The sequence below is a fragment of the Oncorhynchus clarkii genome, chromosome 33 (genome assembly GCF_045791955.1).
Source record: "Oncorhynchus clarkii lewisi isolate Uvic-CL-2024 chromosome 33, UVic_Ocla_1.0, whole genome shotgun sequence".
Taxonomy (NCBI): Eukaryota; Metazoa; Chordata; class Actinopteri; order Salmoniformes; family Salmonidae; genus Oncorhynchus; species Oncorhynchus clarkii.
In genome coordinates, this window is record NC_092179.1 from 12438742 (window position 1) to 12569471 (window position 130730).

At 44.1% G+C, this 130730-nt stretch overlaps 1 protein-coding gene across 1 annotated transcript; it reads right to left on the minus strand.

Annotated features, from left to right (window-relative positions):
- Positions 1-27803: 27803 nt before the first annotated feature.
- On the minus strand, positions 27804-111383 carry LOC139392916 (cGMP-inhibited 3',5'-cyclic phosphodiesterase 3A-like). The gene is made up of 15 exons (XM_071141241.1): positions 110469-111383; positions 52115-52372; positions 48199-48356; positions 46892-47019; positions 46364-46598; positions 39192-39265; positions 38872-39056; positions 38489-38629; positions 36608-36719; positions 36218-36325; positions 35148-35368; positions 34707-34910; positions 34260-34421; positions 28884-29160; positions 27804-28339 (listed from the first exon to the last, which is right to left on the minus strand). Exons 1-15 carry the CDS (start codon positions 111381-111383, stop codon positions 28020-28022), a joined length of 3498 nt encoding a protein of 1165 aa, XP_070997342.1. The 3' UTR covers positions 27804-28019.
- Between the last annotated feature and the right edge of the window lie 19347 nt (positions 111384-130730).

The window sequence follows — 130730 nt, forward strand, 5'->3', positions numbered from 1 at the left end:
GCCATGGTATATCAGTCCTTATACCACAGGTATTTTTACTACTCTAATTATGTAGGTAACCAATTTGTAATAACAATAAGGCACTCAGAGGTTTGTAGTATTTGGCCAATATACCACGGCTAAGGGCTGTATCCAGGCACTCCGCTTTGCGTCGTGTATAAATATCTGCCCTTAGCTGTGGTATATTAGCCATATACCACACCCCCTCTGGCCTTATTGCTTAAATATAACACTTCCACTAATCACACACACAGGCACACACACACACACACACACACAGAGAGTTGGGTAGGTTACTTTGTAAATGTAATTCGTTACAATTACTAGTTTCCTGTCCAAAATTGTCATTGATTTGCATTGGACTTGTGCCACAAATACTAACAAGTTAGCGTTTGAAAAAAAGTGGCCATACAAAACCGAAGCATGGGTTGCTGTCATACCTTGTCCATAGACTGCTTACAGGTTAAGGAAACCAATATGTAATTTTATAATTTGGGTGAACAATCCCTTTAAAATTGAGATTTCTTAAAAAAGGGGGATTTCTTAAAAAAGGGGGATTTCTTAAAAAAGGGGGATTTCTTAAAAAAGAAACATCACTTAATAGCAGGAACAGCACCAATCTGAGATGGTGGATTTCATGGCTTGCTGAAATGACATGGAACGACCCAGTAGCTTACAGGCAGCTCAGTGGCAAGTATAATTCTGTATTTAATATTACCATACACCTACTGTACTGTGATATAAATACAGTATCAAAACAAGTACTGTGTAATGACACAGTAAAATAGACTGTATTATACTGCAAAAAAAATTAAAAAGTAGATGCACCCATAATTTGAATTAATTAATGGACATTTATTGAGGGGAGGGGTTTATTTTTTTACAGTATTTTACTGTAATTACAAGGTATTGGTGTAAGCAGGTTGGCTGCTAGGTAAAGTGTTTACACATTACAGTATATTAACATATTTTGTGTTTTATATCACTTGCACTTCTCGAGGTAATAATAAAGGCTACCGAACTGGTAGTTACACAGGGCAAAACCAGACCAAAAGGACATGGCAAAATACTCATCCATTAAAGAATGAACACTTGCTGCCACTCCAATCTGTCCACTATACACATTCAGGGGGCACTATTATCACATCACATAGGAGTTAAATTGTTACAGCATTCTCACTCGTGTGTGCAACAAATATAGTGTATGTAGCCTCTTACAAGGCACTCCACTATGTTAATGAGCCAGAAACAACAATACCATGCACCTAGCGGCCAAAAGGTTTTTGGGGCTCCAAAGATACGGTACGGTACTGTATTCTGTGGGGTGGTATTACAGTAGCATTCCAAATACAGCAATTCTTTCCCCTCCCACAACCTTTTCCTCCAACGCACCATAATTGACAGAATGCTGCAGTAAAACGTTTCAGAGTGTTTTACTGTTGATAATACCCCAAATTACCATATAATTACAGTTATCCGTTACAGTGACTGTAACTGATTCAATTTTTTGTAATCAGATTCCATGTAATCTGTTACTCCCCAACCCTGGACACACACAACTCTTTGTTTTACTATCCTTGTGGGGACCAAAACATTTATTCCCATTAAAATCTTATTTTCCCTAACCCACCCTAATTGTAACCCTTTCCCTAAACCTAACCCCTAACATGCTGACTAAACTGCCCGCCTTTGTGCATGAGCGTTGCAAAATAAATGTATACATACATGTTATTCAATAATTTCATCCAAATTGCTTGCGCGCGTCAACGGCATCTGTGTAGCGAGGTGTTAAGATCGAACGTGGTTCTATTTTAGACTCTTGACAGGCTGCAAATCCCACCTCTCCTATCGACTCATTGGTTTTTATCAGCCTACTAACCCATGTGGGTGATTGAAAGATGAACAAGATCCACACTCCAGTCCAGTTGGTGGCGGTAATGCAACTAAAGTTGGTTTCCAACCGTCATATATAATCCACAGAAGGAGAAGCAAGATGGAGAGATTAATCAAAGAAAACTAATTTAAAACTAACTAGGTTTCCCCTTTTATGTGTCTTAATTGTCGGAGTAGAGAACACACGATTTTGGATGACTCAAAATGGTTAAAAATTCTACAAAGATCCAGCATAAAAAGGACCATATGCATTTCATGTACAATAACAACCCAATGTTATCTACCAGGACAAATTATCTTTAAAAAACTATAGGTGGTATTCTGCCTTCTCCCTACAGTTTTCAGCAGTTAGCTTCGCCCACGGCTGCCTCATGTGAACTGCAATCCCGACTCTGTGTTTTAACATTTAGAAATGTCAAAAACCATTGCTTGCAATACGGCTTTCTAAACATAAATGGATTGCCCTTATCTGTCTGTTTTCCGTAAACAAGCGCTGTAACATGGAGATATGGCCGTGTGGGAACACTAATCCTTTAAAGGTGTGAATCAATTTAACCTTTTGTTTTTAGACAATTATTTCTTGCTGATATGAAAGATAACATCCAACAGGTCCCAGACCTGCTCAATGGGATTGAGATCCGGGCTCTTCACTGGTCATGGCAGGACACTGACATTCCTGTCTTGCAGGAAATCACGCACAGAACGAGCATTGTCATGCTGGAGGGTCATGTCAGGATGAGCCTGCAGGAAGGGTACCACATGAGGGAGGAGGATGTCTTCCCTGTAATGCACAGTGTTGAGATTGCCTGCAATGACAACAAGCTCAGTTCGATGATGACCATGAAGGATCCTCCAAATCCAAACCGATCCCGCTCCAGAGTACAGGCCTTGGTGTAACGCTCATTCCTTCGGCGATAAACGCAAATCCGACCATCACCCCCAGTGAGACAAAACCGTGACTCGTCGGAGAAGAGCTCTTTTTGCCAGTCCTGTCTGATCCAGAGGCGGTGGGTTTGTGCCCATAGGCGACATTGTTGCCGGTGATGTCTGGTGAGGACCTGCCTTACAACAGGCCTACAAGCCCGCAGTCCAGCCTCTCTCAGCCTATTGCGGACAGTCTGAGCACTGATGGAGGGATTGTGTGTTCCTGAAGTAACTTGGGCAGTTGTTGTTGCCATCCTGTACCTGTCCCGCAGGTGTGATGTTCAGATGTACCGATCCTGTGCAGGTGTTCTTACACGTGGTCTGCCACGGCGAGGACGCTCAGCTGTCCGTCCTGTCTCCCTGTAGCGCTGTCTTAGGCGTCTCGCAGTACGGACATTGCAATTTATTGCCCTGGCCACATCTGCAGTCCTCATGCCTCCTTGCCTAAGGCATGTTCACGTAGATGAGCAGGGACCCTGGGCATCTTTCTTTTGGTGTTTTTCAGAGTCCGTAGAAAGGCCTCTTTAGTGTCCTAAGTATTCATAACTGTGACCTTAATTGCCTATCGTCTGTAAGCTGTTAGTGTCGTAACGACCGTTCCACAGGTGCATGTTCACTAATTGTTCATGGTTCTTTGAACAAGCTTGGGAAACCGTGTTTAAACCCTTTACAATGAAGATCTGTGAAGATCTTTTTGTATTTTTACGCATTATCTTTGAAAGACAGGGTCCTGATAAAGGGACATTTCTTTGTTTGGTGAGTTTATATGTGCATATATAGACTATGATTGCATAAATTGCTTCTAATCTAAAGTATCATACACACTAATAACAAATGGTTCTATATAGTGCAAAATAGAGTTCTTCCTTTAGCGGATCTTTTCATGTTGCTATAAAGAACCCTTTCCAAAGTTTCTTTAAAGAACCATTAAAAATAGGTTAGCGCATCAAACAGGGTTCTGCTATCGCTGCAACCTTTTTTGGTGCCACAGAGAACCCTTTTTAATTCATCTTTATAGATCCTTAATGGAGAATGGTTCTATTAAGAACCTTTCTCAACATAAAAGGTTCTTCAAATAACCGTTTGACGAACCGTACAGGGGCTCTTATTCTGGTTCGCCAGTAAAAACAGTAAAAAACATAAGTTACTGGCAGCCCTTTATAAAAAAAAAAGTACAGTATGTTTCGATACATTTCAAAGAAACTTTGGTTTAACAGTAGATTACTGTAAAGAAGTGCTGTCTCCCCGGAACAATTGTTTATTTATTTTTTAAATGTCCGAGAGAATCCGACATCCTCCCCAGACCTAGTGCTGTTGCTCTAGGTCTGGGATTTCCGAGACTACTAACTATCACTAGCTAACAGGGAAGAAGTACAACCTACAACACATAAATGTCTCCTAGCCTCCCATGCATAGGCTACTTTCACTGTGCCCCTACACTGTAGAATGTACAATAACTTACTGGTAGCAATTAGCCAGTAAATAACAGTAATGTATTTTACAGTACAGCTACTGTAATCCATTTTTTGGTTATCCATTTTATTGCACACATATTTTTACTGTAATCAAATGTACGGTATATTATTGGAATTACTGAATGTAGCGACATATTACCCAGTGTTCTTTGCTAGTTTTCATTTTTGGTCATTAAGTGAGCACTCTTGTCCTTAGCAATTTAAAGGCAGGGCGTTCAACCAAGGTTGATTCAAGAATATATCCCAGTCATAGCAAGAAAAATATTTCTGTAACTGTTGTTGTAGTTAAGGATACATTGGTCAACAAAATAATTGTATTTACAACAAGATATCTTATTATATATATCTTAATATCTCTGGATAGTGCCAATACAATCAAACAAAGTTTTTTTTTTAAATCGACGCCTTTCGGCTGCATGGCCTTCATCAGGGAGTACAACCCTGACGAAGGCCATGCAGCAGAAAGACGTTGGTTTGTAAAAAACGTTGTTTCTATTGAACATGCCATACTAATAAAGGCATTGTAATTAATTATATGAAGAGTGCCTTGGTCCTCCTTTCTTTTTGATGACCAATTTACCCATTTTACCAAAGAGCACCTTCTATCTACCAAAATGTACTATTGTGTATCTTAGTAGCACTTCCCTTCCTCCTCTTTCTACTAGTGCCAATACAATACAGAGATATTCATGGTATCTTGATACACAGTACAATACAGTAAAAGTGTAAAAATATATATATACAGGATTTTACTGCAATTACAAGTGATTAAAACAAACAGGTTGGCATTTGCATTTTACAACATATTAATAATTACTAGGTGTATTATATCACTTGCACTTCTAGAGGCCTAAACAAAGGCTTCCAAACTGGCCATGATTACAGGGCAAAACATATTGAATGGATATGGGTAAATATCCAACCATTAAAAGGTGTAAGACCCTCTACCAATCTGATCTGTGCCCTATATATACACTGTACTGAACAAAAATATAAACACAACATCTAAAGTGCTGGTCCCATGTTTCATGAGCTGAAATAAAAGATCGCAGAAATGTTCCATATGCACAAAAAGGTTATTTTTCTCGATTTATGTGCAGAATTTTCTTTACATCCCTGTTAGTGCGCATTTCTCCTTTGCCAAGATAATTCATCAACCTGACAGGTGTGGCATATCAAGAAGCTTATTAAACAGCATGATCATTACACAGGTTCACCTGGAGACAATAAAAAGGCACTCTAAAATGTGCAGATTTATCACACAACAAAATGGCACAGATGTCTCAAGTTTTGAAGGAGTGTGCAATTGGCATGCTGACTGCAGGAATATTGCCAATACAATACTGTCCAACAGAGCTGTTGCCAGGGAATTTAATGTTTCTGCCTACCATATGCCGCCTCCAACTTCATTTTAGAGAATTTGGTAGTACGTCCAACCGGCCTCACAACTGCAGACCACGTGTAACCATGCCATTCCGGGACCTCTACACCCAGTTTCTTCACCTGAGGGATAGTCTGAGGAAGGGGGGTGTTCTGAGTAGTATTTATATATGTAATAAGCCATTTTGTGGGGAGAAACTCATTCTGATTGGCTGGACCTGGCTCTCCAGTTAGTGGGCCACTGCCCACCCATGGCTGAATCCCTGCCCAGTCATGTGAAATCCATAGATTAGGGCCTACTGAATTTATTTAAATTCACGAATTTCCTTCAATGAACTGTAACTCAGTAAAGATTTAGAATTTGTTGCATATATAGTTTTTGTTCAGTATACACTTAATTGTTAGGGAACTACTAACACATCAATTAAATTGGTACAGGACTCTCACTAACGGGGGAAACAAATATAGCCACTTACAAGGAACGCCTTAAAATATGTTAATGAGTCAGTGATTCGTTCTCCTCCCACAATGTACCATAATTTACAGTATGCTGAAGTAAATATATAGCAAAACAACTATACAGTGCTTTATTGTTGAATTTTATTCTAAATCAAATCTGCAATTGCTAATAATGAATATTTAACTGTATATGACTTGCCTTAACAAATGCTTCTAAACTGACAGTGACTACAGAAAACAGGTTTGAGACTTGCTGCCTCTCCGATCTGTCTTCTACATAAATGTAATTGCTAGGGAACCACTACCACATATCACTTTAATTGGTACAGCACTGACGTGTACAACAAATATAGCCTCTTACAAGACATGTCTCAAAATATGTTAATGAGTAAGAAACAACAATACCATGCACCCACTACTTTTCAAAAGGCACACAAAAAAATGCAGTACGGTACTGTATTCTTAATTACTGTAAATTACTGGCAGCAATTTGCTGTAGAGTTACAGGACAAGATTTGTAGATTTCCTAAAACACAGTATATTACCGTATTCTGTGGGGGTACATCATTCTCACTCACGGGTGCAACAAATATAGCCTCTTGTCACGAACCGGCTCAAAGCCCGTAACAAAAAGGGAGACAACGTGGAGATAAGGAATAACAAACAAAAAATATATTAACTGAGGTAACCTATATACAAATAAACAAGGGTGTGTGTAATCAGTAGTGTAAGTGAGTGGTTGCATGTAGAGATGTGAGTGTTGAAAGATGCCAAAGCAAACAAACAAACAAACCGTCCACAAAAAATGCTACATCCAAAATCAAACAATGTGTCTGCATGGAGAGAGTCTCAATGAATGGGGAAAAGGTATATTTATCCCGGGACACACCCGGGCCCAGGAGTGTCCCATTTTGCTGACAACTCTCCCAGCTCCGTCCACCGACATCCTAATAAGGAAAACAACAGCAAAGAGAAAGAATTTGTCAGACAGAGTGTGAGGGTCGTCACACTCTTACAAGGCACATCTTAAAATATTTGAATGAGTACTGTTTACAGTATTTTACTGTGCATTCTACAGTGTTTTACTGTTAAAATGACAGAAAGGTCTTACAGTGTGTTGTAAAATATATGGTATTTTACTTTGCATTCTACGGTAATATACTGTATTCAGTTTTAACAGTATCAACGGCTAACAGAGTAACATTAAAACTGAAACTAAATAATACAAAAACAAAATAGGAATGGTTTTAATCAAAAACTAAAACTGAATAAAAAAATAGTAAATCAAGTCGGAAAACGAACTGAAACTAAAATGAAATTCAATAAAATAAAAAAATAAAAAAACTTGATATAAAATAACAACTATAATAATCTTGGATAATTGTACTTTAATATTCAAAATATTGGATAAGGAAATTACCATTATACAAGGGACTTTATTCAATATGTATCGCTGAAGCTGTGAAGGAACACAGCCTTTAAATTCCAATCACGCTGTAATGCTGACCTTCTGCGATATGTTTTGAATAGAGTCCGCACCCTTTTTTCTGAGAGTGTATGTTGTTATGTGTCTTATATGTACCAAACAGTCACCACATATGAACTTAGCTCTTAGGAAATAAAAGTTATTTATTTTGAATCACATAGTGCTCACCACCTCCTAATAATTTATCAGCATATGACTACTTATTGAGATTCATTTCACCATAGGAGTTTAACCATAGGAGTTGGTAAGACAGCACAAACAGATCTGGGACCACTAGCCCATGCTACAGTAGGCAGGCCTATAGGCATTACACTCAAATAGCTGTTTACAGAACTCTCAAGGATCACATAGATGCGGTAAAGAGGTCAATGGAACTCGACCCAAACAATGGAAAGGACCATGGAAACTCGTGGGGGAAAGATGCCATGGAGGAAAGATCCCGAATATCCTCATTATCCCCCAGCAAAACTAGACTACATTTAGGCTATTGTTTATTTGTGTATTTCATACTATGTTGAGGTAAAAAAATAGGATCAACTGCATTACAGTTAAAAATGACTTTGACTAACACCACCGATTTCTCTAAGCTAGCTAAGCTACGTATTTAATCGAATGGGAGTTAGCATTTAGGCGTCACTTCTAAACATGAAAAGGGACTATGTCTAAATGTAATGCAAATATATATCCAAATGGGACTGTAGTAACCACATTGGGCCTGTTACAATACATCAATCATGACAGATTTGACAAATATTCTTTGTTAGATCAGATTTGTTGAATGTGCGCCAACCCAGCATCCTTCTGTCCCCTACGGTCTGTGGGGTTGGAATTCGGTCCTGTGTTTCTCTGTTGCCATGGCGACCATATGTATCTGTCGTAAGTAATGAGTGAGAATTTGGTGGGTTGGAATAAGTGGGTCAGTCTGATTCCATAGGATGTTTCTGCCCAGCCGTGGTCATCACCCTTAAAGTATTCCCTGACTCTTCTACATGTTGGCCTATCTTTACGATGCCAGATTCAGAGGGGTAAAGCATGATATGCAGAACAGTATTCGTGGCTTGCACTGGTGTGGTTATCAAAGTGCCCTGCTGTGCTTTAAGTAGGGATCCCTAGAGAGGGATTTGAGCAGAGATTAAACCAGCCAGGCCTCCTTCTTCTACAATACACTGGAGGAATGACTTTCTCTCAAGAAAGCTAATTCCCCACCCTCCTCTGCTCCTTTCTGTGCTTTCACTCAACCTCGAGTCATTGTCTCCTACTGACAACACTAGTATTTGTGAGGTATTTACTGTAACTGATTGCTGAAATCCAACAGGGATTTTTTATTTATTCTGTAGTGTAATTTGTCTCCCAGAGATATAGCTTATTCTTCATACCTTGCAGACAAAACCAAAATATTAGACAGGTACAGGTTTCAGCACATACTGACTGAATACAAACTCTATGTTATGTGAACCACCCCGATCAAGCTGTGCATTGTCATTTTGTGGCCAAATTACTCTCCATTCACCAGACTTGGGTCCAATAGATAAATCAAGTGCACCTCAAGTATTTGAAATTAATTGTATTTGACCATGTTCTATTTTTCATATACAAGACCCACTGGTTAATGCTTATTCATAAAACACTCTTAGGCCTCACTCCTCCCTATCTCCTGCAGCCTTTAATCCTCCACATACAACACCCCGTTCCTACAATCACATTTTGTTAAAGGTCCCCAAAGCATACACATCCCTGGGTTGCTCGTCTTTTCAGTTTGCAGCCGCTAGCGACTGGAACGAGCTGCAACACACACTCAAACTGGACAGTTTTATCTCAATCTCTTCATTCAAAGACCCAATCAAATCAAATGCTATTTGTCACATGCACCGAATACCACAGGTGTAGTAGACCTTACAGTGAAATGATTACTTACAAGCCCTTAACCAACAATGCAGTTTAATAAAATACCAACAAAAAAAGTAAGAGATAAGAAAAATAAATGATTAAAGAGCAGCAGTAAATAACAATAGCGGGGCTGTATACAGGGGGTACCGGTACAGAGTCAGTGTGCGGGGGCACCTGTGTCGAGGTAGTTGAGGTAATTATATACATGCAGGTAGGGTTATTAAAGTGGCTATGCATCGACGATAACAGGAAGTAGCAGCAGCGTGTGGGGGGGGGGGGGGGGGGGGGTGCAACTAGTCTTAGTAGCCATTTGATTAGCTGTTCAGGAGTCTTATGGCTTGGGGGTAGAAGCTGTTTAGAAGCCTCTTGGACCTAGACTTGGTGCTCCGGTACCGCTTGCCGTGCGGTAGCAGAGAGAACGGTCTATGACTAGGGTGGCTGGAGTCTTTACAGAGGTCCTGGATGGCAGGAAGCTTGCTCCGGTTATGTACTTGGCCGTATGCACTACCCTCTGTGGTGCCTTGCGGTCGGAGGACGAGCAGTTGCCATACCAGGCAGTGATGCAACCCGTCAGGATGCTCTTGATGGTGCAGCTGTAGAACTTTTTGAGGATCTGAGGACCCATGCCAAATCATTTCAGTCTCCTGAGGGGGAATAGGTTTTGTCGTGCCCTCTTCACGACTGTCTTGGTGTGCTTGGACCATGTTAGTTTGTTGGTGATGTGGATGCCAAGTAGCTTAAATGCTCCACTACAGCCATGTTGATGAGAATGGGTGCACGGTGCTCCTTTTCCTGTAGTCCACAATCATCTCCTTTGTCTTGATCAGAATGAGGGAGAGGTTGTTGTCCTTGCGCCACACGGTCAGGTCTCTGACCTCCTCCCTATAGGCTGTCTCATCATTGTCGGAGTTGGGCCTGGCCATGCAGTCATGAGTGAACAGGAAGGGACTGAACACGCACCCCTGAGGATGTGTTGAGGATCAGCATAGCGTATGTGTTGTTACCTACCCTTACCACCTGGGGGCGGCCCGTCAGGAAGTTTAGGATCCAGTTGCAGGAAGTGTTTAGTCCCAGTGTCCTTATCTTAGTTTTGAGCTTTGAGGGCACTATGGTGTTGAATGCTGAGCTGTTGTCTATGAACAGCATTCACACATAGGTGTTCCTTTTGTCCAGTTGGGAAAGGGCAGTGTGGAGTGCAATAGAGATTGCATCATCTGCGGATCTATTGGTGCGGTATGCAAATTGGAGTGGGTCTAGGGTTTCTGGGATGATGGTGATGATGTGAGCCATGACCAGCATTTCAAAGCATTTCATGGCTACAGACGTGAGTGCTACAGGTCTGTAGTAATTTAGGCAGGTTACCTTAGTGTTCTTGGGCACAGGTACTAAGGTGGTCTGCTTGAAACATGTTGGTATTACAGACTCAGACAGGGAGAGGTTGAAAATGTCAGTGAAGACACTTGCCAGTTGGTCTGTGCATGCTCGCAGTACACGTCCTGATAATCCGTCTGGCCCAGCGGCCTTATGAATGTTGACCAGTTTAAAGGTCTTACTCACATCGGCTGCGGAGAGTGTGATCACACAGTCATCCGGAACAGCTGATGCTCTCATGCATGTTTCAGTGTTGCGTGCCTCGAAGCGAGCATAGAAGTTATTTAGCTCGTCTGGTAGGCTCGTGTCACTGGGCAGCTCTCGGCTGTGCTTCTCTTTGACGACCATCAGAGCTGGTGTAGTACGATTTGATCTTAGTCCTATATTGAGGCTTTGCCTGTTTGATGGTTCATCGGTGGGCATAGCAGGATTTCTTGTAAGCTTCCGGGTTAGAGTCCCGCTCCTTGATAGCGGCAGCTCTACCCTTTAGCTCAGTGCAAATGTTGCCTGTAATCCATGGCTTTTGGTTGGTGTATGAACGTACAATCACTGTGAGGACGATGTCCTTGATGCTCTTATTTATAAACCCAGTGACTGATGTGGTGTACTCCTCAATTCCATCCGAAGAATCCTGGAACATATTCCAGTCTGTGCTAGCAAACAGTCCTGTAGTTTAGCATCTGCTTCATCTGACCACTTTTTTTATAGACCGAGTCACTGGTGCTACCTGCTTTAATGTTTGCTTGTAAGAACAAATCAGGAGGATATAGTTATGGTCAGATTTGCCGAATGGAGGGCGAGGGAGAGCTTTGTATGCGTCTCTGTGTGTGGAGTAAAGGTGGTCTAGAATTTTTTTCCCTCCCGGTTGCGCATTTAACATGCTGATAGAAATTCGGTATAACTGATTTAAGTTTGCCTGCATTAATGTCACCGGCCACTAGGAGTGCCACCTTTTGGATGAGCGTTTTTCTGTTTGCTTATGGCGGAATACAGCTCATTGAGTGCGATTTTAGTGCCAACCTCACTCTGCGGGGGTATGCATACAGCTACAAAAAATACAGATAAAAACTCTCTAGGTACTGTAGATAGTGTGGTCTACAGCTTATCATGAGATACTCTACCTCAGGCGAGCAAAACTTTGAGACTTCCTTAGATTTCGTGCACCAGCTGTTGTTTACATAAATGCATAGGCCCCCGCCCCGTGTCTTACCAGAGGCTTCTGTTCTGTCTTGCCGATAGTGTATAACCCGCTGTATGTTCTTAATGTCGTCGTTCAGCCACGACTCAGTGAACCCGTTGGTAGGATATACTTGCTTTCAGTTCACCCATTTATTTTCCAGCGATTAAACATTAGTTGTATTGTTGTCTCTACCTTCTTGCCTTTTGTTCTGTTGTCTGTGCCCAATAATGTTGGTGCCATGTTTTGTGCTGCTACCATGTTGTGCTGCTGCCATTTTGTGTTGCTACCATGTTGTTGTCATGTGTTGCTGCCTTGCTATGTTATTGTCTTAGGTCTCTCTTTACGTAGTGTTGTGTTGTATCTCTTGTCGTGAGGTGTGTTTGTCCTACATTATTTTTTAAAGATTTTAACCGAATACCTATTTGACCCAGGTCTGCTCTGTATCTGGGTAAGCCAACACTTACAGTACAGTAGTCAGTCAAATTAGGATTACAGCTTCTGAGTGATGTCATAGATAACAGAATGACCAAATAACAGGTCAGTGATGCCCGTCCTATCACATGTAGTGTGTCACCATGACCACTGGCTCTGTATGTTCTGTATGTTTGAAAGGATGACACTAATATTGACATAAACATAAGTTGACATAAACATATGGTTAGAATACAGTGTAGAGAATACTCTTACCCCTGTCTTCAAACAGCCATATTTTTATCCTCTTGTAGTTGGAGATTTGTTGGGGGTGAAGGGGAGGAGTGGCAAAGAGGGGAGTCTATTTATATGTTTAATGCTGTTTTTATGTGAGAGCTCTGGTGAGTCATTTTTACATTTTATTAAACTGCATTGTTAGTTAAGAGCTTGTAAGTAAGCATAAACTCAGCAAAAAAAGAAACGTCTCTTTTTCAGGACACTGTCTTTCATAGATAATTCGTAAAAACCCAAATAACTTCACAGATCTTCACTGTAAAGGGTTTAAACGCTGTTTCCCATGCTTGTTCAATGAACCATAAACAGTTAATGAGCATGCACCTGTGGAACGGTCGTTAAGACACTAACAGCTTACAGACGGTAGGCAATTAAGGTCACAGTTATGAATACTTAGAACATTAAAGAGGCCTTTCTATGGACTCTGAAAACACCAAAAGAAAGATGCCCAGGGTCCCTGCTCATCTGTGTGAATCTACCTTAGGCATGCTGCAAGGAGGCATGAGGACTGCAGATGTGGCCAGGGCAATAACTTGCAATGTCTGTACTGTGAGACACCTAAGACAGCGCTACAGGGAGACAGGACGGAGAGCTGATCGTCCTGGCAGTGGCAGACCACGTGTAACAACACCTGCACATGATCGGTACATTTGAACATCACACCTGCGGGACACCTGAGAACATCTGGGACCTGTTGGATCGGAAGGTGAGGGCAAGGGCCATTCCCCCTAGAAATGTCAGGGAACTTGCAGGTGCCTTGGTGGAAGAGTGGGGTAACATCTCACAGCAAGAACGGACAAATCTGGTGCATGAGGAGGAGATGCACTGCAGTACTTAATGCCGCTGGCAACAACAACTGCCCGAGTTACACCAGGAACGCACAATCCCTCCATCAGTGCTCAGACTGTCCGCAATAGGCTGAGAGAGGCTGGACTGAGGGCTTGTAGGCCTGTTGTAAGGAAGGTCCTCACCAGACATCACCGGCAACAACGTCGCCTATGGGCACAAACCCACCGTCTCTGGATCAGACAGGACTGGCAAAAAGTGGTCTTTACTGACGAGTCGCGGTTTTGTCTCACCAGGAGTGATGGTCGGATTTGCGTTTATCGTCGAAGGAATAAGCGTTACACCAAGGCCTGTACTCTGGAGCGGGATCGATTTGGGGGTGGAGGGGCCATCATGGTCTGGGGCGGTGTGTCACAGCATCATCGGACTGAGCTTGTTGTCATTGTAGGCAATCTCAACGCTGTGCGTTACAGGGAAGATATCCTCCTCCCTCATGTGGTACCCTTCCTGCAGACTCATCATGACAATGCCACCAGCTATACTGCTCATTCTGTGCATGATCTCCTGCAAGACAGGAATGTCAGTGTTTCCAAGGAAGGGCCTGAATCCCAATCCCATTGAGCACATCTGGCACCTGTTGGATCGGAGGGTGAGGGCTAGGGCCATTCCCCCTAGAAATGTCTGGGAACTTGCACGTGCCTTGGTGGAAGAGTGTGGTAACATCTCACAGCAAGAACTGGCAAATCTGGTGCAGTCCATGAGGAGGAGATGCACTGCAGTACTTAATGCAGCTGGTGGCCACACCAAATACTGACTGTTACTTTAGATTTTCTACTTTGTTCAGGGACACATTATTCCATTTCTGTTAGTCACATGTCTGTGGAACTTGTTCAGTTTATGTCTCAGTTGTTGAATCTTATGTTCATACAAATATTTACATGTTAAGTTTTCTGAAAATGAACGCAGTTGACAGTACGTTTACTTTTTTACTTTTTTATTATTTAACTAGGCAAGTCAGTTAAGAACAAATTCTTATTTCAATGACGGCCTACCCCAGCCAAACCCGAACAACGCTGGGATGATTGTGCACCACCCTATGGGACTCCCAATCCCCGCCTGATGTGATGCTGGATTTGAACCAGGTACTGCAGTGACACTTCTTGCACTGAAATGCAGTGTCTTAGACCACTGCACCACTCGGGAGACCAAATTATGAGAATGATGAGCAGGAGCAGTGAGTTTCATGGATTACAGGAGTGGAGTAATTGGTTAAATGGTTTAAGGTTGGTATGTTTGTGCGTGCGTGTTTGTGCTTGCATGCTCAGGGATATCGTTCAAGATTGACGTCGAAATTGGACGGCTATCCATGTCCTGGATAGCCTTCAAAACCACCCAACTAGGAGCAACAGTGAGTGCTATTACCGGCAAGTAGGTTTGGCTTTGCTTGGGCACTGTGGACAGGCATGGTTGATGGGCATAATCTCATAAATCTTAATCAAAAGATTGTGTGTTTGATCCCAGTTGAGGACACTGGATTTTTATTTTAACCTTAGCCTTAACCATTTGGAATGAGTTCCTAGAAATTAGTGCCTAAAAATGAGATGTTTGGAGAAATGGAACAGGACAGAGCAGCAGGAGGAACAAAACACGTAGAAATGTGATGTTAGGAGCAACTTAGAATTTTACAGTTGGAGAACCTGGATGAACATCTAATTCTGCAGCGAAACAGAATGTTGTCATACATGCACATCTGTGGGTGTGCATTGTGCTTTCCTCCGTACATGAGTCTGTGTGTACGGTGCGTTCGGAAAGTATTCAGACAACTTGACATTTTCCACATTTTGTTAAGTTACAGCCTCATTCTTTAATTGATTAACAAAACAAATGTCCTCAATCTACACACAATACTCCATAATGACAAATTAAAAACAGGTTTTTGTACACTGTTGCAAATTTTTTACAAATAAAAAACGGAAATATCACATTTACGTAAGTATTTAGCCCCTTTAATCAGTACTTTGTTGAAGCTCCTTTGGCAGCAATTACAGCACCGAGTCTTCTTGGGTATGACGCTACAAGCTTGGCACACCTGTATTTGGGGAGTTTCTCCTATTCTTCTCTGCAGATCCTCTCAAGCTCTGTCCAGTTGGATGGGGAGCGTTGCTGCACAGCTATTTTCAGATCTCTGGCAAATTACTGGCACCCCTGACTGGCAATGCACAAACATTACTTAAGAAAATAGAAACAATATAATTATAGAGAGAATACCAACATGTGAGAAATACTGTACTTTATTAATGTTTCAATGGAACCCACCAAAATCATACAATTATTTAATACAAAATACATTTCACCAAAATCAAGTATTCATAATTATTGGCACTCCTCATTTAGTACTTAGTGCAATGACCTCTGGCAAGAATAACAGCATGGAGTCTTTTCCTGTCATGTTTGACAAAGTTAAGGAACACATTTGGAGGGATTTTGGATCATTCCTCTATGCAGATCCTTTCAAGATTCTTCACATTCTTGAGTTTTCGCTTATCAACTGGCCTCTTTAACTCAGCCGACAGGTTTTCCATTGGATTGAGGTCCGGCGACTGAGATGGCCATGGCAGAACACTGCTTTTGTCACAGAACCATTTCTGTGTGGATCTTGAGGTATGTTTTGGGTCATTGTCTTGTTGGAAAATCCACCTACGGCCCAGTCCCAGCCTTCTGGCAGAGGCAACCAAATTGTCAGCCAAAATTGCCTGATGCTTGGTGGAATTCATTATCCCTTCAATCTTAACCAGTTCCCCTGGACCTCTGCCCCTGCCTCTCCTTATATGCATCGCTGTTTCGACGCAAAACATGTTGATGCTGTACCTGACCAGCACGTTCCATTTTGGTCTCTGCTGACCAGAGCACTTTCTTCCAGTCATAATTTAAATTATGTTCGGGAAACTCCAAGCGCTTGCGTCTGTGTCTTAGGGTCAGAAATGGCTTTCTTCTGGCAACCCTTCCAAAGAGCCTGTGGTTGTGGAGGTGGCGTCTGATGGTTATTTTTGAAACCTGGTGACCCCAAGACGCCACCAAGGCCTGCAATTCTTTCACAGTGATTCTTGGGGATTTTGTTGCTTCTCTCACCATCCTCCTCCCTATCCTGGAGGAGGATGCGTCCTCTACCCGTGAAGTTTTCATCTGTTCCATATCATTTTTTTATTTTTATAATTGCCCTGACAGTGCTCAGTCGTTCAATCGTTTGTGGATCTTCTTGTACCCATTACCAGATTTATGAAAGTCTACAACCATCTGTCTCTCTTGAACTGCCAGTTATTTTGTTTTCTTCATGGTGTTGGATGACAAAGGGATATTGCATGCGTGTTACCTCACTTCTAGTGAAACAGGAAGTGATGTAATGGCTCAATATATTTCCTTAGATAAACCTAAATAAGTAGAATTTAATTCCTAGTTTAATGTTGGTAGATGTTATTTACAATAATCTTTAAGGGCGCCATTAATTGTGAAACCTTGATTTGGAGGCCATTGATTTTTAATCAAAAATTATTTTGGTAGGTTCCACTGAAACATTAATAAAGTACAGTAAGTCGGTATTTTGAGTTTATCTCTATAATTATTTTGTTAATCTTCTAATTTTTTTAATAAAAAAAAAATGTGTACCCCTTTTTCTCCCCGATTTCGTGGTATCCAATTGTTAGTAGCTCCTAGATTGTCTTATCGCTACAACTCCCGTACGGGCTCGGGAGAGACGAAAGTCATGCGTCCTCCAATACACAACCCAACCAAGCCGCACTGCTTCTTAACACAGCGCGCATCCAACCAGGAAGCCAGACGCACCAATGTGTCGGAGGAAACACCGTGCGCCTGGCAACCTTGGTTAGCGTGCACTGCCGCCGGCCGGCCACAGGAGTCGCTGGTGCGACATGAGACAAGGATATCCCTACCGGTCAAACCCTCCCTAACCCGGACGATGCTAGGCCAATTGTGCATCGCCATTACGACAGAGCCTGGGCGCACAGCTGGCGCCAGCTGGGCGCACAGCTGGCGCTGCAGTACAGCGCCCTTAACCACTGCGCCACACGCCCCTGTTAATCTTTTTTTAAGTATTGTTTGTGCATTGCCAGTCAGGGGTGGCAGTAATTTTGGAGCCCACTGTATGTGATCTTGTGACTGATGCTCCCCTCTCTCGGTCTCTCTACATCTATCGTCGTCTCCAGGCCCATTCCCATGGTCATTAACAGTATTTTTGTTTGATCTCAAGAGGGGAACAGATTAGAGCAGAGGATGAAGGGAGGAACACAAGTTATCTGAGAGCTTGTGAGAGTGGGGGAAGAGATAAGGGAACGAGAGCAGAGGGCTTGAGAGTGAGAGGGAAAGGGGGGAGGGAGGGTGAGAAAGAGAAAGACAGAGAGAATACGAGAGGGCAGGGAGAGTAGACCAGAGAGAGAGAGAGAAGAGAGGTAGAGCGAGAGTGGTAGACAGAGAGTCATATGATGTCTCACTGCAGACTAAATTTGATTGTCAGACACAGCTTTCATTATTCCTCGTTCTTCAAGGATAATTAAATTATAATTAAAGAAGCTAATCTTAGGTCAGTTTTGCTCCCCGCCTAATGGTTAGGGATAGGATTTGGGGATTGTAAACAGATCCTAGATCTGTGCCAGCTGCCAAAGGGCTTTAACTATCCCCAGGGAAGTCCTCCAGTGGGTGTCAGGAAGAGCAGCACAGCCAGTAACATGTCTAGGTAATTACCTTTTAGTTACCAAAGTAATTACAGAGCAATTACAGTACAGGTCAAAAGTTTGGACACACCAACTCATTCCAGGGTTTTTCTTTATTTTGACTATTTTCTACATTGTCGAATAATAGTGAAGACATCAAACTATGAAATAACACATATGGAATCATGTAGTAACCAAAAAAGTGTTAAACAAATTAAAATATAGAAGTAGCCACCCTTTGTCTTGAGCTTTGCACACTCTTGGCATTCTCTAAACCAGCTTCATGAGGTAGTCACCTGGAATGCATTTCAATTAACAGGTTTGCCTTGTTAAAAGTAAATTTGTGGAATTCCTTTCCTTCTGAATGCTTTTGAGCCAATCAGTTGTCTTGTGACAAGGTAGGGGTGGTATACAGAAGATATCCCTATTTGGTAAAAGACCAAGTCCATATTATGGCAAGGATAGTTCAAAAAAGCAAAGAGAAATGACAATCCATCATTACTTTAAGACATGAAGGTCAGTCAATCTGGAAAATTTCAAGAACTTTAAAAGTTTCTTCAAGTGCAGTCGCAAAAATCATCAAGCGCTATGATGAAACTGGCTCTCATGAGGACCGCCACAGGAAAGGAAGACCCAGAGTTACCTCTGTTGCAGAGGATAAGTTCATTAGAGTTAGCAGCCTCAGAAATTGCAGCCCAAATAAATGCTTTACAGAGTTCAAGTAACAGACACATCTCAACATCAGCTGTTTAGAGGAGACTGCGTGAATCAGGCCTTCATGGTCGAATTGCTGCAAAGAAAACCACTGCTAAAGGACAAATAAATGAAGAAGTCTTGCTTGGGCCAAGAAACACTAGCAATGGACATTAGACTGGTGGAAATCTGTCCTTTGGTCTGATGCGTCCAAATTTGAGATTTTTGGTACCAACAGTCGTGTGTTTGTGAGACGCAGAGTAGGTGAACGGATGATCTCCGCATGTGTGGTTCCCACCGTTAAGCATGGAAGAGGAGGTTCTGCATTCTGCAGTGATACACCATCCCATCTGGTTTGCGCTTAGTGGGACTATCATTTGTTTTTCAACAAGACAATGACCCAACACATCTCCAGGCTGTGTAAGGGCTATTTGACCAAGCAGGAGAGTGATGGAGTGCTGCATCAGATGATCTGGCCCCCACAATCACCCGACCTCAACCCAATTGAGATGGTTTGGGATGAGTTTGACCGCAGAGTGAAGTAAAAGCTGCTAACAAGTGCTCAACATATGTGGGAACTCCTTCAAGACTCCTTCAAGACACAAAGAAAAGCATTCCAGGTGAAGCTGGTTGAGAGAATGCCAAGAGTGTACAAAGCTGTCATCAAGGCAAAGTGTGGCTACTTTGAATCATCTCAAATATATTTTGATTTGTTTAACACTTTTTTGGTTACTACATGATTCCGTATGTGCTATGTCATAGTTTTGATGTCTTCACTATTATTCTACAATAGTAAAAATAAAGAAAAACCCTGGAATGAGTATGTCCAAACTTTTGACTGGTACTGTACATATGAGGGTAACTTGGTGTTAAGTGCTGCCTCAATCCCTTTGTCTTTGAATCGAAACAACACAACAGCCTTAAGAACTGCCAGATCACCATTATTTTAGATTAGTGAATGAGGAAGTGAAGGGGTTACAGGTCAGGGTTCAACCCATGGCTGGCTGATCTCTATGGTGGAAGTGAGACTTGTAGATGTTAATTACCTGCACCTCCACATAGCTCAGGTCTCAGGACCAAAAGACAGAGACCAGTGTGTTCGGCAGACCTGGGTTCAAATCTGTTCTCTTTCAAATACATTAGCTGAGTTTGATTGAGCTTGCGTGACGCAATGGAGCCAATGAAATAGTCTCAAAAGTGCAAACCCACCCACGTGGCATCTCGCACTCCAGGCACACTCAATCTAACGCTCAAAAACAGTACTTGACAGAAAACCAATACTGTTGGAACCCAGGTAGGTCTGGTGGATGGTGGCTAATCTGGTATAGAAACAGTGTTAAACCCCGGCTGTCAGAGTATAAAGCTATGCTTTAAGACAAATCCTCAACTAATGAGTTATAATCTCGTAACATAGCCATATTTTTTCTCTCTTTTAATCCCCCCATACTGACACGTCACTACTGTTAACATCTCAGTAACATCCGGGTTGGAAAAGAGGGGGATCTTTCTAGTATGCTATGATGTTACCTAGTCAACTATGACTGTTGGCTTATCGGGGAGGCATAAATCGAATCAAATATTGAACGTATCAGTAACCTTGAGGACGTACCTGAGAAGTTGAAATGCATTTACATACTTCATGTTGACGTAGTTATATGAAATTGAAAATGAGGATGAGGAAAATAAATGCAAGTCGAGGCAAAGAGAACAAACATACGATTACCACAGCATTTAACTCATGTTATTCAGTATTCACATTACAACATCCACATTGTTCAGCTAGTGACAATTTTCTAACAATCTCAATATACTGTATATTTACTTTGTAATACATTATACCAAGAGGCACTTTCAGTAATTCTGGCCAAAAAGGAGCTACAGTATAGTGTCTAAATTACAAAAACAGTCAAAAATAAATAAAGTTTATCTAAAAGACTTTTGTTGTCGTTTTAATTTGTTATATCTGTACAGCATATATTTTGTACAAAGTGGAACAATAAACCAGTAATAAAATGAAATACTTCAAATACTGGTGAATCACACGTCTGTTTTCCCCATCCTATAGGTATTGCTACATGTGTTAAGTGCAAGATACAAGAGAGAAGAAACAGTAATAATTATTCCGTTTGTGAAGTGCCGGCTATAGATAAATACATAAAACAAGTCTCATATGTCTCGTTTAAGAACGTGTAAAGCTTGTTTGGTTCTCGTTGTGGCTAACGTGATCAAACATATGCCCACAAACAGAGAGACATATTGTTCGTTCCCAATGGCACCCAATTCGCTATACTGTATAGTGCACTACTTTTGACCAGAGCCATTTGGGACCTGGTCAATAGGGAGTCATTTAGGACGCAAACAGAATGAATGGCACAGAACTGGCAATAGCCTAAAAAAACATCACACAGGACAGAGTTAAAACATGAAGCAAAGTCTGAGGAAGGATGTTGGGCTTCAAACTGTGCCTGTTGTTGTTTAAACCACGGGAGCGCAATGCTTTCAATGCCCTGTTGTCCATGTTTGGTTCCTATTGTAGAGTTGCTGCTGCCCACTGATTGGGTGGAATTATGGCAATAGTAGTACTCTGAAAGAAATGTGTCAACAAGAGCATGTGACCACTATCACGTCCTTGTCAAATACTAAATGCCAAGATGTTATTCTTAATCTAAGGTTCTGTTCTGAATAGGATGTATTATGACACACTTTGGAATTGCGTGCAAGTGAGCTCCCCTAGACAATTGCACATGACTTTGTAATTGCACAAGGCAGTCTACAGTTGATGTGTGTGTATGTGTGTGTGCGCGTGTGAGCTTCCCCCAGCTCAGGCAGATGGAATAGGAGCAAACAGAGCTAACCTCTCATCTGATTGGTAGTCACATGAATAACTGTGTTCTCACACGCATATAGCCGCGACACATACTGTATAATCTCCCTCACATACCAGTTACGTAGCTGACCTTTGCATGTTATGAATAAGCACAGCCTTTCGATTATACCACAAAACAAAAATCCCCACATAACTAACCTATACGGAAATGTGAAATGTGATCAAAACAACTGTATGGAAACATACGTTTAAAATATAAATCCTGGGTGTGTTTTAAACAAGATGCATGTAGAAATGGAGGGATGAAAAAAAGAGAGATGAAGAAGGGAGAGATGTTCTGGAGGACAAACATTTGAAGGGTTTTTCTCTTTAGGCGCTCAGAGGACTGTCAGACCACGCACGCACACACACACACGCACACACACACACACACACACACACACACACACACACACACACACACACACACACACACACACACACACACACACACACACACACACACACACAGGGTGCCATTTGAGACACAGCGAGTGTCACTTAAAGACAAACCAATTATCCGGTATGACACACAACATCCCTCTCTCATCCTTCTTTCTTCTGCTGCTGTCCCTCCCTCCCCTCTCCCGCTGCCTCCCTACACTGTATCCATGTGTCAGGGACGCACAGTGCTGTTGCCACGGGTCATATTAATCCTGTGTTTACCGATACAGAGAGAAGCTAGCATTGGAACACCTATGTGAGAATGCTATTCATTGACTACAGCTCAGCGTTCAACACCATAGTGCCCTCAAAGCTCATCACTAAGCTAAGGACCCAGGGACTAAACACCTCCCTCTGCAACTAGATTATGGACTTCCTGATGGGCCGCCCCCCAGGTGGTAGGGGTAGGTAACAACACATCCGCCACGCTGATCCTCAACACAGGGGCCCCTCAGGGGTGTGTGCTCAGTCCCCTCCTGTACTCCCTGTTCACTCATGACTGCACGGCCAGGCAAGACTCCAACACCATCATTAAGTTTGCTGACGATACAACAGTGGTAGACCTGATCACCGACAATAATGAGACAGCCTATAGGGAGGAGGAGGTCAGAGACCTGACCGTGTGGTGCAAGGACAACAACCTCTCCCTTAACCTGATCAAGACAAAGGAGATAATTGTGGACTACAGGAAAAGGAGGGTCGAGCACGCCCCCATTCTCATCGACAGGGCTGTAGTGGAGCAGGTTGAGAGCTTCAAGTTACTTGGCATCCACATTACCAACAAACTAACATGGTCCAAGCACACCAAGACTGTTGTGAAGAGGGCACTACAAAACCTATTTGCCCTCAGGAGACTGAAAAGATTTGGCATGGTCCTCAGATCCTTAAAAGGTTTTACAGCTGCACCATTTAGAGCATCCAGACGGGTTGCATCATTGCCTGGTATGGCAACTGCTCGGCCTCCAACAGCAAGGCACTACAGAGGGTATTACGTACGGCCCAGTACATCACCGGGGCCAAGCTTCCTGCCATCCAGGACCTCTAAACCAGTATGTGTCAGAGAAAGGCCCTAAAAATTGTCAAAGACTCCAGCCACCCTAGATCTCTCTGCTACCACACGGCAAGCGGTACCGGAGCGCCAAGTCTAGGTTCAAGAGGCTTCTAAACAGCTTCTACCCCCAAGCCATAAGACTCCTGAAAAACGAATCAAATGGCTACCCAGACTATTTGCATTGCCCCCCCCCCCACACACACTTCTACGCTGCTGCTACTCTCTATCTATGCATAGCCACTTTAATAACTCAACTTACATGTACCTCAATTACCTCGACACTGGTGCCCCCGCACATTGACTCTGTACCGGTACCCCCTGTATATAGCCCCGCTGTTATTTACTGAGGCTCTTTAATTATTTGTTTTGGTTATCTCTTACTTTTTCTTTTAGGTATTTTCTTAAACTACATTGTTGGTGAAGGGCTTGTAAGTAAGTATTTCTCTGTATTCGGCGCATGTGACAAATACAATATGATTTGCAACAGTAGACGAGAAGGAGGGAGGTAGAGGACAAAGTGTAAAGAATGAATCATTGTTCCAAGACCCAGCATCTGAAAGGCCCCCACCCTATTTCCCATCATGTGCACTCCTTTTGTCCACACAATTAAGGTATAGCTACAATTCCGGATTCTTGTCTCTCTCCATCTCCCATCCACCTCCATCTGTGGTAGTCAGCATGGACACCAAGCAGTGGAGAAACGGATGTTTCTAGAAATCCACGTTGAAATATACCACCCCAAAAGCTATCTGAAATCCCTGTAGGTGACGTAACTCATTGGTTAGGTGTTGTCACACTTGAACAGATACAGTGGAAAGTGTGGTCACATCGAGGAATTAGAGATGGACTACTCAATACATATTAGGAAAAGCAATAGAGTGCTGTCCTACCATAGTAGCTTATTAATGTTGGCCACCAAATCACATTCACAATACCCCTTGAACAAATGCTACCGCAGAACACATACGCAACCACGCATGCACACAGGTCATCATAGGCTGTGAATATTGCTTTTGCATTCACTCCATTGGGTCTGTTACTGTTCAGTTCCCCCTAGGCCACACTGAAATTGTGAAAGGCCTTATTCAGATGAGGCAGTGACTCAGCAGATGTATAGGTCAGGGGTTGACTAGCAATGTCTGATTCCTCTCCTCTGTATCGTTTAATATGGGCCAATAACTATTATAACGATTCACGCAACCACCTGGCCCCTAGCCCATCACAAGATGTTATGTCAGCTACAACACTAAATGCCACTGTTAGATAATGACCCATAACAGATCACACAACGAGAGAGAGAGAGAGGGGCAGGTAAGGGAGTGTAGGGGAGTGAAAGAGGGTCAGTTAGTGCAGATAGAGAGAGAGGCACATGATTTGGATAAAATTCAAGAATTTGGTACATAAACTCCCTTGACGTTGCAGGTCACGAAGTGCAACTCAAACGCTCCAGATACAGAATAAGTGTCAGTATTGCTTTAAACATTGTCATCCTACAAATACATTTTCCTGATAATGTTAACGTTTCACAACAAGCTGTCAAGGGTAAAATCTTCAAGGAGAACCGGACAGGCAGATGGACGGACAGACAGACATTTTAATTGGCTCCTCATTCAAAGTGACGTTTTCACAGAGACCATCAGTGAACAAAAAAGAGACTGACCAACCTCAGAAAACCCCCAAACACTTCTCTTCCTCCCTTCTCTTCCATCTCCCTTCCTCTCTCATCCCATTCCTTCTCCTATACCATTCTCTCTGATCCACTTCTATCTCTCATCCTCTTCCCTCTCTCCTCTCCCGTTTCCCTCTCATCCTTCTGTCACCACCAATTGGTCTCTCTCTCTGGACATCAAATGGACCTACGGAGCTATGGACAGCCACGGGGAGCCCAGCACTGGTCCATGTGTTGACTGCAGCATGCTGCCTGGCTCAGGCTGGCTGGCTAGTCCACCTGGGCTGTGTCCCAAATAGCACCCTTTTCCCCCCGCACTACTTTTGACCAGGGTCCATAGGGCTATGATCAAAAGCAGTGCACTATGTAGGGAATAGGGTGCCATTTGGGACGTACACATGCTTAGGCCTGATCTGCCTGGTCATGTCATGGGAGCTGCCCTGGGCTAGGAGCTGGATGGATAGGGAGAGATGGGATAGCTGCAGGTACTGTAGATGTATCATGTGATAGCTACAATGGGGTAGCTACAGTTCAACGAGTTGGACCTATGGCTGAAATGTTGAAACTATCAGGAAGTTAATAAATACATCACTTCTTTGAGGGAGTCAGCAAACACACACTAAGAAGACATACAGTGCCTTGCGAAAGTATTCGGTCCCCTTGAACTTTGCGACCTTTTGCCACATTTCAGGCTTCAAACATAAATATATAAAACTGTATTTTTTTGTGAAGAATCAACAACAAGTGGGACACAATCATGAAGTGGAACGACATTTATTGGATATTTCAAACTTTTTTAACAAATCAAAAACTGAAAAATTGGGCGTTTTATATCTTTATGTTTGAAGCCTGAAATGTGGCAAAAGGTCGCAAAGTTCAAGGGGGCCGAATACTTTCGCAAGGCACTGTATGTCTTTCTTGGCATGGATATTTTTTACTGCATCATCTTTCTTCGTACTTTTGTTTGCATTCAGCCCCATTGCGTGATTCACCATGTTCTATAGAGCAGCACAGTCTGAGTGTATGTGGAGTATAACTGTAACCTTGTTCTCTTGGTTGAACCTCTGGGCTCCTCCACATCTCCTTCAAGGCTTTCCAAGGCTCACTCTGCAACTTTATTTGATCACTTGACTCGCTGAAAGCTATTGGAGCCCAAGGTCTGTTATCTGTTATCATTTCAGCCTATTGGAGAAATAGATGATTTCCCAGAGTTAAATAGAAAATGCCTGGTTACGACTGTAACTTTGGTTCTCTGAGGGAACTGAGTGCGGCACTATGGGGAATAATGGGGAATAATGCTCGCTCAAGAGACTGAAAGAGAATCTATGTACTTTTGACATTGGCTCTCTTGGCTGAACTTCCTGTCAGGGTATTGGGTGGTAGATCTCACTGTGAGAGAGGACTGAAACACAGGCTAGAGGTCAGTGTACCGTCAAAAGTGTTCTACGAGAGAGTTCCACAAAAGAGTTTATCAATGAAAATGGCTGTAGAGAATCTTTCAAAAAGGTGAATCGCTTTTTCAGTGTCATGGTCAGATTGACATCCACAGATGAATCCTAATGTGAATGCTTCTTCTCTACCGAGGTGGTACATGTATACATCTACTGGGTCAAAAGATACGAAGAGAGAAATTCTGCACTTATAAAAAAGCATCTTACATTGGAATAGTTAACTAGGCGTCTGAATAAAAGGAAGCTCTAACTCTATAAGAAACCGTGCGATTCAGATTCAAAGTGATTCCCTTTGTAGTGTGCAGATCATCAGGAGACAGGGTACGTAAAATAAGAAAAGCCCACACCATATTTACCAAACACAAACGCCACAGAGAGAAAATCTTACAGCTGATGTTGGAAAAAAAATAAGAAAGTATAACCACAAACCAATAACACAAAGGAACGAACAATCACTTGTGTTGGTTGACATAACAATGACAAAGGGTACAAGGTTGAGGGGTCTGTGTTGTGTCCCATTGGGCAGATGTCAATTCAATGCCAATTTCTCTGTGGTTCAACGTAATTTCATTGAAACGAAGTGGAAACAACATTGATTCAACCAGTGTGCTCAGTGGGGTGTGTCTGTGTTCCTAATTCCTGTGGAACTGTGTATGAGTGAGAGGGGAAAAAAGAGCCTGAATGACCGACACAAAAGTGGAGTGAGTGAAAGAAAGAAAGAGAGAAAACATGGTATATTTGGAACAATTAGAGAGATGAAGAATGTGAAGAAACACTGTCCTCTGGATTTTCTTCCTTGAGTGAATATAAAGCTTTTTCAGGGTTACAGGGTTCTATGTTAGACTTCTCATTCCCTCTTCCTGGGGTAGCTAGCAAATCTTCTGACGTGTGTGTGTGTGTGTGTGTGTGTTTGCTCCATGCGTGTGTGTGAGCACACTCTGTATCAACACTGACCCTCCTCTCCCCAGTCCTCAGTCCTCTCCTCGCTCCCTGAGAACCAACACAGAGCGGACACAGCTTTTACCCGCCCTTTCATCTCATTGTCCTCAGGAGCTAGTGTTTGTACTGTCTATTTAGTACAGTCCACTTTGTACACCTTGGTTCTGTGGGGGAGGACAGGTGGATGCAGACCACTAGTATGGCCGGCTGTGTCTTGAGGCTGGCAGTGGGGTCAGTGTTCTGTGGGTCCGTATTGCCGTGTGGGAACCTCGTCAGGGAGAGGGCTTCTGAAATGGAAACCTGATCCAATATAATACGTGTGTAAAACAAATCCCACCCCTCCCTCATCCTCCTCCTCAGCGTGCCCTCCCTCCCTCCACCCTGTTTTCTTTAGGCACATGTTACTCCAAACTTCTACAGTGTTGTGTCTAAGTGATTTGCTGGCAACCAAATATCAGGGGCTGCGTCTCAAACAACACCCCAATCCCTGTATAGTGCACTATTTTTGGCCAGCTAGTGCACTACATGGGGAATAGGGTATCATTTCTGACATGAGTCAGAAAGTCTAGTTGGGAGAGGGTATGAGTTTGGATAAATGTTCCGTTTCCTGATCTTCAAGCGTCAAAGATAATCCTCTCACTCCAGCTCCTCCTCCTTTTTCTCCGCAGTCTCTGATTGCTCGACCACTTCCTCTGCAAGCCCCGTCTCTTCCCCTTCCGTCTCCTCTCCCTGGCCATCTATTGGCTCCTCCTTGCTGGCTGGCTCCTCCTCCTCCTCGTGGATGGCTGTGATTGGCTCGGCGGGGTTGCTGAGGCAGTTAGGCGCCTCTCTGTCCGGCGTGTCCTGGGTTTCGGAGGCAATGACTCTCTTCCACATTTCGTGGTTGTCCAGAAGGTGCTGAGTGATGGGACAGAACACTCGCCTCCTGCTCTCCGTAAGCTTCACCACGTGCTTCTCTATAGGGAAGAAGAAAACAATTCCTCAGAACAAAACCTACTACATCTCTATCCCCTTATACTGTACACGCAAACCCTTATCATACAACCTCTGGGCAGGGGTTACAAAGCAGGGTCTGATAACCTGGGAAGACCAAATACCCTTAAGGCAGACCAGGTAGCCTCGTGTATATGAGGCTTCTGTATCTACTACTAATTATAAACCTGGTAGTTTGGTTCCTGGATGCTTATTGGCTGACTTGGTTTACTGTTCTATTAATGTTGGTGAGTTTATAATAGCATTAAGGCACCACAGGGGTTTGTGGTATATGGCCAATATACCATGGCTAAAGGCTGTATCCAGGCATTCCGCTCTGCGTCATGCCAATATACCACACCACCTTGGACCTTATTGCTTAAATCCACTACATGTATTATCAGTCGGCACTATGTCAGCAACTCAATACCTGGGCCATTTCAAGCTGAGCTTTGATTTCAATAGGTTTCTGTTAACGGACTTCTTTCAACTCAAAGAAGTTCAACATGAACGTCTACATGCTCTTACGGGAACTCTCAGAGCTAGTCGACTCATCCTCCTCTGCTGTATCCTCCTCTTCCTCCTCTGTCTCTCGTTCCCCCACCTCCTCTTCCTCCTCTCCCTCCTTCCTCCGTGCGTCGGCGGGGTCAACCCAGTTCCCCGGCATGAGGGCGGCGGAGTCGTAGGAGGAGCAGAGCGGACCCACGATGTGCGTGATAAAGGACTCCTGGAGTTTGGCGAGCTGTGGCGCAGAGCGGTCCATGAAGGGGCTGATGGGAAGGCCCAGACTCGACTCCTCATCGCCCTGAGGAGTGGTGCAGTATGGGTAAACATGGCAGAATGTTAGATATAAGCGTCTGAAAACCCACCTCTTCACAAAGTAATTTGATTAATCCATCACCACCCCCCCCAAAAAAACTTGCCTTTATTAAACACATGTCCTTGTCTTTTCATACTAGCACTGACTTTGCTGATAGCTACTTTACTGAGAAGAAATGTACTTGCAATGACTGTGATATACAGTTGAAGTCGGAAGTTTACATACACTTAGGTTGGAGTCATTAAAACTTGTTTTTCAACCACTCCACAAATTTCTTGTTAACAAACTATAGTTTTGGCAAGTTGGTTAGGACATCTACTTTGTGCATGACACAAGTCATTTTTCCAACAATTGTTTACAGACAGATTATTTCACTTATAATTCACTGTATCACAATTCCAATGGGTCAGAAGTTTACATACACTAAGTTGACTGTGACTTTAAACAGCTGGAAAATTCCAGAAAATAATGTCATGGCTTTAGAAGCTTCTGAGAAGCTTGCTAATTGACATAATTTGAGTCAATTGTAGGTGTACCTGTGGATGTATTTCAAGGCCTGCCTTCAAACTCAGAGCCGTCATACCGCTCAGGAAGGAGACACGTTCTGTCTCCTAGAGATGAACGTACTTTGGTGTGAAAAGTGCAAATCAATCCAAGAATAACAGCAAAGGACCTTGTGAAGATGTTGGAGGAAACAGGTACAAAATTATCTATATCCACAGTAAAACAAGTGTTATATCAACCTAACCTGAAAGGCCGCTCAGCAAGGAAGAAGCCACAGCTCCAAAACCCCCCCAAAAAAGCCAGACTACGGTTTGCAACTGCACATGGGGACAAAGATCGTACTTCTTGGAGAAATGTCCTCTGGTCTGATTAAACAAAAATTAAACTGTTTGGCCATAATGACCATCGTTATGTTTGGGATGCTTGCAAGCCGAAGAACACCATCCCAACCGTGAATCACGGGGGTGGCAGCATCATGTTGTGGGGGTGCTTTTCTGCAGGAGGGACTGGTGTACTTAATAGATGGCATCACGAGGATGGAAAATGTTGTGGATATATTGAAGCAACATCTCAAGACATCAGTTAAAGTTTGGTCGCAAATGGGTCTTCCAAATGGACAATGACCCCAAGCATACTTCCAAAGTTGTGACAAATGGATTAAGGATAACAAAGTCATGGTATTTGGGTGGCCATCACAAAGTCCTGACTTCAATCCTGTAGAACATTTGTGGGCCGAACTGAAAAAGAGTGTCCGAGCTAGGAGGCCTACAAACCTGACTCAGTTACACCAGCTCTGTCAGGGGGAATGGGCCAAAATTCCCTCAACTTATTGTGGGAAGGTTGTGGAATGCTATCTGAAACGTTTGACCCAAGTTAAACAATTTAAAGACAATACTACCAAATACTAATTGAGTGTATGTAAACTTCTGACCCACTGAGAATGTGATGAAAGACATAAAAGCTGAAATCAATCATTCTCTCTACTATTATTCTGACATTTCACATTCTTAAAAGAAAGTGGTGATCCTAACTGACCTAAGACGGGATTTTTACTAGGATGAAATGTCCGGAACTGTGAAAAACTGTGTTTAAATGTATTTGGCTAAGGTGTATGTACATTCCCGACTTCAACTGTATGGTTGTCTCACCTAGCTATCTTAAAATAAATGCAGTGCACTAACTAAGTCGCTTTGGGTAAGCACTTCTGCTGAATGACTAATGCAAATATAATATGAATTACCATTTGACACTATCTGAGGAAAGTCAATCAATCAGCCAATTTTTTTATTTTACCTTTATTTAACTAGGCAAGTCAGTTAAGAACAAATTCTTATTTTCAATGACGGCCTAGGAACAGTGGGTTAACTGCCTGTTCAAGAGCAGAACCTTGTCAGCTCGGGGGTTTGAACTTGCAACCTTCCAGTTTCTAGTCCAACGCTCTAACCACTTTACCCTGCTGATATGAAGGAAATTGGAATCAAATGCTGAGGGAGTCACAGCTAAGGTACTAATACACAGAGAGAGAAAAATGACCATCAGAAATGATGTAAAAACACATTCAACCACATTCCAACTGATGGTAGAAAACACATCAACATTTGTATCTCTCTCATTTTGTTCACCAGCCAGTCTCAGTCTCTAAGTGGTAAACCAAGAGCAACCGCCAGCGCGCAGAGCCTGTGGGATTAGCTACTGAATAATCAAAGCTTCAAACTGGGTCAAGAACATAAACAGCAAAAGGCACACGTCTATCTAGCTCGAGGAAGCCTACATCTATAGGTCCAGTATTGGCTGACTGACAAGATCATGTATATGTATGTATAGTAAAGTGACTTATAGCAGGATACATATATATGTGTCTGTTGACGTCAGGGGCTTATACACTCAAAGTGGACCGCAGCAGGCAAGGGCTCATGTTGCCATAGTAACCAGCAGAGCTTTTGCCAGTCAGTGCAGTGGCCTGAAATGAGTGTCTGAAGTGAAGAGGGAGAGAGAGAGGGGAAAAAGAGAAAGAGAGAGAGGTGCTACTCTAGAGTAGAGGGGCGTATTCAACCATTAAAACGCCTTCTAAAGACGGGTGTCAAGGAGATGGTAAAGTTACAACTTAACCACTGATACAGGGTCAGATCTTTAAGATGTTTATACTGCGGTAATGGTCAGCGTTAGAATTGTGGGTATACTACTACTGACCCTGCTATGTTTGTTCTTCGTGTGCATGTCTTGAGACATAGCACAGTTCACTCTGTGATCTGATGTGTTGCAGCTGTATCTTTGTCTGTGTGAATGAGGACTGTCACTGATGACACAAGTAGGTCAGCTAAACTGCAGCACAACAACACTTCCTCTCTCTCCTCCCTCTTTTTCCCCTCCCTCTATTTTCCTCCCTCTCTCTCTCTCCTCCCTCTATTTCCCCCTCTTCCTCCTCCCTGTCTTTCTCTCCCTCTCTCCTCCCTGTCTTTCCCACTCCCTCTTTTACTTCCTGGTCTTTCTATCTCTCCCTCCCTCCCCTTTATCTCTCTCTTCCTCCCTCTCCCTCCAAGGACGCAAGCAGATTTGACATTTGAGCGACGGTTTGGGTTTCATCATTGCGTGAGATCAGGCTTTGAAGAGACAGACAGACAAAAACAAGATGACTGCGCTGTCAATCACAGTAGCACCGATTATAACCTACACACTTGGTGCTCCTATCACTGTCGAGTGACACATTGTGTCAATACATCAACACTCTCCATTCCAAGTGGCAATCTAATCGTCTCTCCATCAATGCCAGGGTCCCATTTGGAATAGATGGTACATTATGCAGTACATTGCCTGCATACAAGGATGGCTTCTTCAATGCATGTGTGTTGATGGGTGTCACATCGACATTACTGAGAAACAGAAGAACAAAAGTAGTTCTACATTTCATATTATTTCTCAGTCTATTAATGGTCAATGAATAGAATGGTGTTCCTCAAACCTCTCATTCAGTACCCCCAACCAATCCACATACTATATGGTCAACTAATCATCAAGCCCCTCATTAGTTTAAAGTGTCCATTCTGAAATACAACAAATAAATGGACTGACTTGGGGTACCCGAGGACAGGTTTGGGAAACACTGGCATGGAATATTCTAGAAGTGGTAGACCCAGAACGGCCACGATTCCACACTTCACATCAGAGAACTTTGATTTGAATGGGAGTATCCATTGGTTCTACCTATTCTGATGATGGGAATCGTATTAACGGCCATTGTTAACGTTGCCCGTGCGTCGTCAATGGGCCACGCCGTTCATTCTGGTCGATTCTGGGTCAAGAAGAGCACTCCTTCAAGGAGCGAATGGGAGTCAATTGGGCGCTAGTTCAAAAGCCCAACATAAGCATGAGTTACGTGAACAATAAGTACAACATTACAAATCATTCCGAGATGTGAGATAATTAACTTTGTCTCTGCAATATCATATACAGGTAGCTTTGGAATCGTGACATTACGTACTTTTGAGGAAAATAGGCAGGTTTCTCGACTCATACCCTGACATTTAGAAGGGATTGCATGACGATTAGCTTAGCAACCACGTGACACAGCATGACAACATGAACGAGATTGGTCGACAGTCTGCTGGGTGGGGCATTATACGTTCCTCTTTTCATTGCCCAACGGGATTCCTATCTCCTCCTTTCTGTAATATATCTGCCTACACGCTGATCATTCGTTCTCTGACCACTTAAGAGTCTTTCTTCCTGATCAGCGGTGTGGTTGCTAGGCACCCGTTAGTCTCTGACCAATGAGCAGCATTGTTACTGGAGAGTGGGCTGTTTCCAGGCACCTGTACCACTTCACATTGAGCAGTACCGTGATGGACTCATGAAGTGGCCTGCCTTTTATTTTAGTACCAAGTGGAACACATGTCAATGTCATTTGATGGAGAAATGTCATTGCACCTCTATGTCCTCTCTATCATAGCTATTTATGCAGAAGGTAGTGTAATGGCCATTTCATGATCAGGCAGTTTCATGGGGTTGGGGGCATGGGTGCACAAGACGACAACAACAAGGCAACTGCATACATGTCGCCCCCCACAAATGATGCAGCTCCCCCCTTGAACCAGTCATTGTAGTTTTGTAAACGTCGGATCTCCATGGCAAGATGCAATCATTCACCTAATTTCCTCACTGAGGCTCAATGACGTTTATTTCATTCATTTCAGGTCACCCTAGCGGTGGTTACTGCTAGCTAGCATGAGGATGAAAAGGGCCGTTTTCTGGGAAAACTGGCAGTATTTCAGTCTTCTCGATGGAGCAGTGTGGATAAAGGTCAAATTTCGAGAACAGTGCCATATTCCATTCCTGCAAAGAGGTATGTTTTCTGAAGGATATCCTGTGTCCTAACATTCTGACCCCAGTGCAGCTCAGTGTAAACAAGCGTAACGGTAGGGTCAGTATCTGCTGGCAAAACCTAGACCCAATAGATGTGCCTGTTTGTAGAACTATTTGACGATGCCCTCGGTCCACTGTAGATGCGTGTCCTTGTGTTTCAAATCTAAATCGGTGGCTAGGGTGTAGAGGGTGTAGGGGCTAGTGATCGATTTGGATCTCACCTGTTCATAGAACTCATTGACGATGCCCTCGGTCCACTGTAGATGCAGGTCCTTGTGTTTCAGTGGGCCGTTGATGTCCGCCAGTTTGATGCACATCTGACACACCAGCAACCGGTCGTTCTCATTGGACCAGTCGATGCCCGAGCAGCTATCATCACCCACCTGGAGAGAAGCAAGGGTTAAATGAATCTCAAATGTCTTTCCTCGTGTCCTCACATCCTCTATCCCTACCTCCTTTCAACCTATCAGAGAGAAGCGAGGAGAGCATAAGAGGACAAGTTCTGAGTAAAAGAACCTCACAACTTCTACAGGCTTGTTACTGACATAGTGTAAGTTGTCAACCATCAGAGACAATGACACAGCGCTTCAGTCCATTCAGCTGTAGATGCGCTGTACATCGAAAAGAAATGTATGGATTAGAAGCTCATGACCATCGGTTCTGTTTACCTTGGCATTGAACTCTGCCAGGAAGTCAAAGTGTTTCTTGAGGTCGGTGGCGAGGATGGCCTCGATGACCAGAAAGCGGAAGCGTTTGAACTCCACATGCTCCAGGTTGCCCAGGAAGTTGTACTCTGGCCGGGACATGAACAAGTTCCAGGCCGACGCAGCGTGGTGGTTCTCTAACACCGAGCGGTCGTTATATAGCACGGCCTACAGGGGGAGACAGAGAGCAACGCGTCACTCATTAGTTATCATTGGTGCATCTCAGTGGTCCCTTTGTCTTCCTCCATTTATCTCTTCAGTGATCTGAGAAGAGCACAAGATATGAAAGTATCATTGGTGGACTTTGCTTTCACCTTTCCAGTTCCTTTCGTTAGATTCATTCATCCATCAGTCCATCCATCCTCTCCCTCTTCTTCCTCCCTCCTTCCCTCTCTCCCTTCCTACCTGAGGAGCGCTAGTCGCCACGAGGAAGGCGTTGGTCCGTCCAGGGTGGTCGTAGTCGTGCATGGCTGCAGCCACATACAGAGCCATGAGCTCCAGGGATGGGATGAGGCCAGACAGACATCCATAACCCTCCTCCATCACCGCAGACATCTTAGAAACCAGGAACCCTGTATGGCCTATATGGCTGGAATGGCTGGGGTTGAGGAGCCCACTGTCCGAGTCTGGACACACACACACAGGGATAGAAGGGTCAGGGAGATAAATACACAGGTAAATGAGGTGAGGGGTGCTGGGCATTGTCGTAACAAATCGGAAACTTTAGTACAAAACACTTGGGTCAATGGGTGTAGTCTGCATGTGCGTGCGTGTGTGTCTGTGTGCTAATATGTGGGCAAATGTGTGTATGGGATAACATGAGCATCAGAAAACAACATGACTGACAGACAGCTAGCCACCCTGCCCTAGACAGACATCAGACCCCAGGCATCAGAGTAGGCCAGCCCAGTCAGACAGGTTGTGTAAAGAACAAACAGGTCACGATCAGCGTGTTGACATTGGTGTCTGTTGTGTTCCTATGACTGGAGGAGATAGGCTTCTATGGAAGCTGTGAAGCTCCACATAGAGAACGAGAGGTAAAATAACTGCCGATGACTATGAACTAACGGTCAACCGATCTCACTGGAAACACGGTTCTGGGAACTTCCACAGCCTCCAGTCTGCAAACTGTAAGGCTGATGTTCTACAATATTATGCGATTTGACATAAGCTACTGATGTGGTTGGTGTGTATGGTTGAATATACAGTAGCTAAATGAGCCTCAGAAGGACTGGGTTTGCCTGGCTGCCATCAGCAACAGGTATACAACAGTAGGCTTATAGACATAGGATACAGTATTAGCCTCAGTCAGAACACAAAGGAATGGAGAGCAGAGGAAAGGAGGAAGTGTGTGTGTGTGTGTGTGTGTGTGTGTGTGTGTGTGTGTGTGTGTGTGTGTGTGTGTGTGTGTGTGTGTGTGTGTTTGTGTCCGTGCATGTGTGTATGCTTGTATTTGCATGTGTGTGTGTCCTCACCAGAGTCTGAGCTGTGGTCTGTGAGGAGGTTGGGCAGGCCTGGCACGGCCTGGGTGGTGAGGTACCACACGGCATGCAGCACGTCAGTGGCATGGATCCTGTTGTGGTCTGCATGGGGAGGGAGAGGAGATGCGAACTGTAATACTAACTTAGTCCACCGGATGATAATGAGACAGGTGGAGGTAGAGGGAACAGAACTAGTGCTGTGATTGCATTGAGAAAGCCAACACCTACCTCTTGTGGATAGAATAGACAGTGCTACCACCACCGCTGTGCAGTTTGGATTACGATAGTTTCATTCAAATGTTTCTGATATTCTCGAGTACTTGATGGATCTGTGTGTATTACAAGGCATATTCACAAAGAGGATTGATTGTAATGTTTTCTCACATGGGATGTCCCTGTATCCGTTCTCCAGAGCATGGAAATAGTTCATGAACTCCCTGACAGGAATCTTGAACGTCTCAAACAGTCCCGTGTCCTCAAACAGGCGGTAGGAAACCTGGAACACACATAGAGCAGCCTTATCCCATCCACCAAGTTATTCTCTTCACACCTAAAGCTGTGATGCTGCTGCTTGGGTCTTTCCACAAAATGGGTCCCTTTTGATATTTTACCTTTATTTAACTATGGAAGTCAGTTAAGAACAACTTCTTATTTACAACGACGGCCTACCGGGGATACACTGGGCCAATCACGGCCGGATGTGATGCAGCCTGGGTTCAAACCAGGGACTGCAGTGATGCCTCTTGCACTGAGATGCAGTGCCTTAGACCGCTGTGCCACTCAGGAGCCATTTTAAGTAGAAACTGTGCACCAATATTGAATTAAATGCCTGTTATATTAAACCAAGTGCTCTTTAATATAGACCAAATGGGAAATTCAATAAATCTGATTGTTTTATATGATTAAAGATTTTCTGCAAAATTCAGCACTTTGAAATGTCCCTCTGTGTATAATTTTGGGTCGACAAGGAAGGGGTGGGTGGAGAAAGTTATTTTTCCCACGCTACAGACGGCTATATAGGTCCACTAATACAGGACTAGTAAAGGCCCAGTGCACACCCCCAGCACCCTACTTCCTGTGGCTATGCCTCTGTGCATCATATGTGACTTCTAGCAAGATTTTAATTCATTTAATCCCAAAATGTTCAGTATCATCGTAAAGACATAGTTATTGTGTTGCTTCGATAAAGTCATTTCCAAAGCTCATTATTTATTTCATGCGATTAGTGATTCATTTTAAGAAGAAAACATTTTTAAGGTCAGCCCTGTTACTTGAATTGAATTCTCATTTTAACATGGTGAAACTATTTGTTTCAAAAGATAAATGTAACATCTAATAATCAAATCATAGTGTAAAAGCAGGTGAGCTGGTTCTACTCTTTCTGGTCATTTTCTGGTGTTTTGTGGTAGAAAACTGAGTGTAAACCAAGACCCCACTGCTGTCTTGGTTTACAGTACACCGCAATTCCAATAACTTGTAACTCCTGTTTCAACCAGTAGATGGCAGTGTAATCCCACCCATATCTCACAGTGCTTTATTCACAAGCATCACTCCATGCACACATCGGGGGAGCGGATTTCTCTGTCTTCCAAAGCCCCTCAATTATGGAATAGCTGTTCCTGTCAGGTAAGAGGGACAGACACCATTGAGGCTTTCACATCACGTTTAAAACCCCACCTTTCTAGCTTGGACTTTAACCAGTAACTGTTTTAACATCATCTTTGTCTTATATTCTTTTTATTCATACTTTTTACTGCTTCCTGTTTGCTTTAACTATTTTTCATTGCATTGTCGTAATGTATTTTCTCAATTGTGTTGCGATTTAAAATGCATTTTAAATTAAGTTTGATTTGAAGTCTGCGCCATTCTCACTTGGTTCACAATGGACTGTTTTCACCGCAGCATTCTTACCTGTATAACTATCCTTACCTGAATAGGTCTGGAATTTTCTCACTTGGCTATGCAGTAGCTAACCTTACCTGGCTGAGGATGCAACCTAATCTTCTCCGGGTTGAAGACTATCCTCACCTAGCTAAGTCTCACCTGTTCTCACCTGACTAAGGCTTTATCTATCCTTACCTGGCTGAGGATGCAGCCAGACTGTCAGTGTGTCTTCTCCGCCAGGTTGAAGATGTGCTGTTCTCACCTGTACTCACTGGTTCTAATCTAGCTAAGTCTCACCTGGCTGAGGCCTGTTCTCACCTGGCTGAGGCCTGTTCTCACCTGGCTGAGGCCTGTTCTCACCTGGCTGAGGCCTGTTCTCACCTGGCTGAGGATGCATCCTGAGCGGCCGTGTGTTTTCTCCACCAGGTTGAAGATGGGGAAGTTCCAGTTGTTGAGTTGAGTCATCAGAGGATCCAGCTCTGGCATTACCAGAGGCTCTGGGGCCAGGATGGGCTGTGTGTCCTAGAGGTCAGGGGTCAGGATCAAGGGTAATTTCAAGTGGCTATGGGTAATAAATAGTATGTTACAAGTAAGGTAGTGTATAGGGAAATAGCATGTTATAGCATGTTATTTGGTATTTGTTCTTCGAATCAAATGCATCATTTTATAATGTGTTGATAGATTGATATTGCAGTCATGAAATGTTTAGCGTATTTGTAGACCCATTTTCATTCCACTCAATGCATTTCTATAGTGGAACCTACCTCCGGAGGTGGCAGTAGGGGGTGCAGGACGATGCCCTCAGGCTGGTACGACCTACACCCGTCCTGGGTGTCTGAGGGCTTCTTGGCCCCCTCCCCGTCCTCCTCGTTCTGTGCAAAGTCACTGCTGTCACTGTGGTTGGTCTCGTAGGTGCTCTCATAGTCTGACGATGCCACTGCCGGGCCATCTTATAGGACAGAACAGATCAGGGGTCAGGGGTTAAGTCCGGTGGTTGACACGCTCGGAACGTGGCAGATATAAATGTAACACTAAGAAAGAAGACATATATGGAGAAGTAGATAAGTGTCCTTTTACTGCTTACCAGGGTGGGGTATTACGTCCCCTTTGTCCATAGACCCCTCCCCATGGCTCAGCCTGCTGTACGGTCTGCCACAGCTGAGAGAGGGACAGAGGACAGCTAAACAAAGGATATTCAAAACATGTAAATAACTACAATATGACAAAAGGCTCGACATTTATATCTCATGGGAGAGGAGAAAAGTGAACAAGAGGATAAGTGAAGAGTTAGCCGCATCATTAGCGTGAGAGGAACCAAGGTCAGCTGTTCTAGCTGAACCAGGATCAACGACATTATTCCTCTCATCACAGCCAGATCCAGGGGTGGATATTTTGTATTTGTATTTATTAAAGATCCCCATTACTTCCTGTGGTCCAGCAACATGAAAGGCAGTTATCTACCAAAACAAATGTTACATGACATTACATTTCATAACACTTTTCACAACATATTAATAAGTGTGTGCCCTCAGGCCAGTACTCTACAACCACATATCTACAATACAAAATCCATGTTTATGTGTGTGTAGAGTGTGTTTGTTATCATGTGCATCTGTATGCGTGTGTCTGTGCCTGTGTTTGTGTCTCTTCACAGTCCCCGCTGTTCCATAAGGTGTATTTTTATATCTGATTCTACTGCTTGCATCAGTTACCTGATGTGGAATAGAGTTCCATGTAGTCATGGCTATATGTAGTACTGTGTGCCTCCCATAGTCTGTTCTGGATTTAGGGACTGTGAAGAGACCTCTGGTGGCATGTCTTGTGGGGTATGCATGGGTGTCTGAGCTGTGTGCTTGTAGTTTAAACAGGCAGCTTGGTTCATTCAACATGCCAATACTTCTTACAAAAACAAGTAATGATGAAGTCAACATCTCTACTTGGAGCCATGAGAGATTAACATGAATATTATTCAAATCAAATCACATTTTATTAGTCACATACACATGGTTAGCAGATGTTATTGGTCACATACACATGGTTAGCAGATGTTATTGGTCACATACACATGGTTAGCAGATGTTATTGGTCACATACACATGGTTAGCAGATGTTATTGGTTACATACACATGGTTAGCAGATGTTATTGGTCACATACACATGGTTAGCAGATGTTATTGGTCACATACACATGGTTAGCAGATGTTATTGGTCACATACACATGGTTAGCAGATGTTATTGGTCACAAACACATGGTTAGCAGATGTTATTGGTCACAAACACATGGTTAGCAGATGTTATTGCGAGTGTAACAAAATGCTTATGCTTCTAGATCCGACAGTGCAGCAGTATCTAACAGATAATATCTAACAAGTCCACAACAAAACCTAACTTCTAAGAATTTCGACAACAAAACCTAATACACACAATCTAGTAAAGGTATGGGATGAGAATATATAAGTATAAAATATATGGATGAGCAGTGACAGAGCGGCTGAGATGCAATAGATAGTAAATAATAGATAGTGAAGGAAACATTATACAGTATTTACATATGAGATGAGTAATGCGAGATATGAAAACATTCTTAAAGTGGCATTATTAAAGTGACTAGTGTTCCATTTATTAAAGAGGCCAATTATATCAAGTCTGTAGGTAGCAAGCCGCCTCTCTGTGCTAGTGGTGGCTGTTTAACAATCTGATGGCCTTGAGATCTCTCTGTCCCAGCTTTGGTGCATCTGTACTGATCTCCCCTTCTGGGTGGAAGCGGGGTGAACAGGTAGTGGCTCGGGTGGTTATTGTCTTTGATGATATTTTTTGCCTTCCTGTGACATCGGGTGTTGTAGGTGTCCTGGAGGGAAGGTAGTTTTCCCCCAGTGATGCGTTGTGCAGACTGCACTAGCCTCTGGAGAGGCCTGCGGTTCTGAGCGGTGCAGTTGCCGTACCAGGCAGTGATACAGCCCGACAGGATCCTCTCAATTGTGCGCCTGTTAAAGTCAGTGATGGTTTTCGGTGACAAGCCACATTATTTCTGCCTCCTGAGGCTGAAGAGGTGATGTTGCACCTTTTTCACCACACTGTCTGTGTGGGTGGTCCATTTCAGTTTGCCGGTGATACGGCAACTGAGGAACTTAAAACTTTCCACATTCTCCACTGTCCCGTCAATGTGGGGGGGGCGCTCCCTCTGCTGTTTCCTGTAGTCCACGATCATCTCTTTTGTCTTGCTGACATTGAGTGAGAGGTTATTTTCCTGACACCACACTCTGAGGGCCCTCACCTCCCTGTAGGCTGCCTCATTGGTAATGAAGTCTACCACTGTAGTGTCGTCTGCAAACTTGATGATTGAGTTGGAGGCGTGCATGGCCACACAGTCGTGGGTGAACAGGGAGTACAGGAGGGGGCTGAGAATCCAGCCTTGTGGGGCCCCAGTGTTGAGAGTCAATGGAGTGGAGATGTCGTTTCCGACCTTCACCACCTGGGGGCGGCCCGTCAGGAAGTCCAGGACCCAGTTGCACAGGGCGGGGTCAAGACCCAGGGTCTCAAGCTTAATGAAGAATTTGGAGGGTATTATGGTGTTGAATGCTGAGCTGTAGTCAATGAACAGCATTCTTACATAGGTATTCCTCTCGTCCAGATGGGATAGGGCAGTGTGCAGTATGATGGCAATTGCATCGTCTGAGGACCTATTGGGGTGGTAAGCAAATTGCAGTGGGTCTAGAGTGACAGGTAAGGTGGAGGTAATATGATCCTTGACTAGTCTTTCAAAGAACTACATGATGACAGAAGTCAGTGCTACGGGGCGTTAGTCAATTTGGTTCAGTTACCTTAGCTTTCTTGGGACAGGAACAATGGTGGCCATCTTGAAGCATGTGGAGACAGCAGACTGGGATAGGGATTGATTGAATATGTCCGTAAACACACTAGCCAGCTGGTCTGTGCATGCTCTGAGGATGCGGCTAGGGATGCCGTCCGGTCCGGCAGCCTTGCGGGGGTTAACACGTTTAAATGTTTTACTCACATTGGCCATGGAGAAGGGGAGCCCACAGTCTTTGTTAGCGGGCCTCAAAGCGCGCAAAGAAGTTGTTCAATTATTCTGGAAGCAAGACATCGATGTCTGCAACAGGGCTGGTTTTCTTTTTCTTTTTGTAATCTGTGATTGTCTGTAGACGCTGCCACATACAGTGCCTTGCGAAAGTATTCGGCCCCCTTGAACTTTGCGACCTTTTGCCACATTTCAGGCTTCAAACATAAAGATATAAAACTGTATTTTTTTGTGAAGAATCAACAACAAGTGGGACACAATCATGAAGTGGAACGACATTTATTGGATATTTCAAACTTTTTTAACAAATCAAAAACTGAAAAATTGGACGTGCAAAATTATTCAGTCCCTTTACTTTCAGTGCAGCAAACTCTCTCCAGAAGTTCAGTGAGGATCTCTGAATGATCCAATGTTGACCTAAATGACTAATGATGATAAATACAATCCACCTGTGTGTAATCAAGTCTCCGTATAAATGCACCTGCACTGTGATAGTCTCAGAGGTCCGTCAAAAGCGCAGAGAGCATCATGAAGAACAAGGAACACACCAGGCAGGTCCGAGATACTGTTGTGAAGAAGTTTAAAGCCGGATTTGGATACAAAAAGATTTCCCAAGCTTTAAACATCCCAAGGAGCACTGTGCAAGCGATAATATTGAAATGGAAGGAGTATCAGACCACTGCAAATCTACCAAGACCTGGCCGTCCCTCTAAACTTTCAGCTCATACAAGGAGAAGACTGATCAGAGATGCAGCCAAGAGGCCCATGATCACTCTGGATGAACTGCAGAGCTCTACAGCTGAGGTGGGAGACTCTGTCCATAGGACAACAATCAGTCGTATATTGCACAAATCTGGCCTTTATGGAAGAGTGGCAAGAAGAAAGCCATTTCTTAAAGATATCCATAAAAAGTGTTGTTTAAAGTTTGCCACAAGCCACCTGGGAGACACACCAAACATGTGGAAGAAGGTGCTCTGGTCAGATGAAACCAAAATTGAACTTTTTGGCAACAATGCAAAACGTTATGTTTGGAGTAAAAGCAATACAGCTCATCACCGTGAACACACCATCCCCACTGTCAAACATGGTGGTGGCAGCATCATGGTTTGGGCCTGCTTTTCTTCAGCAGGGACAGGGAAGATGGTTAAAATTGATGGGAAGATGGATGGAGCCAAATACAGGACCATTCTGGAAGAAAACCTGATGGAGTCTGCAAAAGACCTGAGACTGGGACGGAGATTTGTCTTCCAACAAGACAATGATCCAAAACATAAAGCAAAATCTACAATGGAATGGTTCAAAAATAAACATATCCAGGTGTTAGAATGGCCAAGTCAAAGTCCAGACCTGAATCCAATCGAGAATCTGTGGAAAGAACTGAAAACTGCTGTTCACAAATGCTCTCCATCCAAACTCACTGAGCTCGAGCTGTTTTGCAAGGAGGAATGGGAAAAAATGTCAGTCTCTAGATGTGCAAAACTGATAGAGACATACCCCAAGCGACTTACAGCTGTAATCGCAGCAAAAGGTGGCGCTACAATGTATTAACTTAAGGGGGCTGAATAATTTTGCACGCCCAATTTTTCAGTTTTTGATTTGTTAAAAAAGTTTGAAATATCCAATAAATGTCGTTCCACTTCATGATTGTGTCCCACTTGTTGTTGATTCTTCACAAAAAAATACAGTTTTATATCTTTATGTTTGAAGCCTGAAATGTGGCAAAAGGTCGCAAAGTTCAAGGGGGCCGAATACTTTCGCAAGGCACTGTACGTCTCGTATTTGAGCGGTTGAATTGCGACTCCACTTTGTCGCTATACTGACGCTTTGCTTGTTTGATTGCTTTATGGAGGGAATAACTACACTGTTTGTATTCGGCCATGTCGCCTTGCCATGATTAAATGCGGTGGTACGTGCTTTCAGTTTTGCGCAAATGCTGCCATCAATCCACGGTTTCTGGTTAGGGAAGGTTTTAATAGTCACAGTGGATACAACATCTCCTATACACTTCCTTATAAACTCGCTCACCGAGTCAGCGTATACATCAATGAGTCGTTAACTAGGGACTGGACATTAGTGAGTAATATACTCGGAAGCGGTTGGGGGTGTGCGCGCATCCGAAGCCTCACTAGAAGACCGCTCCGGCACTCTCTCCTCTGGCGGAGTTGTTTTGGGTCGGCCTCTGGAATCAGTTAAAATGCCCTGGGAGGTGCAGACAAAGGATCCGCTTTGGGAAAGTCGTATTTCTGGTCGTAGTGCTGGTTGTGCTGTTAAGTTGACATCTCTCTGATATCCAATAGTTCTTCCCGGCTGTATGTAATAACACTGAAGGTTTTCTGGAAGAATCATGTATGAAATAATACATTCAAAAAACTAAATACTGCACAGGACTAGAAGCGAAACTGCCATCTCTATCGGCGCTGTCTCACTTTTTAATCTAGGCACTCTGTGTACATTGAAGGGACAGCCATGCTGCCCTGTTCTGAGCCAATTGCAATTTCCTAAGTCCTTCATTGTGGCACCTGACCACACAACTGGACAGTAGTCCGGGTGTGACAAAACTAGGGCCTATAGGACCTGCCTTGTTGGTAGTGTGTTAAGAAGGCAGAGCAGCGCTTCATTATGGACAGACTTCTCCCCATTTTAGCTACTGTTACATCAACATGTTTTGACCATTACAGTTTACAATCCAGGGTTCTTCCAAGCAGTTTAGTCACCTCAATATGCTCAATGTTCAAATTCTTCATCACAAGATTTAGTTGAAGTTTAGGGTTTAGTGAATGATTTAACCCAAACACAAAGCTTTTAGTTTTTTAAATATTTAAGACTAATTTAATTCTTGCCACCCATTCTGAAACTGACTGCAGCTCGTTGTTAAGTGTTGCAGTAATTTCACTCCTTGTAGTAGCGGACGTGTATAGTGTTAAGTCATCTGCATACAGTATATAGATTGTTAATCAAAGCCAGTGGCATGACATTAGTAAATATTGAAAAAGTAAGGGGCCTAGACAGCAGCCCTGGGGAATTCCTGATTCTACCTTGATTATGTTGGAGAGTCTTTCATTAAAGAACACTGTTAGACATTGATAACGTCAAAAGCCGCACTGAGGTCATCAAGTTCTCTCAGACAATCATATCCACTAGTGCAAACCGTAACAAAACGTTTCACAATGGAAACGAGAGTTTCTATTGGACAAGTTCAGTACAGTATGTCCCTCCCCATTTTTTTCAGTTTGGTTCCGAGTGAATAGACCCCAGTACTCCCTTCCCATGTCAACAACACAACCCTGGCCTCCATCACTTACTTTATAGTTTCCTTTATGTCCACCATTTCAACACTTATAACCCTCCCACATCCAGCCCTTCATTATTGTCTTTATGTATTTCTTCTGTGGTGGACTTCTCTTAGATCACTCATCTTAATAACTGAACATCTTGTCGCCTATTAAGACAACCTGTACTTCTTATCCATGTCCTCTTGTCTTAGAACATTGCAGCGGGACCTTCTCTGTGACTCGCTGGCGTGAGTCCATATGCCTCTGAGGAAGTCTCTATCTATTTCTCTCTCTCTCTCTTTGACTATCTCACTGCTCTCTCTCTCTCTCTCTCTCTCTCTCTCTCTCTCTCTCTCTCTCTCTCTCTCTCTCTCTATGGCATGAGTCCATGTGCCTCAGAGGAAGTCTCTTCGTCTCTCTCTCTCTCTTTGACTATCTCACTGCTTTTCTCTCTCTCTCTCTCTCTCTCTCTCTCTCGCTCTCTCTATGGCATGAGTCCATGTGCCTCAGAGGAAGTCTCTTCGTCTCTCTCTCGCTCTTTGTCTCTCTCGCTCTCTCTTTGTCTCTCTCTCTTTGTCTCTCTCTCTGTCTCGCTCTCTGTCTCTCTGTCTCTCTCTTTCTCTCTGTACAGGCTCATGACGTGACTGGTTACTCATCTATCTCATCTATTACTCATCTATCTCCCATTGTAAGACACATGCACCCAAACAGGACAGTGAACCAGCATGATGCCGTTAAACAACGTCTCCGAGCTACATGCACGACTTCCTCAGTCTCTGCTTCAGTGTCTTCTAGACAACGCTGCCAATTATCAGTGAAGTAACGGGCAAGAATGCGACGATCAAGCTTTTCTCTGTGTGTATATTCTGTTTGTGGTACCTCTTTCTGACAGCAACAGGGACGGTATCTGTTTTGTGTATATCTGTAAGTCTGTGTTTGTTACCTGCTGCAGAAAGATGGTGGCCCCCAGTGCGGTGTGGTGGAGCTAGGTGCACTGATGCTGTGTGTTAAGGCTCTGTGTGGGGTCTGGGGGCCCACAGGCCTCTCTCCCTGGCTGTCCACAGGCTCTGGTAGGTCCACAGAGCAGGACTTGGTGGTGGGGCTGGAGACAGGTGTCCCCTGGACTGGAGGGGAGTGGCAGGGAGAGGCCAGAGGTGATATGTTGGAAGAGGGGTAACCTGAAGAGAAAACAGGGTTATTAGGAGGGAAGACTGGTTCAATGAAATGTAAAATATCAGATCACGATTTAAACAAAGACAAAATAGAAATTGCACATACTGCCCACACACAAGTGCACATATGCACCGACACAGGCACACACACAAACTGAATGGACAAAGAATGGGTTAACCCGTCTCTTGCATCTCCTACATGGCCCCGTAACATTTTAATCATTCTAAATGACCTGTTCTGTTCTGATGGGACACAAATGTCACATAAAGTGTCTACACACACTCATACGAACACACACCTGGTCTGGTCATGCGTCTGTTGTAGAGGTGGTTGGAGGTGGCTGAAGCAGAGTAGGAGGCAGACATGGAGCGACTCTTCGAGATGGTGAGCATTACAGAGCTGTTCCACGACTCACTGTTCCCCATGCTGGAAAACACACGGTATATCAAAACCTCAGTAAGTCACAATACTCTAGCACACAGGATATCACAACCACAGACTGTCTGCACTGTAAAAGGAAGCAGCCTGTGGGCCCCCGAAAGGGTCCAATCTGGAACCAAAAAGGGTTCTACCTGGAACCAAAATGTGTTCTCCGATGGGGACAACCGAATAACTTTTTTTCTATGAGTGTACTGGGTGGTGACCCCAGCAGTATTTTAAGCCTACTCTGACATACAGGATAAAAATCTCCCTGGGACATTTATTCTAGAATGTTTTGTCTCCAGGAAGCCGCCAAAGAGCCAGACTGAAGTCTGCAGATACCAATCTGACTTCAGGATTAATTGTTCATCTCTGACCTTCAACCAATATCTCAAACAGAGGAACAATTTAGATGATAAATAATAGCACCAAGAGGCACGTTATTTTGGCCAGAACAACACAGACTGGTCCCCGGGGAGAACAGCCAGTTCTGAGCCTGACACAAAGTGGAAATGGAATGAATCCCAAAAGTGGTGTGCATTATCATCTGTATGTCTCAAACAATGTTATCATCTCAGGCTAAGTGGTTTATTCTGCGTATTTCTTACACATATTCTTACACATGCACCAAATCTTTAGGATCTACAAAGTGGAAGGAGGTAGGGGTAAGAGAGTATATGGTGGGAAGTAGAGGACTAGGGTCAGTTTAGGTTTGGGCAACAGACTGCTGGATGCTAAAACGCAGTCTCTGTACAGATGTAGGAGGAGCACTCCACAGGACTGGAGCCACAAACAGACCAGTCTCCTTCAAAGACAGACATACACATAGAACATCCTACATTCTCCAGTTCAAACTCCCACATGACCCATCCATCATTCACCACTAAGAAAATATATCAGTGTTGCACGTGCATTACAGGTCTAATATTTCACGACGGGCCATAAAAGGAGGAGGGTTTGCAGCTGGGGAGGACCTTATGAGGACCGCTGGCCTCAGGGTGACCCCAACGAGAAGCTACTGGAGCAGCAGGAAGCAAGTCTGACGTCTGGATGTAAAGAGAGAGAGGGAAAGGAGTGAGAGAGGGAGAATGGGAAAAAGAGGGAGAGAGAGAGAGGGGCGAGAGAGAAAGAGGAGAGAGGGATAGAAGAGGGGAGAAAAGGGTAGTAGGGGATAGTGTAGGCTACCTGCATGGTGGACTGTCGTGGAGGGGTTTGATGCTGGCAGAGCGGTCTCTGCGTACAGGTCCTGGTTCTATGGTGGGAAGACCTGTAGCTGAGGTGGTGGTGGTCCATGTAGAGGAGATCCTTCTCAGCAGGCCTGGAGGCAGGCTCCGTCTCAGACGCTACAACACACACAGACGCACATAAAGTCGTGGGTCAGGTCCAGCTCTCTGAACAGCCAATCAAATCAAATGTTATTTGGCACATACACATATTTAGCAGTTGTTATTGTGGGTGTAGCAAAATGCATCTACTGGTCAACATTTGATCCTCTGCTGTGCACCAACAGCAACCTGGACGGAAGACCAGAGGTCCACCTCTACAGACAAACATTGTGAAAGGAGAAGAACATTTGAGGTGGGCAGATGATGGTTTTCCGGTTGATAAGGGAACGTGACAGATGGCAGACCTGGAGGAAGGCCCCCAGAATCATGTGGCAAAAAAATCGGTACCAGGTCAAATCTTCCAATGACTGCATGATTCATTATTATCCGTTCAAATAACATAACACACATGCTTGAGAGATTAGTTTGAATGGAAAAAAAGGTTGTGTTGATACAAAGCATACTGTATAGTCTGGTACTAACTCCATCTTAATGAAACTCATTTTATCTACGATTTGGATAGATATGTTTTAAAGTAGAGGATAAAAGCACCATTGTTCATTGACTAAAGAGAGAGAGAACAGAACCAGAGAAAAGCCTTGCTGACAGGAACATTCATATTTCACTCTTTCCTGGGCTTGTGTGTGTGTGTGCATATGTGCGTGTGTGGGTGTGTGTGCTTCCTGGCATATTAATCCATCTGAAACACACACACCCTGTGCATACCAGGTCAGTCTTGTCACCCTACTCTTTCTAAAGCCTCTCTCTCAGGACCATTAGTATTTTCATTGGTTATAATATGAGTACAGTCATTGCCGTCCTTATGACATTCAATACGACCTGATGGTGAGATAGACACAGGGTGATTGGCTCACAGACTCAGCGTCTCAGAGCAGGATTTAAAGGGTTACAGAGGTCCAGATGTCTGATGCTATCGAGGTGAGCCATGTCTCTTTCAGTTACTCACAAAGACAGTCTGTGTCACGGCCAAGGGGGAGGGGTCAACTTCCTCATATCACCCCTGGTTTGTGTCTAATGGGCTCTAAACATTGCCTCATTGAATCTATTCTGAAATCTATCTGGGTCTAATAGCATGGCAATACTACTTTGCGATGCATGAAGTACTAGTGAATACAAATATATTGAACAAAAATATATCAGCGAAATGCAACAATTTTACTGAGTTACAGTTCTTAGAAGGAAATCAGTCAAATGAAATCAATTCATTAGGCGATAATCTATGAATGTCACATGACTGAGCAGGGGCGCAGCCATGGAGGGCATAGGCCCACCCACTAGGGAGTCAGGCCCAGCCAATCAGAATGACCTTTTCTCCACAAAAAAAGGCATTATTACAGACAGAACTAATCCTGAGTTTCATCAGCTGTCCGGGTGGCTGGTCTCAGATGATCACGCAGGTGAATCCGGATGTGGAGGGCCTGGGCTGACATGGTTACACGTGGTCTGTGGTTGTGAGGCCGGTTAGACGTACTGCCAAGTTCTCTAAAATGACGTTGGAGGTGGCTTATGGTAGAGAAATTAACATTACATTCTCTGGCAGCAGCTCTGGTGGACATGCCTGCAGTCAGTATGCCAATTGCACGCTTCCTCAAAATTTGAGACATCTGTGGCGTTGTGTGGTGTGACAAAACTTCTCCTTTTATTGTCCCCAGCAGAAGGTGCACCAGTGTAATGACCATGCTGTTTAATCAGCTTCTTGACATGCCACACCTGTCAGGTGGATGGATTATCTTGGCAAAGGAGAAATGCTCACTAACAGGGATGTAAACACATTTGGGCACTACATTTGGAAGAAATAAGCTTTTGGGGATCTTTTATTTTAACTCATGAAACATGGGACCAACACTTTACATGTTGCGTTTATATTTTTGTTCAGTATATTTAATACAATTAATACATTTTCTGGTGAGAGAGCCTTGGTTTAAGAACAAGCTACATTTTCCATTACTATACAATTGTTATATACGCCTGGGATGCTGAACTTGAAGCGACGATGTGTTTGTTTTTCACCACAGTCTAATACAAAACATTGGTTTGGCTGCATTTGTCCAAAGAAAAAGGTTTTGGGGAGCATTCAAGCATAAATAACTTCTCTAATCTAAACCCATTATCGTCAGAGGCACACAGTGCAAGCAAAACAGCTTTTCCTCTGGACTGCATTTAGCTAGCCTCTCTCTGTCCTAGGCCCTTAGGCCCTCAGACTGAGTTACCAACGACACACACACACACACACACACACACACACACACACACACACACACACACACACACACACACACACACACACACACACACAGTCTTCAGGGGGGAAAACTCCAATACTCCGGAGTAGCACATCTCTTCTCTGGAATTTCAGAAAGTGTTTTGTCTAGCAGACCAAGCTTCACGACGTTGAAACGGCTCTTATACAAGAAACAGAACTGCACAACCAGACAGTATCCTGATCCGAGGGAAGGAGGAAGGAAGTAAAGGGGCAATGAGGACTGGGTAGCAGATGTAAGGGCCTCACCTCCTCACTACGACCTTCTCTAAATTGTGTTTTGATTACTTTTAACCATCAGAGAGAGTAAGAGGGGGGGGGGGGTGAACTCTCGTTCCTTATGTTGGACGGACACTGTTTTATTCAGATAGACTCTGTGTTGACACAGGTGTGGAGAACCCCAGATAAAACAGCAGCAGCTCAGGAACCAGAGACTCTCAGTGGTGTTTGTCTGCACTCAGAAATGCCAGAATATCACCTTTAATTCACAGGCTGAGAGTCTGGAGTGAGTGGAGACCAGAAATGTGGTCAACAGCCTAGCTAGGAGAGTAGAGCGCTACAGTATCAGATACAGTAGATGGTGAGATAGCACAGAGGAAGAGACAGATTGGTAGTGGGGTCTAGACTGCTGATGTAAAGCTAAGCACACGTGTTCGTAGTAGTTATAGGGAGTAGGGTAAGGGTTTGAGGACCGATACAGGAGCTATATGTCTGCAAAGAACTTCCTGTTATGATATATTAACCCCAGAGATGTAATTAAATTCAAGTTTTTTTTAAATATATAGCATTTGACCGAATACACAGCATACACTCGGCATTATGGCTATGTTCATAGTTGACTAGCCACAATCACTAGTGCAATGCTTTGGTGTCCATGAGCCATACCACGAACCCAACGTTTTTCCCTGACTTGAAAACGTCACCCGACAAGGAAAAACCGGGCCCTAGTTACAGCCTACATAACCCGACAGTAACTACATCAGTAGAATCAATAACGAGTTCAATGAGGCTGCTTAAAGCTTCTCGGGGTATCCTGCATCACACACACTTTATTTAGTCTCACCTCCGCACTAAGTGCCTGCATGCATTTTGAAGTATTGGCCTTGTTAAACATTAAAGGCCTTCTGTGGGAATTTGCGTCACTGTTCACTACATTATAGGGTCTTTCCAGCATGGGGAGGTGAAACGGGGATGTGTGGACGAGGTTGAGAGGAGGTGTGTGTGTGTGTGTGTGTGTGTGTGTGTGTGTGTGTGTGTGTGTGTGTGTGTGTGTGTGTGTGTGTGTGTGTGTGTGTGTGTGAGAGAGAGAGAGAGAAGTGCTAACTAACAGAAAAAATGAACATTCAAAGCTCAAAGCGTTCTCATTGAAAAGTTAGTTCATTAAATAATTTCCGATTTTTCACGCGCGCTCAAAACCTGTGTGGGTGTATGTGTGTGTTTATGCACACATACTATACATACTTACATGTGTCTATAAAAGTACAGTAGCCTTTACCTTTGGGATGGCCAGTTTCTCTCTCTCTGGCCAGTCTTCGGAGTCGGAGCAGGTGTGTGTGTCGCTGAGTGCCTGCAGAGGGCTGATTCGAGGCCGGTGCAGCGGCTGCAAACTGATCTGGGTACTGAGCAGGTTACTGACAGCCCGCAGGGAACTGCAGGTGTTGGGGGGCAGAGAGGGGTCCGCCAGCAGGTCTGAGATCAATCCATGGGCTTCCCCCATCACCGCTATGTCCACCAACACACTGGTGCCCGACGACTTAAGGAAAAGAAAAGGAGGGAGACAGGGGGTGGAGAGAGAGAAAGAGGGAGGGAGAGAGAGAGAGAGAGAGAGAGAGAGGGGGAAGGGAAGGATAAGGGACAATAAGCAAGGGAGTGTAAGGGGAGAGAAAGATGGTCAGTTAGCGCAGGAAAGCTGTGTAAAGGTGACGCTATTACTTTGCTAGGCAGACGTCACGGCCCGCTGACGCACACCGTTTCTGCCTCTGCCCTGATACCTACCTGTGTGTGTGGGGGGGACGGGGGAGTGCAGAGGAGGAGAGACAAAGAGCGCCAACAATGAGGTTAAGAGAGAGGGGGGGGGGGGAGATATTAAAGGGAGTAATGGGGGAAGGAGGGGACATTATATCCTCCTTTAACTCATTTCATATATGTAAGAGTGTCAGAGAAAACACAACCAGAGAGTAAGGAGGAAGGATGAGTCTGAATCTTAGCATTTCATCCTGCCATTCCTTGGAATCTACATTCATCCCATACATATCCCAGGACAGTGTGTGTGTGTGTGCGCTTCTGTGTCACTCCAGCGCCCATTAACAACTGTGTATTGGCAAGGCCGTGATAGAATAGACAGACCAGTGGTTGCTGTGGCAACAGACTAGCTTCTGTGGGTCACACACACATACTAAACACGCTGTTTGTGACAGGGGCTTCTATGTTTTGGCAGCCAGATGCATGCACTCTGAAATCTGACATTAAAGCAGACAGGAAGCCATGTCGGGGAGACAGTTTCACAGCAGGACACTGCTCTTCAATGGGATGTCTTTGCGTTTGCAACACATGTTATCCATTTTGGAGCCCATTGAGGTGGGCTCTTGCCAGTGTAAAGCTGGAACTAACAAAGACAGCTATGGCTCAAGACAAAACTTGCTCAACACACAGAGAGACATATAAAGAAAATGCATAAAACATTCAGACCAAACGCCAGGCTACCACACTACTACTAGCACTAGTCAAAATAATACTTAGATACCATAGATCTCTTATTAAGATGATGGAAGAGCAGCTGACATTGTTTACTCTCTAAGCATGGAAGCAACTAATCTTATCCAAGACAACTCCTAACTCCATACGAATCCACACAGCTGTGTGTACTGAGGCAATAAAGGTTAAGCTTCCGCTAGATGGTCACATACACACGGGCACGCACACACACGCAAACACACATCGTTTTTTGAATTACTTTGGTCTGTGGTACATTTTTACGACTCTTCCTACAAAACTCAAAACAGATCATCAAAAAGGCTTTTTTTCTAAAAGTACAACACAACAAATCATACAGTCAACTTTTCACAAAATGTAGAAATACATGTTTCACATTGCAATACATGTTCATACAATGCTCACATTACTTTTATGATTCTATTCTCTTTTGTTAAAATACATTTTTACTATTACTTAAGAGGCTTTCACACCAAATTGTTTTTTTCCTAACTTTTTTTTTAACCTCTTATTTCGGTAAATTTGGACTGGTGTGAAAACTATCCACACTCGGGAGCGCACTAAACGCTCTGTGGTTCGCTCCAATTCAATTCCTAAGGTGTTGCGGTTCGCTTCAGGTGAGAACGCAGTCTGGACCAAAGACAGGAAAATAACCCAAGTTGCGCATTGTCATTGGTTGTTTGACTGCAAGCATGAAATACACACATGATCATAACTTGGGCTTTCTGAAACGTTCTGTTAATATCAGGGCAGTTATGAGCGCATCCGATGCAGGTTAAAGGAGCCCTGGTCTATACCGGGGAAATAGGGTACTGAATATAGACTATTCGTGTCGCAGTTAGAGTGGTTTGCGCTGTTTCCTCTAATGCATGTTGTTGGAAGACCAAAGCGAAAGTAATAGGAAGATTGGGACGCACAAGTGATGCTTTATGATAATCCTAAATGGATTTAGTTCGAGCATTTTTGTCCAATAAACAAATGACGTGCATAGACAAGTGGTTGTTTAGGAATTTCTGTTCATTTACAATTTTGGCAATGTGAAACCAACCGGACCAAATGACAAAAATGCAATGTAATACATAGTCAAACTCTGATGCGAACTATAGCTCAAAACGATGTGTGAAACGCCCTTAATCCGACTACTCTTAATTGATGATCACTTCAACGTGTGGTAAATGTATAGAATTTGACAAGTAAACTGTTATAATTCACTACATATTTTGAGACCTACATAATGAAAATGGTAGTGTTCGGTTCTATTTCTCAGAGTAAAAAACTCCATGGACACTATGAAAGCTTATTAACCCAGTTGAATTCTTCCCACAGGATCCATACAGCTACATTAGACAAAACACATTGTTCACATAAGCACTGATATTTAACCCTTCCTCTGTGCTGAGTCTCCTCCCACACATCTGAACAAACGTTGTATCTTTATTGCTTAAGCAGGAAACTAAGTAATATGGGCCATAGACTTTTATTTCTCCCTTAAGTGACCTGACCTGATCTCGACCCCCCTTCATCACTAATCCTTGGCTCTCTCCCTTTATCAATTCCTGCCACATGTGATCACTTTCCCTGCACTCAGTACATTCCAAGCTTAATTGCCCCCACCATATACTTTCCTCCTACAGATAACCATGAACCTCTGGTGTAGCCCCTCGGCTATGGCATTTCTCTATTACAACTAATGATTTATAAGGATTTAAAGTTCATCAATCCAAACCTATCAGTATGTAAAGTAGAAACAAGTATGATATATACTCGAATGTACTACTATGATGATGACTACTATGATTTTACTTCACAGCAAGTTTTTTTTTTTTTTATCTGAGAGACAAGATCAGAGATGTGCTGTATATATCAAATCACAGTTTAGTGGTCACATACACAGATGAGCAGATTACAGTAGGTGCAGCGAAAATGCGTGTGTTTCTAACACCTACAGTGCAGTAATACAATATCAACACAATACCAATAAGCAAGAAAAAAGTCCAAAACAAGAAAAAAAAAGTAGCTCCTATACAGTAAACATGTATCCAAAGTCTAGTATGCTTGAATAAAATTGGCCAATACAGTACTGTAATGCAATTTACGTAGCTGACAGTTTGACCCAAAGTGACAACAGTCCAAACATTTTGGTATATGACCCCAGTGGGAATTGAAGCGACAACTCTGGTGTTGCTAGTGCCATGCTCTTATAAACTGAGCTACGTACAGGACCACTAGCTGCCATCCCCAGGAGTCACTGGAGACTAGACTAAACTAATCTAACGCGTCATAATAGTGCATCGTTAGAGTACTGACTATTGCTGTCTGGAACATCTCCGGCTTTGTGACCATGTCTCTGTTGCTGTGTGTGCGTGTGTGTGTGTGACCGTTCACGTGTGTGTGACTGCTCTACTCCTACAGAGGTGATAATTGTATAAATAACCTAGGGAGGGATGGGAGAGGATGAGAGCAGCCTGGGTAGCAGTGACTAACTCAATCACACAGGGACAGTAGAGGGAGTCACCATAACAATAACACAATAACATAACAACTCCACAGCTACCTGGCTAGATCTGGTGAGTGTTCAGTGGAAGAGTGGAAGAGCTGGTGTCAAGACCCCCTTGTATTTGTCACTTGTGAAATCTGAGGGACCAGGCAGCAACATCCCCTGCTAGGACCGAGAGTTGTGAAACCCTGTTCTGTTTACCACAAATAAGACAAGAGGGACAGATGGTGTTTCATCTTGTTTTCGGAGATGGAGATGGACCTCATTCCTTGAAGTCCAGACGTTAGACAAAACTTTACAATAAATCCATGTTGAGTTTCCTGAGACCACCCAACAGCAGTCGCCAGGGCGGATCAGTGTTTTGACCTGTTAACCAATACAGCACATGCTTCCTGTCAAAAGGTCATCCCTGCCGTGTCAGAGTAGACCCATAATGGGCACCTCTTGTCATAGCAGAGTTGGGCCATAATGGACGCCTGGACGCCAGTCGCCTGTCAATGTCAACATGCCGCTCTCGCTGTAACAAGATCTCATAGTTTCCCCTCGAAATGCAACGTATTATGGATGAACGTCTGTTTTTCAAGCATTAATTCCGCGTGGTTATAGGGTTAAAACAGAAACAACTCAAATGGTAACCGTTTAGGCCGGGGGTATTCAAATTCTTACCCTATGAAGTTCAGAGTCGGCTGGTTTTCGGTTCTACCTGATAATCAATTGCACCCACCCGGTGTCCCAGGTCAAAATCAGCCCCTGATTAGGGGGGAACAATGAAAACAGTTCATTTGAGGGGTTTGGACATTCATTCCGATTGGTTAAGGTTAGGGCTATGGTTTGGGAAAGGCTTAAAACAAAAATGATTCAAAACAACGCAATATTAGCATGAATTATTCTCACGGCTTGCTAGAGCATTGTGATCTGCGGTGGTGCAGTGTTCTAAGCTGCAAGCTCCAGCTCCTGGAGAGTTCTCGGGAATCGCTTGTGAAAAAAAAAAATGTGAGCGTGGAGGAAGGCATATATCGACGTTCTCAGGACCTTTTCAAACGTCCGAAATTGAAGTTTATTTCTAGTGACCAGGCTGCTCTCCAATATTCCTGGCCCCCTACAGCTCCTTTCCTTTCAGTTCCGTTCCTCTCCTCTCTACTCTCTGATTCCGGTCTAGACCAGTTCAGCAGACAAAAAGGTTTAGTTTAGTAAAAGGCATGTCCACAGCAGTAGGCTGAGCTCTTGGTTGGGTTGGGTTAAATGTGGAAGACACCCTTTTCTTTACGGTACAGAGCATAGCTGGATTTACTGTACGCAACATCATTAGAATCAGATCCAAGTGCCAAGAATCACTCTCCACAGCCCTGGGAAATAACAGACACACACACACACTCCCCTAACACACTCCCCTAACAGCCATGGCCAATTACACAGTGCTCAGGGAAAGCGTCACAACATTCAATCTGGTATTTCCTGTCCTGAATTACTGCAAAAACATAAACTGTAGTTTCTTTCTGACCATTATTTTCCTCTGGAACTTTTTTCACACCTTTGCAACTGAGAGGAGAGTTTTTTTACCATTCATATTTCATAGTGAAGCCATTTCAACCAGGGAATCTGTGAAAGTAAATAGCCACTATAAACTGTGCTTCATAGGGTGAATCTCAATTGTCTAAAGTGGTATCCTTCCCAGATCTACGTTCCTTCCTACAGATGTTGGATTTTAATTTGACCTATATTGTCACAGCAAAATAAATCCTGCAGCAACAGTGTAGTCCATAATGTTGCTTGATTGGTGGATAGGCTACGCCAAAAGTATGCTACGTGAAAAGTGAAATACTGTTAATATAACCGTGTCTTAGTGTGGGTTTTCATAGAATGTACGTAAATCACAAAGTGTGTAGGTGTAAAATTCTGAGCAACAAAAGAGTGATCAAATGAAGATCCTACATCTAAATGCACTGATGTGAAAGTACTGGATTTGTGAACCTAGTAGATATCCACCATATCCCTCTAGCAGGTTCGTTTTTTTCCGTCATTAATCTTGCTCTGGAGGCAGCTATGCAGAGTGGTCACTAGCTGGCATTGCCACAAAGTCATAAAATCTGATTTTCGAAATGAAGACCAAAGAGCACATTTTAGTTTTCCTACATTTTTACAATATAGCCCATTTTGACTTTGCAACTGACCTATCTAAACAGTTCGGCTTCCAGGACAAGACTCCTGACAATAAACGTCAACCTGCATCACTCTAACCCATTCTGTGCATTTAGGTCAGAGCAAATGAAGGAGAGGAGACAAGGAGAGGAAGCCACTATATACTATTGAGACACAGCACTAGTTGGTTTTATGACTTTGTCGACGTGTGTCTGTGTGTTTCATCACAAGCTTCAGGGTTAGATGTGGCAAAAAGGAAGAGAGCGCACTGTAACTCTATATTGAGTGATTTATTTTGAGCGTGAGCGAGAGGAGAGAGGGTAAGTGGACGGGAGACCTTGCAAATCCTTTGTGTGGGAGGCTTCCGCATACTCCATCTCTCTCTCCTCTCTCTATCTCTCATGTCTCTGTCGGCCTCCAATAATACTCCCTCTCAGTGTTCGGTAAACAGAGCAGCATCATAAACAACCGATCGCAGCAGAGCACAGGACGGACATTTCCCACATTCTCAGGTCAAACGGCTGTGTGATCAGATGAGATACCAGATAAATAAATCTCTCTCTCTCTCAAACACAAACACAGATTCAAAAACAGCACTTCGGAGATGTTTTATAGCAGTTACAGAGAGTTGAAACAGGGATAGACACCGGTGTCCCATTGCTGTACAGAAACTCTTATGTAAGCAGTACAACTGATTCATCCTGATCATCTTGCTTACTTAAACACCTCGTATTAACTCCTCAAACACCGTGACCCTGATGACTGACTCACCAAACAGATCGAACAGCAATGCGGAAAGAGAGAGCTAATAGATTCCTCAAAGTGGCCTGATGCTCTGATACCCTAGCTATGGGCCCTGGTCAAAAGTAGTGCACTACATAGGGAATAGGGTACCATTTGAGACGCAGACTATCTCTATTGCTGTGCGAAATCAGCTCAACCTGAACAAAACCCATTAGAGCTCTCTTCACTCAGGTCTTTAACGACATCCTGCGGTTGCGACATTCAACCATTACCTGGCAGTAATGGACTCTGTGTGGCTGGCTCATGTCCCTGGGAGAGAGAAAGCGAGGGACAGAGGGAGGGCGGGTGCGAGCGAGAGAGAGAGAGAGAGAGAGAGAACGATACTGTTGATAACAAGATAGAGAGTGTGTGCCTGTGTGCATCGCCTTTACGTGAGTATGTGTGTATTTAGGCCAATCAAGTGATAGTGGGAGCAGTTATAGCGGAGACAGAGATCAGGGAGTAGAGAAGTATTGATCTTGATGGGTTTAAACACAGGTCGCATACAGACCAAGAACACAGAGAGAAGTCACTGAGTGCACGCATAGGCACACACGCACACACACGCGCGCATGCACACACATGCACGCGCACACACACACGCGCACACACACACACACACACACACACACACACACACACACACACACACACACACACACACACACACACACACACACACACACACACACGAGAGACCCAAGGGAACAGCTTGTCAATATCTGTCATTAATTGAACAGCTGTAGGGTTGTACAAGAAGCATGTACTGTAAACCCAGGCCCTTATTTCACAGTAACTACATTACCTATGTGATTCTGCATACAGGTTTAACACTGCATATAGAGGAAGAAAGCTATGCAAACTAGAGGAATCCATTTTCCAGTACACTAGAGAGCAGCGTTTGTTCTTTCCATCGGAATGGGACGTGTTCTCTTCCTCTCTTTCTTTTTTTCTCATCATTTCTCCTCAGAGACACTGAAAGGCACATGAGACCACTTCAGGCGTAAGCACGGCTGTGTGTAATGTGTGAGTGTGTGTGGTGGTGTGTGTGTGTGTGTGTGCATGAATGTGTCTATGTGCACGTGTGCGTGCCGGTATGTGTGTGTGTACAGATGGTGAGCTGGGTCCACAGGCAGAACTGAGTTAGCCAGGTGGAAAATGAACAGCCCGACAGTTACAGACTGGCTGACATCCAAACTGCAGCACTCCACTATTACTACAGCTAACAATACTCTAATACAGTATTACTACAGTACTCTACACTATTACTACAGTCAATAATACACTAATACAGTATTACTACAGTACTCTACACTATTACTACAGTCAACAATACTCTAATACAGTATTACTACAGTACTCTACACTATTACCACAGTTAACAATACTCTAATACAGTATTACTACAGTACTCTACACTATTACCACAGTCAACAATACTCTAGTACAGTATTACTACAGTACTCTACACTATTACCACAGTCAACAATACTCTAATACAGTATTACTACAGTACTCTACACTATTACCACAGTCAACAATACTCTAATAAAGTATTACTACAGTACTCTACACTATTACTACAGTCAACAATACACTAATACGGTATTACTACAGTACTCTACACTATTACCACAGTTAACAATACACTAATACGGTATTACTACAGTACTCCACACTATTACCACAGTCAACAATACTCTAATACGGTATTACTACAGTATTCTACACTATTACTACAGTCAACAATACTCTAATACGGTATTACTACAGTACTCTACACTATTACCACAGTTAGCAATACTCTAATACAGTATTACTACAGTAATCTGGTCTACACTATTACTGCAGTCAACAATACTCTAATACAGTTTTACTACAGTACTCTGGTCTACACTATTACTAGAGTCAACGATACTCTAATACAGTATTACGGCAGTACTCTAGTCTACACTATAACTACAGTAAATATGACTCTACTACAGTACTACTACAGAATTCTACACTTACTACAGTCAACAATACTCTAATACAGTATTATCACAGTACTCTACACCAGGGTTCTCCAACCCTGTTCCTGGAGAGCTACCCTCCTGTAGGTTTTCAATCCGACCCCAGTTGTAATTAACCTGATTCAGCTAATTATTGGAATCAGCTGTACTAGATTGGGGTTGGAGTGAAAACCTACAGGATGGTAGCTCTCCAGGAACAGGGTTGGAGAGCCCTGCTCTACACTATTACTACAGTCAATAACATTCACTGACACAGTACAATACTCACACATTCTGATAGCTACAGAACAATCAGAAGGAATTAGTCAAATAAAAGTGCAATAATAAAACTTTGTGGTAAAGTTATCTTCCGACGAAGGGTGGTTTATCCTACTTTCAGAAGGATATACCAGAATGGGGCAGCGCGTGACAATGGGGCAGGGCGTGACAATAATGTTGATGCTACCGAAAAGAGCTTCTGGAAATCAGAACAGCGATTACTCACCTCTTTAATGAATCTGACGAGAAGGACATAATGCTGCTCCCAGACAAAGCCCAAATCCCTGTTATTCACATGAAGAAAATAAGGAAATACAGGGGGCGGAAATCAAGAGGCCTTGTGAGAATTTGTCGACGAGTGGGTAACCCGCCTCCACCATCCGTTCTATTGGCCAACGTGCAATCACTGGAGAATAAACTGGATGAGCTTTGTTCGAGACTATCCTACCAATGGGAAATTAAAAACTGCAATATCTTATGTTTCACCGAGTCGTGGCTGAACGACGACACAGAGCCGTATAAGTCATAAGCAAACAAGAAAATGCTCATCCAGAAATGGCATTCCTAGTAACCGGGGCCTTTAATGCAGGCAAACTTGAATCCGTTTTACCTCATTTCTACCAGCACGTCACATGTGCAACCAGAGGAAAAAAACACCTTTACTCCACACACAGAGACGTGTACAAAGTTCTCCCTCGCCCTCCATTTGGCAAATCTGAACATAATTCTATCCTCCTGATTCCTGGTTACACGCAAAAACTAAACAGGAAGTCCCAGTGACTCACTCAATATGGAAGTGATCAGATGACGCAGATGCTACGCTACAGGACTGTTTTGCTAGCACAGACTGGAATATGAGTTTGAAGGTAGGCTTTGAAATACATCCACATCCACTCAAATGATGTAATTTAGCCTATCAGAAGCTTCTAAAGCCATGACATCATTTTCTGGAATTTTCCAAGCTGTTTAAAGGCACAGTCAACATAGTGTTTGTAAACTTCTGACCCACTGGAATTATGATACAGTGAAATAAATGAAATAATCTGTCTGTAATCAATTGTTGGAAAAATGACTTGTGTCATGCACAAAGTAGATGTCCTAACCGACTTGCCAAAACTATAGTTTGTTAACAAGAAATTTGTGGAGTGGTTGAAAATTGAGTTTTAATGACTCCAACCTAAGTATATGTAAACTTCCGAATTCAACTGTATGTGAGAATGCTGTTCATTGACTACTGCTCAGCGTTCAACACCATAGTGCCCACAAAGCTCATCACTAAGCTAAGGACCCTGGAATTAAACACCTCCCTTTGCAACTGGATCCTGGACTTCCCGACGGGCCGCCCCCAGATGGTAAGGGTAGGCAACAACACATCTGCCATGCTGATCCTCAAAATGGGGGCCCCTCAGGGGTGAGTTGCCAAGACTGTGTGGCCAAACACGACACGATCATTAAGTTTGCTGACGACACAACGATCATAGGCCTGATCACCGACAGCGATGAGACAGCCTATAGGGAGGAGGTTAGAGACCTGGCATTGTGGTGCCAGGACAACAACCTCTCCCTCAACGTGAGAAAGACAAAGGAGATGATCGCGGACTACAGGAAGAGGAGGGCCGAACATGCCCCCGTTCAAATCGACTTGGCTGTAGTGGAGCAGGTTGAGAGTTTCAAGTTCCTTGGCGTCCACATCACCAACAATCTATCATGGTCCAAATACAACAAGAATGTTGTGAAGAAAATATTTGGCATGGGTCCCCAGATCTTCTACAGCCGCACCATCAAGAGCATCCTGAGCGGTTGCATTGTCACCTGGTATGGCAACTGCTTGGCATCCGACCATAACGCACTTCAGAGGGTAGTGCGTACAGCCCAGTACAACACTGGGGCCAAGCTTCCTGCCATCCAGGACCTATATACTAGGCAGTGTGTTAGAGAAAGGCCCAAAAAATTGTCAGAGACTCCAGTCACCAACCAAGTTATAGACTGTTCTCTCTGCTTCAGCATTGCAAGCGCTACTGGAGCGCAAAGTCTAGGTCCAAAAGGCTCCTTAACCGCTTCTACCCCCAAGCCATAAGACTGCTGAACAATTAATCAAATGGTCACCCAGACTATTTGCATTGAAACCCACCCCCCTTTGCTTTTACACTGCTGCTACTCGCTGCTTATTATCTATGCATAGTCACTTTACCTCTACCTACATGTACAAATGACCTCAACTTTTTTTTTCTTACTTTAGTTTATTTAGTAAATATTTTCTTAACTCTATTTTCCTAAAACTGCACAATGTTGTGAACTTTGGAGTAGCTTCCCCAAACCCTTCCTCACTGTTTCTGGATTACTGTTAGGCTAGTGTCAGGCTACCTGGGTTCTACTGACTTCAACAGGTGATGTGAACCAGTGTGCCATCATTTACATTTCAATGTGTAGTTTGCCATTAGGCCGGCACAGATCTCTTCAAATCCTCTAGGGGTGGAAGCCCAAGCTGACCTGCTTCCCTGTCAGACACACTATCTTTGAAGCAGGTACAGATATGCGTACCACATAACAGATACAATTCTATGTTTCTTTACATGGGATTTGAACTCACAACCTCCTGGTTCACGGCATTATTAACTTCCTGACACATCACCACGTCTCTGTCAGCTATCTGATTATTCTCTCATCATTGATTTGATTGACTTATTCTAGGGTTTTCTGTTTTAATGTTGACCCTTAATCACTACGATAAATCAAATCGTTTTTCTGGAGTTGACTTTTAACAGAGCTGCATTTCATTTTGAAGTGTAAAGTCTAGGAATACAGGTGAAACCAGTCATTGACACTGACGTGACGTAGCAGAAAGCTTGGAATTGTATGAACCAAGAGGTTGTGAGTTCCAATCCCAGGTGAGGACATGTTGAATAATAATTTCCATATAAATGCACAATGTAATCAAGTATGTTGAAAACATTCTGTGTTATGAGCACAATTTTAATGTGTGGGCGTTCCTAACTTACGTCTTGTCACGTTAAAGCTATGTTTGGGCTAACCAAAAAATGTTATGTTCAGGTATCACTTTGACCCGAAAAGTTTAGTAAACTATAAAAGTCTGTGGAACCAGTTACTAAATAATAATTGGTTGAATCAACAACAACAACAAAAAGTACAGTGTACACAGATGAAAACATACACACCGGTAAAGAGCCCACCTGTTTGGGAGGATGGGTGGTCTCCTGATAGCATCTCATGGTACCCAACGTGTACGCCTTGTTCATCATAGCACCAATGCACACAACCAGGGACCAATGCCTAACACTAAACACCCGATGCCTGACTCCTGAATCTCTTCCTCTCGGCCGCAGTAGCTGCCCTACTATGGTGCCTGTCCTCCCTCCCTCCTCAGAAAGTAAACTGTCACTCCTCTCTTCTCTCCCTCTCTCTTTCCCTTCCTCTCTCACACCCTTCTCTCCTCTGCCCCAACTGTACCACATATGCAGTCAGTCCCGACAACCCTCTGGCCCTCGCCTGCTCCTGCCTCAGCCAATCCTGTGAGAGAATGCTCCTAGGTGCTCCTGCACTCGTCGCTCCGCCGAGGTGGGCAGACAGACAGGAAGCATTTATATAGAAAATAGCCTGTTGCTAAGAGACGCAGGGATAAAGAGCAAAGTGAGTCCTACACAATAAAAATAGTTATTTGGGTTAAATTGGACGCAACAACGCGTCATCCCGTCCTACGAGTTTCCCTTTGATTATTAATAGTGTGAAAAGACGAGAAATAATACAAGTGGGTGATTTGCATTAGTACAGTGCTACCCACACATCACAGACATGTCTCAGTAGTCTAAAGTGGCTTCATCCTCTCCTCGTGTCCTCTCTCTTTCATCTTCTGTGAAACTGAAGACACAGCTGAGAGCAATAGCACGAGGCTTTTACCAGGTATTTGCTTTCACTAGTACAACGCTTTCTCATGAGTAAACAATGAATAAGGAGCGATGAAGGGGAGGATATGAGCAGAAGAGATGAGGAGAGGAAGCCACGTTAGACTATTGAGAGCATGGCAGTGCATTCATCAATCAAATGTATTTTATACAGCCCTTTTTAAGAGCAGCAGCTGTCACAAAGGGATATACAGATAACACGATCTCACAGTTTGACACGATTTGACTTTGGTATTGTAACACAGACGCTGGGAGACGAGAAGCAAGTACGGGTGTGGATTTAATAATAAATAAACATGGAACTAAACACGAACAGCATCTGGACATAAGAACAGGAAAATAACAACAAGGCTGACTGGGGAATGAACCTGAGGGAGTGACAGGTAGAGGGATGGAAATCATGGAAGTGATGCAGTCCAGGTGAGTCTCATGAGGGGCAGGTGCACGTAACGATGGTGACAGGTGTGTGTATTAATCACCACACTGGCGACAACGAGCGCCGGAGTGGGGGAGTGGGAGTAAACGTGACAGGTATTCAAGTGTTTTCCAGGTTTAGGAATTCATTCCGAATGGGTACGGTAAGGGTTAAGGTTTGGGATTGGGTTAAAAAAATATATATTTAAAAAAGAGTTCCTAGTGCTGGGACTGAGCAGGCGACCCTCAGAGCCGGAGCTCGCTGGTTTCTCCTATCCACTATCCCCATCCGTAATGCCTCAGCAAGCCGCAAGCCTACTTAAGGGTAATAGTCCTTACTGTTGCCCCTAGTGGCCAGTTTTAAAGGCATCTCCCGACGCACCTGGGTACCTGGAAGAATGTCAAATATCTCCTTGGATCTCGAGTGACCTGGCTGGACACCCAACCTAAGACACCAAAGAGCAAGCAATGCAGAGGTAGAAGCACAGAGGCTAAGAAAAAAATCCCTGGAAAGGCAGGAACCTATGAGGAACCGGGTTCCGAGGGGTGGCCAGTCCTCTTCTGGCTGTGCCGGGTGGTGATTATAAGATTACATAGTCGTGTAGGCAAGATCGTTGTTTAAGACGTTGAAATGTTCATAGATGACCAGCAGCGTCAACAGTTCAACACCTCAGGAGTAAATGTCAGTTGGCTTTGCATAGCCGAGCATTCATATCAGGGACTGAAGAGACACTGTGGGATGAGCGATACATTCTCTTTCTAGACCTGCTCTTTCTGAACTAAAATACACACATATAGACACTCCCATTCACAGATGGGAGAAGACTAGAATAATGTCAATATCCCAATGCTTATGCTCACTCAGACACATTGTTCAGCCAGTTCTAGTGTCATTTATTTCTCTACAAGTTTCCATTATTATATATATTTTTGGAACGTATGCCTATAAAATCAATCATCTCCAGTTATTCCCCATTTACTGCAGTCTACAGAGTTGCATTTCCTACTGTATGCCTATAGCATCACCATCATCTCTAATAATAACTAGGGGAAGGGGGATACCTAGTCAGTTGCACAACAGAATGCATTCAACCGAAATGTGTCTCCCACATTTAACCCAACCCCTCTGAATCGGAGAGGTGCTGGGGGGGCTGCCTTAATAGACATCATCGGTGCCCAGGGAGCAGTTGTTGTTGGGGGTTAACTGCCTTGTTCAAGGGCAGAATGGAAGATTTTTCCAATTGGCCAGCTCGGGATTTTAACTATTGACTTTTCAGTTACTGAGATTGACACGGATCTAGGATTAGTTTATCCTCCCCTAATCCTAACCTTAACCACTAGGGGAAAAAACCACAAACTGACTTTAGATCAATGTCGAGGCATGCAATTTTATGTTGCTCTGTAATTGCCTGACTCTTAAAACAAAACCAGCCACCTAAAGGAACGCATTTAAGTATTTCCTGATCAGACTGAGACAGCAGTTGCCCCATCTGACCAGGGGGGAGGGAGAGAGGGGGAGAGGCGGAAAGGAGGAGAGGAGGGGATATGCACGCAAGCACTGGTCAGTCAGGTGGAGAAGTGAGAAGTAGCGTTATCGATTTCTCGCTCCGTCAGTGTTCATTCAATACGGTTAGAGACAGAAGTATTCTCCATCCTTTCTCCCCCTCCTCCCTCCCCATCACTGTACTGACCTGAAGTGTTCATTCAATAAAGAGTTAGAAAAATAAGCATGTTCCCCCTTTCTCCCCTTCTCTGTCCTACCTGGGATCCCCGGGCACCCCTCTTGTGGTCCCATTCAGTCTGTGAGATCATCTGGAGACGAGAGAGAGACACCAGTTTAGCGTGCATTCACCATTACCCTCCAGTCTACTCCAGTCTACTACTGTATTACAGTATCTTCTTCTCTATCATCCTCCACTATCTCTCCAAGCCCCCCCCTCCCTCCGCTGAGGGCTAAAAATAAATGCGAGGCGGTGCTGATGAAGAAAAGAGCGCATTACCTACGCTTGCAGGCTTCATCTTCATCTACGTCCCCCTCTCATTCCTCCCTTCTATTCCTCTATTCAACACTTTCTATTTTGTTCAACAAGGCTTTAATGTCATTTCACAGTGAGGCTGGGGCGTACCGAGCCTTTCAGCACAGCATAATGGCCTCTGCCAGGCTAAAACTTTAATCACTCTAATTAGCAAATAGACAACACACAGTACTAACATACACACACACACTAACCTCCCTCCTGAAGGCACGCCATGCTAAGTGCAGGCTCGTTTACACTCGCATCGCAGAATCAACATCACAGCATCATTGCCATTTTGCTGACAGATACAGAGACTAGTTTACCCTGGCATAATCTTCATGGTAAGGCAGGGGCAGGATAAATATTATATATTTTTATTTTATTTTACCTTTATTTATTTAACAAGTCAATTAAGAACAAATTCTTACTTACAATGATGGCCTACCAGGGAACAGTGGGTAAACTGCCTTGTTCAGGGGCAGAACGACATATTTTTACCTTGTCAGCTCAGGGATTCGATCCAGCAGCCTTTGCGGTTATTGGCCCAACGCTCTAACCACTAGGCTACCTGCCGCGAAGAGGGAATCCATAAACTGACTGAAATATACAGTAGCTTGAATATTCCCACTGTTTGAACCGATGTGCAACAAGGTGAACGAGTCCCTCTAAAATCAGTTACATTGTCTCTGATTTGAGTATCTGCTTGCGTCCTCGTATTATAAGTGTCCAGTCTTTTGCAGTCTGATGGGGCGACTTAACTCAGCTGTTGAGAATGAGTCCTGCATTGACTAGCTGACTGTGTCTGTGGACGGCCGGCTGTGCGTTACCTACAGTAACATTACATAACACTTCTTACTTCTGGGGTCCTCACCCAGATTCCCATTGAGCCACAAACTCAACCACGATTACACCACAAACTCAACCACGACAACCTTTTCAAAAAGAGTCAGGGGAAACAACATTTATTTATAAAAGGATAACTCCGATACTTTTTCTCTGGGTGTTTTTTTTTTGCCTCTCCCACTCTCTTGTCCTTTGGCGAAGAGGAGAGGCTGGTACTGTAGTTGTCTCCCTCCCTCAGTAACACTGACCCCAGTCTATGTCCTGAGTCCCCTTACCCTAACCCATACTAATGACAACTCAACGCCAGTCAAGCCCCTAACCACCACTCAACATCCTGGTTAACTAGACAGGTGTTGTATCTACTTAATACAGCTGGGGGAAAAAAATACATATTCTGCTTCTAGTCCACATATGTGTTCTCTCCCTCTGACCACACTGTAGTTACCTGCGTATGTCGTTACAATATATATACACACATAGGTTTTAATACCAGGAAACATACAGAGAGGCTAATGATCAGAGAAAGACCCACCTGATCTTCTCCGTGGTTGGATGGGGAGTCTCAGCCAAATGCCCATTAAGTTAACCAAGTCTACAATGTAGGCTATGTCCGACAGCTTTGAGCTTCTCTCATCTGTCAAAGACGTCTCTCAAGCGTCAACATTGTTTATGACTGTTTTCCTAGACTTCCAATAAAAACCTGTAGGTCTATATGTTATATTATGGTCTGTCTGGGCTGTTTTCCTAGAAGTGCAGCAGAGTAACTTTCAGTAAAAATAGAGGCCCGGGGCTGTACCTTTCATTTGATTGAGTTCTCTGGTAAAATCATTAGAGAAGTAGCATTTGAAACAGAGCAGTGTTCCTTTCCATGGTTTAGGATTTTAAACGGTTTCCAGTTTTATCCAGGGACCGCTTTAATGTATCGTATAAATAATAGAGTCATTTAGGAGACACTTTTATCCAAAGTGACTTACAGTTGACACATGATACAGTAGCCCACTAAGGAATCAAACCCACTATACTCCAGTGATAGAGACTGTGTACTAGTCACGACACGCTAATCAACAGAGCCATCAGAACCAACCAGTTCTAAACAAGTTACCAGTAACAGAGTAACTGGGTCCCGTGTGGCTCAGTCTGAGTCCCGTAATGGTCGAGCACGGGCGCTTGCAAAGCCAGGGGTTGTGGGTTCAATTCCCACGGTGGACCAGTATAAAAATGCTTGCACTGACTACTGTAAGTCACTCTGGATAAGAGTGTCTGCTAAATGACTCAAATGTTAAAAAGAAGTCCCTGGTCAGAAGAACATGAGACATTGGACCACCACTGAACCAGAGGGGAGTGAGTAAGCAGTGAGTGTACAGCTCATGAAAATCTAATGAGCAAACAGAGAGCCTGATATGTCCTCCTACTAACTCTCTAAGTGTTTTGTTCATTTAGACAGAAAGAGAAAAGTAGAGCATTAAAGAACCCTCAGGGAGGATGACAAAGGATGAAGGGAGCATGATAGAGGATGACAGAGGATGGAGAGGCAGAGGTGCAAACGAGAACTGTTTGTCTGTGTGTTATTAAATGACAGATGAGGCAATCTACCTAATAAGAGGATGATGATGCAGTGTGTTTAATTTACCATGAACAAAACACCAACACTGGTATTGACTCTCTCTTCTCTCCAGTCTCTCTCTCAAGTCTCTTTTTCTCTCTCTACAGCCTCGATCTCCATCTCTCTCGCTTCAGTATCTTTCTTTCTTCAGTATCTTTCTCTCTCTCTCTCTTCAGTATCTCTCTCTCTTCACTATCTCGCTCTCTCTCTTCACTATCTCTCTCGTTCTCTCTCTCTTCAGTGTTTCTCTCTCTCGCTCTCTTCAGTATCTCTCTCTCTTTCTTCAGTATCTCTCTCTCCAGAATATCTCTCTCTCGCTAACTCTCTCTTCGGTACATCTCTCTCTCTCTTCAGTATCTCTCTCTCTCTTCAGTATATCTCTCTCTCAATTCAGTTAAATTCAAGGGGCTTTATTGGCATGGGAAACATATGTTAACATTGCCAAAGCAAGTGAAGTAGATAATATACAAAAGTGAAATAAGCAATACAACTTAACAGCAAACATTACACTCACAGAAGTTCCAAAATAATAAAGACATTACAAATGTCATATTGTGTACACTACCGTTCAAAAGTTTACGGACACTTAGAAATGTCCTTGTTTTTCGAAAGAAAAGCAAATTTTTTGTCCATTCAAATAACATCAAATCGATCAGAAATACAGTGTAGACATTGTTAATGTTGTAAATGTCTATTCTTGTTCTGAGAAATGAAGGATATTCCATGTGAGAAATTGCCAAGAAACTGAAGATCTCGTACAACTCTGTGTAATAAAAAACATGAAAACATCACCGAATACAAACAGTGTAGCTATTCCCTCCGCAGGGCAATCAAACAAGCTAAGCGTCAGTATAGAGACAAAGTAGAGTCGCAATCCAATGGCTCAGACACGAGACGTACAGTTGAAGTCGGAAGATTACATACACCTTAGCCAAGTACATTTAAACTCAGTTTTTCACAATTCCTGACATTGAATCCTAGCACAAATTCCCTGTCTTAGGTCAGTTAGGATCACCACTTTATTTTAAGAATGTGAAATGTCGTAATAGCAGAGAGAAGGACTTATTTCAGCTTTTATTTCTTTCATCACATTCCCAGTGGGTCAGAAGTTCATATACACTCAATTAGTATTTGGTAGCATTGCCTTTAAATGTTTTAACTTGGGTCAAACGTTTCGGGTAGCCTTCCACAAGCTTCCACAATAAGTTGGGTGAATTTTGTCAAATTCCTCCTGACAGAGCTCAGTCAGGTTTATAGGCCTCCTTGCTCGCACACGCTTTTTCAGTTCTTCACACACATTTTCTATAAGATTGAGGTCAGGGCTTTGTGATGACCTCTCCAATACCTTGACTTGCTGGTCCTTAAGCCATTTTGACACAACTTTGGAAGAATGCATGGGGTCATTGTCCATTTGGAAGACCTATTTGCGACCAAGCTTTAACTTCCTGACTGATGTCTTGAGATGTTGCTTCAATATATGCACGTCATTTTCCTTCCTCATGATGCCATCTATTTTGTGAAGTGCACCAGTACCTCCTGCAGCAAAGCACCCCCACAACATGATGCTGCCACCCCCGTGCTTCATGGTTGGGATGGTGTTCTTCGGCTTGCAAGTCTCCCACTTTTTCCTCCAAACATAACGATGGTCATTATGGCCAAACAGTTCTATTTTTGTTTCATCAGACCAGAGGACATTTCTCCAAAATGTACGATCTTTGTCCCCATGTGCAGTTGCAAACCGTAGTCTGGCTTTTCTATTGCGGTTTTGGAGCAGTGGCTTCTTCCTTGCTAAGTGGCCTTTCAGGTTATGTCGATATACGACTTGTTTTACTGTGGATATAGATACTTTTGTACCTGTTTCCTCCAGCATCTTCACAAGGTCCTTTACGGACCAGCCAAGGAGGGAATTAATCAGAGATAACCCTGAAGGAGCTGCAAAGCTCTACAGCTGAGATTGGTGTATCTGTCCATAGGACCACTTTAAGCCGTACACTCCACAGAGCTGGGCTTCATGGAAGAGTGTACATAAAAATTAAAAAAGAAGTTAAAATAAGCAAACACTTTGGTGTTTGCCAAAAGGCACGTGAGAGACTCCCCAAACATATGAAAGAAGGTGCTCTGGTCAGATGAGACTAAAATTGAGCTTTTTGGCCATCAAGGAAAACGCTATGTCTGGCACAAACCCAACATCTCTCATCACCCCGAGAACACCATTCCCACAGTGAAGCATGGTGGTGGCAGCATCATGCTGTGGGTATGTCTTTCATCATCAGGGACTGGGAAACTGGTCAGAATTGAAGGAATGATGGATGGCACTAAATACAGGGAAATTCTTGAGGGGAAACCTATTTCAGTCTTCCAGATATTTGAGACTGGGACGGAGGTTCACCTTCCAGCAGGTGACAGTGACCCTAAGCATTCTGCTAAGGAAACATTCAAGTGGTTTAAGGGGAACATTTAAATGTCTTGGAATGGCGTAGTTAAAGCCCAGACCTCCATCCAATTGAGAATCTGTGGTATGACTTAAAGATTGCTGTACACAAGTGGAACCCATCCAACTTGAAGGAGCTGAAGCAGTTATGCCTTGAAGAATGGGCAAAAATCCCAGTGGCTAGATGTACCAAGCTTATAGAGACATACCCCAAGAGACTTGCAGCTGTAATTGCTGCAAAAGGTGTCTCTACAAAGTATTGACTTTGGGTGGGTGAATAGTTATGCACGCTCAAGTTCTGTTTTTTTTTGTCTTATTTTGCATCTTCAAAGTGGTAGGCATGTTGTGTAAATCAAATCTTTCAAACCCCCCAAAAATCTATTGTAAGGGTGGCGCAGTAGTTAAGGGCGCTGTACTGCAGCGCCAGCTGTGCCACCAGAGACTCTGGATTCACGCCCAGGCTCTGTCATAACCGGCCGCGACCGAGAGGTCCGTGGGGTGACGCACAATTGGACTAGCGTCGTCCGTGTTAGGGAGGGTCTGGCCGGTAGGGAAATCCTTGTCTCATCGCGCACCAGCGACTCCTGTGGCGGGCCGGGCGCAGGTCACGCTAACCAAGGTTGACAGGTGCACAGTGTTTCCTTCGACACATTGGTGCGGCTGGCTTCCTGGTTGGATGGCGCTGTGTTAAGAAGCAGTGCAGCCTGTTTGGGTTGTGTTTGGTAGGACGCATGACTTTCAACCTTCGTCTCTCCCGAGCCCGTACGGGAGTTGTAGCGATGAGACAAGATAGTAGCTACTAAACAATTGGATACCACGAAATTGGGGAGAAAAAGGGGGCAAATTCAAAAAAAAAAACTCTTTTAATTCCTAATTTTACTCTGCATCCATTATTTGGTGTTTTACGTTGTACACAGAGGATATTTTTGCAGAATTCTGCATGCATAGTCTCAATTTGGTGTTTGTCCCATTTTGTGAATCTTTGTTGGTGAGCAGACCCCAGACCTCACAACCATAAAGGGCAATGGATTCTTTAACAGATTCAAGTATTTTTAGCCAGATCCCAATTGGTATGTCAAATTTTATGTTCCTTTTGGTGGCATAGAAGGCCCTTTTTGCCTTGTCTGTCAGATCGTTCACAGCTTTGTGGAAGTTACCTGTGGCGCGGATGTTTAGGCCAATGTATGTATAGTTTTTTTGTGTGCTCTAGGGCAATGGTGTCTAGATGGAATTTGTATTTGTGGTCCTGGATACTGGACCTTTTTTGGAACACCATTATTTTGGTTACTGTCAGGGCCCAGGTCTGGCAGAATCTGTGCAGAAGATCTAGGTGCTGCTGTAGGCCCTCCTTGGTTGGTGACAGAAGCACCAGATCATCATCAGCAAACAGTAGACATTTGACTTCAGATTCTAGTAGGGTGAGGCCGGGTACTGCAGACTGTTCTAGGGCCCTCGCCAATTCGTTGATATATATGTTGAACAGGGTGGGGCTTAAGCTGCATCCCTGTCTCACCCCATGGCCCTGTGGGAAGAAATGTGTGTGTTTTTGCCAGATTTAACCACACACTTGTTGTTTGTGTACATGGATTTTATTATGTTGTATGTTTCCCCCAACACCACTTTCCATCAATTTGTATAGCAGACCCTTATGCCAAATTGAGTCGAACGCTTTTTTGAAATCAACAAAGCATGAGAAGACTTTGCATTTTTTGGGGTTTGTTTGTTTGTCAATTAGTGTGTGCAGGGTGAATACGTGGTCTGTCATACGATCATTTTGTAAAAAGCTATTTTGACATTTGCTCAGTACATTGTTTTCACTGAGGAAATGTACGAGTCTGCTGTTAATGATAATGCAGAGGATTTTCCCAAGGTTGCTGTTGACGCATATCCCACGGTAGTAATTGGGGTCAAATTTGTATCCACTTTTGTGGATTGGGTTGATCAGATGCCAGAGCTAAGAATGATGTTAAAGTGTTTTAGTATAGCCAATTGGAATTTGTTGTCTGTATATTGTATAATTTCATTGAGGATACCATCAACACCACAGGCCTTTTTGGGTTGCACGGTTTTTATTTTGTCCTGCAGTTCTCTCTCATCAGTCAGTCAGTCTCTCTCTCGTATCACTCTCTCTCTCGTCTCTCTTTCTCGTATCAGTCTCTCTCTCTTGTATAACTTTCTCTCTCTGTCTCTCTCGTCTCTCTCTCTTGTATCAATCTCTCTCGTATCACTCTCTCTCTCTTCAGTATATCACTCTCTCTCTCTTCAGTATCTCACTCTCTCTCTTCAGTGTCTCACTCTCTCGCTCTTCAATATCAGTATATTTTGTCTTGTAGTCATTTATCTCGTCAGTCAGTCTCTCTCTCGTATCACTCTCTCTCTCGTATCACTCTCTCGTCAGTCAGTCAGCCAGTCAGTCAGGCAGTCAGTGTCTCTCTCGTATCACTCTCTCTCTAATATCGCTCTCTCTCTCTCTCGTATCGCTCTCTCTCTCTCTCATATCGCTCACATCGCTCTCTCTCTCTTTCTTTCTCACATTGCTCACTCTCTCTCTCTCTCTCTCTCCCTCTCTCTCATATCGCTCTTTTTCTCTCTCTTGTATCGCTCTCTCTCTCTCTCTCTGGTATCGTTCTCTCGCTCTCTCTCTCTTCTGTATCTTGCTCTCTCTCTCCAGTATCTCGCTGGGTCTCTCTCTTCAGTATCTTGCTGGGTCTTTCTCTTCAGTCTCAAGCTGGTTCTCTCTCTTCGGGATCTTGCTGGGTCTTTCTCTTCAGTATCTTGCTGGGTCTCTCTCTCAGTATCTTGGTCTCTCTCTTCAGTATCTCACTGGGTCTTTCTCTTCAGTATCTCGCTGGGTCTTTCTCTTCAGTATCTCGCTGGGTCTCTCTCTTCAGTATCTCCCTGGGTCTCTCTTTTCAGTATCTTGCAGGGTCTCTCTCTTCAGTATCTCGCCCTCTCTCTTCAGTATCTCGCTGTGTCTTTCTCTTCAGTATCTCGCTGGGTCTCTCTCTTCAGTATCTCGCTGGGTCTCTCTCTTCAGTATCTCGCCCTCTCTCTTCAGTATCTCGCTGGGTCTTTCTCTTCAGAATTTCGCTGGGTCTCTCTCTTCAGTATCTCTCTCTCTCCCTTCAGTATCTCGCTGGGACTCTCTCTTCAGTATCTCACTGGGTCTCTCTCTTCAGCATCTCGCTGGGTCTTTCTCTTCAGTATCTCGCTGAGTCTCTCTCGTCAGTATCTCGCTCTCTCAATTCAGTATCTCGCTGGGTCTCTCTCTTCAGTATCTCGCTCTCTCTCTTCAGTATCTCGCTCTCTCTCTTCAGTATCTCGCAGGGTCTCTCTATTCAGTATCTCACTCGCTCTCTCTCTCTTCAGTATCTCGCAAGCTCTCTCTCTTCAGTATCTCACTCGCTCTCTCTTCAGTATCTCGCTCTCTCTCTTCACTATCTCGCTGGGTCTCTCTTTTCAGTATCTCGCATGCTCTCTCTCTTCAGTATCTCACTCGCTCTCTCTTCAGTATCTCGCTCTCTCTCTTCAGTATCTTGCTGGGTCTCTCTCTTCAGTATCTCGCTGGGTCTCTCTCTTCAGTATATTGCTGGGACTCTCTCTCTTCAGTATCTTGCGTGTTCTCTCTTCAGTATCTCGCTCTCTCTTCAGTGTCTCGCTGGGTCTCTCTCTTCAGTATATTGCTGGGACTCTCTCTCTTCAGTATCTCGCGTGTTCTCTCTTCAGTATCTCGCTCTCTCTTCAGTATCTCGCATGCTCTTTCTTCAGTATCTCGCTGGGTCTCTCTCTTCAGTATCTCGCTCTCTCTCTTCAGTATCTCGCTGGGTCTCTCTCCAGTATCTTGCTGGGTCTCTCTCTTCAGTATCTCGCTCTCTCTCTTTCAGTATTTCGCTGGGTCTCTCTCTTCAGTATCTCGCTCTCTCTCTTCAGTATCTCGCTGGGTCTCTCTCTTCAGTATCTCGCTGGGTCTTTCTCTTCAGTATCTCGCTCTCTCTCTTCAGTATCTCGCTGGGTCTTTCTCTTCAGTATCTCGCTGGGTCTTTCTCTTCAGTATCTCACTGGGTCTCTCTTTTCAGTATCTCGCTGGGTCTTTCTCTTCAGTACGTCGCTGGGTCTCTCTCTTCAGTATCTCGCTAGGTCTTTCTCTTCAGTATCTCGCTGGGTCTTTCTCTTCAGTATCCCACTGGGTCTCTCTCTTCAGTATCTCGCTCTCTCTTTTCAGTATCTCACTGGGTCTTTCTCTTCAGTATCTCGCTCTCTCTCTTCAGTATCTCACTGGGTCTCTCTTTTCAGTATCTCGCTGGGTCTTTCTCTTCAGTACGTCGCTGGGTCTCTCTCTTCAGTATCTCGCTAGGTCTTTCTCTTCAGTATCTCGCTGGGTCTTTCTCTTCAGTATCCCACTGGGTCTCTCTCTTCAGTATCTCGCTCTCTCTTTTCAGTATCTCGCTGGGTCTTTCTCTTCAGTATCTCGCTCTCTCTCTTCAGTATCTCGCTGGGTCTTTCTCTTCAGTATCTCGCTGGGTCTTTCTCTTCAGTATCTCACTGGGTCTCTCTTTTCAGTATCTCGCTGGGTCTTTCTCTTCAGTACGTCGCTGGGTCTTTCTCTTCAGTATCTCGCTGGGTCTTTCCCTTCAGTATCTCGCTAGGTCTTTCTCTTCAGTATCTCACTGGGTCTCTCTCTTCAGTATCTCACTGGGTCTCTCTCTTCAGTATCTCGCCCTCTCTCTTCAGTATCTCGCTGGGTCTTTCTCTTCAGAATCTCGCTGGGTCTCTCTCTTCAGTATCTCTCTCTCTCCCTTCAGTATCTCGCTGGGACTCTCTCTTCAGTATCTCACTGGGTCTCTCTCTTCAGCATCTCGCTGGGTCTTTCTCTTCAGTATCTCGCTGAGTCTCTCTCGTCAGTATCTCGCTCTCTCAATTCAGTATCTCGCTGGGTCTCTCTCTTCAGTATCTCGCTCTCTCTCTTCAGTATCTCGCTCTCTCTCTTCAGTATCTCACTGGGTCTCTCTATTCAGTATCTCACTCGCTCTCTCTCTCTTCAGTATCTTGCAAGCTCTCTCTCTTCAGTATCTCACTCGCTCTCTCTTCAGTATCTCGCTCTCTCTCTTCACTATCTCGCTGGGTCTCTCTTTTCAGTATCTCGCATGCTCTCTCTCTTCAGTATCTCACTCGCTCTCTCTTCAGTATCTCGCTCTCTCTCTTCAGTATCTTGCTGGGTCTCTCTCTTCAGTATCTCGCTGGGTCTCTTTCTTCAGTATATTGCTGGGACTCTCTCTCTTCAGTATCTTGCGTGTTCTCTCTTCAGTATCTCGCTCTCTCTTCAGTGTCTCGCTGGGTCTCTCTCTTCAGTATATTGCTGGGACTCTCTCTCTTCAGTATCTTGCGTGTTCTCTCTTCAGTATCTCGCTCTCTCTTCAGTATCTCGCATGCTCTTTCTTCAGTATCTCGCTGGGTCTCTCTCTTCAGTATCTCGCTCTCTCTCTTCAGTATCTCACTGGGTCTCTCTCCAGTATCTTGCTGGGTCTCTCTCTTCAGTATCTCGCTCTCTCTCTTTCAGTATTTCGCTGGGTCTCTCTCTTCAGTATCTCGCTGGGTCTCTCTCTTCAGTATCTCGCTGGGTCTTTCTCTTCAGTATCTCGCTCTCTCTCTTCAGTATCTCGCTGGGTCTTTCTCTTCAGTATCTCGCTGGGTCTTTCTCTTCAGTATCTCACTGGGTCTCTCTCTTTTCAGTATCTCGCTGGGTCTTTCTCTTCAGTATCTCGCTGGGTCTCTCTCTTCAGTATCTCGCTAGGTCTTTCTCTTCAGTATCTCGCTGGGTCTTTCTCTTCAGTATCCCACTGGGTCTCTCTCTTCAGTATCTCGCTCTCTCTTTTCAGTATCTCGCTGGGTCTTTCTCTTCAGTATCTCGCTGGGTCTTTCCCTTCAGTATCTCGCTAGGTCTTTCTCTTTAGTATCTCACTGGGTCTCTCTCTTCAGTATCTCACTGGGTCTCTCTCTTCAGTATCTCGCTGTGTCTCTCTCTTCCGTATCTCGCATACTCTCTCTCTTCAGTATCTCGCGTGCTCTCTCTTCAGTATCTAGCATGCTCTCTCTTCAGTATCTCGGGATGCTCTCTCTCTTCAGTATCTTGTGCGCTCTTTCTCTTCAGTATCTCACTCGCTCTCTCTCAATTCAGTATCTCGCTCTCTCTCTTTCTCTCAATTAAGTATCTTGCTTGCTCTCTCTCTCCAGCCTATCTTCATCTCTCTCATCTTGCCCTCTTCTCTGTGTGTCTTCCTTATCTCTCCCTCTGTCTCTTTGCCCTGCTCATTGTAGTCACATACAATAGTGATGCGTGTTTGACTCAGAACCCGCAATCACCGTGGTTACATCCGCAGGGTGGGCGGGTTTAGGGTCATGAAATATTGTGTGGATGAAGGAGTGGAGAAATATGATTGACTTTTTTCAGTGTCTATGAAGGTGATCTCTTTATCAGCTTCATAAAATCTGATAGTATTTCAAATACATAAAATATGCATCTACGTCGAAATCATATCAGAAACATGTTGGGTAGTTTTGACAGCTTTTAATTTCTCTAAAACGGGTCAAACTGATGTCATTTGGAAATTGTGCATAAAAAATATTTCTTTTTTTGCAGGGTTATTGCATTTTATCCCCGGTCCCTAAAAGTCTTTGCAGGGCGAGAGAAGCTGAGAAGAAAGGGAAAACTTGACCAATGTCAACTAGATTGAATCATTCATTCTATCGATGTATAACATTATCCTGGTGAGCAAGGACTTATTTAGTATTCTAGGGCAACAAGCAATGACAGAAGAGAAGCTGCATGTATCTAAGTATAGTTGACGAACAAATAGCCTACCAAAATGTCCGAAATTACAAGAACAAACATAGGCCTGTCTGAAAAGGTACGTCAAAACATTGCTTCGTCATCTCTGACTGTACAGAGTATTTTCTATATTAGCGGGTTAGGGTCTGGGCCTCAGATTTTCACTCGATCACATATAGTTGGCCGTTTGCGGATGGGTGAACAAACAGCTGACCCACGCATCACTAACACACACACACACACCTCCACCTGGTCAAACCTGTATGTGGGCCCTCCACTCAGCCCCACTGCTCTCTCAGATGGCCTTCATTAGGGCTCTAATGCACTTGTGATAATGTAAAGACTATGGGAGGGTAGGAAACCACTGGGGCCTAATGCAGTGTTGTGCCAGATTACCATTCACAGCTCTATGATTCATTCATAACCAGCATAATACTTGTTTTATGATGCCCGGGGCCACGGTAATATCATTCTCTAACGATAGCTTCATATCAATTTAGGCTCCTTGGCTGTCCAAACGCCAAACGCATAAAATGTTCACTTCCAACCTAGTGCCAGCAGGGATAACTTCCCCTTCTCTCTCCCTCTATGTTGTCTCTCTCCTCTCTGGTAATTTAAGCTCTGGATTTCAATCAGTTACATTCCAGGACTTGGGATGACTGTCTCTCTATCTACTTGATTTGTTTCTCCTCGTTAGGGGAGATTGCTAACAATGTGGGGTGCTGCTTTACACCTGCAGGAGGAGCCTCTTTCCAGACTCATTCTCAGGGCGTTAGACACTCTAAACTACCCCTGTATTTCAGCTAAACTCTACCCCAGATAGTCCATCCCTCCTCTCCTCTCTCTCTCTGGACTCTGGAAAAGACCAGTCATGCACCTGAGTTTTGGGCTACATTTAATTCCAGATAGTTACTCCCTCCCCTTTCACCAATCCAATCATCTCAGATCTACAAAGGGAAGTGAACGAAGGCAAACGCTAACAAAACATTTTGGAATGAAACGCAGCACAGAGCTCACAGACGCCTTCCAACTGGACATGGAATTGGACGACGGACGCTGCCAGCCAATCCCCTGGACCCTCATCAGGCCTCCTTGCACCAGTGAGAATTTGGCCTGAAGCCTGAAACCCTGACACTTTATAGGAGGAAGAGAGGGGGTTGCTGCTGCTAGACTCCTGGCATAGATTCATTAACTCTGGTCGGGGGGGGGGGGATCAGACAGCCAGGAGAGGAAAGGCAGGGCTGCTGGAGGTTTACTTTTAACACTTTTGGATGCTGTATGATCTGACTCCCATGCAGACACGCACAGATGTGCACATACACACACACACACACAGGTGCACCTGCGTTTGCATGGACACGCGCACCAACACACAGAAACACACACACACACTGGATCTGGGTGTGGTTTTAACAGTGTTGGCTACTAAACAGTATCTAGATGCCTTGCTAGTTATCCTCCTGAGGGTTTCAAGGCCTTCCAAGCCCATTAACAAATAATGGAACATTCATGCTGCCCATAGAAACTACTTAGCGTGAGGGTCATTTCAACTATGGGGTTGGTGTTTCTGTGGTTCACGCATCTGCCTAGTCCAACACTTCCCTGTGTGAAAACACAACACGTTCAACTGGTGAAGATGACAAGGTTGTGGGTTCAATTCCTGCAGGGGTCACACGTACTGAATATGTAAAGTTAATATGAGTCCTTTTGAATGAAATAGTCTGGTAAATGCCTCCTAAATGACGGGTGAAGTTGATCCCAATTTTTCTGCCATGGATTTTTTAGCAGCTCTCATACACATTATGAATATTGACACATTTGACTGTGTTTACTATAGTCTGCTTCCATGCGCACGCACACACACACACACACACACACACACACACACACACACACACACACACACACACACACACACACACACACACACACACACACACACACACACACACACACACACACACACAAGGCCTGTGTGTTACATTCCCAGTGTAAATCGTTTACAGCGCCAGCAAATCTGACTGACTGCCAGTATATCCTGTATCGACCAAGACCTTTAAAACCAACCAGTGGTTCCGTACAGTAAATGTCCATGCAAAAACACTTGATTAAACGCAACTCTGAAAAGGACTCCATGTGTTTTTCTCAATTTTACCATTCGACAAAATCAGTGGCACCATGGCAGCATTCACACACCACATGTTTACATGTTGGAGCGATAGGTGAGTAATGGAGGGACCACATACACGGACAGAGCTGTGAAACACTAAGAGACATGCATGCTGCAACAGCACAACCCTGCCCCTGTTATCTTATTATGATTTATTTAACAAGGCAAGTCAGATAAGAACAAACTCGTATTTACAATGACGGCCTACCGGGGAACAGTGGGTTAGCTGCCTTTTTCAGGTGCAGAATGACAGATTTCTACCTTGTCAGCTTGGCGTTCGATCCCGCAACCTTTTGGTTGCTGGCCCAACGCTCTAACCACTAGGCTTCCGGCCACCCCCAGCCACCGGACAGGAAAACCCATAGACGACTATAGAGAATGGATGAACTACACTACTCGAACCGTGGACACACCTATAAAAACCTGGTTGCTAGAAACCCAGAGTTGGGACTGGGGCTGTGAAGCTGGAGAAATAAACTGGGGTATATGTGACTGGAGATGGAGCTGGTGTGTAGGGGATGGGACTAAACAAGGGAACAGGTGTTGAAGTCACCCAAATAAACAAGTCCTTGTAAGGAATAAAGGGTATGTGTTGTGAATGGCCTGCCCCTGTAAGAGTGTCTTTAGACTGTTCTGAAAGGACCCCTGGCTGAATAACATGACGGACAGGCCTGCGTCACAACGCACCCGCACGTTACGACTACACCATTACACTATTGATGAATGAGAGAGAGAGAGAGAGAGAGAGAGAGAGAGAGAGAGAGAGAGAGAGAGAGAGAGAGAGCCCTTGGCTGAGTGACAGGCAGATAGCCCTCTCTCCCTCCCCTCTGCCGTCACTGCGGGTCACGACTGGACCACTCTAGGCCCGAAGAGGGCCCGGGGCTCATCTACATAACGAGGTGAGACAAAGCCGTTCTGGCCAGCAGCTGCTACGAGTGGCCTCAGCTGTAAACAACAGACACAGGGCCAGGGAACATTTACATCATCATGTACATCAGACAGCTAGCTACATCTCACGAGTGCAGTTATTAACCCGTTAAGGTCTCAAACTATTTGTCTCAACTTCAAATGAACTTTTGTCTGTAATGTCTTTTTCGTTGTGTCGGCACCCAGTAAGACTAGCTTTTGCCATTGGCGTAGGCTAATGGGGATCCTAATAAATCTAAACCCGAATAAATCTAAAACTTTGATTCACTGCCACATTGACTCTGTACCTTAAGAGCATTATACGCAACAGGCCTCCTCCTTTATATTACCATCTGTCTAGGGCTCCTCCATCCTCCTCTGTCTCCCTGTTCCATTCTTCAGTGCAGTGCGTTCTTATCTAATCATGTGTGTGTGTCCGTTGGTTAAGTTTCAGGGCCAAGATTTTGCTTGACAGAGACGGAGGGGTCCCAAGAAAACATGTGCCACTGGGAGCTTCCTTCCTAGAAGCTGGTATCGCCATTGACCTCTTCATCTGAAGATTGCAGCTTATATCTTAGCCACCAGAGAGGGTGAGAGTCCACAGGGGAAAAGAGGGAGAGGGGGGAGAGAGAAGAAGGGAGAGAGAGAGTCTGCAGAGAGACAACACTCGGTGTCCCCGGTGGGATTATACAGCATTCTTCTCCCTGGAGGAAATACCTGATTCTGCACATCTGATCTGGGTTCAGTCAAGCTGGAACACATACTCACTACATCACAACTCCTCTCCTTTCTCACTCTCTCATCTATATTCCTCCTCCCATCTTCGCTTCCTCTCATACTCCCCCTGTCCCTCACACTCTCACTCCATCTGTACCCCCCTACCTCAATCTCACATAATTTATGTCCCTCTCTCTCTCTCCTCCTCCCTCACTCTACGTCTACTCCTTCTCACCATCACTCTCTCACTCACAGTGGCAGTCATGCTGGTGGGTTTTGTTGAAGGGACCCTTGGGACGGGCTGATGACTCACGGAGAGAGACCACTCATCTACGTCACCATGGGCCATCAGCTGTGCTTACTGATGCTAATTGTGTCTGGCCGTCTGTCCCTCTGTCTGTCGGTCCTGTCGATCAGTACGGAGCCTGTTCTGGGATTGCTTATTGATCACATTATCTTCCTGCGTCACTCAGTACCTCACGGACCTGCTGTGTACTGGGGGAAGGAGGGGAGAGGTGAGTGTGACGGTGACTAAGGGAAGGCGGAGAGGAGACGAAAGAGTGGGAAAAGGTGTGAGAGGAAGAAAGGGTGAGGTCAGGGAGAGGGAAAGGGGATGTGAAGGGTGAGGTATAGGGGAGAGGTTGGTATGACGAAGGGAGAAGGAGGAGGAGAGGCTGTGGGAGGGAGGAGTGGGTAGACCACACGTTAGGAGCATGTGGATCTAGGTGAAGCATCTGTTGGGTCAGAGGAGACATTAAACTCAGAGCCTGAACATCAGATCGTAATCATCTGTCTGGGGATATTTACAGTTTGAAAACGTACCAACCTACAGGCCCATTAAACTTGAATGATTCTCAATCAATGCTCTGAATTAGTATAGAGTCAATACCGTACAACAGGCTGCCAGAGGTGGAACATTGACAGGCTATTTTACTACAGTATCAATCTAATTTACACTACAGAATTAAACAAGACGTTTGAGTGCAAAGTGATTTTCCTGACCTTGCCCGCCAGTTAAAATTACCCATACGAGTGTATTTCATTTCTTTGTTACATTTTCTCTGAGAACTGCAACGTATGTAGTAGGCAGAAATTAGAGGGCAGCTTCCAATTGGCTCATTCATCCCCCCTCCTCTCCTCTGTAAATATTCCCCAGGACGTTGCTGTAAATGTAAAATAAGGGGGGGAAAAAAATCTAAATTAATTTCCAAACATATCCAGGAAAAACACACCATAAAATAAAATAAACCATTACAATTCCTTCAAAATGTGAAATATGGGCTCGTGCCCACATTAACGTTGTAAAGTTGGAGGCCACCCTGAACCAGGCATATTTGGGCAAGTGGGCACCTTTTTCCATCTGGGAATGTTTTTATGACAGAGGTTATTGCTCTGCAGATTAATTGAACAGAACCAGACAAATCACTCTTAGTGCTCCGTGAGAACCGCGATGAACCACAGACAGAGGTCAGATCAATGGACACAGACAGACAGACACAGAGGCAGGCTAAAAGTCTGCTATTTGGCACGACTCCCATGGATGTCTGAATTGGAGCTACCGTGTTAGAAAGAGGCTTGGATTGACACTCTGCAGACAGAAAACAAAGTCATACACAGAGAATAGGACAAACTCCTTTTAAGCAAGGAACACTCGTCTAGACAAGACACACAGGAACATTTGAAGTATACTGTACACTAAAACAGACATGTAAAAGTATGAAAGCTGGGTGAGATAGTATTACAAATGTTGATGGAAATACACTGCAGGTGTATCACTCTCTGACACTGACCTGCCTCTCTATCCCCCTCTAGACCATGACTCATGTTGTTGCTTCCTGTGAGTGCGTGTGAGTGACATCAGTCTTGTGTGTGTGTGTGTGTGTGTGTGTGTGTGTGTGTGTGTGTGTGTGTGTGTGTGTGTGTGTGTGTGTGTGTGTGTGTGTGTGTGTGTGTGTGTGTGAGAGTGTGTGTGTGTGTGTGTGTGTGTGTGTGTGTGCGTGCGTGCGTGCGTGTGTGCTTGCGTGTGTGTGTCTGGAAGCCCTCTGTCCCTGTCCAGTCCCCTGGGGCAGGTACAGTCCCTGTGGCAGGGCTACTGAGAGGGGCAGAGAGGGGCTCTGGATGACTGTGATTGGCTTAGAGCAGGTCTAATGGTCCGGCTATTGAGGAGCTACATTAACCATCTCACCCCTTGCCTGGACACACCACTGATTACATTGGGAGCGGTAATAGGGACGTGTCTGGTGTCCTAAATCACTTCCATCAGGATGAGCAGACACCCAAGCAGCAGGAATCAGTGGTCTACAGGGACGAACACACGGACAAACAGTCATTATCTCAGCTCCAGATACGGATACATCAGTCTAAACTTAGTCCTAGGATAAACTTTGTTCCCTCTGGTTCAAAAAGTGGTTTCTGTTTTCATCAGATTTGATTTGGATTCATTTCCATGACAATGCTGAAAAACACCTAAAGCAGACAGACTCCCTCTGGTCCTATGTAAATCAACTACATATCACATGGTTCCGCACTCTCCCTAGCTGCCTGCGTCATCAACACCAGTCCCACTGTGCATCAGATGCAAATAATTACCCTCCTGACCTCAGAAACGCAAAGAATGAGGTTGGACTGCGCAGTCGGCCCAATCTGCTGCGGTGTACCACATACATACGTCAATGGATCATTTCTCACTTTCTCACAGAACAGTCTGAATCACTGTAAAAACATCCTTACACAGACCAAATGAAAAACACGGATACATCTAAACGTAATGTAAGGGGAGAGGAAGGGGGAGCAATGGACTCCACAATACCCACCGGTTAAACATTTTAGAACACCTACTCAATCCAGAGTTTTTCTTTGTATTTGCTATTTTCTACATTGTAGAATAATAGTGAAGACATCAAAACTATGAAACAGCACACATGGAATCATGTATGCTGAGAGAATGCCAAGAGTGTGCAAAGCTGTTATCAAGGCAAAGGGTGGCTTTTTTGAAGAATCTCAAATATACAATATATTTTGTTTAACACTTTTTTGGTTACTACATGATTCCATATGTGTTAGTTCAACGTTTTGATGTCTTCACTGTTATTCTACAATGTAGAAAATAGTAAAAAATAAAGAAAAACCCTTGAATGAGTAGCTGTGTTCAAACTTTTGACTGGTACTGTATTTATTTATACTCCGGACTCTGACGTTGCTCGTTCTGATAAGTCTTTATTTTATTTGTTTTACTTTTGGATTAAGTGAATGTTGTTATTGTATCGCCAGACATTGCTGCACTGTTGGAGTTGAAAACATAAGAATTTCACTGCACCTGCAATAACATCTGCAGAACAGTGTGTGTGACCAATACATTTTGCGCAATTACATTACAAGTCATCACGGTGCTGTGGTGGTGGCCCGGGGGTGAGTAGGACCTATGCGTTCAAAGTGAGTGTTACGTGTCTTTGTGCATGCGTTGGCGTGTGTGGTGTATGTACATTTTGCATCAAAACTGGATGCCTGAGTGCAACTGTCTATATTTCATACATTGCGTGTCTCACTGCATGCATTCAATTGTATCTAGCGTGTAATATGTATGTACAGTGGGGCAAAAAAAGTATTTAGTCAGCCACCAATTGTGCAAGTTCTCCCAATTAAAAAGATGAAAGAGGCCTGTCATTTTCATCATAGGTACACTTCAACTATGACAGACAAAATGAGAAAAAAAATCCAGAAAATCCCATTGTAGGATTTTTAATGAATTTATCTGCAAATTATGGTGGAAAATAAGTATTTGGTCACCTACAAACAAGCAAAATATCTGGCTCTCACAGACCTGTAACTTCTTCTTTAAGAGGCTCCTCTGTCCTCCACTCGTTACCTGTATTAATGGCACCTGTTTGAACTTGTTATCAGTATAAAAGACACCTGTCCACAACTTCAAACAGTCACACTACAAACTCCACTATGGCCAAGACCAAAGAGCTGTCAAAGGACACCAGAAACAAAATTGTAAACCTGCACCAGGCTGGGAAGACTGAATCTTCAATAGGTAAGCAGCTTGGTTTGAATAAATCAACTGTGGGAGCAATTATTAGGAAATGGAAGACATACAAGACCACTGATAATCTCCCTCGATCTGGGGCTCCACGCAAGATCTCACCTCGTTGGGTCAAAATGATCACAAGAACAGTGAACAAAAATCCCAGAACCACACGGGGGGACCTAGTGAATGACCTGCAGAGAGCTGGGACCAAAGTAACAAAGCCTACCATCAGTAACACACTACGCCGCCAGGGACTCAAATCCTGCAATGCCAGTACATGTCCAGGCCCGTCTGAAGTTTGCTAGAGAGCTTTTGGATGATCCAGAAGAAGTTTGGGAGAATGTCATATGGTCAGATGAAACCAAAATATAACTTTTGGTAAAAACTCAACTCGTCGTGTTTGGAGGACAAAGAATGCTGAGTTGCATCCAAAGAACACCATACCTACTCTGAAGCATGGGGGTGGAAACATCATGCTTTGGGGCTGTTTTTCTGCAAAGGGTCCAGGACGACTGATCCGTGTAAAAGAAAGAATAAATGGGGCCATGTATCGTGAGATTTTGAGTGAAAGCCTCCTTCCATCAGCAAGGGCATTGAAGATGAAACGTGGCTGGGTCTTTAGTATGACAATGATCCCAAACACACCGCCCGGGCAACGAAGGAGTGGCTTCGTAAGAAGCATTTCAAGGTCCTGGGGTGGCCTAGCCAGTCTCCAGATCTCAACCCCATAGAAAATCTTTGAAGGGAGTTGAAAGTCCGTGTTGCCCAGCAACAGCCCCAAAACATCACTGCTCTAGAGGAGATCTGCATGGAGGAATGGGCCAAAATACCAGCAACAGTGTGTGAAAACCTTGTGAAGACTTACAGAAAACGTTTGACCTCTGTCATTGCCAACAACGGGTATATAACAAAGTATTGAGATAAACTTTTGTTGTTGACCAAATACTTATTTTCCACCATAATTGGCAAATTAATTAATTCAAAATCCTACAATGTGATTTTCTGGATTTTTTTTCTCATTTTGTCTGTCATATAGTTGAAGTGTATCTATGATGAAAATTACAGTCCTCTCTCATCATTTTAAGTGGGAGAACTTGCAAAATTGGTGACTGACTAAATACTTTTTTGCCCCACTGTATGTGTTAGAGTTTTGCCATTTGGAAAAGGCCCTGTTCTTCCATCTAAGAGAAATTCAAGGTCTGATATACATTGGCCCTGAATCGGGGTTATTTTCATAGGAAACGCCAGACTGGAGATGATAGAATCATGATGCGTGGTTTCCGCAACATGCACCCCTTCACTTCATTTGCCAAGCCGCATTAAGAGGCAATCCAATGGCTGCATGCATCCAATGGCTTTATGCACACACACACGCCCTTCCTTCCACTGGTTCCCTCTAAGTGGAGTGTTTCCCGTGCTAATGGCAAGCCAGTCTTACGTGACTGGTGTCGTGTACCTCTTTACTGCCATTACTGTCAGAGAGCATCACATCACGTGCGTCACGGCTCGCGAAAGCGGCATCCTCCGTGACGTGCGATCCCCTTTCACCGCCCAATGATTGATGTGGTGTGTGGCGTGAACGTCAGTTGAGTCATTAACTTCTCATGCGAAGTGAAGATTGAGACACAGGAACTCCATTTACTTTAATATCCCTACTGTAGGCCTATGTGGTGCATGCTTCCATCTCTGAGAAGAATGGATGAAAATCTATTCCATAATGTAGGCCCTCGTTTCCTTTTGCTGCAAAATATTATAGAATCATATAATACTATGAATGATCAAAATCATAATATTCATCAGCAGATTAATAAAATATCTCCAAACGCCATGGTCCAATATCATCCAGCATACTTACTATTGAAATTAGAACAGTAGAAGCACCCATAAGGGTTGTATGGGTGATTCTGACTGTACTTTTTGTAGTGTGCTCGTGTTTTATAAAGAACACAGTACCAGTGAAGTTGACATCTGTTTTTGCCGACGTGGAGGGGAGGAAATATCCTTGATTATCTAAATAAACACAGAACACCCTATGTTCAGAGGAAGAATAGCTCTTGGACAATTTGTGCAGGATTGGAAGTGTCAACATTTTATACTGGGGGCGTGTGGGTCTCGGTGGAACAGCCAGAGTTTAGCCAGGCATTATACAAACACTCTGCCTCTGTTTTCTTAGATCGCTGGAGGAGAGGGGGAGAGGGATGGAGGGAGGGAGAAACAGAAGGGGGATTGAGAGAGAGAGAGAGAGAGAGAGAGAGAGAGGGAGGAAGAGAGCTGGGGGAGAGTGCAAGAGGTAGAGAGAGAGGGAGAGAGGAGGAGGGAGATGGAGAGAAAGAGAGAGAGATAATTCACCCAACCCTGAGTGAACTCATTCAGCTTTCTAACAGTCCTGAGAGAAGCTTAATAAGACACAGCTGGAAGCTAAACACACACACACACACAACTAATCAAAACAGAATTTCTGCACAATCACTGTGCAGTGTTAATGGTCGTATCTAAATGGTACTGTAAGCACATCTCATGCTATGGAAAACTATATTCATAAGGCAATGACCAATCCATGTTTCATATGGCAGATTGATGTGCACAAAATCAATCCGTGTCTATAACCTAGTGGTTAGAGTGTTGGGCCAATAACCGAAAGTTCGCTAGTTTGAATCCCCGAGCTGACAAGGTGAATAATCTGTCCATGTGCCACTAAAGCAAGGCCCTTAACCCTAATTGCTCCAGCGTCGCCGTTGATAATGGCTGACACTGGCCATGACCCCAATCTCCAAGGGTGTCTCAGGGAGAGTTGGGATATGAAAATAACACATTTCCAATTCCCACGTGAAATAGGACAAATATAAGCACCCACCAAAATGATTCTTATTATAGCAGCATACTGGTCTGAGAGATGGAGAATAAAATGATACACTAGATTAAATGATTAGATCATTGTTACATGGATGAAACAACAGGCATATAATCATCTCTGCTAATATGCTTTCACTCAGACAGTGGGTGAGCACCCAGAAGGTCAAGCAGCCCAAGCCATTCATGGAAAGTGTTCAGGCTTCCTGTGTACATTAGAGGTCTTCTCGGATCCAAAAAGTTGGACCCATTACGAAATGGACCCAGCACTTTCCTCTCCGGATCCTACCTGAATAAACACTTTAAAAAATATATGGAAACCCGATCCGAACGAAGCAGACGACTACCAGACATGGTCCTGTAAAGACCGGGTCGGGTCCTATCCGAGTGAGGGAAGCAGCAGAAAAGTTTTTTTTGAGCTACCTTTTTAACTGAAGCTGTTAATGCAAAAGCAGAGGGAGAGGGAAACACAGGAGCTCTAGCAGAATGCAGGGGAGGGGCCATGTGTGTGAGTGGTGCAGGCATCGGGGAGGCATCGGGGAGGAGGGAGAGCAACAAGCTTTCAGAGTCTCACCGCAGAATCAGATGTCCAAACCCTTATGCATAAAAGTTACATTTCCAAGGTTAAATTTAGGCATGAATTCTAAATGGTCAAGTTAAGGGTTAAAGTTTGGGATAGGGTTAAAAACATTTATATAAAATTAGTGCCTAGCACTGGAATTGGACATGCAACCATCGGAGCTCACAGCTTACGCCCATCCACCATTCCCGTCCACAACACCTTAGCAAAGCTCAAGCATGCTTGATGGTAATAGTGCTCACTGTTGCCCCTAGTGGCTGGTTTTGATGGCATCTCCTGACCTCCTGCTAGGTTAGTTATCATCCAATCTGATAACATAGTACCAATAGAGGCGTCAGGTAGCCTAGTATTTAGAGCGTTGGGCAAGTAACTAAAAGGTTGCTGTATTGAATCCTGGAACTGACAAGGTAAAAATCTGTTGCTCTGCCCCTGAACAAGGCAGTTAACCTACTGTTCCCTGGTAGGCTGTCATTGTAATTACGATTTTTTTCTTAAATGACTTGCCTAGTTAAATAATGGTTCAATATTGACTGTAACAAACTGAAAAGAGAAGCTAGTTAAGTTACTGTAGCTGGGTTGGCAAATTGAGGCTACATATGCTGCACTTTCCCCCGTCCTACACAATTACAACAACTCTATAGAGTATTATCAGCCTACCTGTTGGCTCTTGGTGAAACATCCTTCTCATTTAACTTTTAATTCCCTCATTTTAATTCCATCTTCCATTGATCTAACTTGCTTGCCACGACACACACAGAGCCAGAGGATAGTGGTGCTTTGATGACTCGTGATTGTTCGACAACTAAATGCTACACATAGTACTCTCATGAAAAGCCTGAGCAGCAGCATGAGTCACGTTCAGGTCTGTATGGGTCCTTACCAGCAAATCAGACCCGTGACAAACAAATCCGATCCGACCCGGCACCGAGGGTCAACAACAGAATTTCGGACCCGGCCCGGCCGGGACCCGGGTAATCTGGTTCAGGTGTACACCGACTTCCCTGACCACCATTCCGGCTCTCCTGGACCTCTCCATGTAATAGTACTTTCTCTCTCTCTAGATGCCATTACGGGTCTACCCCTGCTCTCTCTCCCTGCTGTGACCATGGATCAACCAGTGCTCAGCCAACCCAAGGAGGCTTTCTCCACATGTCAACACAGCAGGAAACTCCATCATGTGTGTGTGTGTGTGTGTGTGTGTGTGTGTGTGTGTGTGTGTGTGTGTGTGTGTGTGTGTGTGTGTGTGTGTGTGTGTGTGTGTGTGTGTGTGTGTGTGTGTGTGTGTGTGTGTGTGTGACCCCTGCAGGATTGGCTCTAATGGCACGAATGGAGGTTCTGTGTTGTGGTGCTTAGACCATAGACGCAGCCTGTCTTTCCCCCCCCAGGGGCCTGTTTGTTGAGTGTTACATCTCAGAGCTTAGACTTCAGAGTCGGAGTGTTGTCCTCAGGGGGCACAAGAACAGCATAACCACAAGAGACATGTTGGTGAAAAGATTTGAGCAGACCTGTACATAAAGTACACATAAAACTGGGTAAAAGTGTAATTCACATCATGAGCTCAAGTGGGGAAGAAGATAATTTATCCTGTATATTTTACATACAGTATATTAATGAATGAACATCCAGTTGTCTATTGTTTTCATTCAAATGATGGTTCACAAAAAGACAAGTAATATCTAGTAAACTCAACAAAAATATTATATGACAATCTGAAACTTGAAATAGGATTATTCTGAGAACCTAAACTGAACCATACTAAAAATAAGGTTTTTAGAATATGTAGCAAATGTATTACAAATAAAGAAGAATTGGCAGTGATTACAACCTCAAGTCTTTTTGGGTATGACACTACAAGCTTGGCACAACTGTATTTGGGGAGTTTATCATACTGTATTATTATCTGCAGATCCTCTTAAACTCTGTCAGGTTGGATGCGGAGCGTTGCTGCACAGAGATGTTAAATCGGGTTCAAGTCCGGGCTCTGGCTGGGCACCTCAAGGACATTTTGAGACTTGTACCGAAGCCACTCCTGCGTTGTCTTGGCTGTGTGTTTAGGGTTGTTGTCGTCCTGCTGGAAGGGTGAACCTTCGGCCCCATTCTGAGCTACTGAGAGCTCTGGAGCAGGTTTTCATCAAGGATCTTTCTGTACTTTGCGCTGTTCATCTTTCCCTCAATCCTGACCATGGCACCAGAGGAGATGGCTGCCATTTTAAGGTCTCCTAACCAATTGTGCTATTGTGAGTGTTTTTTGCATTATTTGTAACTTATTTTGGGCATAATGTTTCTAGATTTCAGGACACCAATTACTCACATCATACTAGACAAAGATTTCTCTATTAATAATGAGTCGGGCGCAAAGGATTTACTTCAGACACCCGACAAGACCCAAATCCCTGTGATTTGCATGAGAAAGAGAAGGCGATATCGGGGATGTAGGTTGGGGTGCCTTGTAAGGATCCGACAGCGAGTGGGTAATCTGCCTCTACCATCAGTCCTATTAGCCAACGTACAATCATTGGATAACAAAATAGACAAACTACGATCACAAATATCTTACCAACTTGACATAAAAAATGGTTATATCTTGTGTTTCACTGAGTCGTGGTTGAACGACGACATGAATAACATACAGCTGGAGAGGTTTATCACATGATAAGCTGTAGACCACACTATTTACCAAGAGAGTTTTCATCTATATTCTTCTTCAAACCGATATTGGCACTAAGACCGCACTCAATGATCTGTATACGGCCATAAGCAAACAGAAAAACGCTCATCCAGAGGCGGCGCTCCTAGTGGCCTGGGACTTTAATGCAGGGAAACTTAAATCCGTTTTGCCTCATTTCTGCCAGCATGTTATATGTGCAACCAGAGGAAAAAACTCTAGACCACCTTTACTCCACACACAGAGACGCATACAAAGCTCTCCCTCACCCTCCATTTGGTAAATCTGACCATAATTCTACCCTCCTGATTCCTGCTTACAAGCAAAAACTAAAGCAGGAAGGACCAGTGACTCGGTCAATAAAGAAGTTGTCAGATGACAAAGATGGTAAGCTACAGGACTGTTTTGCAAGCACAGACTGGAATATGTTCTGGGATTCCTCCGATGGCATTGAGGAGTAGACCACATCAGTCACTGGCTTCATCAATAAGCGCATCAATGATGTCATCCCCACAGTGACTGTACGTACATACCCCAACCAGAAACCATGGATTGCAAGCAACATCTGCACTGAGCTGAAGAGTAGAGGTGCCGCTTTGAAGGAGCGAGACTCTAACCCAAAAGCTTATAAGAAATCGCACTATGCCCTCTGACTAACAATCAAACAGGCAAAGCGTCATTACAGGTCTAAGGTAGAATCGTACTACACTGGCTCCGACGCTTGTCTGATGTGGCAGGGCTTGCAAACTATTACAGCCTACAAAGGGAAGCACAGCCGCGAACTACCCAGTGACACGAGCTTACCAGACGAGCTAAATTACTTCTATGCTCTTTTTGAGGCAAGCAACACTGAAGCATGCATTAGAGCATTACCTGTTCAGGATGACAGTGTGATCACGCTCTCCGAAGCCGATGTGAATAACACCTTTAAACAGTTCAATATTCACAAGGCCACAGGGCCAGACGGATAACCAGGACGTGCACTCCAAGCATGCTCTGACCAACTAGGAAGTGTCTTTACTGACATTTTCAACATGTCCCTGACTGAGTCTGCAATACCAACATGTTTCAAGCAGACCACCATAGTCCCTATGTCCAGGAACACTAAGATAACCTGCCTAAATGACTACCGACCTGTAGAACTCATGTCCGTAGCCATGAAGTGCTTTGAAAGGCTGGTCATGGCTCGCATCAACCCTAGACCCACTCCAATTTGCATACCACCCAAACAGATCCACAGATGATGCAATCTCTATTGCACTCCACACCGCCCTTTACCACCTGGACAAAAGGAACACCTATGTGAGAATGCTATTGATTGACTACAGCTCAGAGCTCAGCATCATAGTGCCCTTAAAACTCATCACTAAGCTATGGACCATGGAACTGAACACCTCCCTCTGCAACTGGACCCCGGACTTCCTGACGGGCTGCCCCCAGGTGATAAGGGTGGGTGCCAACCCATTTGCCACACTGATCCTCAACTTGGGGGCCCAGTGGTGCGTGCTCAGTCCCCTCCTGTACTCTCTGTTTACCTATGAATGTATGGCCAGGCACGACTCCAACACCATCATTAAGTTTGCAGATGACACAACCGACAACAATGAGACATCCTATAGGGAGGAGGTCAGAGACCTGGCCGTGTGGTGCCAGGATAACAACCTCTCCCTCAACATGATCAAGGCAAAGGAGATGATTGTGGACTAGATGATAAGGAGAACCGAGCACACCCACATTCTCATCAACAGGGCTGTAGTGGAGCAGGTTGAGAGCTTCAAGTTCCCTCGTGTCCACATCACCAATAACCTATCATGGTCTAAAAACACCAAGAACATTGTGAAGAGGGCACGACAAAACCTATTCCCCCTCAGGAGACTGAAATGATTTGGCATGGGCCCTCAGATCCTTAAAAAGTTATACAGCTGCACCATCAAGAGCATCCTGACGGGTTGCATCACTGCCTGGTATGGCAACTGCTCAGCCTCCGACCGCAAGGCACTACAGAGGGTAGTGAATACGGCCCAGTACATCACTGGGGCCAAGGTTCCTGCCATCCAGGACCTCTATCTCAGGCGGTGTCAGAGGAAGGCCCTACACATTGTCTAAGACTCCAGCCACCCTAGTCATAGACTGTTCTCTCTGCTACCGCACAGCAAGTGGAACCGGAGCGCTAAGTCTAGGTCCAAGAGGCTTCTGAACAGCTTCTAACCCCAAGCCATAAGACTCCAGAACAGCTAATCAAATGGCTACCCAGACTATTTGCATTGTCCCTCCCCCCTCTTTTACACTGCTGCTACTCAATTACCTCGACTAACCTATGCCCCCGCACATTGACTCTGTACCGGTACCCCCTGTATATAGCCTTGCTACTGTTATTTTACTGCTGCTCTTGAATTATTTAATTTTTTTTAAATAAAATGTATTTAACACTTGTTTTTTCTTAAAACTGCATTGTTGGTTAAGGGCTTGTAAGTAAGGATTTCACCTGTTGTATTCGGCGCATGTGACAAATAAAATGTTATTTTGATTTGAGTCGTCTCCAAGTCCCTGCAGCTGAAAAACATCCCCAATGCATGACGCTGCCACCACCATGCTTCACTGTAGGGATGGTGCCAGGTTTCCTGACGCTTGGCATGCAGGCCAAAGAGTTTAATCTTGGTTTCATCAGACCAGAGTATCTTGTTTTCTCGTGGTCTGGGAGTCTTTAGGTGCCTTTTGGCAAACTCCAAGCGGTCTGTCATGTGCCTTTTCCTTTCGACCTCATGGCTTGGTTTTTGCTCTGACATGCACTGTCAACTGTGGGACCTCATATAGACAGGTGGACAGGTGTACCTTTCCAAAGCATGTCCAATCAATTGAATTCACCACAGGTGGACTCCAATCAAATTGTAGAAACATCTCAAGGATGATCAATGGAAACCGGATGCACCTGAGCTCAATTTCGAGTCTCATAGCAAAGGGTCTGAATACTTATGTAAAGAAGTTATTTCTGTTTAATAACTTAGAAAAATCATTAAAAAAACTGTTTTCACTTTCTCATTATGGGGTATTATGTGTCAATTGATGAGGGGAAAAAACGATTTCATACATTTTAGAATAAGGCTGTAACGCAACAGAATGTGGAAAAGGTCAAGTGATCTTTCCGAATGCACAGTAGATCACTTTTCTGGCTCTGATTCTGTTCCTTGAAAAACAACCTTCTTTTCAGGTTTTAAGTTCTGTCCCCTGAACCGGTTCCAAACCCTGATAAAAACAGCTTTTCTAAGAAAACTGAACTCCCTTAATCCTTTGCTTCCGAGTAATACCACCACCAGACGCCCCAACACCCATCACACCACAACAACATAATCCAATATAAGAAGGGCTTCTGCCCTGAATGAGACTGGAGAGAGGGAGGCGGGGGGGGCAGTGAGAGGGGTGGATAGACAAAGAGAGTGGGATCGAGGGAGAGAGAGAATGAGAGAGATGGGAGAAATAGAGAGGAAGAGAAAGAGAGGAATTGGAGGGAATGGATGGCTGCAGGGAAGAGTGAATGGACGGTGAATGGACGGGAGAGACATCATGCCTGGAGGACCACACTGACATAAACACAGACAGGAACAGGCCCCACGGTGCCAAACAGCACAGCTAACCACATGATCCTGACGAGTGTGTGTGTGTGTGTTTATGTGTGTGTGTGTGTGTGTGTGTGTGTGTGTGTGTGTGTGTGTGTGTGTGTGTGTGTGTGTGTGTGTGTGTGTGTGTGTGTGTTCTGTGTGCGTTCCCCTCCTAATGGCCCGTACAGACGTCAGAGCCGTAGTCTGTCCCCTGGTCTGTTCCACAGATGAGCACTAACGATGACGCTCCTTGCCTCTCACAATGTCTTCCCACAGCCACAAAAAAAACAGCAGCGCAAAAAAAGAGAAGAGGAGATGGAGAGACAAACGAGAAGACAAAGACGGAGAGATGGTGAGATGGAGAGAAGAGAGAGGAGTTCAGAGAGAGGTAACTAAGGACATAGAACGTGTAAGAGGATGTCTCCTTTTAAGGGTGTGAAAGTGCGACGTGTGTTGCTTGTTGGATTGGGTGATGGTTTGACGCTTGTCAGTGTTCAGTGTTCAACATGAGCAGAACGTAAACTCCAACCACACAGACAACCATAACAACCACGAGTCAACCACAGTGGAATGCCAACCCGGTGGGCCCAAGTGATCACCTAAATATTCTCAAACATCTGTGCACACGTCAAGATAGGATTTGCTCCAGTATGATAGCCCACCACAGAGAGCTGCGTTTTGAACCACCTTGTTTTGCTTCCCTTAGTGATGCACACACTATGCTTGACATACAGGGTTAAAGGTCATGGCTAACTATAGCTGGTTATCCAACCTGTCACAACCTCTGTGACCACTGTTCAACCCATGGAGGCAGGACACAGCTCTTGGCTGCACATGTCGATCATGACTTAAGCCACGAGAACACACACACACACACACACACACAGGGTGTGTTTTGCAGGTCTGGTAGGGATTACAAGCGTCACTGCTCCTGTGTTTATTTGACCAGGCCTCCCGTTGCCCCGTCCCCCGTTGCCTTGTACGCTCTTCTGCACGTCTGTTTGAAATGTCAGATGGGCAGAAAACGAGGGAGGGACGAGAGGGGTGTGTGTGTGTGTGTCTGTGTGTGTGTGTGTGTGTGTGTGTGTGTGTGTGTGTGTGTGTGTGTGTGTGTGTGTGTGTGTGTGTGTGTGTGTGTGTATGTGTGTCTATGTGTGTGTGTGTGTGTGTGTGTGTGTGTGTGTGTGTGTGTGTGTGTCTATGTGTGTGTGTGTGTGTGTGTGTGTGTGTGTGTGTGTGTGTGTGTGTGTGTGTGTGTGTGTGTGTGTGTGTGTGTGTGTGTGTGTGTGTGTGTGTGTGTGTGTGTGTGTGTGTGTGTGTGTGTGTGTGTGTGTGTGTGTGTGTGTCTATGTGTGTGTGTGTGTGTGTGTGTGTGTGTGTGTCTGTGTGTGTGTGTGTGTGTGTGTGTCTGTGTGTGTGTGTGTGTGTGTGTGTGTGTGTGTGTGTGTGTGTGTGTCTGTGTGTGTGTGTGTGTGTGTGTGTGTGTGTGTGTGTGTGTGTGTGTGTATGTGTGTCTATGTGTGTGTGTGTGTGTGTGTGTGTGTGTGTGTGTATGTGTGTCTATGTGTGTGTGTGTGTGTGTGTGTGTGTGTGTGTGTGTGTGTGTGTGTGTGTGTGTGTGTGTGTGTGTGTGTGTGTGTGTGTGTGTGTGTGTGTGTGTGTGTGTGTGTGTGTGTGTGTGTGTGTGTGTGTGTGTGTGTGTGTGTGTGTGTGTCTATGTGTGTGTGTGTGTGTGTGTGTGTGTGTGTGTCTGTGTGTGTGTGTGTGTGTGTGTGTGTGTGTGTGTGTGTGTGTGTGTGTGTGTGTGTGTGTGTATGTGTGTCTGTGTGTGTGTGTGTGTGTGTGTGTGTGTGTGTGTGTGTGTGTGTGTGTGTGTGTGTGTGTGTGTGTGTGTGTGTGTGTGTGTTCTGCCTCGGAGCTGGACATGAAACATAAACCAACAGCTGCAAAGAGCAAATGTCACCCCTTTTACTTGTCACAAATGTTCAAAGGATGAAAAGAGCTTTCTCTTTGTTTTCCAGAGAACGATGCTCTTTATGGCCCCTTCATTATTTAGAGAGTTTGGTGACACAGTTTTTACTGGGCAATGGGGTCTAACAGCACACCAGACCAGTGAACTTCCTCATCTAACGGACAAAGCTTACATCAAACAGACACAATAAGTTTTAGAAAACGATTTCATCCAAACCAATTTGAGAGGCATTGAATGTTGTGACTGAACATCCTCCCTGCAGATGGGACAATGGGGTCAAAGCCAACTCTCCTGTACATGCCCTACGATGAGCCCTCCCAGGCCCTGGGACCTACTGACTGATTGGATTAGCCCAATGTTCTGACTAACTAGATTTATTGACAGTATATATTTGCATCATCAGATCATCCTTTCTGATAAGATCAGAGCAGTAGTGGTAAATAAATAGACTACAGGATAAACCTTGTAGATAGGATTTATGGATAAAGCATGGATAAATGCTAAAACACAGATGAAGAAGGTAGCTAAAGCACGTCAGGCGGATGGAACTGCCGACTTTGTGGGTCTCCTGTGGGGGTGGCAGGAAGGGACCGTGAACAAAGTTACGGGCCTAGGACAAGGGCTTTCAGCACTTGGAGAAGCATGAGTATAAATAGTGTGTATGTAATCACAACCAACCATCCTTCAGTTACCATCCTCCACAACAGCCCCACATGATGGCCCGTTCCATCACAGACACATTGGGCGCACGCACGCACACACACACACACACACACACACACACACACACACACACACACACACACACACACACACACACACACACACACACACACACACACACACACACACACACACACACACACACACACACAGAGATCTGCCTTACATAACAGTGTGTGATGGCAGCTGAGGACGCCATGCCGCCGCTGGCATCTGTCCTCTGAAAGATGGACCGAGAGAGAGATAAAGGACAGAGAAAGAGGGAGAAGAGGAAAGAGACTGGAGGGCGAGGGAGACTAAGATGGAATGAGTTAGAGAGAGAGAGATTACCACCCAAATACCAGGGAATAATTACTTCCCCAACAACCCTTTGAATTGAGAGAGAGAGAGAGAGAGAGAGAGAGAGAGAGAGAGAGAGAGAGAGAGAGAGAGAGAGAGAGAGAGAGAGAGAGAGAGATAGAGAGAGAGAGGGAGAGAGAGACACACACACATTTACATCTAAGCATGCAGAGTGAGATGTAGAGGGACAGGACAGTGGACATTGGGTCTTATGTAATGACCAGTACAGTTTGTGTGGGTTGGTACAGGGCCTTTCCTACTCTGGTTGAAGGCAAGGGGGAGAGATGTTTGCACTTCATTTCATATCAGTCCCCATCTCCCTGTGCCACTACAGTTAACACGTTACCCTATGTCATAATGCGTCACTTTCAGAGAACTCTTGCTGCTCAGACAACAGGAACTGTACCTTAGGGTCATGGAAGTGTCATCGGCACATTAGAGAAAGGAGGAGGAGAAAGAGGAGTTGGATGGGGTTCTGTGGATCTCTCCAGCTCAGGGACTTGGAACAGCGACACCTCCCTTCACAAAATGTCACATTCCCACTTCCTTTTTCACACGCCTGGCCATACTCGCAAGCTCCCTCTGTCACACGTAACACACTTGTAAAGTGTTTACTGTTCAACTACACACACACACACACACACGCTTTCTGTGATACACACAAATACACATGCTGTGTTGTTCCATGGTTGTGTTATTTTGCATTTATAAGCAAATTCTGCACAGCGTCATCAGCCAAGCAGCTGTGAGGTAACGAGCCACCAGTCAACCATCTCTCTCACACACACACACACAATTGTTATTACAGAGCATTCATCTGGCCTGGGTTTTCAAGCGACTCTCCCTGCTCTGGAACCCATTAGGACTTCTGGAAGTAATTCAAGGGGGGTGGAGGTGTGTGTGTGTGTGTGTGTGTGTGTGTGTGTGTGTGTGTGTGTGTGTGTGTGTGTGTGTGTGTGTGTGGCAGCTGGGACACACCTGAGGATACAACGCACCCTCCGTCCTCCACCACAAAACAACCGTCAAGAAAACTACTCTGGTTGTGAACCTGAAATGTTTTTTTGTTTAAAAAAAAAATCCTGTTTATCCCTATGGCCTCATAAAACGTATCCAGCACATGAAAAATCTGAGAAAATGCAGTGTGTCGGCAAAGAAAAGCAAACAAATAAAAAAGGCCTAATGATGTCATCTTCAAGCGCCTTCAGTCACTATATTCAGTCCCTGCATACGTCTGTGCTCAGAATGCCTTGCCGTGTGTACACAAAATTACCACTCAAATACAAGGGAATAACTACTTCTCCAACAACACATAGAACAGAGCAGGCTTGGCAGGCTGGCTGAGGGATAGGGCAGAGAGAACACCCACTGTCTTAGTGCTTTCTCTACTTCACTCTGTGCATTTCAGGACTTGCATACAAAACATATAGTGCCCTCAGAAAGTATTCCCTTAACTTATTCCACATTTTGTTGTGGAAAAGCCTGCATTTAAAATGTCATTAAATTGAGATTTTGTGTCACTGGCATACCCCAAAATGTCAAAAAGGAATTACAGTATGCTTTTAGACATTTTCATGAATGAATAAAAAAATATAAAGCTGAAATGTCTTGAGTCAATAAGTATTCAGCCCATTTGTTATGGCAAGCCTACATAAGTTCAGGAATAAACATCTGCTTAATAAGTCACATAATAAGACGCAAGGACTCACTCTGTGTGCAATAATATGACAATGACTACCTCATCTCCCCACACAGTACCACACACATACAATTATATGTAAGGTCCCTCAGTCGAGCAGTGAATTTAAAACACAGATTCAACCACAAAGACCAGGGAGGGTTTCCAATGCCTCACAAAGAAGGCCTCCTATTGGTCGATGGGTAAAAATAATAAAAGCAGACATTGAATATCCCTTTGAGCATGGTGAAGTTATTAATTACACTTTGGATGGTGTATCAATACACCCAGTCACTACAGGAATACAGGCATCCTTCCTAACTCAGTTGCCGGAGAGGAAGGAATCCGCTAAGTGATTTCACCATGGGGCCAATGGTGACATTAAAACAGTTACAGAATTGAATGGCTGTGATAGGAGAATGGGTCAGAAACATTGTAGTTACTCCACAATACTAACCTAATTGACAGACTGAAATTAAGGAAGCCTGTACAGAATATTCCAAAACATGCATCCTGTTTGGAATAAGGCACTAAAGTAAAACTGCAAAGAATGTGGCAAAGAAATTAACTTTATGTCCTGAATCCAAAGCATGGTGGTGGCTGCATCTTGTTATGGGTATATTTGTCATTGGAAAAGACTAGGGAGTTTTTTGGGTAAAAAGAAACAGAATAGAGCTAAGCAGAAGCAAAATCCTAGAGGAAAACCTGGTTCAATCTGCTTTCCACCAGACACTGGGAGATGAATTCCCCTTTCAGCAGGACAATAACCTAAAACACAAGGCTAAATATACACTGGAGTCGCTTACCAAGATGACACTGAATGTTCCTGAGTGGCCTAGTTACAGTTTTGACTTAAATTGGCTTGTAAATATATGGCAAGACTTGAAAATGGCTGTCTAGCAATGATCAATAACCAACTTGGCAGAGCTTTTAATAGAATAATGTGCAAATGTTGTACAATCCAGGTGTGCAAAGCTCTTAGAGACATACCCAGAAAGACTCACAGCTGTAATCACTGCTAAAAGTGATCAAATTAAATATTTCAATACAAGAATAAGTCAAGGGGTATGAATATTTTCTGAAGTAGGGGTCGACCTCTTGTGATTTTTCAACGCCGATCCAGATACCGATTATTGGAGGACCAACAAAAGCCGATACCAATTAATCGTCCGATTTTTATTTATATATTTGTAATAATGACAATTACAGCAATACTGAATCAATTTAGTCTCAAATAAATCATGAAACATGTTCAATTTGGTTTAAATAATGCAGAAACAAAGTGTTGGAGAAGAAATTAAAAGTGCAATATGTGCCATGTAAAAAAGCTAACGTTTCAGTTCCTTGCTCAGAACATGAGAACATATGAAAGCTGGTGGTTCCTATTAACATGAGTCTTCAATATTCCCAGGTAAGAAGTTTTAGGTTGTAGTTATTATAGGACTATTTCTCTCTACACCATTTGTATTTCATATACCTTTGACACTCCCCATCCCACCTTATAAAGCTTGAGAGGATCTGCATAGAAGAATGGGACAAACTCCCCCCCCAAAAAAGGTGTATCAAGCTTGTAGTGTCATACCCAAGAAGACTCAAGGCTGTAATCGCTGCCAACGGTGCTTCAACAAAGTACTGAGTAAAGGGTCTGAACGCAAATGAATGTAAATGTGATATTTCAGCTTCTTGTTTTTTTATATATTAGCAGAAATTTCTTCAAACCTGTTTTTGCTTTGTCATTATGGGGTATTGTGTATAGACTGATGAGGGAAAGGAACTAATCATTTTAGAATAAGGCTGTAATGTAGCAAAATGCGAAAATAAGTCAAGGGGATCTGAATAGTTTTTGAATGCACTTTATACCCTTTTGCTTCCACATAAATAGTTAGAACCCATGACCTTAAAAATATCCAGGTCCAAAACAGCTTCCGTTCCATCACAAAGTTGACCTATATACTATTCAATGTTTTAACATGATGCATCTGTGCAATATCCCTTCATCCATATACTAAGCTGAGCTAACTTATGACTCATTAATAGTTCCAAGACATCTGCATCCAACACTAGTACATTGTTGCCTTGCCAAAACAAGACAACAACTTCTTGGCTAAAACAGAAACAGGCAAGCAGCCTACTGTCCCTATCTAATCCCAGACCCATTTCTCAGGATAAAGATCTGGTCCTACCTAGTGTAACCCAGAAGCAGGCTCTCTTTGGCTCCAGAAACAGACGGCTTTGTGCAATTCACTGCATTGCGCACGTCTCCATTGTGTTGTGCGTAAAAGCAGCATTACACAAGCAAGGAGAGTAATAGAAGTGAAAAACACTACCAGCTGCATGTGATGCAATTATGCTGGCAATTATCTGATAGACAACCACAGCACCAGGCACTGTGGAGCCTTGGAGAAGGCAGGGAGGGAGGCAGGGGGCAGGAAGGGCAATCACTGTAGCCCAGCAGACTGATGACAGCACAGAAGCATTGGGCTAGCCTGGAACCCTCTTGGTGCAACAACAATCTGTAATGTTCATTTTTCAAATCTTTATATGGACAGGTAAGCCATTGCGAAATAATGAGAAATAATTATATTTTACAACAAGGACCTGGTTAAACAGTATGAACATTTTAGAAACACTCATCTCTCAAACACACCCACACACACACACCGAACACAGTAACGCTGCATGCTCAACTAGGCCATGGTAATCAACCACAGTGACATGACCTGTGGACAGGAGCTATGGTTTATGAGGGCTCCTCCATGGTTTGTGAGGACTCATACATGATTTATGAGGACTGTGGTCATCTGGGAGGCTCCTCAAGGACAGTTCTCCGATGCTGCTGCTACAGGGGCTTGAGCCATCCATTTCTTACAACAGGACGCTATTGTAGACATTTCGAGAAATGTAGCATATTTTCTCATTACACTTGATTAATCGAATTCACACAATTGATCACATTGGCTGTCTGTTCTCTCCAATGAACTGATAGAAACGCCCTTTACATAATTATTTTAATAAACTTCTCTTCTTTCAACAAAAATATCTGACCATGCAGCAGTACACCTCCTCGTATGCTGACTGAGACTCCTCCACGCCTCTCCTCCTGAACATGGCATTGTACTGTGCTGTGTAGCACGGCAGCATTTAGCCCACTTCTCTCTCTAATTAAAATAGACTCAGAGAAAACAAACCCTGCACCAAAATCCTTCAACCTTTTTTTCTCTAGCCTCTCCCTCGCTCCCCCTGGCTCTCACTCGTTTTCAGACGGACAAACAGACAGATGTACAGACCTGGTTTCTGTTAAAGGCTGGCTTTCTTCCCCCCCCCCCTCCCCATCTGCCTGGGCATATTTTCAAACTAAAACACACCATTGAGTGGGTAACAGTACGCTCCTTGTCTGGGGCCAGGGGCTCACATGGCTGGCCAGCAGGGTAGCCACTCTGTATATGGGGAGAGGGGAGAGGAGAGCGCGTTGAGGGGAGAGAGGAGAGGCTAGCCGGGAGCAGGGTCAGGGGAGTAGGAAGTTGGGAGCAGGGAGTGAGTTGCAGGGGAGAGAGGGGGAGGGCAGGGAGCAGGGAGCGGGGGAGAAGGGAGCTGGGCAGGGGCCAGTCCAGGTTAAAATAACAAGCTGCCTCTCAGCAGTGGGCTTAGCAGCCCTACAGCTACAGCTAGTCAGCTAGAGTTGGGGCTCAAGCTTTCTCTCTCTCTCTCTCGCTGGTACACACGTACACACGCAAATTCTCAGAAACGCACACAGATGCACAAACACACACACAAACACATCCACATGCGGGCACACCTTGCATAGGCACACACATACCGGTATGTGGACAAACCAGTGGACACACACATAAACGTGCCTTCACAATCATGCATGAAAACATACATAGAGCATATGCTTGGCTGCCCAGGCAAGCATACAGACACATCCCATCTCTCCTGTTTCACATGTGAGTGATGTTGACGTGAGGCTGATAATGAACTCCTAATGAGGAGGATAAGTCAGACGGTGACAACCGGAGGCAGAATTTCTCTTTGGGATTACTCTGGTCTCTAACTCCAGACACAAAACTGGCTTTTCATAGGCTACTGTGAGACTATACAGGCATCTGCTATGTTTCACTAGTGAATGGAAAGAGAAAGCAACTCAAATCCTAATGTACCTTCAGGTACTGGATAGAAAAAAACAAGTACATGGAAAAGAACCATTGTCTATATAGGAGACACTGTCTTGGCAGCCACGGCAGAAACTGTAGAAATGTTTTAGTGTTTGGAGTTGAGTGTGTGTTAGTATTTGAACGTGGTGTCTGTTAGTGTTTTAGTGAGCAGAGCGGTGCTGTGGTGTGTTTATAATAACAGTGGTGAGGTTTCACAGGCCAGCTAGGCTGTTGTCCTGTTCCGACTGACATATTTGGTAGACTTGGCAGGAAACTGTTCTCCCTCCTTCATTTCTCTCCATCTCTCTTACGTCTTTCACCACTCTCCATCCCCATCCTTCTCTTCCTCACTTGCTCTCTGCCCTCCATTCCTCCCTCCCTCCTTCTCCACCTACCTCTGGTCTGAATGAGGCAGTCCATTCGTTTTTTGTTCTCTTCATAAGTGCTGCACACCTGGTGACATGAGGGCACGGCTCTCTTCGCTTGCTCTCCGTCTCTCTTTCTCTATCTACCTCCCCTACCCTTTACCCCTGCCTCTGTCTATCAATCTACATCTTCCTTTGTCGCTCCCTCTCTTCTGCCTCTGCATCTCCCCCTCTCTCTCGTTGCTTCTCCCTCCCACTCTCTTCTTCCCCTGCATCTCTCTGTACCTCCCTACCTCCCTACCTCTCTGTCTCTCTTCTTCTTCAGGACCGTGTTCTAGTGGTGCTGTTCTCTGAGACTCGGGTCGCTGTGCAGCGCTGGGTTTATTAAATGAATGAGGTTTGGCAGCCGGCGGACCCTCATCATCCAGCTGAAGCTACACATTCCTCGGACGCTCTCTCACAGTCGCAGCTAGGCCCCTCTCACTCACAACCAAAACAAGGTTGGCCATGCTGAGCTTGTGTGTGCGCGCGCGCGTGCGCGTGTGTGTGTGTGTGTTTGTTTGTGTGTGTGTGTGTGTGTGTGTGTGTGTGTGTGTGTGTGTGTGTGTGTGTGTGTGTGTGTGTGTGTGTGTGTGTGTGTGTGTGAGTGAGTGTGCGTAAAAGATCCCTCTGTCCATTCACACACAGACAAGCTCAATTGAACAGAGAGGGCTATGCAGACTAATAAAGTCAACATGCCGCATGTCTCGTCGTCAGGTGGAAATGACACCCTCTCTGCTTCCGACAAGATGAAAACAGGTGAATGTACACTATGACAACATGTAGAGGAATATGCTCAGCACACACACAAGCTCGGCCAACCTCATTTTGGTTGTGAGTTTTGGTTGTGAGTTTAGGGGCCTAGCTGCGACACACACACAACAAGCCACCATGTTAAGTACAAACCGGTTCCAAATTAATCTGTTTTTGTATAGATGTAGGATCTTAATTTGACCCATCTTGCTACAGCATGAAAATAATCCTGCAGCAGCAGGAAAGGTGAATTATTATGTGGATTATAATTCATCTACATTTTTGTAGGGGTTGATACATTTTTCTTAAGGGAAAATCAAGTCTGAAATTTCAAAGTGGGAATTACAAACTTCAGAAGCCTTTTTAAACCTCAAATACACTATAAGCTTTACATTGCAGTTCTCCTGCAACAGGGTGATCAAATTAAGATCCTACATCTGTACATGATCTAGGCTCTTTTGGGGACTATAGTCTAAACCTATGAGGGCAGATAGAATAGTTCAGCCTACTAACCTTGTATCAGTGGCACAGAAATTCAGGAATCTATGGCACAGAGCGTAATGTGGCAGGTCTCTGTGGGAATGAATGTGCGTCATTGAGAGAATAGGGTTTCCCTCAAATAGATTCTTGCTGCACCCTTTTCTCCTTCAAATTTAACTGAATCACACCCTCCTTCTCTCTCTTTCTCTTCCTCTCTCTGTCATTCCCTCTCTCTCTCGCTGTGGCATAGAAATATTTAGACGTTTGATAATTAGGTAATATACAGTTCGAAAATTGAACAAAATCCAGAACTGTTTGGACTGTTGGATCCCCAACTCTTTTTCAAGCATTCAACTATTTTAGCAGAAGCATTGTTATAATGTATGGCATTGTAGAATATACAGTCCTCTTATGTGTGTGGATAGGGAAAATGAGAAGGAGAACCAAGGCATAAACTAATCTCATATAAAATGCCTTTTTTAAATGTCCAATTTACAACTTCTCTATTACTGAGCCAAAGTTTGGATTGAATCAGCCCCAAACTCACTAGAAAAGGCTATTTCCTCAAATCATATCCCTCTAGAAGCCTCTGCTGAAATACAAACCATTTTTGCAGCTTGCTAGTTCACTGCAGCGCTACCGCAGAGCTACTCACACTGTCTAAAAAGAGATTTATATCATGATATGTTGTTAGAAGTGCTCTAACGTTCTAAGAAATCATTAAACCCCCAGAAATTCATTAAAAAGCTATTTATGAAGCAGTAATCTATCTGAAACGGTTTCATCTGACATTACAGTGTTTTCCTCAAACTATACATGCTATATTATACAGATGGTAATGATTTACTAAGAACTGACTGTTCATAAAGCCTATCTTACACATCTATAAACGCATTGTAAACTTGACATTATGGCTATAGAGAGCAAAACAATGGTGACAGGAAAGTTTGAAGTAGCAGTGGAGGAATTCTTGGGGCTGCTGGATGCTGCAATGTAAAGCAAGAACACATTCTGGCAGGCAGTCAGCAGAGGCTGGCTCATAAATACTGCAGGAGGGCAGGTTTATGAAAATCTATGCTTCTCTGAGTTGGGCGAGACCTGCACCCAGAGGAGAGCTAGACACAAACACACACACACACACACACGCAAGCACACACGCACACACACACACACAAGCACGCACGCACACACAAAACGAGATTTTTTTCTTTTTTAATCCTTAGGAAAAACGAAAGGCTGCTTCAAAAATGATACCCTCTTCCATTTGTATTGCACTAAAAAGCCGTTCACTATGGAGAATACAGAATAATGTCCTACCATCATAAGTGACATTTGATCATTTCCCATACTGTACAGCACATACTCTGCTGACCGGCGACCAGGCCCTGTTTAACAGACAGACCTGTTCTGACCCAGCCAGCAAGCCTCTCCTGGTGTAGCTAGCCTTCTCTCTCAAGAGGCTCACGCAACTCACGTCAAGGAAACGCCTGTGGAGGACAGGACATGCTGCCTGGCCTGCCGCTCCGCACAGCACTCACCCTGACCAATCGCAAGGCCTCTTGAGAATCAAAGCCCCTGTAACCAAGTGCTCTGAGAGAAGGGGGACAATTTGTCAGACCTCGTGTCGTCGTGTGTTGTTAGTGAGGTTGGTCAGCATCTTTGAACACGATTTGATCAGACGACCCCATCACTAACACCATGTACAGTTCAAAAGGGATGTGCCCAAAGTCACTCAACAGTCAACACTAAAACACATGGCCTAAACACGTTGTAATAAACACCCGTATGAAGCTATGGGCCAGCTGGGGCCTCTTACTTAAAAAGAAGTCATTATAGTCGAGACTTTAGACAGTGTGCTAGTCCAGAGTACAATCCTGGTGGATATCCATGAGGATTTTATATGTTCAATGTTGTTTTTTTATGCTCATTTGCTGCCAAACCAATTGTCCTCTGGGACAAATAAAGTTGAAACCCTTTGGAGTGGCCCGTATCCCATCTTTAATAGTGTGACGTGCCTTCTGCCAACACAAAAACGTCTGCTTGGATATTATCTCAACTTGGACACCTTTTTATTTTTTGTTTTATTCTAATCTATCACTAGAGGGCGTAACTTCCCTGGGAGGCAACACAGTAGTGACTGCTGAGAAGGCTATGGAGGAGGTAGAGCTGTTGTTTACCCTTGAAGATCAGGGACAACAAATCCAACATTTATGAGCGATGGGTGTTGTATGACAGAGATCAGTCGTTGTTGATTCACTTTGTTGAAGAAATCACAGTGGAGATGATGCATTAATGAACACTACCCACAGGTCTGGTTGACATACTAGAGTACCACAGCTTCATATGGATGTGTTCATTCACATCCTTCACGCTGAGGAGGATACACAACTTGTACATCTGCATTTAAAACGTAGCAGCTGTACTAACTCTGGATTGCAATTCAATGATGAGAAAAGACATCGGGAGATATTTTTAAAAGTCCAACAAAATCTGTCCTGAAAGACAGGAAACCCTTCTCAGGATACACAGTGTCCTTAGACATAAAATAAACAAAGCACGAGGCTGAATAAAACAATAGGCGAGGTCAGTAAATGCACTTGAATACAATAAAAAGCTACTCTAGAATGTGTACCTTCACATTTAAGATTCATTCCTTATCCATTTAAGCCGGTCTGGAGAATGCAAATCCCGGTAACTACTGTATAAAAGCACACCAATTACAGTAAACCATGCGGAAATGTGTTTGATATCAGTCTCTAACTACTGATAACCTTTTAGAATTGGTGTGAGCTGACGTGGAAAAGCCTTTCCTCCGACCCACAGCCACCTAGCCAGGTCAAACAAAAGGCTGGGTTTGAGGGCTGGTTATCTGGTTGAGGGCTGGTTATCAGCCCTGACTCTGTCTCGGGTTCCCCACCCTGGTAGGACAGTATATACATTATACTGACCACTGGACAGTGGCATACAGTTGTTTATCAAAAGCACAAACACATACTTGCCATTTGAACAGTGGCCAACTTTAAAATAGAACGGGAAAGGGAAAAGGGGTTGGAACGTGCATGCTGAGAGTATTTCCCTTTAATAGCTTAGATAAAGTGCTCAGGATAGAATCAGCACAAGTTAACACACGTGTTCGATATTCAGAGTAGCCTATAGGAATATGCATTGGAGAAGAAGCTGAGCTTTGAGGCATCCCGCAAAGTAACTCGAATGACCCGTCTAATGTAATAATAATAGGCCTTATAATAATAACAATAATCATAATCATAATAATAATAATACATTCTGGCACAATGCGTTAATTGTGGGCATATTTTTGTGCCATTCCCTTGCCCTAAAAAAAAAAAGCCAAACATTCAAATTATAGCTACTCTTTTACCTGTTCCCGTGGAATGCATGGGAGCGAGGTCCTTCGGTGGGACTTGCTGTTGCTGTGACTGTGCGCCATCTCTGAAGAGACCACCGAACTGGACCTCCGTCGCCTTTTAAACACGGGAATGATATTATCTTCCTTCCCCGCTGTCACGTAGCAACAACCCGCCCCGAGTGGCCCTGAGCCTGTCAGGAGCCGGTCAGCATACCTCGCTAGCAGGACCCCCAGCACTCCTACCAGGTACGCCAGGTAGGGTCTCCAGCTGGCCCGGACCTTGTTGAGGGAGATGAGAGACACAGTCCTGATGATGCTGATGAAGACGATGACGGAAACCCCCTGTCCGAGCCTGACCACCATCAGCGCCCCGCTGGCTAGACAGGACAGAACCACCACGGTGGCGGTAAACGAGAGCAACTGGTCCTCCGCACCGTGCAGGAGAGACTGCGCCGCGGCTTCTCCCAAGTGACACACTGCCAACAGAAACACGGCGGTCCGGATCAGCACCCCGCAACGGATCAGGTACAAGCCAACCCAAAAGAAGGCACATACGAGAGTGAAGACAGGGGACACCAGGTACCATATGTTCAACAACAGTTCCACCACACAGCTCGCCACGAAATGAACTAGAGATCCAGACTCGCCGTTATTCTCGCTGTTACTGCCGCAACTCTGCTGCTCCACGTCCCAGTCAACCAATCTGACCAGCAAAGCGAGAATAACCGATACAGAGCCCACACACACTGCGGACGACAGTCTCCGGGAACTCCATATTTCTGCGAGTCTCAGCCAAGACTGGCAGCCTGCGTCCTGATACAGAGGGGTGACACATGTTTTCACATAGCCGTTGCGCTCCACAGCCCGCGGGCATTTCTCATAAGCGCTCCTTGATATACCTCTGCCGCTGTCAGCTTCCACTTCCATCGCCATCACATAGGGGGAGCGAAGGAAGCGGCGTCAACTATATATTTGCCGTGTGTAAATGTAAAAGGCTCAGTGCATTTTCATACCATGTTTGACAGAGAGAGCCATAACGCGCGGCAGTGTGTGGGACTGTGCGCTACTGCATGGGCGCTTCCAAATTATTGACCCATTTCTCCCCAAAACACACAATGTAGGCTACATAAAAATACAGAACACGAATGAACGAACAAACGTACTGAAAAAAAAGTAACGGTTCACTGTGTAGACTTCAACAAACCGCGTAAAACATCCCCATATTTTCTATAGTGCTCCCTGCGCGGGAGCAGCCTCCATCCAGTGAACCAGAAAGAGCAACTCTTGGCTATTCGCACATCTAGGCCACTGCCTGCATCTCCTCTCATCTCCCTCTATATCGCCCTCTCGCACAACACTCTCCTCTCTCCTTTGTGCCGCTCCGTCTGTTTCTCTCTCGGTGTTATTTCTCCCTCACGTTTCTTCTGCTCTTCATAGGCTAGGCTACTACTCTCCTATTGAAGGAACAGCAGTGGAGTTTGCCGAAGCGTGGCATACTGCTGCGCGGACGTAAACCATGTTTACACAGAGATTTCCTGAGGTTTTTTTTATATTTTTTTTACGGAGATGAAATAGATCCCCGGCTTGGTCCGGTGGCTGGAAAGGCGTCACAAAACAAAGCAATAATGATCGTGATGGTATTGATTATAATTATGGTAATGATTGCAATAATTAGGCCTATTTCCACGAACATCAATTCAATTATAACATTTTCTGTATGCTCTGCTGGAAATAAATACCATGTCATGGTAGTAGAAAATGGCTCGTGAGATTCCCAGTGCAGTTGGAAACCGCTGGCAGAAGATCCCACGTTTTTTTCTATGGAAGGTGTACCTTGAATAATGCATATTAAACTCACTTGCATCATGGGCTACGTCATCCAATCCATATCCTAAAAAGATGAGCTCAACGTACACCTCTTCTCTCATAGCGTATTTCATGAAAGGAATTAACTTCAAAAGGTAACCATTAGGCTATCTTTCACCTGTTATGATCTTATCAGCGTTAATTATTTTAGGGTAAGCCAAATCTATTGTCATGAAAGAGAAGACCAGGCAGGTGCAACTGAAGGGCAATTCACATGATGCTTCTACATCTGCATTGCTTGCTGTTTGGGGGTTTTAGGCTGGGTCTCTGTACAGCACTTTGTGACATCGGCTGATGTAAAAAGGGCTTTATAAATAAATTTGATTGATGTAAGACTGGATCTGAGGTTTGTGAAGTGGCATAAATGGCACCCTATTCCCTATATAGTAAAAAATAGTGCTTTTATATAGGGAATGAGTGCAATTTGGGACCCAAGTTGGATTTGGAATATAAACTCCTCACATATTTTGGTAGAATAGAACAACTTTTGAGAGCAGTGTATTCAGAGAGGAAAGGTGTTTGAGATTGTGTTTACAGTGAGCCACAGGTAGAGGTCACACATCCAATCTCCCTCCCTACCAGCTCTGTGTTGTCACATTGTACCTTGTCAATGCATGCACTTTTTATTTATTGATTGAACCCTTATTTTAACAGGTAATTTGACTAAGAAAACATTCTCATTTACAGCAACAACCTGGGGAATAGTTACAGGGGAGAGGAAGGGAGATGAATGAACCAATTGGGAGCTGGGGATGATTAAGTGGCTATGATGATGATTAAGTGGCTATGATGATACAGTATGAGGGCCAGAATGGGAATTTAACCAGGGCACCAGGGTTAACACCCCTACTCTAATGATAGGTGCCATGGAATCTTTAGTGACCACCGAGAGTCGGGTCACCAGTTTAACGTCCCATCCAAAGGACGGCACCCTACGCAGGGCAATGTCCCCAATCCCTGCCCTGGGGCATTGGGATATTTTTCTAGACCAGAGGAAAGAGTGCCTCCTACTGGTCCTCCAACACCACTTCCAGCAGCATCTGGTCTCCCATCCAGGGACCGACCAGGACCAGCCCTGCTTATTTTTAAAAGCAACATTGTACATTGGCACTCAGGTGTTATACAAAAACACTAAAAGACGTTTAAAAATGAACGGAAAATCCCTGCTCTCCAACTTAACCTTAACATGTTTATTGGACAAAAGAACGGAATAGGCCTAAGCTGATGGATCTCACATGGCAAGGACCCTTTCTTAAAGCAAACAGCTCCGAGCAGTCCAAGATGAAGAGAGTGTGATGTGTCAAACAGAGACCACCGCTAATGTACCCAAGCTAAAATAAACACGTGACTGACTCCAGATCAGAACATACAAGGAGGTGTGCACACACAGGCATGTTGTGATTACCCTGAGTGTTTTTTGGTCGCCTAGTTTTATGAGTGTTACATCGGAGCCCTACCACGAAGGCTGAAATCATCTGTTTATGGTTCATAGACAGTCTTGTTATGCATACCTACACAGTAAATACACTGTACGTTAATAGGTGTTACAATGTTATTGTAAAGATGGCTGGTTGGAGTGCAGCACCTCTCCTCTCTGTCTAGCCATGCTTTGCTCAATGGTGCTGAGGGCAGACCCCTTTTTAAAGGGTGCAGCATTGCTGTTAATGAGACACAATAGCTAGCATTCAACACAATTAGGACCAATTCCATTTCACAGTAGGACAAATCCATTTCAAACCAACCAAAAGAGTTGCCTAGATGGTAATACAGAATAACATTATTACAATGTTATTACTATACAAGGTCAATGTATTGCAAAGTAGGACCAGTCTCTGTAACCTTGGCAGGACGGCCCTGTCTGTCTCTGCTGGACCATGTAACCTTTCTCCTGGGCCTCCAGAGTGGCACAGCACTCTAAGAAACTGCATCGCAGTGCTAGAGGCGCCACTACAGATCCGGGATTGATCCCGGGCTGTATCGCAGCCGGCCGCAACCGGGAGACCCATGAGGCGGCACACAATTGGTCCTGTGTCGTCCTGGGATGTCCTTGTCCCATCGGGCTCTAGTGACTCCTTGTGGAATTACTGGAGCATGCACGCTGACTTCGGTCGCCGGCTGTACAGTGTTTCCTCCAACACATTGGTGCGGCTGGCTTCCGAGTTAAGCGAGCAGTGTGTCAAGAAGCAGTGTGGCTTGGTGGGGTCGTGTCTCGGAGGTCGTGTCTCGAACCTTCGCCTCTCCCGAGTCCGTACGGGAGTTGCAGCGATGGGACAAGACTGTTACGAGTGTGCAAAGCTGTCATCAAGGTAAAGGGTGGCTACTTTGAAGAATCTCAACTATAAAATATATTTTGATTTGTTTAACCCTTTTTTGGTTACTATATGATTTCATATGTGTTATTTCATTGTTTTGATGTCTTCACTATTATTCTGCAATGTAGAAAATAGTAAAAATAAAGAAAAACCCTTTAATGAGTAGGAGTGTCCAAACTTTTGACTGGTACTGTATATATAATAATACCTTTCTCCTGTTGCTCTGTAAGAAGCCTAGATACAGCGACAGAGTGTTTAACATTCAGACAAGATACTCCCGCCAATGCCCTGCTATGCACTGGGGCTTTGAAAAATAATCCTGCCCTTTCTGTGACTGTATCCCAGAGCCAAATCCGTGACTCTGAAACCCATTACAGGTGGGCGGCTGAGCACAGGGAGAATCCAACCTGGGACCGGGTTAAATTCTGACTGCTGGTACATCAGTGGTGCTGACATGAATCCTGTCTTGGCAGGGGACAGGCTGGGATAATAAACAATCCTTAACCTTCAGTCCCGGTCCTTCATGTTGTCCTCTCTAGACACACTCATGTGGTCAAATGGGAATCAAGGAATCTGAGGAGCTGGCTCACCCTGAAGACTACTGGGAGAGGAAAGGAGGGTGGAGGAGGCATTGATGGAGCTGTGTCAGGAAAACAAAGGAGTGGAGAGAGGAGACGGTCAGAGAGGAAGAGAAAAAGAGAAAAGAAAGGAGAAGAGAAGAAGAAATTAGGAGAGTGGAGGAGAGCAACGAAAAGGAAAAGCCAGGGGAGGATAGATTAGAGGAGAGGACAAGAGAGGAGAGGAGGGACTGCACAACTCTACTAATAAACCGTATGAGCCGTGTGTTATGATACACATAGTAGCCCATTTTTGAACCTAATTATCCCCTACTAATCAGCCAGAGCTCAAAGTTCAAACTCCTCTCCGACCAGCCCAACTGGATCAACAAATCAAACATCCCATTTCTGGGAACAATGTAGCATTTGGAGGGGATACAGGTTCCTTCATCCATGCAGCAAAAAGCTACTAAAAACATCCCATATTTTTCCAAACATAGCTGGTGAATTTTTTTGCCTTCCCAAATGACAGCGATTCGTAACCATAACAGGGATTAAATTAAGGGTCAATAATGAGTTCATATCACGGTTGAGTTAAACCATGGTTCCTGATAACGAGGTTGACTTGTGTTTGTAAATAAGAATTTGTTCTTAACTGACGTGCCTAGTTAAATAAAGGTCGGACCCTGGGAGCAGAGGCCTGAGGCTACGTACCTAAATCTCCTGTGTGGTCTATGCTGTGTAGTTAGTAGCCTGGATGCCACTTCTTTATCCACGTGTTGGCTTTAGTCATTGTTGGTTTAAGCAGAAACATTCAGGAAACCAGGCTAGTTGTGTAGAGACTGGCTCGTCGAACTGAAGGTCACACGGGGTCATATAACACATTATGAGGTGAGGAAGGCCTGGTACACTCTCGCTCTGGGTAGCCTACAGTCTATGAATGTGAACATTTTAAACAGGCAAACAGGGCAGAGCACGCTCCCCTCAATCAATAGGCCTGACTGATGACTCATCAACCAGACAAAATATCCACTTTTAGAAAGCACTAATGTTTCACAATGGACTTCAGCACTCAATCAACCCCATGGGCAGATCATTATGTTGATGGCAGATATCCAGGTGGATGATTCCCAGGTATACATGACCAGGGTCCCTTTGATGTCCATGGGTCTCCTCTCCTCCTTCTCCTCCCCCCTCTCCTCATTATAGTTGACACATACATTCACATTCACACATTCTCATACACACACACACACACACACACACACACACACACACACACACACACACACACACACACACACACACACACACACTGCCTGCTCCAGAGTTACTTATGTCGTAAGCTTGCTGAATGAGCATCAGCAGCCCCTGTGTGTCTACAGAACTGAGACAGACACTGCCCCCAGCCTCAGCTTGCTACCGCAAAGAAAGGAGGGGACATTTTGAATCTCCATACTCCCAATGAATCAACACAGCTGTGTCAATTCCTAAGAAACTGTCGTAATTAATATGAAAAGCTTTTAATATCAACAATAATATGTTGGTTACACTTACTCAAAATGAATTCCACTTATACCCGTGTAGAAACATTGCAATTATACTAGTAAAAATATTATATTAACATGCTTACATACTCTGGTGATGTATACATTTTTAGTGGACAAGTGGAGATTTGTTTTTGTTTCAGGCTAAACCCACCAGAATGACTGGGAGAGGCTAGTCTGCTGTAGTGGAGTGGAGTGCCGACTGTTTGCTTCGCGGTCACAAGACACTTATTCTATAACAAGATTTACACTTTCACTGTATGTACATGGAATACTTCTGCTTCTCAGGTCAATTCAGAATGCACTGCTATTGCCACAACCTTTTGAATAATAATACCACATAAAACTATTTGTCATGTTCTGACTCTCTGGCCAGTGCGACGTCATAGGACCGGTGTTTGCTCAATAGCTGCCAGGAAAAACAGCAAGCATCCCCCTCCTCTGTAGGAGAGAGGGCACACCACACTGGGTTAGTGTGTTTGTGTGTGTGTGTGTGTGTGTGGAGGGGCCTCCAGTGGCCCAGAAAGAGATGACTTCACTCTCAGCTCTGTTCCTGCCGGGGCGATTAGATGTTTTCCTGAACTTGAGGAATGTCGTTAGAAGGTGCTGCTCTGATGCTCTCACTCAGTGGTCCAGGGGAACACACTTAAACGTGCTTAAGAAACCTCCAAGAACATCTTTAGGAAACCTCCTGTTTCACTGCTTTACTCTCTGAGCAATGTCACCCACAAACAGCCTCTGTGTACAGTTCTGTAATGTAGATGTTCCAAACTGATTCTAGATTGTAGATTTTCCTAACTGATTTCCTCAAATCAGCAGTTTTGAGCGATGCTGCTGCATTTTGTTGTGTTAAACGTTAGCCTGGTAAACGGAACATGTTTATTTTGTAAAATGTTCAGTAGGGTTACTCCTATTACTAAGGTGGATAGGGAGATTGTTCTTGAGCATTCATTATTATGAGTATTTATGGAATACTTATATCGTGATCTACAGTTGAAGTCGGACGTTTACATACACCCTAGACAAATACATTTCAACTCAGTTTTTCACAATTCCTGACATTTAATCCTAGTAGAAATTAGTAGTGGAGTGGAGTGCCGCCTTGAATCCTAGTAAAAATTCCCTGTCTTGGCCTCCCGGATGGCGCAGTGGTTAAGGGCGCTGTACTGCAGCGCCAGCTGTGCCATCAGAGTCCCTGGGTTCGCTCCCAGGCTCTGTCGTAACCGGCCGCGACCGGGAGGTCAGTGGGGTGACGCACAACTGGCCTAGCGTCGTCCGGGTTATGGAGGGATTGGTCGGTAGGGATCTCCTTGTCTCATCGCGCACCAGCGGCTCCTGTGGCGGGACGGGCGCAGTGCGCGCTAGCCAAGGTTGCCAGGTGCACGGTGTAGCCTCCGACACATTGGTGCGGCTGGCTTCCGGGTTGGATGCGCACTGTGTTAAGAAGCAGTACGGCTGGTTGGGTTGTGTATCGGAGGACGCATGACATTCAGCCTTTGTCTCTCCCGAACCCGTACGGGAGTTGTAGCAATGAGACAAGATAGTAGCTACTACAACAATTGGATACCACGAAAACGGGGCAAAAATAAAATAAAAAAATAATACAATTTTTTTTAAATCCCTGTCTTAGGCCAGTTAAGATCACCACTTTATTTTAAGAATGTGAAATGTCAGAATAATAGTAGAGAGAAGGATTTATTTCAGCTTTTATTTCTTCCATCACATTCCCAATGGGTCAGAAGTTTACATACACTCAATTAGTATTTGGTAGCATTGCCTTCAAATTGTTTAACTTTATTTTTTATTTTTTGTTGTTGTTGTTTTACCCCTTTTTCTCCCCAATTTCGTGGTATCCAATTGTTTTTAGTAGCTACTATCTTGTCTCATCGCTACAACTCACGTACGGGCTCGGGAGAGACGAAAGTTAAAAGTCATGCGTCCTCCGATGCACAACCCAACCAAGCCGCACTGCTTCTTAACACAGCGCGCATCCAACCCGGAAGCCAGCCGCACCAATGTGTCGGAGGCAACCTTGGTTAGCACGCACTGCTCCCGGCCCACCACAGGAGTCGCTGGTGCGCGATGAGACAAGGACATCCCTACCGGCCAAGCCCTCCCTAACCCGGACGACGCTAGGCCAATTGTGCATCGCCCCACGGACCTCCCGGTCGCGGCCAGTTACGACAGAGCCTGGGCGCGAAACCAGAGTCGCTGATGGCACAGCTGGCGCTGCAGTACAGCGCCCTTAACCACTGCGCCACCCGAGAGGCCCCAAATTGTTTAACTTGGGTCAAACGTTTCAGGTAGCCTTCCGCAAGCTTCCCACAATAAGTTGGGCGAATTTTGGCCCATTCCTCCTGACAGAGCTGTTGTAACTGAGTCAGGTTTGTAGGCATCCTAGCTCGCACAAGCTTTTTCAGTTCTGCCCACACATTTTCTATAGGATTGAGGTCAGGGCTTTGTGATGGCCACTCCAATACCTTGATTTTGTTGTCCTTAAGCCATTTTGCCACAACTTTGGAAGTATGCTTGGGGTCATTGTCCATTTGGAAGACCCATTTGAGACAAAGGTTTAACTTCCTGACTGATGTCTTGAGATGTTGCTTCAATATATCTACATAATTTCCCTACCTCATGATGCCATCTATTTTGTGAAGTGCACCACTCCCTCCTGTATCAAAGCACCCCCACAACATAATTCTGCCACCCCCGTGCTTTACGGTTGGTATGGTGTTCATTGGCTTGCAAGCCTCCCCCTTTTTCCTCCAAACATAACAACGGTCATTACGGCCAAACAATTCTATTTTTGTTTCATCAGACCAGAGGACATTTCTCCAAAAAGTACGATCTTTATCCCCATGTGCAGTTGCAAACTGTAGTCTGGATTTTCTATGTCAGTTTTGGAGCAGTGGCTTCTTCCTTGCTGAGAAGCCTTTCAGGTTATGTTGATATAGGACTTGTTTTACTGTGGATATAGATACTTTTATACTTGTTTCCACACAGCATCTTCACAAGGTCCTTTGCTGTTGTTCTGGGATTGATTTGCACTTTTCACACAAAAGTACGTTCATCTCTAGAAGACAGAACGCGTCTCCTTCCTGAGCGGTATGACCGCTGCGTGGTCCCATGGTGTTTATACTTGCATACTATTGTTTGCACAGATGAGCGTGGTACCTTCAGGCTTTTGGAAATTGCTCCCAAGGATGAATCAGGTCTACAATTGTTTTTCTAAGGTATTGGCTGATATCTTTTGATTTTCCTATGATGTCAAGCAAAGAGGCACTGAGTTTTAAGGTAGGCATTGAAATACATCCACAGGTACTCCTCCAATTGACTCAAATTATGTCAATTAGCCTATCAGAAGCTTCTAAAGCCATGACGTCATTTTCTCGAATTTTCCAAGCTGTTTAAAGGCACAGTCAACTTAGTGCATGTAAACTTCTGACCCACTGGAATTGTGATACAATGAATTAAAGGTGAAATAATCTGCCTGTGAACAATTGTTGAAACAATTACTTGTGTCATGCACATAGTAGATGTCCTAACCGACTTCCCAAAACTATAGTTTGTTAACAAGAAATTTGTGGAGTGGTTGAAAAACGAGTTTTAATGACTACAACCTAAGTGTATGTAAACTTCCGACTTCAACTGTACCTTTATGCTACAGTATCCCTACAATTAATCCCTGAAGTATTGTTATAAATTGAGAAGATAAACATGAATGGGTTTTGATGATAGCGGGTGATAACAGATTCCATCTGAGGGTTTCACATGCTGCAGTCTGTTGATGAGAACATGATCCAGTAACAGCATGGTTACAGCATGGTTACTATATTACTGTAATCAATGACTCATACTAATGGACACAGCAATTATAGAGGGCAGCCATACCAGCTGGAGGCTCATCTGCTTCAATTCACAAACATGTGTGTGTGTGTGTGTGTGTGTGTGTGGCCTCAACACCTTTAGCTGACCAATACTGTAACAGAGGGCTTCAACAAACACTTGACCATTTACATACCACCAACCTTTTGCTTGGCCGCTTGTGGTTTTATCACACATGCAAACATATCCCTAGAAAACTATAACTGTCACAAGGCACTGTCTATTCAGCCTAGGTCTGTGGATAGATGACACAACAGTGCATTTGCATATAGGTCACTCAAACTTCTGGAGGAAGTGGACCCTCTCTGTTTGTTTTCGAGTTGCTAAGAATTCAGTGTTTTTACTGCTAGAAGAAGCTGCTCATAACCAGAGATCTAGGTACATTATTTCGTATTTTTTTATATACTTATGCATTTTTCATCACTTTGCTGACAGGCAGAGATGATTAAACCTCTAAGAGTCCTTGGTTCCTCAGCCTGAAGATTAATGGAGGGTACTGATTTTAATATCAAAGCGTTTAAGACGCTTTTTCACTTTTCTTCAGAGAGACACTTTTGGTAACATGATTTGTGGTGCATATTTTTTTACAACGGTTTAGAAATTGCATTCCAAGAAAATAACCTCTGCAATTAACTTCTCACACTCCTGTTTAGGGTTTCAAAAATATGTTCACTTTCCCAAAATTCCCCGGTTTTCCAGAAAACTCTGCTGGAAGATTCCCAGAATCAGGAGGGAATAAATCCGAAGATCCTAAATCTTCCAACCAGGATTTCTGGAAAACCGGGATTAAAAACTATAATTGAACGCGTACAAAGGGATATGTTAGCAGAAAAAGTATTTTGTTAACAAAAGTTAAACAAATAACTGCTTTGTATCATTTTTTTGATGTTGCAGTTTAACAGCTAATATTAGTATTTTTGCACATTTCGCAATGACTTGTGTCTTATGCCTTGTTAATATGATATCTGAGTTAGAGTGACAAAAATCAATGGGGGCCAGATAATTGAATGTTCATTTCTCTACCATAAGCCGCCTCCAACATCGTTTTGCAGAAATTGGCAGGGCATCCAACTGGCCTCACAACCGTAGACCACGTGTAACCACGCCAGCCCAGGACCTCCACATCTGGCTTCACCTGTGGTATTGTCTGAGACCAGCCACCCGTACGCACAGCTGATGAAACTGAAGAGTATTTCTGTATGTATATATATATATATATAAATAAAGCCCTTTTGTCAGGGAAAGTTAATTCTGATTGGCTGGGCCAGCTCCCCAGTGTGGGGGTGGGCCTATGCCCTCCCAGGCCCACCTATGACTGTGCCCCTGCCCAGTCATGTGAAATCCATTGATTAGAGCCTAATGAATTGTTTTCAACTGACTGATTTCCTTCTATGAACTGTAACTCAGTAAAATCATTGAAATTGTTGCATGTTGCGTTTATATTTTTTGTTCAGTATAGTTGTGCCCCTGACAGCTTTGTCTTGTGCTTCAATCCAACAAATCCCCAAAATAAGAATGACAAACTAGTCACTAAAAATGATGTAAACCTAGAACAGAGCAGTTTCAACATTGCTATAGATTTTAAATCTATACACTTTAAAGATTACCACCAGTAATTCCTGCTTCAAGGCTTACTCTTTTCCCCAGGAGAGAGTAGAGATTTATAGTCAAACTGGATTTGTCTTTTATTATCTTTCTTACTGCTCTACTCTTGTTACGAATCCCTTTTGGCCCGACAGTCTAGGGGGGATGGTAGTGAGACCCGTAACATAACTCATGTAAATTATAATTGTGACTAAGTGTGAACGAAATAACCACGACAACCGAAATAATACCGTCAAACTCAGGGTTTATTTATAAACACACGGTAATGGGGGGAGCAGGAAAAGGGGCTGAGCTGGACCCAAGGAAAGAAACAATAAGTATTCAAAACACCCCTAAGCTAGACTAGCCTATTTCAACAACAGCTAACTAACCAAAATACAGTGGGTGGTCCGCCCAGTTCTAACTAGTGTATTTAACAAAGTTCACCTACGGGTAGTGTATGCCCATGGGCGACTTGTCTTGGTTTCCCCCTTTTCCCACCAGCAACAAACAAACACCATAACCAAAACAATACTCACAGGAGATGAAAGTGATTTGGAGGTGCTCAAACAAAAGAAGAGGTTAAGACGCAAAGAGAGAGATCTACATACATGGCATTTACAAAGAGATTGCTACTGAAATCTATCAAGAACAGAGATCTACCAACATTGCATTACAAAGAGATGGAGCTCTAGAGCAAACAAATGATGGGGTTTTTAAACCATGGGGAAGGAACTGTGATAGGGTAGGAAACAGGAGGAGGTGTGTCTTCTGATTGATGGGTTGATTGTTGACTGATTGGGGAGTGATGATTTTCACCTGTAAGGGGAGAATGAGAGAAAAGAAACACACACACACAGGATACACACACAGGATAACTGTATCCGTAACACTTCTCCTCTGCTAATTGTTTCCTTACGATAGAGGGCTTGTTTATGTGTTGGTGGAGCAGAAAATTCTCCATTTCCTGTTTTCTCTCCTGTACTGCAGTGTAAATTACACAGACAGGCCTGTTCACACCAACAGTATGGTTAACATTTTAATGTACAAGACTGTCCTCCATGGATTGCTGAAATACCTGTATCTCTGTGTGCGTACTTGGGCCTTGTTAGAAAGGGAATGGAGTTATTTTAGACTACTTCAGACTATTGAGACATTACCCACGCTCATAATGATTTTGACCTCTGACCTCTAAAGTGTTACTGCTGGGTAACAGGTCATTTCCTGCCCCACGTCCTCTATGTGCTGGCTTAGTTGCATTCTAGACTTCTGCTCCTTTCCTTAATGAGATGGATTAAGTTGTTTGCATGTTCTTCACAAAGAAGGCAACCGATGCTACTGAGCCAGATGTCTACGTGTCAGGGGAGAAGCTCCAGGTGGTATCTGATTTTAAGTACCTTGGCATCATACTTGATTCCAACCTCTATTTTAAAAAGCATGTGAGAAAGGTAATTCAAATAACCATATTCAACCTAGCTAATTTCGATTCATACGAAATTTTTGACTACAGAGGTAGCAAAACTGTACTTCAAATCTATGATACTCCCCCACATACTGCTTGACTAGTTGGGCCCAAGCTTGCTGTACAACATTAAAACCTATTCAGTCTGCTCTCAAAGTGCTTGATAGGACGCCCAATAGCCATCATCACTGTTATATCCTCCGAAAGCATGAGCTCCTGAGTTGGGAAAATCTTGTGCAATACACCGAGGCATGTCTTGTATTCAAGATCCTAAATGGCCTGGCTCCCCCTCCACTCAGTATTTTTGTTAAACAGAAAACCCAAACATATGGCAGCAGATCCACAAGGTCTGCCATGAGAGTTGACTGTATAGTTCCCTTAAGGAAAAGCACCTTTAGTAAATCCGCTTTCTCTGTGAGCTTCCCATGTCTGGAATACACTGCCATCAGACACACATAACTGCACCACATATCACACTTTCACAAAATGCATGAAAACATGGCTAAAGGTCAATCAGATTTGTGAACATAATCCCTTGCTGTGTATTGTCGCTTTCCATGTTGTCTGTTGCTTGTGAGGTGTGGAAACACTGTTGCTTTTATGAATTTTGTCCTGCTGCTTTTTGTTCTATGTTGCTCTCTCTCTGTATGCTACTGTCACACCCTGACCTATTTGGTGTGATTTGAGGTGGGTATTCAATGTTCTATTATTTGTAGTACTATGTTTTGGCCGGGTAGGGTTCTCAATCAGGGACAGCTGTCTATCGTTGTCTCTGGTTGAGAACCATACTTAGGTAGCCCTTTTTCCCACCTGTCAATGATTTTCTATAATGTAATTTATTGTAATAACCTCCCCAGGGACTGTGGTTGAAAATTAGCCGGCTGGCTAAAACCGGCACATTTACTGAAACGTTGATTAATGTGCACTGTCCCTGTAAAAATAAAATAAACTCAAACTCCCTAGTCCCTAGACACTGATCTTAGGTCAGTTTAGTAGCCCCTCCCCTATTGGGTAAGCAAATCTGAACCTAGGTCTGTGTATATACAGTGGGGCAAAACAATATTTAGTCAGCCACCAATTGTGCAAGTTCTCCCACCTGAAAAGATGAGAGAGGCCTGTCATTTGCATCATAGGTACACTTCAACTATGACAGACAAAATGAGAAGAAAACATCCAGAAAATCACATTGTAGGATTTTTAATGAATTTATTTGCAAATTATGGTGGAAAATAAGTATTTGGTCAATAACAAAAGTTTATCTCAATACTTTGTTATATACCCTTTGTTGGCAATGACAGAGGTCAAACGTTTTCTGTAAGTCTTCACAAGGTTTTCACACACTGTTGCTGGTATTTTGGCCCATTCCTCCATGCAGATCTCCTCTAGAGCAGTGATGTTTTGGGGCTGTTGCTGGGCAACACGGACTTTCAACTCCCTCCAAAGATTTTCTATGGGGTTGAGATCTGGAGACTGGCTAGGCTACTCCAGGACCTTGAAATGCTTCTTACGAAGCCACTCCTTCATTGCCCGGGCGGTGTGCTTGGGATCATTGTCATGCTGAAAGACCCAGCCACATTTCATCTTCAATGCCCTTGCTGATGGAAGGAGGTTTTCACTCAAAATCTCACGAGACATGGCCCCATTCATTCTTTCTTTTACACGGATCAGTCGTCCTGGTCCTTTTGCAGAAAAACAGCCCCAAAGCATGTTTCCACCCCCATGCTTCACAGTAGGTATGGTGTTCTTTGGATGCAACTCAGCATTCTTTGGCCTCCAAACACGACGAGTTGAGATTTTACCAAAAAGTTATATTTTGGTTTCATCTGACCATATGACATTCTCCCAATCTTCTTCTGGATCATCCAAATGCTCTCTAGCAAACTTCAGACGGGCCTGGACATGTACTGGCTTAAGCAGGGGGACACATCTGGCACTGCAGGATTTGAGTCCCTGGCGGCGTAGTGTGTTACTGATGGTAGGCTTTGTTACTTTGGTCCCAGCTCTCTACAGGTCATTCACTAGGTCATTCAGGTCATTCACTAGGTCCCCCCGTGAGGTTCTGGGAATTTTGCTCACCATTCTTGTGATCGTTCTTGCGTGGAGCCCCAGATCGAGGGAGATTATCAGTGGTCTTGTATGTCTTCCATTTCCTAATAATTGCTCCCACAGTTGATTTCTTCAAACCAAGCTGCTTACCTATTGCAGATTCAGTCTTCCCAGCCTGGTGCAGGTCTACATTTTTGTTTCTGGTGTCCTTTGACAGCTCTTTGGTCTTGGCCATAGTGGAGTTTGGAGTGGGACTGTTTGAGGTTGTGGACAGGTGTCTTTTATACTGATAACAAGTTCAAACAGGTGCCATTAATACAGGTAACGAGTGGAGGACAGAGGAGCCTCTTAAAGAAGAAGTTATAGGTCTGTGAGAGCCAGAAATCTTGCTTGTTTGTAGGTGACCAAATACTTATTTTCCACCATAATTCTCCTTTTGTCTGTCATAGTTAAAGTGTACCTGTGATGAAAATTACAGGCCTCTCTCATCTTTTCAGGTGGGAGAACGTGCACAATTGGTGGCTGACTAAATACTTGTTTTCCCCACTGTATATGAGCAACCCTGACTACCCAAAGTGAGACAGGAGACTTCCAACCCACTCAGTCAGTGACGTCCATCTCCTCTCTCAGCCCAGACGTTTCAATCACTCTGTGACCTAATCTACACAGCTGCAGGGAATCCAAGGAAAACCTATTATTCTCACTAGCTGGACTAAATAGAAAAAACAGCCTTTCCTCCAGGCAGCGTTGCGGTGCGGACCTCTCTTGCGTCAACAGGAGATAAGCCAGGGCTGCTAACCATTTAGGAATCCAGGGATAAAAGGCTGGTTATCAGCAGCAGATTGGGGCTGCTCGCCCCACCCTCTCCCTCCCTGTCTGTGTCCCTGCTCAGAGACCACTACGTACAGGTCAGGTGAGAGAGAGTCTGGAGTCTGGGAACATGACGGTGTGTGTGTGTATGTCTATATGTTTGCAGACACATGCAAACGTCCCTGTCGATGTTTCTTTGTGACACACACACACACATTAACTCATCAGAGAGGTGATAGGAAGCGAGAACCAGTTGGATCCTAGTGGACACCATCCAATCCCTCACCTTCCATCTCCTCCACATCAGTCTGCTGGTCACTCTCTTTATAGAGCAGATTTTCACCTGACCTTCAACACGACTATAGGGATCATTGATATAGCCATTGAGGGGTTCCTACCGCCTGCAAACACACAGAGGAAAGAAGCAGAGTGCCATCCAGGATCTCTATACCAAGCGGTGTCAGAATAAGACCCTAAAATTGTTCAAAGTTACCCAAGTCATAGACTGTTCTCTCTGCTACCGCAGAGCGAGCTGTAACAATGCATCAAGTCTGGAACCAACAGGACCATGAACAGCTTCTACACCCAAGCCACAAGACTGCTAAAGCTAATCAAATAGCTACCCGGACTATCTGCATTGACCCTTTTTGCATTAACTTTTTTGACAGTAGCTGCTGCTACTGTTTACTATCTGTCACCTTCTTCCTAGTTATATGTACAGTACCAGTCAGTACCAGTATATATATACAGTACCAGTCAAAAGGTTGAACACACCTACTCATTCCAGGGTTTTTCTTTTTTTATGCTAATGATACTGTTATTTACTGTTGTGCCTCGTCTCTTACAAAAGCTTTCCAGAACTTGCAAACTGCTTTTTATACTGTTCAACATACCTTGTGTCAATTGAAGCTTATCCTCAATACTGACAAAACTAAACTAATGGTGTTTTCTAAAGCAAGAAATAGACCTCTGAACCTTTCACCTATTACTACCTTACTACCTGTCAAGGCAAGGAGATTGAGGTTGTAACCTCATATAAATATCTTGGAATTTTAATTGATGATGGCCTCTCTTTTAAATTGCATATTCAACAACTTACAAAAAAATGTAAGCTGAAATTGGGATTTTATTTTAAGAATAAGGTCTGTTTTTCTTTTGAAGCCAGAAGGAGGCTAGTATCAGCTACATTTATGCCTTTACTAGACTATGGGGATATTTTATATATGAATGCTTCCACTCAGTGTTTGAGATCAATTGACACCCTTTACCATGGCACTTTGAGATTTATTTTAAACTGCAAAACCCTTACGCACCACAGCACTTTGTATTCCAGGGTTGGCTGTCCTTCTCTAGTCACTCGTAGGCTCAGACACTGGTATACTTTTATTTACAAAGCCATTTTGGGTTTACTACCTTTTTATTTGGCCATTTTTATTGTTCAGAAATGTGGTGGGTACTCTCTTCGTTCGCAGGACTTTATCCTGCTAACTGTTCCAAATGTCCGAACTGAATTTGGTAAAAGGACTTTTATGTACTCTGCGCCGTCGTCTTGGAACGCCTTACAAAATACTTTTAAACTGGAAGAACCACTTGTCCCGATTGGTATTTTTAAATCACTGATGAATGATCTTGAGACTGATTCCCTGACCTGTCAATGTTTTTAATTTGCTGTTTTTGATTTTGTTATACTCTTGTGAATTCTATGGTTTTTACTTGAACGCTCGGCTTCTTCTTCTGACAAGGAGTCGCAAGGATCGGACCAAAGCGCAGCGTGGTACATGTTCATGACGATATTTATTCAACTCAGAACACTAAATCAAAAATAACAACGAGAATGATACGAAACGAAACAGTCCTGTCTGGTGACATACACAAAGACAGAAAATAAACACCCACGAAACACAAGTGGGAAAAGGCTACCTAAGTATGATTCTCAATCAGGGACAACGATTGACAGCTGCCTCTGATTGAGAACCATACCAGGCCAAACACAGAAATAGAAAATCATAGACAAACTAACATAGACAACCCACCCAACTCACGCCCTGACCATACTAAAACAAAAGACAAAACAAAGGAACTAAGGTCAGAACGTGACATTACTAGATTACTTGTAGTTTTTCATGTTGTTTGTCTGTAATTTTTGTAATGACTTGGTGCTGCCTATCTTGGCCAGGACACTCTTGAAAATGAGATTTTAAATCTCAATGAGCCCTTCCTGGTTAAATAAAGGTTAAATAAAAAATAAATCATTGTATAATAATAGTGAAGACATCAAAACTATGAAATAACACATATAGAATCACATAGTAACCAAAAAAAGTGTTAAACAAATCAAAATATATTTTATATTGAGATTCTTCAAAGTAGCCACCCTTTGCCTTGATGACAGATTTGCACACTCTTGGCATTCTCTCATCCAGCTTCATGAGGAATGCTTTTCCAACAGTCTTGAAGGAGTTCCCACATATGCTGAGCACGTGTTGGCTGCTTGTCCTTTACTCTGCGGTCCAACTCATCCCAAACCATCTCAATTGGGTTGAGGTTGGGTGATTGTGGGGGCCAGGTCATCTGATGCAGCACTCCATCACTCTCCTCCTTGGTCAAATACACAGCCTGGAGGTGTGTTTTGGGTCATTGTCCTGTTGAAAAACAAAATTATAGTCCCACTAAGCGCAAACCAGATGGGATGGCGTATCAAATTTGATTGGTCACACACATGGTTAGCAGATGTTAATGTGAGTGTAGTGAAATGATTGTGCTTCGAGTTATGCCCGTGCAGTAATATCTAACAAGTAATCTAACAATTTCACAAGAACTACCTTATACACACAAGTGTACATATAAATATATGGATGAGCGATGGCCATGCGGCATAGACAAGATGCAGTAGATGGTATAGAGTACAGTATATACATATGACATGAGTAATGTAGGGTAAGTAAACATTATATAAAGTGGCATTCTATTAAGTGACTAGTGATACATTTTTTACATCCAAATTTAAATTATTAAAGTGGCTAGAGATTATAGTCAGTATGTTGGCAGCAGCCACTCAATGTTAGTGGTGGCTGTTTAACAGTCTGATGGCCTTGAGATAGAAGCTGTTTTTCAGTCTCTCGGTCCCAGCTTTGATGCACCTGTACTGACCTCGCCTTCTGGATGATAGCGGGATGAACAGGCAGTGGCTCGAGTAGTTGTTGTCCTTGATGATCTTTTTGGCCGTCCTGTGAGATCGGGTGGTGTAGGTGTCCTGGAGGGCAGGTAGTTTGCCCCCGGTGATGCGTTGTGCAGACCTCACTACCCTCTGGAGAGCCTTACGGTTGTGGGCGGAGGTTGAAGAGGGGTTGTTGAACATTTTTCACCACACCATCTGTATGGGTGGACCATTTCAGTTTGTCCATAAATGTGTACGCTGAGGAACTTAACACTTTCCACCTTCTCCACTACTGTCCCGTCGATGTGGATAGGGGGGTGCTCCCTCTGCTGTTTCCTGAAGTCCATGATCATCTCCTTTGTTTTGTTGATGTTGAGTGTGAGATTATTTTCCTGACACCACACTCCGAAGGCCCTCACCTCCTCCCTGTAGGCCGTCTCGTCGTTGTTGGTAATCAAGCCTACCCCTGTAGTGTCGTCTGCAACTTGATGATTGAGTTGGAGGCGTGCATGGCCACGCAGTCATGGGTGAACAGGGAGTACAGGAGAAAGCTGAGAATACACCCTTGTGGGGCCCCAGTGTTGAGGATCAGCGGGGTGGAGATGTTGTTTCCTACCCTCACCACCTGGGGGCAGCCCGTCAGAATGTCCAGGACCCAGTTGCACAGGGCGGGGTCGAGACCCAGGGTCTCAAACTTAATGATGAGTTTGGAGGGTACTATGGTTTTAAATGCTGAGCTGTAATCGATGAACAGCATTCGTACATAGGTATTCCTCTTGTCCAGATGGATTAGGCCAGTGTGCAGTGTGATTGCGTCGTCTGTGGACATATTGGGACGGTAAGCAAATTGGAGTTGCTCTAGGGTGTCAGGTAGGGTGGAGGTGATATGATCCTTGACTAGTCTCTCAAAGCACTTCATGATGACGGAGTGCTACGGGGCGATAGTCATTTAGCTCAGTTACCTTAGCTTTCTTGGGAACAGGAACAATGGAAGCCCTCTTGAAGCATGTGGGAACAGTAGACTGGGATAGGGATTGATTGAATATGT

What these genes read in the sequence shown, in the direction of transcription:
- LOC139392916 (XM_071141241.1), bottom strand. Translation starts at nt 111,383, where the DNA reads ATGGAAGTGGAAGCTGACAGCGGCAGAGGTATATCAAGGAGCGCTTAT. An exon ending in CATGCATTCCACGGGAACAG is followed by an intron (nt 52,373 to 110,468) that starts GTAAAAGAGTAG and finishes CTTTTCCTTAAG; the next exon opens with TCGTCGGGCACCAGTGTGTT. An exon ending in AGAAACTGGCCATCCCAAAG is followed by an intron (nt 48,357 to 52,114) that starts GTAAAGGCTACT and finishes TGTGTGTTGTAG; the next exon opens with CGTCTGAGACGGAGCCTGCC.